We start from the raw sequence: 144,179 nt of genomic DNA on the forward strand, positions 1-144,179 counted from the left end.
CCCTCTAGTTCACCACTGCCACCCTCTGGTTCATCACTGCCACCCTCTGGTTCATCACTGCCACCCTCTGGTTCATCACAGCTCCCTCTGGTTCACCACTGCCACCCTCTGGTTCATCTCTGCCACCCTCTGGTTCATCACGGCACCCTCTGGTTCACCACTGCCATCCTCTGGTTCATCACTGCCATCCTCTGGTTCATCACTGCCACCCTCTAGTTCATCACTGCCACCCTCTGGTTCACCACTGCCACCCACTGGATCATCACTGTCACCCTCTGGCTCATCACTGCCATCCTCTGGTTCATCACTGCCACCCTCTGGTTCACCACTGTCACCCTCTGGTTCACCACTGTAACCCTCTGGTTCATCAAAGCACCCTCTGGTTCACCACTGCCACCCTCTGGTTCACCACTGACTCCCTCTGGTTCACCCCTGCCACCATCTGGTTCATCACAGCACCCTCTCGTTCACCACTGTCACCCTCTGGTTCACCACTTTCACCCTCTGGTTCATCACTGCCACCCTCTTCTGGTTCACCACTGCCACCCTCTGGTTCACCCCTGCCACCCTCTGGTTCATCACTGCCATCCTCTGGTTTATCACTGCCACCCTCTGGTTCATCACTGCCACCCTCTGGTTCAGCACTGCCACCCTCTGGTTCACCACTGCCACCCTCTGGTTCACCCCTGCCACCCTCTGGTTCATCACTGCCACCCTCTGGTTCATCACAGCACCTTCTGGTTCACCACTGCCACCCTCTGGTTCATCACTGCCACCCTCTGGTTCATCACTGCCACCCTCTGTATCACCACTGCCACCCTCTCATTCATCACTGTCACCCTCTGGTTCATCACTGCCACCCTCTGGTTCATCACAGCATCATCTGGTTCACCACTGCCACCCTCTGGTTCACCACTGCCACCCTCTGGTTCATCACAGCACCCTCTGGTTCACAACTGCACCTTCTGGTTCATCACAGCACCCTCTGGTTCACCACTGTAGATTATGGGGAGAAAGCACACCTGCCCAGCCTCAACCGGGAGCTGGTTAATGTGTTTCTGAATCTGAGTTTCAAGTCCGGCACCTGCTTCCTTATCTGTTAGTGCTTCCTGTTGTGGTTTAATTTTTGTGACAGCCTGGAGCATTGTGCCATACTGGTAACTATTCTCAGACCCTGCTTCGAGGGTCAGAGCAGGGTCAGAGAATAGTTGCAAGTAGGTAACAACTCTGGACGCGCCACTCAGGAAGCACTTACAGGGTTACACAGCAGGTGCCCAAGTTGAAGTTAATTTCTTTGTAACCATTTTGTAAATGGTTACTAAGAAATTAGCTTCAACTTGGGCACCTGCTGTAACCCTGTAAGTGCTTCATGTACTTCAGTTTTTGAAAATCCGTCCCGAACGCGATTTCTCTGATTTTTCTGCAATTACTCGAGATTCGCAGACCGCGAAATTGCAGAAAAACCGCAAATTCCGCGAACGGAACGGATTTTACACCCATGCTTAATGAAAAGTACCTAACACAGCACAATCTCACATGCAAATAATGTTTCTTTCTGAGTTTTGCAAACTCAGAATCCATGCTTTGTCAATATTCCTAAAACTCCTGCACGAAAAACTGACCTTGACTTAAAACATCTCAATGTTTACTCTTCTTTTTCTTTCGAATGACTCTCTCCTACCTTTCCATGTTCTGCATGCCTCCTCTGTCTGAACATAGTCTACTCTAAGTCACAGACATGTGTGGTTTAATCCCATTATTGTATTTCTCTATATTACTCACTCCTCATTTCAAAGATCACAACCTCTCCTTTAAAAGGCATACTCCTGCAGCCTTGCAACACCTAATTTCCTGTAGCTCATCTATTAATACTGCAAATTATTTGCATGAATTCACATAACCCTTCTCATTTAAGATAACTTCTAATAACATAACCTACCACATAGAAATGGGAGTAAATGCATGGAACTGTTTCCATAGAAGGGCAATACTAATCCCAATAACCAACAAAAAAAGACCATTAACTTTGGGTTCAGGAGAAGGGTGTTGCACGGCTTAAAGTGCTTCATCCAATACAACATATAACCCTCCTGACCCACACAAATACCTATACCGTAATACTAAGCTATAGGGCAGTTGATCAAAGTTCATACAGCCAGCATAATAATTCCCTTATTCTGCTTGACACTCCTCTTCTCACATAAGATCAAACTGCTACAGGTTATGTCCATCACCCAGTACTGTCTCCAGCAATTATCCCTCCATCCTAGGCCTGCCCAGAACCATAACATTTTCAATAAATGAATAAAATAAAGGACAACAGAGTGCAGTAACCAGATAAGTGGACTATGATCAGAAGAAATACCATGAAAGGGACCTTCAGAGCTGTTCAAAACTGTCTGCCTATCAAAAACCATAAACTGTGCACCTCTCTCACACTTCTTCACTCATCACACTCAGGCCCGGACTGGCCACAGCGGGCACCGGGCAATCCCCCGGTGCGCCGCTTGGGTGGGGGCTGGTTTTGGGCCCCAGGGGGCCGTTTTTGTTACAGGGCCTGTTTTGCAGCATAGAAAATCGGCCCTGTACCAAAATCGGCCGAAAACCGGCCCCGGTAAAGAGCTCGGCGGCACCTCCACCCCCCAGTGGGTAGGGGGGCCGGCCGAGCACTTTGCCGGGGCCGGTTGTGGTTCCCAGTCCGGCCCTGATCACACTGCTAAGTAGTGCACCCCATAACATTATGACCGCACCTCAGTGGTTCTCACGCACAACATGGAAACACATCACACATAAAATCAAAACAAAGACCACACACTTCTAGCCACACACCCTACAAGGTATAGCATGCCACCCATGTAGGGAAGCGCTTCAGAGCCCCACATAGGGGTTGTATGCACTATATAAATGTTGAAATACAGTACAAATAGTATGAAGCAAAGCTCTCAAGTTTTCCAGGTCTGAGCATGGGTAGGTTACTATAGGATAGTAGGGTCTGCTTCCTGTGGTTACCCCCACTTTTTGCTGTGATTCTCTGGTTTTTTGACTTTAGAGTGGTTGTGGGCCTGCCAATCAGACCCACAGCCCAGCTGTTCTCTCTCTAAATTGATACCATGTACTTTAGGTACATACCAGAATGGTTACTGGGTCACCCTTGTGAGCCCCTGTATAGTGTACCATAGGTACCCAGGGCATAGGTGCACCTTATGCCTACCAGGGGCTGCAGCATGTATTGTGACACCCCTGGTTTGCCTTCCAAACTGACACAACAGGTCTGTTCACAAAGCCTGGGTAAGGGTGTGCAATCACCCCTTACTTAGATATAGTATACCTATATCTACATATATATATATATATAGACACATATACACCTATAAGTCACTCCTATGGCAGGCCTTAACAATCATGGAGGCAGAGTGCTTAGTTTTATGTGAGAGGGTGCCCTAGCATGAGCTGAGCCCCTCTGCAGCTTTCGGAACCATCTCCTTATAGCTGTTCTATGATATAGCCATACCATATACTCTTAAGTGCATTATAATCCTTGCGTTTAATGCTAACTTTGGTTTGGCTTTATCAAAACATGTCATGTAAGGTGTCAAACACTTTGGAATACTAACCCCCCCCCCCCCCCGCCAGTCCTGGCGGCGGGGGTAGCATTCCACCCTTCTAGAGGGAGAAGACATGTAGTTACTGTTAAACCCGGTTAAAGTTAATCATAGCCTCAGCATCACAAAATGGATGCTGCTGCCACAGACACGAGTCTGACCTCCTGCTGCTGAACGAAACTCCGGCAGGGGAGGCTTGGACAATAGGTTTCCTGTCCAGGGAGGTGCCAGAACCTCCCCAGACAGGCTTGTAGTGTATTGGGGCAGGGAGGGCTGCATTCAGTGAATGCTTTCCAGACACTGCCTGTGGCACACAAGGTGCTCCATGAATAGCCCGGTTCAAACCAGTTGCTGGGGCACTCAGCCCCAGCTCTGGCGCGAAACTGGACAAAGGGAAGTGGGTGTAACCACCCCCTGCCGAGGTCCACCCATAGGAGGGACCTTTTCAGGTAATCAATCAATCAATCAATCAATACACTTGTAAAGCGCGCTACTCACCCGTGAGGGTCTCAAGGCGCTGAAGGAGGGGGGGGCTGCTATTGTTCGAATAACCAGGTCTTGAGGTGTTTACTGAAGGTGAGATGGTCCTTGGTCAGTCGTAGGTGTGCGGGGAGGGAGTTCCATGTCTTGGCTGCTAGGTAGAAGAACGATCTTCCTCCGGTGGTGGTTCTGCGAATCCGTGGGACGCTGGCGAGGGTGAGGCTAGTGGAGCGGAGCTCGCGGGTGGGAGTGTAGAACGAGAGGCGGCTGTTGAGGTATTCGGGGCCTATGTTGTGGAGCGCTTTGTGTGCGTGGGTGAGCAGCCTGAACGTGATCATCTTGCTGACGGGGAGCCAGTGCAGGTTCCTCAGGTGGGCGGATATGTGGCTGTGGCGAGGGATGTCGAGGACGAGTCATGCGGCGGCGTTCTGTATGCGTTGAATGCGTTTCTGAAGTTTGGCTGTGGTTCCTGCATACAGGGCGTTTCCATAGTCCATTCGGCTGGTGACGAGGGCCTGGGGGACTGTCTTTCTGGTTTCGGTGGGGATCCACCGGAAGATCTTTCGGAGCATGCGCAGGGTGTTGAAGCATGAGGATGAGACTGCGTTGACTTGCTTGGTCATCGTGAGGGAGGAGTCCAGGATGAATCCAAGGTTGCGTGCATGGTCCATGGGTGTCAGTGCGGTGCCCAGCGCAGTGGGCCACCAGGAGTCGTCCCAGGCGGATGGGGATTGTCCGAGAATGAGGACCTCCGTCTTGTCCGAGTTGAGCTTCAGACGGCTGTGCTTCATCCATTCTGCGACATCTTTCATTCCGTCCTGAAAGTTGGCTTTGGCGGTGAGAGGGTCTTTGGTGAGGGAGAGTATCAGTTGGGTGTCGTCGGCATAGGAGATGATGTTGATGTTGTGTTTGCGTGCAATGGTGGTGAGGGGCTCATGTAGATATTGAAGAGAGTTGGGCTGAGTGAGGAGCCCTGGGGTACGCGGCTGATGATTTTCGTAGCCTCTGAGCGGAAGGGAGGGAGGCGGACTCTCTGGGTTCTGTCGGAGAGGAACGATGTGATCCAGTCCAGGGCTTTTCCTTGGATCCCAGTGTTGTAGAGGCGGGATATTAGGGTACGGTGGCAGACGGTGTCAAAGGCTGCCGAGAGGTCCAGGAAGATGAGAGCGGCTGTCTCTCCGTTGTCCATCAGGGTCCTGATGTCATCGGTGACTGCGATGAGGGCGGTCTCGGTGCTGTGGTCGGCTCGAAATCCGGACTGAGATGGGTCAAGCGAGTTGTTTTCTTCGAGGAATGCAGTCAGCTGTTTGTTGACGGTCTTCTCGATGACTTTAGTCGGGAAGGGGAGAAGAGAGATGGGGCGGAAGTTCCTGAGGTCCTTGGGGTCCGCTGTTGGTTTCTTCAGAAGGGCGTTGATTTCTGCGTGTCTCCAGCTTCCCGGGAAGGTGGCTCACGTGAAGGAGCTGTTAATGACGTTCCGGAGGTGGGGTGCGATGATGGTGTCAGCTTTGTTGAAGATATGGTGAGGGCATGGGTCGGAGGGGGAGCCGGAGTGGATGGTCTTCATGACGCGGGTGGTGTCTTCAGTGCTGATGGGGGTCCAGGCGTTGAGGCTGGTGGTGGGGGTCATTGGTTTGGTACCTGGAGGCGGAGATAGGGTCCGAAGCTGTAGTGTATATCTGCGATCTTGCGGTGGAAGAATGTGGCGAGGGAGTTGAAGAGGTCTTGCGACGGTGTGATGTCGTTGTTGCTGGTGCTGGGGTTGGAGAGCTCTTTGACGATGCTGAAGAGTTCCTTGCTGTTGTGGGCGTTGTTGTCCAGATGCTCTTTGAACGATGTCCTTTTGGTGGTGCGGATCATCTGGTAGTATTCACGGGTGGCGCTCTTGAGGGCTGTCATGTTTTCTGATGTCCGTTTGTGGCGCCAGGCTTTTTCGAGGTTTCGGCATGATTTTTTTGCGATTTTGGGCGAGGTCATCGGCGCAGTTGGTGATCCATTGTGAGAGATTGTGTGCTGCGTCGTTGGTGTCGGGGGTGTCGACAGGTGGGTTCTTGCTCAGTGATGTGGTCAGTTGGTTTGCGGTGACTTTGTTCCAGCATCTGCGGGGGATCTGTAGCGTCTGGTGGTGGGAGTTGGTCTTCTTGAAGGAGAAGTGGATGCAGCTGTGGTCGGTCCAGTGTAGTCCGGTGGAGTGGCTGAAGGATACGTGGTTGCTGGCGGAGAAGATGGGGTCGAGCGTGTGGCCGGCAAGGTGGGTGGGTGTGTCCACCAGTTGCTTGAGTCCGAGGTTGGCGAGGTTGTCGAGCAGGGTGGTGGTGTTGTTGTTGTTGTTTTTCTCCAGGTGGAAATTCAGGTCCCCTAGGAGGATGTACTCTGGTGAGGCTAGTGCGTGTGGGCTGATGAAGTCGGCGATGGTTTCGCTGAATTGTGTCCGTGGGCCCGGGGGTCTGTAGATGAGTGTTCCTCTGAGGGTGGTCTGGGGGTCGGTGTGGATCTGGAAGTGTAGGTGTTCGGCGGCGGTGAGTGTGTCTTTCGGCGTTGGTCGTGACGCTGATGGAGTTCCTGTAGATGATGGCGACTCCTCCTCCAGTTTGGTCCTTCCGGGTGATCTTGTAGCCGTCTGGTATGGCTATGGCGATGTCGGGGGCCGAGGAGGCATTCATCCAGGTTTCCGTGAGGAAGGCGACGTCTGGTGCTGTTGTGTCGAGGAGTTCCCAAAGTTCGACGGCGTGTTTGTGGACGGAGCGGGTGTTGAGCAGGATGCACTTGAGGTGGTTGTTGTTGTTGTGTGTTCGGTGGGCGGGGTGCAGGTTTGGAGGCAGGTGAATTTGCAGGCTTGGCAGGTGAAGAGTCCGTGGGTGCGTCTCGGGGTGGCTTGGTGGCAGGCGGCTGGTCGTCCGGTGTTGAGTGTGGTGTGGGTGGCGCTGTCGTACCCCAGTCGGGTGCCCTGGCAGCGGCTGGGGCCAGGGGTTCTGGTGCTGGGCCCGGTCCAGGCGTGGATGGGCGCAGACGGGCTTGCCTTTGGCGCGCCAGCGGCGCGCGCGGCCGCCCGCAGCGGCCGCGCAGTGGCCTCCATTAAGAAGGGTGCGAGGGAGGGAGGAGCAGCTGGGAGGGGGAGCGGGTGGCGAATCAGGTGCAGGGGGTGGGGCCGCAGGGGAGGCAGCGGCGGGAGCGGGAATCCAAGAACGGCGGGAAAAGCTGGAAAAAAAGCTGGAGCACAGAGGCAGCAGGGGGATGCTGACGCGGTGGGGGAGCAACCTGGCCAGCCCACAAACTTAGTATAAGTATGGGAGCTGTGTCCCTAGGACTTTAGATTACCCTGGACAAAATTTTGATACAGAATCCTGGACCTTCGACATTCCATTTCGACTGGAAGATGGAAGACATCTCCCTTGTGGTCAAGGAGTGACCACCCTGTTCAAACAGGCACCAACAGTAACTTTGTCTGTCTGCAATTTCGAGGCTCCTGCCGGATCCCAAATAATCTGCGACACAGGACATGGACTTTCAGACATCTCTGACCTTGACCCACACCCACAGCAAAGCTAAGACACATGGTGGACACGAGAGACATGGGACCGGAACTCCTGGACATCCTGCATTTTGCAAGCTGCACTCTTTCAACGAGGTATCTTGAAGTTGTGCTTTGAGCTGCTTGAAGCCCCAGCCCGAGCATCATTTGCATAGAAGCCCAGGCCCCCACACTCCGCGAGTGTTCCGTGGGCCCCACTTTTGCATTTGAGCACAATGCGTCTTCCTGGTTCCTTGCCTGTTGCCCAGTGAGCCCCCTGAAGACATTTCTTTACAACAAACTTGCTTTCCTGGTTGCTCCAGACTTGATCCAGCTTTCCTGCAAAGGAGAAGTGCCACAATACTTGCTGGTCTGTAACAGAGCCAATCTTTACATCCTGCATGGGTTGCAGTTGCCAAGGCTTGTTGGATCTAATCCAAATACCGACACCGCAGTCAACTAGATCCATTATGGGAGAGCTCGAATCCAGTGCCTGTTCATCGTCAATGCCTCCTGGACCTCGTGGCTGAAAAGACAAACTTGACTTCTTCACCTGAAATCACCCGAGATCGCCTGGTTCCTTCCTGGTTCCTTCTGGTCACTGGCTAGTTACCCAGACTCTGTCCCTTCTGCTTTCAGGTTCTTCAGATCTTTGATCCACCCTTGGATCCACCCGGACACTTTCCCTCTGGTCACCTGCAGCACTTCTTTGCAGCTCTCCATAGAAAACGACGACGAAACCCAACACGAAAAGGCACCTATGCACCCGGCTTCCCTGGGTGAGGTAACACGAGTACTCCGGTGCTCCCATGGGTCTTGACTTTTGAAGTGTCCTAGTTTAAAAGAGTTCCGTCCTTGTCCATCCGGAAGTGTCCTTAAATTGTATATTTGTAACTTTTACGATCTCCATAGAAAGTCAATGGTAACCCGCGCCTGTGTTTAGACACTGCACACGTCTCCCGTGGGCCTCCTACTTCCTAACCTTTGGTTGTTTAGAGTATCCCTAGCGATTCCACATGCCCCAGGCATGCTTTCTAACTCTCTCGATGTTCTTATACCACTATTTTAGTATATGGTTTGTGAGGCCCCTAGGGCATAACGTATACTGTGCAACTTATCGTATGTTAACTCAGTGACTTGTATTGTATTTTTACCTCTGACCTCATAAAGAGTGCAGAGGGGTTGTGTTTAGAATAAATACATATATATTTGATATATACCTTGTGTGGTGTACTTTCATTTGGTACTCAAGGGATTATAATTGGTAAAACAACTTGCTTAATACGCTCTCTGAAGTCTAGCCTGATGACTGCTGGTCCATGCTACCACTAGGATAGCTTTCTATAAGGTTGACTTTATAACCACCATCAATAAGGGTCAATTAGACTGGTGCAAGGTGCCCACTAGAACTCGTGGACATCATATGCCAGGCTAACTTCTCACATTGATGTGCAGCGGATGGGATAAGAGCTTGCATTGTTTTACCAAATAATCTTGAGAATATCATTTGAAAGATCATGGTACCTGTAGGTACATATGAATCAAGTCTTATATACATAAGTTGTACTGAACCTAGCAGTTGTAGGTGGTAAGGGCTTAGCACACCATGGCTACAACTCCTAGAGAGGTTCTAGTGGGAAATAAGTACTGTAGGTAGGTGCACACACCACACCACACTAACCATGTCCTTGGAAGCAGGTCCTAGTGGACCTCTGCTAGAAGACAACCCAAGGTTGCCTTCTAAGTATGACACATTCTCTTTTCAGGAACTGAGAAGCTTGTGTGTAGTCAGAAACTTAAGACAAGGACAGAGTCCAACCTTTAACCACCTGGTAGATATCTTAGTGGAACATGATGCGGCAAATGCATCAGACCCAAGTAGCCAAGTTAGTGGGGAGCGGGGGCCATCCCTCATCAGAAGAGTATCCTAATGGGGAGGACCCAGTGGTCTCTGATGATGATGTGGATGCTGACCAGGAAGAGGTTGATGAACCTAACCTGGGTAACACAGGACTATCTGGAGATGGAGAGGGCCTAGGAAGGCCTCCCTCTAACCTCCCAGCTAGGCCTAATGGTGGGATCAGAAGGCCCAGATCACTTTCCAGTGATTCTGAGCATTCTGACTCATCAATAGGGTCCAATGCCTCTGCTCAGAGCAGGAGCTTGACTTCCCCTCAGAGAAGAGAGCATAAAGCTAGGATGAGAGAAATCAAGCTAAGGATCAAGAGGGAAGAAGTTGCCCTTGCAAAAGAGACCCTGGCTCTTGAAAGGGAGAATAAATTGTGTGGGCTAGAGCCCACTGGTGGCAGCAACAACCCTAGTGGTAGGGAAAGGTCTCATGACCATAGAAACCTAAACAATTTTTTCCCTCCTTATCAGATTGGGGATGACATCCACAAATGGATAACTGCTTTGGAGAGGGCTTGCAAAGTACAGCAGGTATCCCAAAGTCAGTGGGCAGCAATCTTGTGGCTCTCCTTTGCAGACAAAGGAAGAGACAAGCTCCTCACTGTTAGAGAAGAGGATGCTGACAACTACAATGTCCTGAAGAGTGCTCCGATAGATGGGTTTGGCCTAACCACTGAGCAGTACAGGTTGCTGTTCAGGGATACCCAAAAGACACAGACTCAGGAATGGACTGATTTTGTAGATTGTGCTACTAAGGCTCTGGAAGGCTGGTTACTGGGCAGTAAAGGAAGCAACTATACCAGATTGTATAACCTTATTATGAGAGAACAAATTCTTAACAACTGTCAAAACCAGTTATTGCATCAGCACTTGGTTGACTCTGATCTCACCTCTCCCCAAGAATTGGGTAAGAAGGCAGACAAATGGGTCAGAACCAGGGTGAATCAGAAGGTACAGAACCAAGGTGGTGATCAGAAGAAGCAAGACCAAAAGGGTGGGAAGAAAGCAAAAGACCAGAAGTCTTCTCAAGGTCCCCAAAAAGCTTCTAATGGTGGGGGTTCCCAACTATCTAAAAAGAAAGCAGGCCCAAATAAACCATGGTGCAAATTTTGTAAAGTAAATACTCACTGGACCAGTGATTGCACCAAGAAGGAGGCAGCTCCAGCCACCATTGCCCCTAAGGCAACTGTTCCCCATAGTTCAGCGCCAAGTGGTGGTTCTCAACAGAAGGGTGTAGTAGGGTTAACCCTGGGAATTGAGATGGATTCTGGCCTAGTCAGAATACCAACTCAAGCTGTTTTGATCTGTGATGGGGACATAATTATGTCCTCTACTGTGAGTCCCAATAATTTGGGCAAGTACAGGCAAACTCCTTTAATTAATGACAAAGTGGCTCAGGCCTACAGGGACACCTGTGTTAGTGTCACAATGGTGACGCCCAGCTTTGTGGACCCTGGACAGATAATACTAGGTGAAAATTACCTAGTGACCAATGCTAGCAATGTCACTACCACTCACAGTATGACAATTGTTAATTTCTCCTGGGGAGGGGTAACTGGCCTCAAGAAGGTTGTGGTTAGCTCAGACCTCCCTGTAGAATGTTTGCTTGGCAATGACCTGGAGACTTCAGCCTGGTCTGAAGTAGAGTATAGGACCCATGCAGAAATGTTAGGAATCTCAGCACATGTCCTTGCTGTGACTAGGTCACAGGTCAGAAATTACAACACTGAACAGGTGCTGGATTCTGGAACAATGGACCAGTTGCCTACCAGGAGGAGAAGCAGTGGGGTTAAGGCAGTGCCCTCCCCCTTGCCTCAGGAAGAGGATCAGCCTTTTGAGGAAGCTGATTGTGAGACCCAGGAAGGAACTGTTCTAGAAGAACTTGAGCCTGATCAGGTTGAGTTTCTTGGGACAGGGGGACCTTCCAGGGCAGATCTGAGGCAGGAGCAGTTGGACTGCCCTTCTCTTGAACCCCTCAGACAGCAAGCTGCTGCTGAGGCTGCAGGGAATGCTAGTGGGACCCATAAAACTTATTGGGATGAAGGGCTCCTGTATTCAGAGGCTAGAGACCCCAAGCCTGGAGCTACCAGGAGGTTGGTCATACCTTTGGCATTCAGGGGCTTCCTTTTAACACGAGCCCCTGATATTCCCCTTGCAGGACATCTTGGCCAGAACAAGACTTGGGACAGGCTTGTCCCTCACTTTCACTGGCCTCACATGTCAGAAGATACCATAGAGTTTTGTCGCTCCTGTGTCACCTGCCAAGCCAGTGGCAAATCAGGTGGCACCACAAAGGCCCCCCTTATACCACTACCTGTGGTGGGGGTTCCCTTTGAACGTGTAGGGATTGACATTGTTGGACCAATGGATCCCCAAACACCCTCTGGGCACAGATTTATTCTGGTGGTAGTGGATCATGCCACCAGATACCCAGAAGCCATTCCACTTAGGACCACAACAGCACCTGTTGTGGCAAGAGCCCTCCAGGGAGTTTTCTCAAGAGTGGGTTTTCCTAAGGAGGTTGTCTCAGACAGAGGTGCAAACTTTGTCTGGATACCTGACCGCAATGTGGAAGGAGTTTGGAGTGAACTACAAGTTCACCACACCCTATCACCTACAATGCAATGGTCTAGTTGAGAGATTCAACAATACCATAAAGGCATGATTAAGGGTCTCCCTGAAAAGCTCAGGCGGAGATGGGACATCGTGCTGCCATGCCTTTTGTTTGCTTACAGAGAGGTCCCACAGAAGGGGGTTGGCTACAGCCCTTTTGAACTTCTGTTTGGGCATCCTGTAAGAGGACCCCTTTGTCTGGTGAAGGAGGGATGGGAGTTACCTCTCAAACCTCCCAAACAAGACATTGTGGACTATGTACTTGGTCTCCGCTCCAGGATGGCTGAGTACATGAAAAAGGCATCCAGAAACCTTGAGGCTAGTCAGGAATTGCAAAAGGCCTGGCATGACCAAAAGGCTGTGCTGACTGTTTACCAGCCAGGACAGAAAGTGTGGGTGTTGGAGCCTGTGGCCCCAGCAACTCTCCAGGACAAGTGGAGTGGACCCCACACTATTGCTGAACAGAAGGGAGAAGTCACCTATTTGGTTGACCTTGGAACTCCCAGGAGCCCCCACAGGGAGCTTCATGTCAACAGACTGAAACCATATGTTGACAGGGAAGACATGGGCTTGCTCATGGCTACTGATGAGGGACACGAGGAAGAGAGTGGCCCTCTCCCAGACCTGCTCTCTCTGAACCCTGATGATGGTTCAGTTGATGGTGTAGCCTTGGCAGGCAGCCTCACTGACCAACAACAGAAGGGCTGCAGACAGGTTCTGCAGGCCCACAGACATATGTTTTCACTGACTCCAAGTCAGACTACCTGGTGCATTCATGAAGTGGACACTGGGGACAGTCAGCCTATTAAAAGTCAGATTTACAGGCAACCTGATCATGTCAGGGACTGTATCAGGGCAGAGGTCCAAAAGATGTTGGAATTGGGAGTCATTGAACCCTCAGAGAGCCCTCGGGCTAGTCCTGGTGCCTAAACCTCACACCCAAGATGGTAAGAAAGAGATGAGGTTTTGTGTGGATTACAGAGTTCTCAATGCCGTCACTAGGTCAGATGCCCATCCAATACCCAGGGCAGATGTGCTCATTGACAGATTGGCATCTGCCAAGTTTTTTAGCACATTTGACCTGACAGATGGCTACTGGCAGATCAGATTAGCTGATGATGCAAAGCCAACAACAGCATTTTCAACCCCTGGTGGACATTATCCGTTTGTGGTAATGCCCTTTGGTCTGAAAAATGCACCTGCCACATTCCAAAGGTTGGTGAACCAAGTCCTCTCAGGTCTGGAGGACTACTGTGCGGCGTATCTAGATGATATTGCTGTCTTTAGCTCAACCTGGGAAGATCACCTGATCCACCTGAAGAATGTTTTGGAGGCCCTGCAAAAGGCAGGCCTAACTATCAAGACTACCAATTGCCAGATAGGGCAGAGTCAGGTTGTATACCTGGGCCACCTTGTAGGTGGAGGTCAGGTTCAACCATTGCAGAGCAAGATCCAGACCATAATGGACTGGACTGCTCCAAACACCCAGACTTAGGTCAGAGCTTTCTTGGGCCTGACTGGGTATTACAGGTAATTTGTCAAGGGGTATGGTTCCATAGTGACACCCCTTAATGACTTAACTTCCAAGAAAATGCCAAAGAAAGTTCAGTGGACAGTCAGCTGTCAAAAGGCATTTGATTACCTGAAGCAGGTCATGTGCACTGCATCAATTCTGCAAAGTCAGACAACTCCAAAGAATTCATTGTTCAAACAGATGCTTCTGAGTTGGGGGTAGGTGCTGTGTTTTCACAACTGAATAAAGATGGTCAAGACCAGCCAGTAGCTTGTATAAGCACAAGGCTGACCCCTAGAGAGAAACGTTGGTCAGCCATTGAGAGGGAGGCCTTTGCTGTGGTTTGGGCACTGAAGAAGCTGAGGCCATACTTGTTTGGTACCCACTTCAAGGTTCAGACAGCCCATAAGCCCCTCTTGTGGCTAAAACAGATGAAGGGTGAAAATCCCAAATTGCTCAGGTGGTCCATTTCCCTACAGGGTATGGACTTTACAGTGGAACATAGACCTGGGAGTAACCATGCCAATGCAGATGGACTTTCCAGATATTTCCACTTAGAACATGAAGACTCAACTGGTCAAGGTTAGTTTAATGTCCCTGTGTTTGGGGGGTTGTGTATGAGAGTAGGGTCTGCTTCCTATGGTTACCCCCACTTTTTGCTGTGATTCTCTGGTTTTTCGACTTTAGTGTGGCTGTGGGCCTGCCAATCAGACCCACAGCCCAGCTGTTCTCTCTCTAAATCGATACCATGTACTTAAGGTACATACCAGATTGGTTACTGGGTCACCCTTGTGAGCCCCTGTATAGTGTACCATAGGTACCCAGGGCATAGGTGCACATTAGGCCTACCAGGGGCTGCAGCATGTATTGTGCCACCCCTGGTTTGCCTTCCAAACTGACACCACAGGTCTGTTCACACAGCCTGGGTAAGGTGGTGCAATCACCGACCGGAGTAATGTGAGTAATGTGAATAAATAAATAAAACTAATTCCATTGCACGCGCTGCATCAAAATTCATTTTATTTATTTACATTACTCCGATCGGCCGTGAGCCGGAGTTTACTACCCCACACCCTGCCTCTCCCTCACCCCGCCCCACAGCACTCCCTCCAGGAGCTGCTACTGGGTATATAATACTAAATGTGAAAGACCAGACACTTTTCTGCACATGTAGTATTCAATATCCCAGAAGCTTCTGCTTTTTCCATATCCTGCAGGCCAGTTCAGCCATTGGTAACCTACTGTGGCCCTAGGCAAGACCCAGCAGGGTTAGTAGCTAATGCTTGCAGGCAGGGTCAGGGCGGCCTATATGGCAATCTGACATTCCCAGAAGAGCTTGTCTGATAAGTCAGTGTGGGGTTATTTTTGTGGCTCTTTTTTGAGCCTGTTTATTGTTTTGTGTACCCGTTTTTACTGTTGAATTCACTGATGTTGTCCCGAACATTGCAAGCAGCAAGCAAAAAATGCATGCAGTCTGCCATTCCTTGCAAAATACAGTGTGTCTTTACAAGTTCAAAACTGTTCTGATTTGCAAAGTTGGCAATTCACTATCGGGTGGACCTCTCTAAATTTTGGTGCCCTCCCCAGTTTTCTCTCTCAGTCCGACCCTGCTTGCAGTTATGTGTGACTAAGGGCCTAGGCACTGCCTCCCTAGGATATACACAGAAGTGGGATCCATATGACTGCCAAGTATGATCTGAGATTTATACTGTCACTGAAAGTTTTAAATAGTGACAACGCTTAATACCTCTGATAAACCAGCTGTTCATACCCCTGAGGTTAGCACTTAATATTGGACAACAATACAATGTGTTTGCCATGCCACAGTGGAAACAACAATACAGATCCTGGAGTTCCCATTGCAACACAGCAAAGCATCGTAGGCAGGGGTTTAAGTGAGATGAACAAACTGGGGGGGGTCTCTCAAAGGGGCGTGGCCACTGTAATTAAGGGCGTGGCTTAGAAACAGGTAAGCTAGAAATTTGTGTTTAGCATAGTGTGCCGTCCGACTTGTATTTTGGTGTTTCTGTCATTGCATTGCGATATATGATACAACAAGTTACATCATACCTACAACAAGTCAGGACTATTGGCTTTGTCAATGGTTGCTAGTTGCATAAGATAAATAAGCAGCCCCTATGGCTTGCATATAATATTGAAAAAGCTTCCACTTAAAGCCCTGGTGACACCACGACAATGTTGCTGCTCGTGAGTTTCAAAAAGAGAAGAGACATCCAGGGAGAAAATGACTCTTTTTAAAGGATTTCCTTCCCCTGCAATGCTCACCTGGCATGACTTCATGCCGTAACTTCTCCACTAGTGAGAAGTGAGCAGTGTGAGCATGCGCACATCGTTGTGCCTGCTGTCACTGCAGTCTGGAAAAAAACGGACAGCCTGTGCCAAGGCACAAAACAGAGCCCGATAGAGACCTGTTTCGAGCCCCCAAAACTGCTAGTGCTCAGCACCGGTGAGACTCGGCCCACTTAAAGCCCTGATATAAACATTCAGAGGTGGTCGGGATGCGGAGATAGCAGGAAGCGACGTTCAACCAATCAGGTTTGCCGGAATGACCACGCAAGAATATTTTTTCTGATCTGCTAAACATTTTCAGTAATGCTCATCACTGTGGGAAATAGTTAAAATGTGCCTCTGATGCCAAGCCCTGCCTGCCGGCTACAGAAGAGGCATTTTGACAAACTGCATTCTTAGATTTTTTTATCAGTCGGTTTATCATTCAGGCATGCCTGTGACCAGCTGGAGTTCACAACAGGAATGAGAAACAAAGTGCCCTTTACATGTTTTATTTCTTTTCACATCTATTGTGTGGTTCAAAGACAGAGGCCAAATATCAGGTCTTCTGACAAATTGCTGTTTATTCTTTTAAGAGGTTATTATTTACTTTTCTTTCGCTGACTGCTAAACGAGAGAATTTTGTAAAGTGAACTATGCGACCCTTGACTCTCGGGTAGGTCGCTCCCCCACCGCTGCAGCTCCGCCTGACCCGACGCTGCTCCTGCCTGCTTCTCCCTCCAGATCGGCGCCCCGACGCCTGGAGACTTGCCTGTGCCTCTTGTTCCTGTGCCCACGTGTGCCTTCCCGCCCCCTTCTTTTTGTACCCCGAGTGAGTGAGTGCCCCCACGTGTGCCTGCCTGCCCCCCTTCTTTTTTGTACCCCGAGTGAGTGAGTGCCCCCACGTGTGCCTGCCCGCCCCCCTTCTTTTTTGTACCCCGAGTGAGTGAGTGCCTGCCATCTCCCTTTGGGCTCCTCAGCCCCGTTTTTCCCGCCGCTGCCTCCCGTGCGGCCCCGCCCCCCTGCACCCAGTAGCTCCCTACCCTGCCGCCTCCCAGCTGACCCCTCCTCCCCTCCTGCCCTCTTATGGCGACCACTGCGCAGCGGACGCGCGCAGCGGGTGCGCCGATTGTGCGCCGAAGGCGTGCCAAAGGCAAGCCCGTCTGCGCCCGGCCACGCCTGGACCGCGCCCAGCGCCAGGACCCCTGGCCCTCGACGATGCCAGCCCACCCGACGGACTTACGACGCCGCCACCCTCTACGCACTCAACGCCGGCCGGAACCCCGCCTGCTACCGAGCCACCCCGAAACGCGCCCACGGACCCTTCACCTGCCAAGCCTGCAAATTCACCTGCCTCCGAACCTGCACCGCACCCGCCAAGCCAGGCACCAGCAACAACCACCTCAAGTGCATTCTGCTCAACACCCGCTCCGTCCACAGACACGCCGTCGAACTCTGGAACCTCCTCGACAGATCATCAGCAGACGTCACCTTCCTCACAGAAACTCGGATGAACGCCTCCTCAGCCCCCAACATCGCCATAGCCATCCCGGATGGCTACAAGATCACCCGGAAGGACCGCGCCAACCAAACCGGAGGAGGCATCGCCATCGTCCACAGAAACACCATCCGCATCACGACCAACTCCGAGGACATCCTCACCACCGCCGAGCACCTTCACTTCCAGATACACACCGACCCCAAGACCACCCTCAGAGGCACCCTCGTCTACAGACCCCCGGGAACCCGCACACAATTCAGCGAAGCCATCGCAGACTTCGTCAGCCCGCACGCCCTAACCTCCTCAGACTACATCCTCCTAGGAGACCTCAACTTCAACCTGGAGAACAACAATGACACCAACACCGCCGCCCTGCTGGACAACCTCGCCAACCTCGGACTCAAGCAACTGGTGACCACCCCCACCCACCATGCCGGCCACACGCTTGGCCCCATCTTCTCCTCCAGCAAGCACATCTCCTTCAGCCACTCCACCGGACTACACTGGACAGATCACAGCTGCGTCCACTTCAACTTCAGGAGAACCGCGACTCACCACATCCCACAACAGGTCCCCCGCAGAAGCTGGAGCAAGATCACCGCCGACCAGCCCATCACCTCTCTCAGCCAGAACCCTCCCACCAACACGACGGACCCCAACGAAGCAGCCCTCAACCTAACACAGTGGCTCACCAACTGCGCCGATGACCTCGCACCACTGAAGAACCCTCCCAGCAAACCCGGCAGCAAGAAAGCCTCCTGGTTCACCAACGACCTCAAGAACTCCAAGAAAACCTGCTGCACCCTCGAGAAAGCATGGCGCCACGACCAGACAACAGAGAACATGACAGCCATCAAGAACACCACCCGCAAACACCACCAGCTGATCCGCACCACCAAAAGGACCACATTCAAAGAACAACTGGACTACAACTCCCACAACAGCAAGGAACTCTTCAACATCGTTAAAGAGCTCTCCAACCCCAGTGCCGCCACCAACGACATCATACCCTCGCAAGACCTCTGCGACTCACTCGCCTCGTTCTTTCACCGCAAGATCGCCGACATACACAACAGCTTCGGCGCACAGACCACGCACCCAACCACAGAACCAGCGACCCCCACCACGACCCTCTGCACCCGGACCTCGCTCAGCACCGAAGACACCACCAGCACGATGAACACCATCCACTCCGGCTCCCCAACCGACCCGTGCCCACACCACATCTTCAACAAAGCCAACTCCATCATCGCACCCCAACTCCGTGACATCATTAACAGCTCCTTCACATCCGCCACCTTCCCGGAGAGCTGGAAACAAGCCAAGCTCAGCGCCCTCCTGAAGAAACCCACCGCGGACCCCACGGACCTCAAGAACTTCCGCCCCATCTCGCTCCTTCTTTTTCCGGCCAAAGTCATCGAGAAGACCGTCAACAAACAACTCGCCGCCTTCCTCGAGACAAACGGATCCCTCGACCCCTCGCAGTCAGGCTTCCGAGCAAACCACAGCACCGAGACCACCCTCATCGCAGCTACCGATGACATCAGGTCCCTGCTCGACAACGGGGAAACAGCTGCCCTCATCCTCCCGGACCTCTTAGCAGCCTTCGACACCGTATGCCACCTCACCCTGATACAGCGCCTCAGCAACACCGGAATCCAAGGAAAGGCCTTGGAGTGGATCACCTCGTTCCTCGCCGGTAGAACCCAGATGCCACCGAAGTCATCTGCGGCGTCCCGCAAGGATCCTCTCTCAGCCCCACCCATTTCAACATCTACATGAGCCCTCCCGCAGCCATCGCACGCCAACACAACCTAAACATCATCTCCTACGCAGACGACACCCAGCTGATCCTTTCCCTCACCAACGACCCCACCACCGCGAGAGCCAGCCTCCTGGAAGGAATGAAAGACGTCGCGGAATGGATGAAGCTCAGCCGTCTGAAACTGAACTCAGACAAGACGGAAGTCCTCATCCTGGGAACATCCTCCTCTGCCTCATACGACTCTTGGTGGACCCTGCCCTGGGCACCGCCCCCAAACCAACGGATCATGCACGCTACCTGGGCTTCATCCTGGACTCCTCCCTCACGATGGCCAAGCAAGTCAACGCCGTCTCGTCATCCTGTTTCAACACCCTGCGCATGCTCCATAAGATCTTCCGGTGGATCCCCACCGACACCAGGAAGACGGTCACCCAGGCCCTCGTCACCAGCCGACTGGACTACGGGAACACCCTCTACGCTGGAACCACAGCCAAACTCCAGAAAAGACTCCAGCGCATACAGAACGCTTCTGCACGACTCATCCTGGACATCCCCCGCCACAGCCACATCTCTCCCCTGCTGAGAGACCTGCACTGGCTCCCCGTCAGCAAGAGGATCACGTTCAGACTCCTCACCCACGCACACAAGGCTCTCCATGACATGGGCCCCAAATACCTCAACAACCGCCTCACATTCTACACACCCACCCGCCAACTCCGGTCCGCCAACCTCGCCCTCGCCACCGTCCCACGCATTCGCAGATCCACCGCCGGAGGAAGATCCTTCTCCTACCTGGCGGCCAAGACATGGAACTCCCTCCCCGCCCACCTACGTCTGACCCAGGACCACCTCTCCTTCAGAAAACAGTTCAAGACCTGGCTCTTCGAGCAGTAGCGCCCCCCCCCCCCCTGTCCCAGCGCTTGAGACCCTAACGGGTAAGCAGCGCGCTATACAAATTTGTCTGATTGATTGATTGATTGGTAGTTGTTAGAAAGGCGACCCCGGGGGAGGCAGAAGATGTCTGACTGACCACCCCTAGGTCCACCTCTCCGTCAAGGAGTAGCCGAGCGTTACTGAGAGGCCTCCTGGGTGAGGGCCCTCTCCTAGGATCGCACAGCAGAGTAACCACACACCACAAATGGACACCACACCAGAGGTCGAGTTCGTAAGCTTTATCAGGCAATAAAGACCGCTGGTTCCCAGCGATATGTACAAGTAGACCGAGGGGTCTGTAAAGTCTCGGAAAAGGGGGATCAGGGAAGCGGGACAGTCTCGGTTGGGGTGTCTGAAGGGATACCCTGCGCACAGCTCTCAATCCTCGAGCCGGGGGTTCCGAGAGGTCGAGCCGCGGCAGCGCCAGCAGGCTCTCACGATGGTTCGGCAAAGGTGGGCCGCGGCAGCGCCAGCAGGCTCTTAAGATGGTTCGGCAACGGTGGGCCACGGCAGCGCCAGCAGGCTCTCAAGATGGTTCGGCAAAGGTGGGCCGCGGCAGCGCCAGCAGGCTCTCAAGATGGTTTGGCAAAGGTGGGACGCGGCAGCGCCAGCAAGCTCTCAAGATGGTTCGGCAAAGGTGGGCCGCGGCAGCGCCAGCAGGCTCTCAAGATGGTTCGGCAGAGGTGGGCCGCGGCAGCGCCAGCAGGCTCTCAAGATGGTTTGGCAACGGTGGGCCGCGGCAGCGCCAGCAGGCTCTCAAGATGGTTCGGCAAAGGTGGGCCGCGGCAGCGCCAGCAGGCTCTCAAGTTCTCTTCAGGTTCCAGGAAATGAGTTCTTCTGGTGTCGGCCGTGACAGCGTCAGTAGGGCGTTCCAGTCCAGGATACAACTGACGTTCTAATCCAGGGCTGGCCCAGATATAGGACTGGAGTCCTTTGATGTCCGGACCCTCGCGCCTGGGGGTCAGAGGGGCCGGGATGATGGTGTCCAGACACCCAGCAGGGGGGTGGAGCCAGCGCCCAGGGAGGCCGGAGGGCGATCAAAACCAGGCGTCCGGGGACGGCTGGAGGGCCATCGAAACACCCCTTTTCTCCGGGATCTGTCGAGTGGCCACTCGACCACCTGGGTGGATCTTGGTGCCTCGATGTCTGGGTTGCGCTGGGGCCTGGGCCGGGGCCGAGGCCACGTGGTCGTGACGTGGTGGGCCCAAGATGGAGTCGGGCGCGGCCTCGTGCTTAGGTCGTGAGGGGCCCACGCTGGAGCCAGGTCGGTAGTGGGGGTCCGGGATGGTGGCCGGACCAGCAATGTTGGGGCGTGCAGTGTCGGGCAAAAGGGCTGCCCGATGCTGGGTGGAGGGCCGATGTCGTCCTGGGCCCGCCATGCGGGAGGGGTAGGACCACGCCATGAGGCCGGGTCCAACACTAGTCTTTTTGGGGGCAGGGAGTTTGAAAGGAAAGCCTGCAGGGCAAAGATTTTAAAGGGGAACAAAACAAACCAATACACCTGGTAATTCGCAAATGAAGTTCGCTGACGCCGGATTGCCACACATTACCATTTGTGCGCTGCATAGTTTTATAAGTAATACTGTAAGTCCGTGAAACTATAGCAGTCATTTCAGTGGAAATGTATTGTCTGTAAATGACAGCACCCTACCACACCACGCATAGGCAATATACTTGAGAAAAATGTCCTCCAAAAAGCACCATCAGCGGCATACCACACCCTCCTGAATACATTTGCTACCCTTGTTCTTTGTGTGACACAAGGATTTTTCACAATCCTCATAACTTCAGTGATACACATTGATGGAAGTACCCCCCACTGAAAATGTTGCAGCACCTCTGTCGCAATATCATTCATGCATCAGCCCTTGTTGATGCACTTCTTTTCAATGATGTAGCTTCTACGCAGGTCTTGAAGTAAACAAACTATGGTAATACGAACAGCATTTGCTCAAATATCTGACAAACACTTCTTAGCTTTTACTTTAGTATTAAGTGTTAGCACACATGGCTGAAAACTAATCTTCATCAATGAAACATATATACAGACTGTATTACCATTTGTAATTCACATCTCATACAAACAATTACAACGGATGTTAATAGGACCTGCTGAAAACAGTGCAGGAACACATTCAGAGGCCTTTTCAGAAGAATATAAAAAATAGACAGTGAATTAATCAAAAGCAATAAAGGAAGAGTGTGTACGGATATTACAAAGAACTGTTAGAAGAACCACCCAAATGCTCCTTTTACCAACAACACTTATACTGCAAGTCTCAACAATGCGAGGGGCCTTTGTCAAAGAGTTTATATAGCACACACTACCTTAACTGAGACTATTTGTAAGCTTTCCTAGTGTGTACAGATAAGAGATAAAAGGAATAAGAAGATAGTGAGGCCTAAGATTCTATTTCATTCAACTTCAATAAAAAATTTACTTTCTATGCACACTTGACTTGCCAAAGGTAGCAATATCAAACAGAGAAGGTTTACACCAGGGTGTGGTAGATGGATAGTGACTAAGGTACAGCCTAACACAGTACTGGCTAATCTTTATATAGCATCACTAATCACCACTGGCAAAGCAAATAGGTCCCAAAGGGGAGACCTATTGGCTTTGCCAATGCTTGTTATAGCAGCTTTTGTTTCAAACACTGCCAATTCTTAGTCTGATGTGCACGTTGACAATTAATCGTGGTAAAGAGTCGCCTTTTAAGAGCAACGTGTAGGATTTTTACATAATTCACTTGAAGAAAAGTTCAAACTTGCAAAGTCAGTTACTGCAACTGATCAAGGTTTATAATCACTTTATCCTTTCACCACGCTTGGTGACATGGTTTGGTCCGTATTGCTGAGATAATCTGCAGGGATACACTTGGAACATCTTTTTAAGTTAAGCCTACCAGACAGTGCAGGTGTCTGGTTGTGAAAGACATACTGAAGGCTTACCAAGAACACTCGTTGCTTACCACTGGTCGGTTTTACTCTCAGTCTCACTTATCTGCTTCTTATTTGATGACTTGCCTTGTCCATTTTGTGCCTTTCCCTCCCTGGCATTACCAATTTACTTGTCTCCTTCCACTGCTCACTTTTAGGGAACAACTTTTTTCTTTTGTTCTTAGCACTGCACGAGGGGGAATGTGTTTTCTAGCTGTCTCCATATGCTTCTCTCCCTCACCTGTGTGCTACTTGCTCCTCGTGATGTGCTCGTCCACTTCTTGTGCTGCTCCCTTCACGTTGTTTTATCACCTGCGTGCCTCTTCCCCTCATTGCTCTTTCTTTTCTGTTTGCTTTTGCACCCTTGCCTCCCACGTTGCTCTCTCTCTCATTTGCTTTTCTCTGCCCCCCACATGCACCTTCCATGCTGTTTCCCACACCCACAGTTTTGCTTTCACTCTGCCACTGTGTTGCTTCTGCTCCTGTGTTCCTTCCACCAACTGCTTAAAAACTGATTTTGCAAGTTTTTCTCTTTATTTACCAGTCCAACTCAGATCATGTTTGCACACACACACACATGATGTGCACACCTACAAAATGATGCAGCAGCCACATCATAGACTTTTTCATTCTTCCTTGGCCATCGCTAAACGCTAGTGACAAAGCCAATAGTTAACAAAGGCAAGGTCTGTTGTCTTTGCCAATGCTTGTTTGATTTCTGCTGTTCTTTTAGTTTACCTCTTCTTTGTGGCTTACACTTACAGCAATATAAACTATGTAGAAGCTTTAAAACAAAACACACCAAATTGCAGCTTTATTTGGGTGAGATAAGCACTGTTTCTAACTTCAAAATGTTTTTTTTAAATCAGCCTGGGTTTAGTATATCATAGTTAGGATGCCTCCAGTTTTATGTCGTTCAGCCCCAGGTTTGAAATTTGAGACTACACATCCTGACAGGCTTTGATTTCCTATTCTTTTTTTTTTAACTGTTCTATTTTGCATTTTCAAAAATAACATTACACACAGTACATTTCAAAATGATGCAGTGAGAATTATGTAAAACGGAAAGCATGGCCCGAGCTCCCCACCCAAGCCAATTAGTACCCATGAAATACAGTTTCACTCAGAGCGCTCACAGAAAAACACCATTCCCTTCATACGACTCCAATAGAAAATTGTCAGCCAATTGGAAGATAAGTTCCCGATGAGCCCCCGTCAGTGTCAGATGGGGACATGATGTGCATATCAAATGCTCCTATAGTTCTAGATATTGCGGGGGTGCTCAGGATGCTACAAATAGTGCCAACAACTGTTTCATAGGCAACAGTTATCATTGAGAGAGGAGAAGACTCCTCTAAGCATATCAAGATCTCATTACAGGCCAAAGTGACAAAAGTGACAACGTTTTTGGTGCAATTTCAGGGTAAATATAAACGCACTCCATTAGTAACCAAAATTTCTTCTTGCAGCCTTATCTCAAAAGTGAACAGGTCTTCTTTTGGCTAATCATTAAAGGTTAGGACCACTAAACCAACTTGGATTGGTTGAATGTCATCATCCTCTTCAGCAGGCACTCAGTTTCACAACTATTGGCCTTAGTCACACAAAAACATCAACTTTAAATAAATCCTGGGAGGACAGTCTTTCAGTCAATGTTAGTCATTTCCTCACACCGCATTTAAATACCATGACTATCTAGTTTCAATTGCACAGTCTATGGAAGTTGCTAGTTTTAGTATTACAGTCCCCAACCAGGACAATAGATATATTTTTGTCACTAACATTCTTGGTAAATACATTTTTATATACATTTTTCCGACATAGTTCCTCGGGTGAGCAGGCTTGGCAGGAAATTAAAGTTACAGAGCCATCTAACTGCTATGGCTCTATCACCCATGTTTCTTGTAGAGTAATTATTTGAGGTTGTTTAATAAAATGAATCCAACTACTATGGGTAACTTTGGAGCGTAGATTTGCAACAATCCAACTACTATGGGTAACTTCGGAGCGTAGATTTGCTACAATCCAGGATAATGGTTTCATTTCGTGAAGCTCCCCGAAGGCACAACTACCCTAGACAGTTGATTAGAAGGTTTGAGCTTCCTTGGTGAATTGCATATATTGGCGTCTGTGATGCTGGTCTGTCAATCATTATTCTCAAGTCCTGATAGGGAGGAAGAACAGACTCATTGTTGGAAGCCTGTGCAAGCTAGCTGGCATTACTGACATTTTGCTTCAGGTTAACATTCTAACTTGTGCCCTCTGTGAGAAGCTAGTCATATATTTATCCAGACTTAAAAAATAAATCTAATTTAACTAAGTTGAAAGATTTGCAGTTATCTGTACTGTTAGCGCAACAGTTTAACAACCAGGCGGTTAAATGAGCACATCTGAAAGCGATGACCACACAGTCACCTCTTTCGTGCTACTCTGAATTCCCCTGCTCAGTCTGACTTTCTCACCATCCTGACATCCCAACGCACAATCCATTTGCCATGAGAATTGTTCTGCTGAGAGTCAAACTAGTGAATCCCTTTGTTAGTTAACCTTGTGAAACTTTCCTTTTCTGACTGGGGTAAAAGGGGGAAATTTGTTAGCACCCAGTGAGTCCAATGGAGCGGCCTGCAGAGGTAACTGTGCTATACTGGGGTTATCTACTGAAGGATGAGCTCTTTGCTTGTAGCAAACCAGTGGCCACAAGCACAATTATTTCTATGCCTGCTACCCTTTCCAAGATCGTATCTAGCATGGACTGAAGTAAATGTATTAGTTTTCAGCAGCAGATCTGTTGTGATCAGCCGTGTCAAAGGGTAGCAGAATATAAAGTTTCCCTTTTATAGTTAAGCGATTTTCAGTAGCCAGTGGTGAGGCATTTGTGACTTTGTTCCCTGATATAATACTTCAAGCTGGTGGCTGATGAACCTTCTCCACAGTTGATAATACTGGTTGTTAGACCTGACACCCTTGGCGTGGTTTTCCCCTATCTTTTTGCCTCTGCCTCCTGTATTTTTGATGCTGTGCTGGATTTCGTTTTTGCTGGTTTAGATGCTTTGGACACTCTGCCACTGCTGATCAGTGCCAGAGTGTAAGTGCTCCCTATGTAAATTATCATATTGATTGGGTATACCTGATTGGCATATTTGTATCACCATGAAGTCCCTAGTAAAGTGCACTGTAAGTGCCAGGGCTGGTGATGACAGATGCTACTAGTGGGCCTGCAGCGCTGATTGTGCCACCCACATAAGTAGCCCTAAAATGGTGTCTCAGGCCTGCCACCGCAGTTCCTGTGTGCAGTCAGTGAACTGCCATGTCCTCCTGGCCAGTGTCCCCACTGGCTGGGCCTAAACCCTTCCCTTTATGTACACATTGGTCACCCCTATGGAAGGCTCAAGGTACCCCCCTGGGCAGGGTGCAGTGTATAGGAAAGCTAGAGCATGTACTAGTGCAGGTAACATGCTCTGGCAGTGAGCAGCAGCCATTTTGTGTGCTCACTGCTGCAAGGTTATCTTGCTCCATAGACTAACATGGGGGAGGCTGGTCCCAATGGATACCAGCCTATCTTCTCATAGGAACAAGATGGGACATATGTGATTGATATCCCTGAACTCATAATTTAATAACACATCTTTTAGGAAAGGTTGTTTTTAAATTCTGTGTTTGAGAACAGTACTTTTAGAAAGTGGCTGTTCTCTTGTCTAACCTTTCTGTGTGCCTGGGCCTGCTTGTGGATTGACTGTCTGGTTTGAGGGTGACAGGGGCTGGGGAGCCCCCAGGAGGTTGTCTGAGTCAGCCTGTGGTTGAATGACTGCATCTGCAACTAGAGTGGTGGGAGGAGATAGCACCTGGGAGTGAATAGGGCTGTGCCTGCCTGCCACAATGCTGGCTCCACCTCCTGCTGGGTGACTGTCACCTCTGCCCCTCACACTGAAAGGAAGGAAGAAGCCAGGAAGCCCAAGGGCTCCAGCAACACCCAGAACTGGTTTAGACTGGGCTCAGGGCCCACTTGCACAAAGACTTCAAAGACTTTTTGGGGTAAAAGAGAAGGACCCCTGACAACAGATTTTCAGATTCTACAATCAAGAGGAACCTCTGCCAGAAGAAGGACCGCTGAAGGAACTGAAGGAAGACTGCCTTGCTGTGTGCACTAAGGGCTGACCTGTTCTGCTGTTCAACTGAAGGAGAGAAGAAGGTTGTGCTGTGCCCCTGCCTGCTTGTGACTACCAAGACTTTGCTGTGTGCTGTGTCTTAGACTGAATCTCCAAGGGCCTGAGAAGTGCTGGCCTCCTGTCCTGGAACCCAGGGTCAAAAGGTTCCATATAAACTGAACTACGCTGTGAAGATCGAGCTGTTTTGGCCTGGTGCATTATTTATTTCCAACTGCTGATCGTGGGCAGACATCGGTGTGCTCATCGGCACATATTCTGCGAGGGTCGGAGGTCCGTGGTGCCTCCCTTTGTGAACTCTGCCCCAACAAGATCTTGTGGCCGTGAGGGTGGTCTAGCTGTGACCAGCGCCCTCGAAAATCACTTGCCGCCTTTTCACCGCCGCTGCCCGGGGCCAGAAACACCCTGAGACGTTCACCGTACTTTGCCGGCGCTGCCGAAGCAAAGATAGAGCCCGCTGCTCTCTCATTGGACGAGAGAGTCGAGCCCCCTCACCAACGCCGCGGTGGGATTGGCCCCAGCGCTGCCGCATCATCGCCCGAGCCGCGCAGCCATTGGTCTGAGGCTAGCGCGTCATTAGGGGCTTGTCCCGCGAGCCGCACTGCCATTGGCTGACTCCCGGGTGTCTGTGGAGGCTCGCCGTGAGGGCCGCGACCGGATTGGCCCGTGTCATTGGAACATCGCCGGGAGCCGCCGAGAGCCGTGACCAGAGAGGAACCATCGCAGAAGCCGAAGCCGAGTCATCTGCGTGACCCGACCCCGCCGAGAGAGCATCGCGTGTATCCATCGCCCCCGGCCTGCCGTCCCAGCAAAGAAGTGCCAGGTTAGCTCCCCGCCGCTCGCGGAAGTGCCGAGAGTGGGCGGAGAGCTGACGGGACCGGCCGGGGCTGTGTTGAGGAATCCTCTACCTCTGAAGTTTCTCCATTAAGGAACAAGACTGTGAGGGGTCCTTGTGGGGCTGGCGTGGGGGTAGCGAGGGGCGGATTTTGACCATACGCCTTGTGGAACGCTCGAGTGAGATCTAAAAGACTTGAGACTGTTTATTTTTAAACGTGTGAGACTTTCCTAGAAACCAGATAAATACTAAGAGGAGTTAAAGATATCGTGCAATACTACAATAACTGCCTTTTTACTGCTGAACTATATAAAGTCATATTTTTGATATTCTTACCTGTGTGGTCTACATTTGTGGGGTACTGGGGGGTCATTGTGGGGATTGAGTGCAAATACTTTAACACATTGCCTTGGGGGTAAGCCTGTCTGCTCGTGCCAAGCTACCTAGGGGGTGAGCAGGGGTTATCTACTGTGTATGTCCTTTTACCCTGACTAGTAGTGAGGGTTCCTACTTGTTCAAAGGTACTTACCTCTGCCAATTAGAGACCCCCAGTTCTAACATTGTTGGACAGCGGTGAGGATTTTGAACTAAGTATTTGCACTTGACCTGCAGTGATTTTGTGTACACCACTAGTCTAGTTTAGCAGCCACAGTTTGCACCAAAATTTTTTTCTGGTGAAACCTATTTTTGGAAGACCTAGGAAGCATCATGTCTCATAAAGCAGCAAGCGAAGGAGTAGAATTGGAATTTGAAATTCAGGAGTTGCTCACATATAAGAAGGAGCAGCTGAAGCAATTCTGCAAACAGCTTGGATGCCCGGTGAAGGGCAGCGCAAACAAGGAAGAGCTACAGAAAGCTCTAAGGGCCTGGTGGGAGGCCGAACATGTTGATTCAGAGGATGTTACTGGAGAGAGGGATGCACAGGTGATGGGTTTTGAATCCCAGGATTTACCAGTGAATAGGTCAGCTTCTACGGCTGGCAGCAACCATTCCAGTAGGGGTCTTTCTCCAGAGGAGCTGGAGGAAAATCAGAGGGCTAGGGCCCATGAGATTGAGCTTTTTAAACTCAAGACCCCAGCAGAAGAGAGAAAGTTACGCCTTGACAGTGAGAAGAAGGCGGAGGAGAGCAGGAATGCTCTCGCTTTGGAGGAGAAGAAACTCCAGTTGGCTCATGAGTTGAGTCTGAGGGAGCTGGACCTTAAAGCTAAACAAGTGGAGTCCAGTTCTAATGGTGGCAGTGCACAGCCAGTGCAGGCGGGTAAAGTATACATACCCAAAGATTTGGTGCAGAATTATCAGAGGGGTGAGGATATCTATGCATGGTTCAGATCCTATGAGCTTGCCTTGAAGATGAATGAAGTGCCTGAGAAGAGTTGGGGGGCAGGTTTGTGGAAACATTTTGAGGCCTCTGGGAGGGATGTCTTGGCACCCTTAGAAGCAGCAGGTACCTTAACCTACCGCACTATGAAGGAGGCTTTATAACTCAGATATGGGCTTACTCCAGAACAGTACCGCCAGAAGTTTAGGAACTTCAAGAAACTTGATTCTAGTACTTGGGTGGAGTGTGTGAGTATGTACACGCGTGCACTGGAAGGTTGGATAAAGGGCGGCAAAGTAACTGATTATGTGGGGTTGTGTCACTTGATTAGTTGGGAGCACTTGAGTAGTCTATGTGTTCCAGAGCTGCGCTAGCATCTTTTAGACAGCAAGTTAACTGATCCCAGTGAGCTTGCTAAGGAGGCGGACCGCTGGACTAGCACCAGGGTCCACAAGGGGATGGTAAGTACCCCAGCCAAGGGTGGACAGTGTCCCCAGCAGAAGGGTGGGGAGGACAAGGGTAACAGTAAGGAGTTCTCTAAAGGGCCCCAAACTAGTTCCAAGGAGAAAGAGTCCCAACCCTCCAAGCCTAAGAGGCCTTGGACCCATAAGGGCAGGCAGGACAACAGAGCTCAGCCTACTTGCTATGCATGTAGAGAGGTGGGGCACATTGCCCCTAAATGTCCCAACAAACCTCCAGCACCCACTGGTGCTCCAACCCCAGGGTTAGCCAGTGTAGTTTTGGGAGGTGATTTGGTTTCCAGTGGGGAGGAGGGGTTAGCAGTGATGACCCTTGTCTCTTTAGGAGACCAAGAGATGGTCCAGGAAACCTTGCTGCCCGCTAACACTAAAAAATACGGGCAGAAGGTGACCAACAATGGAAAAGAGATAGAGGCTCTGAGAGACACAGGGGCCAGCGTGACATCTGTCAGGTGTCAGTGGGTGTCTGAAGAGCAGATCATTCCCAATGTACTCCGTCCTGTGGTGGCAGCTGACAGTTCAGTGCGCCTCTGCAAGTTGGCACGTGTTCCTTTTGAATGGGAGGGAGTCTCCGGTCTTTTGGAAGTTGTTGTCAGTGATGCCTTGCCTGTAGACTGTCTATTAGGTAACGACCTGGAGAGCTCTCCATGGAAGGATGTGGAGCACAGAACTCATTTGGAGATGTTGGGCTTGCCTGCGTGGATCTGTGTGACCACACATGCTATGGCAGCTAGTAGGGGTGAATCAGCAGATCTGGAGCCTGGAACAATGGCCCAGGGACCTGCCAAAAGAGGAAGGGGCAGAGGGCGTGGGAAACCCGTCCCCGCCGTTCCCACGGTCCAGGAGGAAGCAGAACCTGAGGGGGATGCCCTGGAACCTACAGGGGAGTAGGTGGCCGAACTGGGGGAATTGCCTGAGCTGACCCATTGGCAGCAAGAGGGTAGTCCCTCCAGGGAGTAGTTCTGCCAGGCTCAGAAGGAGTGCCCTTCTCTCATTGGTGTGCGGCAACAGGCTGCAGACCAGGCAGCAGGCCTAGGGTCCAAGGAACATTTGATTTACTGGGAGGATGATTTACTTTATAGTGAGCCTAAGTTCGCTAAGCCCGGTGCAGCCCGTGTGCTGGTGGTACCCGAGCGCTTCAGGAACTTCCTACTGGGTCTGGCTCATGACGTGCCTCTCGCAGGACATCTGGGGCAAGACAAGACCTATCACAGGCTTGTCACCCACTTTCACTGGCCCCAGATGAAGAAGCACGTTGGTGCCTTTTGTAAGTCTTGCCAAACATGTCAGGCCAGTGGCAAGAGCGGAGGGAAGTGCGTGGCACCCCTCCAACCCTTTCCTGTGGTGAGCACCCCTTTTGAGCGGGTGGGCATCGACATCGTGGGGCCCCTGGACCCCAAGACCGCCTTAGGCAACAGGTTTATCCTGGTCTTGGTGGACCATGCCACCCGGTACCCGGAAGCAATCCCTCTCAGGACAGTCACAGCCCCCGTGGTGGGCCGTGCATTGATAGGGATCTTTTCCCGAGTGGGGTTCCCCAGGGAGGTGGTCTCCGACCGGGGGACAAACTTCATCTCTAGGTACATGAAATCTCTGTGGGAGGAGTGTGGGGTGACATACAAGTTCACCACTTCCTACCACCCTCAAGCAAATGGGTTGGTTGAAAGGTTCAACCGCACCCTAAAAGGCATGATCATGGGCCTAGAAGAACCCATGAGACGGAAGTGGGACGTCTTGTTACCATGCCTGTTGTTTGCCTACAGGGAGGTGCCTCAGAAATCCTTAGGGTTCAGTCCCTTTGAATTACTGTATGGCCACCCTGTCAGAGGACCTCTCACTCTGGTGAAGGAGGGGTGGCAGAAATCCCGTGGGAAGACCCCCCAGGATGTGTTCAGCTATGTGCTGGCCATCCGCAACCAGACAAAGCGCTTCAGGAAGCTCGCTCAAGAGATCCTGGAGGCTAGCCAGGAGGAAATGAAAAGATGGTACGACCAGAATACCACTCTGGTTGAGTTCCACCCTGGTCAGAAAGTGTGGGTGATGGCGCCGGTGGAGCCTAGCGCGCTCCGTGACAAGTGGACCGGGCCATATTAGGTGGTAGAGCGCAAGAGTGAAGTTACCTACCTGATTAACATGAAGACTCCCAGGCAGCCCCTGAGAGTGTTGCACGTGAACCGCCTCAAACCCCACTTTGAAAGGTCTGAAGTGACTATGCTCATGGCTACAGATTCTGGAGGGGAAGAGGATAGTGATCCTCTCCCTGACCTCCTCGCAGCCAAGGAGCAAGATGGGTCAGTGGATGGTGTGGTCCTCTCGCCCACCCTGACCCCAGAGCAGCAGAGGGACTGTCGCCAGGTCCTGGGTCAGTTTGCCTCCCTGTTGTCCCTGACCCGAGGTGTCACCAACTGGTGCATCCATGATGTGGACACTGGAGATAGTCTGCCTGTGAAGAAAAGGTTTTACAGGGTGGCTAACAAGGTCAGAGCCAGCATCAAGGAAGAGGTTTCCAAGATGTTGGCACTAGGGGTAATTAAGCCCTCCAGCAGCCCCTGGGCTAGCCCAGTGGTCTTAGTGCCTAAGAAAGCTGCTACGCCCGGTGGCCCTCCAGAAACTCCGTTTCTGCGTGGATTACCGTGGGCTCAATGCGGTCACCAAAACTGACGCACACCCCATCCCCAGAGCTGATGAGCTTGTGGATCGGTTGGGAGCTGCCCGGTACCTCAGCACCTTTAATTTGACTTCAGGGTACTGGCAGATTGCCTTAACTGAGGGGGCCAAGGAGAGGTCAGCATTTTCAACGCCAGAGGGGCACTTTCAGTTCCGCGTCATGCCCTTTGGGTTGAAAAATCCCCTGCCACATTCCAGAGACTGGTCAACCAGGTACTAGCCGGGCTGGAGCAATTCAGCGCTGCATACCTGGATGACATTGCTGTGTTCAGCTCCACTTGGGAGGAACACCTGCAACACCTCTGTGAAGTGTTGTAGGCCCTGCAGAAGGCAGGCCTCACTATCAAGGCCAGTAAGTGCCAGATAGGGCAGGGATCAGTAGTGTACTTGGGACACCAGGTGGGGAGCGGCCAGGTGGCACCCCTACAGGCAAAGATTGATACCATTCTGGCTTGGGAATCCCCCAAGACCAAGACAGAGGTGAGAGCCTTCCTGGGCCTCACCGGGTATTACAGACGGTTCGTCAAAGGATATGGCACCATTGTTGCCCCTTTGACAGAGCTAACCTCTAGAAATCAGCCCAGGAAAGTGAATTAGACCGAGACCTGTCAAACTGCTTTTGATACCCTAAAACCTGCCATGTGCACAGCACCGGTGCTTAAGGCACCTGACTTTTCCAGTGAGTTCATTGTGCAGACAGACGCTTCAGAGCAAGGCGTGGGAGCAGTACTCTCACAGATCAATGACGAGGGCAAAGACCAACCTGTAGCTTTCATTAGTAGGAGGCTACTCCCCAGGGAACAGAGATGGAGTGCAATTGAAAGGGAAGCTTTTGCTGTGGTCTGGGCTCTGAAGAAGCTGAGGCCCTACCTGTTTGGAACTCACTTCCGTGTTCATACCGACCACAGACCCCTCAGATGGTTAATGCAGATCAGGGGTGAGAACCCAAAACTGTTGAGGTGGTCCATCTCCCTACAGGGAATGGACTTTATGGTGGAGCACCGCCCTGGCACAGAACACGCCAACGCTGATGGTCTGTCCAGATTCTTCCGCCTTAGTGAAGAGGACTCCCAAGAGGTTGGGTAGTTCTCCCCACTTTCAGCTGGAGGGGACACATGTTAGACCTGACACCCTTCGTGTGGTTTTCCCCTATCTTTTTGCCTCTGCCTCCTGTATTTTTGATGCTGTGCTGGATTTCATTTTTGCTGGTTTAGATGCTTTGGACACTCTGCACATGCTGATCAGTGCCAGAGTGTAAGTGCTCCCTATGTAAATTATCATATTGATTGGGTATACCTGATTGGCATATTTGTATCACCATGAAGTCCCTAGTAAAGTGCACTGTGTGTGCCAGGGCTGGGGATGACAGATGCTACTAGTGGGCCTGCAGCCCTGATTGCGCCACCCACATAAGTAGCCCTAAAATGGTGTCTCAGGCCTGCCACCGCAGTGCCTGTGTGCAGTCAGTGAACTGCCATGTCCTCCTGGCCAGTGTCCCCACTGACTGGGCCTAAACCCTTCCCTTTATGTACACATTGGTCACCCCTATGGAAGGCTCAAGGTACCCCCCTGGGCAGGGTGCAGTGTATAGGAAAGGTAGAGCATGTACTAGTGCAGGTAACATGCTCTGGTAGTGAGCAGCAGCCATTTTGTGTGCTCACTGCTGCAAGGTTATCTTGCTCCATAGACTAACATGGGGGAGGCTGGTCCCAATGGATACCAGCCTATCTTCTCATAGGAACAAGATGGGACATAAGTGATTGATATCCTTGAACTCAGAATTTAATAACACATCTTTTAGGAAAGGTTGTTTTTAAATTCTGTGTTTGAGAACAGTACTTTTAGAAAGTGGCTGTTCTCTTGTCTAACCTTTCTGTGTGCCTGGGCCTGCTTGTGGATTGACTGTCTGGTTTGAGGGTGACAGGGGCTGGGGAGCCCCCAGGAGGTTGTCTGAGTCAGCCTGTGGTTGAATGACTGCATCTGCAACTAGAGTGGTGGGAGGAGATAGCACCTGGGAGTGAATAGGGCTGTGCCTGCCTGCCACAATGCTGGCTCCACCTCCTGCTGGGCGACTGTCACCTCTGCCCCTCACACTGAAAGGAAGGAAGAAGCCAGGAAGCCCAAGGGCTCCAGCATAACCCAGAACTGGTTTAGACCGGGCTCAGGGCCCACTTGCACAAAGACTTCAAAGACTTTTTGGGGTATAAGAAAAGGACCCCTGACAACACATTTTCAGATTCTACAATCAAGAGGAACCTCTGCCAGAAGAAGGACCGCTGAAGGAAGACTGCCTTGCTGTGTGCTCTAAGGGCTGACCTGTTCTGCTGTTCAACTGAAGGAGAGAAGAAGGGTGTGCTGTGCCCCTGCCTGCTTGTGACTACCAAGACTTTGCTGTGTGCTGTGTCTTAGACTGAATCTCCAAGGGCCTGAGAAGAGCTGGCCTCCTGTCCTGGAACCCAGGGTCAAAGGGTTCCACATAAACTGAACTACGCTGTGAAGATCGAGCTGTTTTGGCCTGGTGCATTATTTATTTCCAACTGCTGATCGTGGGCAGAGATCGGTGTGCTCATCGGCACATATTCTGCGAGGGTCGGAGGTCCGTGGTGCCTCCCTTCGTGAACCCTGCCCCAACAAGATCTTGTGGCCGTGAGGGCGGTCTAGCTGTGACCAGCGCCTTCGAAAATCACTTGCCGCCTTTTCACCGCCGCTGCCCGGGGCCAGAAACACCCTGAGACGTTCACCGTACTTTGCCGGCGCTGCCGAAGCAAAGATCGAGTCCGCTGCTCTCTCATTGGACGAGAGAGTCGAGCCCCCTCACCAACGCCGCGCTGGGATTGGCCCCAGCGCCGCCGCGTCATCACCCGAGCAGCGCAGCCATTGGTCTGAGGCTACGCATCATTAGGGGCTTTTCCCGGGAGCCGCACTGCCATTGGCTGACTCTCGGGTGTCTGTGGAGGCTCGCCGTGAGGGCTGCGACGGGATTGGTTCGCGTCATTGGAACATCGCCGGGAGCCGCCGAGAGCCGTGACCAGAGAGGAACCATCGCGAAAGCCGAAGCCGAGTATTCTGCGTGACCCGACCCCGCCAAGGGTGCATCGCGTGTATCCATCGCCCCCGGCCTGCCGTCCCAGCAAAGAAGTGCCAGGTTAGCTTCTCGCCGCTCGCGGAAGTGCCGAGAGTGGGTGGAGAGCTGACGGGACCGGCCGGGGCTGTGTTGAGGAATCCTCTCCCTCTGAAGTTTCTCCGTTAAGGAACAAGACGGTGAGGCGTCCTTGTGGGGCTGGCGTAGGGGTAGCGAGGGGCGGATTTTGACCATACGCCTTGTGGAACGCTCGAGCGAGATCTAAAAGATTTGAGACTGTTTATTTTTAAACGTGTGAGACTTTCCTAGAAACCAGATAAATACTAAGAGAAGTTAAAGATATCGTGCAATACTACAATAACTGCCTTTTTACTGCTGAAACTATATAAAGTCATATTTTTGATATACTTACCTGTGTGGTCTACATTTGTGGTGTACTGGGGTGTCATTGTGGGGATTGAGTGCAAATACTTTAACACATTGCCTTGGGGGTAAGCCTGTCTGCTCGTGCCAAGCTACCTAGGGGGTGAGCAGGGATTATCTACTGTGTATATCCTTTTAACCTGACTAGAAGTGAGGGTCCCTACTTGGTCAAAGGTACTTACCTCTGCCAATTAGAGACCCCCAGTTCTAACACTGGTCTTTGTGGGAGCTATAAAAGCAGAGCTGCTTCTCCCTGTGTCCATCTATGCTTCATTTAAACTCATGCCAGTTTAAATTATTATAAGTTGCCACCCCCTGCCAAACACAATATATGTGGCGATCAATTAGCACGTCCACTCTTTGTGTTCAAAAGGGGCCCTAATCTTAAAGATAAGTTGGTTCACACAAGACCTATAACCAAGACTCCTAGAACGATTGGAACACTTTGGGATTTACCCGCAGTAGTGGGTCATCACCCATGTGGCACGTGTGCAGCCTGTCCCCAGACCTCTAAATCTGTCTCTATTGACATAGGTACAAGTAGAGCCTGGGAGCAACGCAGATTCACCAACTGCAACAGCGAGAATCTTATATATCTAATTACCTGCCCGTGCCAAAAGCGTTATGTCGGAATGACAACGAGACGCATAAAAGTGAGAATTTCAGAGCATAAAAGTACTATACGTTGCCGACGCCAAGCAACGAGACTGACGGCACACTTTTTAGAGAAGGGCCATGGTCCAAATGACTTTGGACTATACTGGAACAACCAACGATACCAACACATGTCGTTGATATTTCCAACTATCTTTTCAAAAGGGAGCAAAAGTGGGTCTATCGATTAAATAGTGACAAAGTGGGTTTAAACGAAGACATCCCATGGATGTCATTGTAGACCTCGCCCTCATTGTGTCTCTGAAAGTTCTCTATCTGAATGCAATTTTCTGTATGTATGCTACCCAGTGTTGCCTGATGCTGTTTATATAGATGAGTCTTTTGACTAAACTGTGAATCCTATAAATTATGAGACATCCAACGGCAGACTGTAAGTCGTAGCTATCATAAAAATCATCAATGTCCCCTCTGCAAGATACACGGGTTGTTTATATTAACACTCGACGTTTGATTAAGTAAAATTTTCAACTATTTCCTGCAGTTACAGCTTGTTAAACTGTTAAGAAGGGTAGGGATAGCGACATAAATAAACAAATAGTAGCACACACTAATAAAAAAACGACATTTCCCGAGATGCAATCAGAGTTTTGTAGTTTCTTGCATTGCGTGATGGTCAAACTGCAATTCCCGAGATACTATCGGAGTTTTGTAGTTCTTTTGAGTCACGCGATGGAAAGGTCACGTGATACCAGACAGTCAAAAATGGTGGTTCCGCGATACACCGGCGCCCCCCCAGATCGTTCGGAAGAACGCGCGGTGTACCGACGGAAAGGTAAGAACTGAGCGGCAGTTAAAGTCTGGTTGTTGCGCATTGCACACGGTCTCCGGCTGGAGATCGAAACAAGTGTTTTTCATGACGGGTACCACTCGAGTTAATACATCTAACTCGAGTGACAAACAAAAAATAGCTCTAACAGTGGCAAATAGCATGGAGCTTTGGCTGGTTATACGATCAGCTCTGTACAAAAAAAACTGGCACGAGCGCTGGATTGTAGATGCGCTTGAAGTATATTCAGAACGACACGCACAGAACATGATACTATTAGCGTGAGGCGGTGAACAACATTAAACGGCATTAACATGCACGAAAGATTAGTTAATGGATCTTCGTGTATTTTGTAAGATATCTGGCTCGCTTCGCAGATACATGTCGGGCCAGTTACTTACAAATTTGCTCCTTGAGATACTAGAGGAGATGGAATAAAATCGAGTTTAGAATAGATATAAATAGTGTTACTGGATAACAAAACTAACAGATTGAGATAAAACTGATATCGAGGAAGAGGTGTGGCTGCCTGTTGTGAGTTTAAGTGGTATATTTTGTTTTGTGTTACCAGAGCGGTGCTCCTCGTACCTGAGCAACAGCCAGGTGGGGTGATGCCATTCCTCCTACGGAATAGGTAAGATGGCTATATTAAAAGTTAAAGATTTTCTTTGGATTTGAGATAATGGTGAATTTAAGACCATCTCTACACAATCAACGAAGTTTTTACTTTGTATGGCAGAACAAATGTGTTTTTGTCTGTGCGTCAATTCTACTGTGTGTTCGTTTGTTATGGTGCTTTGTTCTCTGTTTTTCTTTTCTAGTAGTTACGGAGGAGAGGACTGAGTCACGTTGAAAAATATACAGGTGATATTTTTCCAATTATATACTTTTTGTACAGTAGCCATTAACATCAAGGTCCTGAAGAAAGCAGTGACATATTCAGAGTCACAATAGCTGAAACATGTTGACCCTACTGACTTGCGGATATAATGTTAAATCTGCTCGTGTATTTACATTTTAATCTTAGGAGTATTGAGGGAACCTAATAAACTTTGCAATCCACTCAAATACGACCTAATTTTAGTTTGCACTTTTTCACACATTTATCTCTTCTTTTGGCACTGTAATTCAGCTACCCATTCAAATTAACTATCCGGTTTAATTACCAACACAACTTTATATTATGTATAAGTTGCTTATTGTCTAAACTTACATCAATAGACAAACTGTACTTTCTCCTGGGTAAGGAGAGCCCAAATGATGTATTGGGCGACACCGGACGGGAGCTGATGGGCACTTCTTGGATACTTAAGTGCAGTATGACACATAATTATACTTATTTGCACATATTGGTCCATCTCACAGCACTCTGTCTGATGTTCCCACAATAGAATTGTAGCATTGTCTGACCCCCAGACTTCTCTTTGTTTTGTATAGTGCATTAGGGCATGTGTCTGTCGGGTCGTTAATCTAGCCCTTAGACCCTTTCTCAGAGTTGGTTTTTCACAGTTTACAAAATTCGCCAATTGTAATGGGTTGTTTGTTTTAAAGAATGCTATTGTTGCAATGATGTTCGATACCGCACCATATAGCATCCAGGATGCTTTAGGGTGGAAGTGGTATAAAAGCATAAAGAGAAAACCAGTTGATGAAATGTAAAGCGTAAGGATGCAAACATCTCTCCTAGTCAATAGTCTCCATCATCAGGCAGCTCGACATCCCATCATGAAATACCTCCCAAATTCTTTAGAATGAAAAAAGAAAGGAACAGCACGGATTTAAAAGACCTTTTAAAATGAAAAGATTTCAGGTACTTCATGCAAGTCGATAGAAGGAGGTTCAATGGACTCGAACCGCTGGAAGAAAAGTACTGGTTGTAGCTTTTTGGCATTTTACAGTTAGTGTTTTCAAGAAGAAGTGTCTTGGTCCTGCATAGCTGCCAGACACCACCAAAAACTTGCAATTACCTTTGGTCTTCTGTTGTCTACTTTAGGAATTTAAACCAAGCTTGTTCCTGTTCTGCTGGTTGAGTGGCAGGCAGGTGTTTATGTTGAGGAAATAATCCATCAGTTATCCAATCTAGAATGCTGATGTTACAAGCCTGGTAACAGCCATGTTTTAAAGGTGAGCAAATAGATGTGGTAGCTCAGTGGCCAGGAACAGGGGAGGACCAGGCCAGCAAGTAATCCACGATGATGGTCGGAAAGTATGAAAGAGGGAGACAGACGAACTTGCAGTCCCATCCAGGGGAGTAGCGTGTCCGCGGGTAGACAGCTATTACAGAGTGCTGTAAGGAGTCCACCACAAGGTGCAGGTTTGAGCTGCCTGCGTTCACCAAGTTAATAAAGTTTTTGCGGTCTGTAAAGAAAAGACTAAAGATGAGCCTACAGTACATCCTCTCACATGGCACTTATTCAATACAGCTCTGCACATGCCCCGCTATTCTGTTGTACAATATCAAGCAGCTCCTATTATGAGAGAACTCAACTGGCTTCCGCAAGACTTTGGAACCATCTACTCGAGGCTCTATCTATCCAAATCTACCTCCCTCTATAATAGCTTGAAAATACATCTATGCTAGTCTTTTTCGAAATTCTCACCATCTGCAATACAAAGTCAGGACCAGAGGCTGGGATTATGCTCTTCTTTCTTCATTTTATTTAACAGCATCCATATCAACAATCAAACATTTCATTTTCGACATGCCATAGGGAAAGGAAGAAGTCCATTATTAACCAATCAGGAGCCGATATCTCTTCAAATGCTCCTGTCAGCTCTCTTTGCCCCTCTTTCTTCACTGCTTTATCAGCCATTGGAGATAAGTTTTGGGACTGCTGTCCTTTGTTTTTGCCTCTGTATTCATTGTTGTTGGTGGTTTTACTGACATTTGCTGCAGAAAGTACAATTCTTATTTTCAGCAGCTGCGGAAATGCCCCAACGCTCCTTCCCGGCCACTTAAGTGCAGTCCTTAGCCTTCTACATGCCGCACGGCAGGCACGCAGCAGTCCTCCAGCGGCTAGAGGGAGCACACCCCTTGTGCCTCTCGTCTCCTTATGTGGACACCGATCCCTACCTCCGCAGATCGGAGCACACATTGCCACTTCCTGTGCCTGACCGCTGAGCACCTCCGACCGTGTTATATACTCAGAAACTAATCCCCAACCCACCTGGAATCCTTACGCCCCACGGGGTCTGTACTTGTATGTAACAGCGGTGCCTGCCTTCCACTCGCTCAAAAACCGACCAAGGCGGTATTTGACCAGCCCATTGAATATCAAAGGGCGTGTGATGTCCCGAGAGGCTTATAGCCTTTAATACTGTGCATGTGACTGGAGCGCTTCGCTACCCTAACTCCCTCTCTGGGTTCCCCCAGTTATTAATTGCCCTCTATATGTGTCTACACTCACATTTATCTAATGGAGGAATATGAGGAGGAGAACTTCTACTTCCCAGTCACGGATACGTTCTGTGAAGCAGTAGACGCCTCCATTCACAAGGCAGTCTCAGAGGCGTGCTTGGAGAAGTAGCTCCTAGCAATGGCGCAAAAGTGCCAACAACCCCTCCCCCGGAGGGAAGACCTAGTGGGCCTTCCTGCCCCCCTACCTCCAGGTCTGCCTGATGCCAAACACCCCAAGAACCTGTGCAAATGCCAGCAGACCCCTGGGGTTGACCTGGATGCTTTCACCAGGCTTAAAAAGGCCTTCCTGGGCCACTCTCCTATCTCCTCCATACCAGATGAGCTAGAGGGCCTGCAGGCACCAGGTGCGGATCAGCTCCCCTCCCCGCTCCCTGCCTTTGACAGATCCACCACGGGGTCCGATAGGGACTCAGACCAGGACAGGTCATGGCGGTTAATGCCTCCCCCATCTGGGATGGACCCCGCCACGGAGGAGGCCCACGGCGCAGAGTCTGACATGCTTGACCCTGAGGAACTGATGCACCCTTGTTCCTCCGAATGGACCACCATTGATAAAGTAGCGATGTATATGGTGAGAAGGCTGGGCACACCCCTTGACAGAGATATTCAACCAATTTAGGGCAAACTGACCTGCCCCTCATTGGACTGTACGGTGGCCCTTAACACCAGAAATTGAACTCAGAATGGCCACATGTCTGGCCAAGTACATCGGGGAGCCAAAGAAGGGCATTGACCACTCCTGACGGTCATGCCAGGATAAGCTCCTGAACATGACGAGGCCATTGACAAAAATACTCCACATGGTGGAGGATGCCAAAGCCTTCCGTGCACAAATTTCCCTGAAGGTACTTTCTGACTGGACCCAGAGTACCATTATTTTCCTGGCCAACGCCAAATGTGCCATCTCTCCCAAGAGGCACAGATCTCTCCTGATTAAAATAGTTCTGAAGCTAGGGGATCTGGCAACCTCAGAAGCAGTGCAGATTGTGCAGGGTGGGCTCTTTGGTGAACCTTTCATTAAGGAGCTCAGCAAGTTTGTATCATCCTTCAACTCTCTAGACAAAGCCCAGTCTTCAATAAAGTGCATATTCACCCCTTGGGTTTTGAGGGGGGCCGGCTGTGGCAGGAGGTCCTCCGCTGGGTACTCACAATCTCAAGCCTCAAATAGATGTCAGACCTCCAGGCGGAGTCACTGGCAGGATGCCTCCCACTTCAGGGGTTTCTACCCCACCAGGGGGGACATGCGCCACAGAGGATCTCGAGGTGGTTCATGAGGAGTAGGTTCTTCCATCAACACAAACGGTGAGTGTAACTCTTATTTTTCACAGGGGGTTCGTCTCGCAGATTCATCCATACCTGGAAAACTCTAACATCCAATGTCTGGGTTCTACGGACCATTCAGGGTTCCCATATGGAATTCCATGGGTCCCCCTTCCAACATTTCCTGCCTTGACCCCTCCGCTTCTTGGAGACGTAATCTACCCTTATCCAGTTAGAGATCCAGAAACTCCTTTCCAAGAGAGCCATCTCGCTGTCCATGCATCACCCCTCGGGCAACCTCAGCAATTTATTCCTTTTGGAAAAGCGGGATGGGGTCAGTGCCCGGTGATCAACCTCCGGGAACTCAGCGAATGGCTGGTCTTTTGCCATTTCAATATGGAGGGCATCTATCTCCTCTGGGACCTCCTCAAACCCAAAGATTAGCTGGTGTGTTTGGATCTCAAGTATGCTTATCTGACAAGCCCAATATTCCTGCCGCATCGTCGGTTCCTACAGTTTCAATGGCAGGGTCAGGTCTTTGAATTCAACTCCCTCCCCTTTGGCCTATCCTCCGCTCCTTGATGTTTCACCAAGGTCCTCAATCATGTGGTCAAACATCTAAGTGCCTATGAGAAAGCATGATTGTGTAGCTGGACAATATGCTTCTCATAGATCAATGTACACACACATTATCACTGCATCTAGGAAAACAACGTAGCTCTCCTCCAGTCCCTGGGATTCATTATCAATCATGAGAAATCTGCCCTGAGACCTTCCTAGACCCTTGTCTTACAGGGTTTTGTGATCAACTTGGTGGAAACAACGCTTAGTCTTCCATCCAGGAAGATGGCCTAGATATGACACAAGGTACGCAGAACCCTGTACAAACCATCCACCACCCTCCAGCAGATAGCCAGTGTAGTCCGCCTCCTGTCATCCTCCATTCAGGTAATTTTCCCAGGCCCCTACACTTCTGGGCACTGCAACGCTTGAAGGCATCTCACGTGCGCCATGGTCTCAGGTACTCCTAGCACATTCCCCTCTCGGATGAGGCCAAGGAGGAATAACAATGGTGGCTCAGACATATGGAACCCTGGATTGATGTGCAATCTTTGGATCCCAGCTGGATCTGGTGATAGATTCCGGCGCCAGAGGCACTGGTTGGGGCACGCGTTGTGTGGAGTTCACCACCAGAGGTGGATGGTCCGCCGCAGAGCAATCTCTGCACATCAATTGTCTCAAACTGATGGTGGCTTCTTTCACAATGTAGGGTTGCACCAGGGAACATGTGCAGTGTTGTGTTCTCCTACAAAGGGACAATATAGCGGCAGTCCATTGCATCAACCATCTCAATAGCTTCCTACTTTTTTACTAAAGTAAATGACATCTTCTCATCATTTGCCGCCTCTGATAAACAAAATAATGATGATATAAGTATACCACATACGGACAAAATCTTCTCGCAGTTTGTGGAAATTTCAGAAAATCAAATCCAGGATATCATCAAAACCATTAAGTCCGGCTCAGCACTGGACCCTTGCCCCCTGAAAACTTTACGCCCATTAATGGACACGTTGATCCCTGTTATAACTCAAATCTGCAACTTAATGTTCTGCACTGGAATCTTCCCCACTTCACTAAAAAAAACCTTACTGAAACCACTTCTGAAAAAATCTGGCCTAGATAAAATGGAGTTAAAAAACTATAGGCCCATAGCTAACCTCCCATTTCTAGCCAAAGTGGTAGAAAAGGCAATGAACATTCAACTTGCGGAATTCATCGAACAAAACCATCTGCTCGATGAAACACAATTTGGATTCCGCAAGTTTCATGGAACGGAAACGGCGCTCATTAAAGCGGCGGACGATATCCGACTAATTCGAGATCAAGGGGGTTCAGCACTACTGGTGCTTCTAGACCTATCGGCCGCTTTCGACACGGTCGACCACAAGATTTTGGTCGACCGTGTCGAGGGGATGGGCCTGCGGGGCCTAGCCAAGAACCTATTGGCATCGTTTCTGGCGGATAGGTCCCAGGCAGTTGCCTTGGGACAATTTGAGTCAACGGAGTTGTCCTTGCCATGTGGGGTACCTCAAGGTTCATCCCTTAGTCCGACACTATTTAATATCTATGTGTCGGACCTCGCTAAAACCATCAAAGCGCACGGGATGAACCTTACCTCATATGCGGACGACACCCAGTTGATTCTGACCATCAGAAATGATGGGGAAACAGTAGCGGAGAGTTTTAAGGCAGGAATGTTGGCTATCGGACGATGGATGTCAGCAAGCCGCTTAAAACTGAACTCCGAAAAAACCGAGGTGGTAACTTTTGGTCACCTTAGCCCCTGCTGGTCTTTGGCATGGTGGCCTCCATCCTTTGGAGCCCTGCCTAAACCAACCCCGAAGGTGAGAAACCTAGGTGTCATCTTCGATGATAAATTGAATTTTGTGGCTCATGCCAACCAGACGACATCTGCGGCTTTCTATAAGTTACGCCTGGTAAAAAAGATCCTGCCATTCCTTCCCAAATCAGTAGGCAGAACATTAGTAAGCGCTCTTGTCCTGTCTGCATTGGACTACTGTAATGGCTTGTTTGCCAATGCCCAAATCAGGGTCATCAAGAAAATGCAGCTTGTACAGAATGCTGCAGCCAGACTTCTCACGGGTGTCCCCAGATTTGAACCCATAACTGACACCTTGAGAGATCTTCACTGGTTTCCAGTAAGGAATAGAATTAAGTTCAAGACCTTGTGTATTGTGTATAAATCCTTGCACCAACAAGCCCCGCAATTTTTGAGAGATCATCTCACGCCATATCAGCCCCCTCGGCCACTCCGTTCTTCTAAGATGAACGATCTGGTAGTGCCACGGACCAGATTAGTTAACTGGGGAGACAGACGATTCTTGGTGGCTGCTCCGAAACTATGGAACACACTCCCCCAATCCATCAGAGCTAGCCCAAATCTCCTGTCATTCAGAAAACAGCTGAAAACATGGTTGTTTAATCTTTAAAGAGCTTGAAGCCAAAGTTAGGAGAGTCAACTAGTGTACAGCGCCGAGACGCCTGCGGGCAATTGTTCGCGCTATATTAAATGTTAAAATAAATTAAATAAATAAATAAATAACTAAATAAATCTGGGGCCACAAGGTTCAGAGCTCTCTAGGATCTGGCCAATGGTTTCTGGGAATATTGCCTCAACCACCATATTTCAGTGATTGCGGAGCACTCCTGGGCACGTCCAACCAGGTCACAGATTGGCAATCATGACAAGCCAGGGACACAAGCCTTTGCCACCTGTTTCAATCGCTCTTGGACCACTAGGGCCCATTCTCGATAGACCTCTTTGCGTCTGGCCTGGACCATCAACTTCCCTGATACATCAGTTGGAAACCGAATCCCAACACAGTATAGACCGATGCCTTTCTTCAGGATTGGTTGATGATAAAGAGACTCACTGCACAGACTCTCAGACATCGGGTATAGCTGGTGGTGGGGATCCCGATGTGCCTGTTGCAAGTTTGGTTTCCAGTTCTGGTGGAATTTCCTGGGAATTTTCCAATCCATTTACCCCAATGTCAGTATCTCCTCAGGGATCCGTCCCTGAATCCCACCATTTGACAATAAATGGAACCCTCCAGCTTATGTCGTGAATGATTACAGGTCTCAATGGCAAGTCCTGGGACTTTTGAAAAGTGCTGCGGATCTCCTAAGACGGTATGATCAAACTTTACCAATCGGTTTGGTCTTGATGGTTGAGTTGGTGTCAGCAACGGGACCTGGATCCAGTGGGGACCGATCTTGTAAATATCTTGAAATTCCTAGCCTCATTAGCGGCAAACATACTGGCCAAAAGATGGGTCAACACCTTTTGGTCAGGGATCTCCTCGGGTCATGCCCATGTGGGAGGTCTTCCTGTGGGGTAACATCTCCTTGCTGGGAAACTTTTCAGAGGCATCCAATTGTCCCTTTCTCCAGAGCCAAGATATTCTGTCCTGAACTTGTTTCTTACCTGGCAATAAATACTTTTCTCAAAAGCAGTTGTCGGTGAAACTGGGGACCTTGCTCTGCCTAGTGTCCAGCAGATGGGCCTTGGACATTACGGGTAGGATGTTTACATTACATTTATGGGGTCACCTTCCACGTTTCTGGACCTAGGAAGTGTAACTCATACCCGGCCTTGGCAGGCTTTTTGAAACTATGTGTGATTTGTGGTATCAAGGCATACGGGGCCTTGACTGAGGAGCTCAGCCTCCACGAGGAGCAGCAGTTGTTCATTGCCCTTCGAAAACAGTACAAAGCAGTCTCTTCCCCGACCATTGCATGGTGAGTTCGATGGACCATGCAAGAGGCTGGCATTGAAACTAAAATGTTCTAAGCTCTTGGAGCTCGCTTGGAAGATATTCTGAATGCAGCGGACTGATTTTCAAAAGGTTCTACTTCAAGCCAGTTCCCTCCATTTTGGCTGTAGTGGTAGACAAGCTTTAAACTAGCATAATCCCTGCTCCGGTCCTAGCATAGAAGGAACATTTTCATAATTAAGCGGTGGATTAGCCTACTCATTGCTGTCTGATCGTCGTCCACCCCGGAGACAAAGGATAGGTTTATTTTGGAGTAAGGACTCAACCTTACGTTAAGTTTGAAAATTCTCATGAGAACAAGTCCTAATTGGGGGGGGGGGAGAGAGCTGACAGGAGCATATGAATAGATATCCTGGTTCCTGATTGGTTGATGGACTTCTACCTTTCCCTGTGGCTTATGGAAAGTTAAATTTTTGTTGTTTGATAGTTGATGTGGCTGCTGTTAAAACAAATGAACAAAGAAGAGCATAATCACCACTTCTGTGACCTTTATAGAATTGAAACTATCCGTTATGAAAGCTAGGAAAGTGTTCAATACATATAACTACACTTCTTTTCACTGATTGTTTTATGCATCTTCTCATCTGAAGCACTTGCTTGCTCACTCACATGGCTAGCTCTACACAAAAAAATTGCAATTTATAAATAAAATATAATTGCGTTACAAGATAAACTCTGCAAATCCATTTAGCTTTTATATTCTAATCTGCAGCACTTATACAGGTATCTACCATATAGCAGAAACTCTGCTGCCAAGTCTTCCTGTACTAAAGCCGATACTTTATCCCTTCGCAGCAACCTTGGTATTCTTAACTAAAGCAAAAATAATAGTGTTTTGTTAAGATACTGTAATGTAATTATTGATTTTAAATGGTAGATCTAACACACTTTAGATTAACGGATACATTAATGCTAATATTTTTATGAGAAAGTCATCTTTGGATGTTCTATAGCCCTCTCCAAGGCAGACACGAAGTGAACTCACAGGCGTTGAAGTACTGCTCTCCGTAGGTCTCCTTGACGTCGTTTGGCATGCAGCCCCATGCGTCCTGTAAACCTTTCTCTACAACTGGCCTGGTTACAATACCAGTTTTGAAAGCGCCGGGTTCCACAATTGAGACTTTTACTCCATAAGCGCGAAGATCACGTCTAAGGCAAAAAAGTGAGAGCATGGAAATGGCTAATCAACGCTTGTGAAAAGCAAGGCATCTCAAGAACATGAATAGCTCCAAGCATAAAACTGCACCACGACAATCTGATATCAAGGTGCAACATCACATGACTATATTTGGTGCCAGAACTCGGACTTTAAAATCTCAATAAGGTCTGAACTCTAAATACATTGTTCTGTGTAAGAGACTTAAGTCACAAGTTGGTCCTTAAGTCTCGCCCACCAGATAGAGCAAGCTGCATGTTTGAGAAATGACCTGCTGTGCGCCTACAGTGCACTTAGATGCTTACCATTAGTTTGCTTTATTGTCTATCTCCTTTACTAGCCTTTTCTTCATTAGCTTGTGTGAGCTTTTCTTCCTCTTCTTGCGTTTGTCCTCACTTCCCTGGAGCATGACCTCATTACTTGTGTTCTTCCACTTCGTACTTTTCAAGCACTACTTTTTTTTGGATTTAGCGCTCCATGAGAGTGCATTTATTTTCAAGCTATCTCCCTTATGCACTTTGCTTTCCCCTCCGTCGAGCTCTGTACTGTGAACTTCTCCCCCATATCATGTTTCTTCCACCACCCTACCTATGATAAGGTGCATTTTAGGCGGAATCTGAAAAAGTGACTTTTCCAGCTCTAGGACTTTCCAACTCGGTGGCAAGGGCGGATCTCTGTCTGCTGTTATTGTGGTCTTTCTATCTCAGTGCAGGGACACTCCTGGGAGTAGACACGCGCTTTATAAAATCCAGATAACATAACATCATAGAATTCCTTTTTCCCTCTTCTTTAGCCATGCTGCACAGCATCCGGAATGATGTACAGCATTGCTAACAACCATTGTTAAAGTAAATAGGTTCAAAGGCAAGACCTATTGGCTTTGCCAATACTTGTTAAAGTATGTGTATGTATTTAGGGATGTAACCACGCCATGCTGATTAACTTCAGAACGTTAAAGGATTAACGTCTCTGTCTGCAGTCTGAAACGCAGCTATTTCTCCATCATGTTATGTTATGTTATGTTATCTCAGCTTGTAAAACGCGACAGCTGCCCCAGCAAAGGGGCGTCCCGGCGCTAATGCAGGAAAGACAACACGGTAGAGAGCATGTGGAAGACTAGGGAGCCGGAAAGAGGTAGGTCTTGATGGCTTTTCCAAATGCAAAGTAGTTGTCAAGGCCACAGATCTGCACAGGAAGTGAGTTACAAAGAGTGGCGGCTCTATAACGAAAAGAGCGGCCACCCGCCCGGGCTCTACGGGGCAGAGGAACCACCGCCATATGCTGACCCAGTGAGCGGAGACATCGCGTGGGGGCATAGGGCAACAGGAGATAAGCCAAAATGGGAGGAGTGGCCAGCTTCAAAACCTTAAAAGCAAAGCATAAGGTTTTGAATTCAATGCGTCTGGCCACCGGTAGCCAGTGCAGGCGGCGGATAGCATTAGACACAGAGCAAAATTTGCGTAGACCTAAAAGTGTTCTGGCAGCTGCAATCTGTGCCCTTTGCAACCTCAAGACCTCCGCCTTGTTGGACCATAAATACAGGGAACAGGCATAGTCGAGTCTTGACAGAACCGTTGCCTGAATGATGACCTGACGCGTTGAGGCATCGGAAAAGCCCAACAGGGGTCTAAGCCCCCGAAGGAGTCCAAAGCACGTCCCAGCCGTTTTTTTTGTTTAGACTCAATAGTTTAGGGAAGAGTCGAGCCATACCCCAAGGTTCTTTGCCACCTGTTTGGGGAGGGGGGTTTACCAAGACAGGTTGGCCACCAGAGATCGCTCCACCGATCATGGTCCCTTCCTACTAACAATACCTCTGATTTGTTAGAGTTCAGTTGGAGGCAATTGCTGTTCATCCACTCGGCCACTGCCGCTAGGTCGCCCTGAAACTTGAGGGCGTCCCGCTCGTTGTTATTAGAGAGTGCCACCACCAACTGCGTATCGTCAGCGTAGGAGACCATGGTCAGACCCCTACTGATGGCAACTGCCGCTAAAGGTTGGATATAAATGTTAAACAATAGGGGGCTGAGGGAGGAGCCCTGAGGCACCCCTTGTTTAACTGGATAAATGCCAGAGGTAAACGGCGGGGCAATGACCGTGAATTACCTCTCATGAAGGAATGAACCCAACCACTCCAAAGCCGAGCCCATAATTCTGGCCTCCACAAGGCGTTGCAGCAGTATGTCATGTGACACTGTGTCGAACGCTTTGCTCCGATCTAACATAATCAGCGCCGACGTTCGACCTTCATCAGCGGCTGACCAGAGATGTTCCGTAAACCGCCAGGAGTGCTAATTCCGTGCTATGACCCGGCCTAAAACCATTCTGAGAGGGATCCAGAAGGTTATTGGCGGTCAGATAGTCAGATAGAATGAAGTTCACATAGGCCTCTGTGATCTTAGCTGCCCGTGGAAGCAAGGAAATAGGGCGGTAATTCTCTGGTCTGGCTGGATCAAGAGTCGGTTTCTTGAGTAGAGGAATCACATTTGCTTGTTTCCAGGCCCCGGGCACCACAGCCGTTCTGAGGGAACCATTTATCAACTGATTCAGGGGTGGTAGAATTGTCGACAGCACTTTCTTAAATTGATCAGGCTTAAGTGGGGCAGCAGGAGATCCTGACTTAATCTTATAGCAAAGAGCAGAGAGTTGATCAGCCGTAGTAGGCGGAAAAGTGTGGAGGGTGTTAGCCTGTTGGCAGCCGCGTGACTCCTGCGGGATGATATAAGTGGTCGGGAAGGACCGATAGATGGCGTCCACTTTTTCCACAAAGAAGAGGGCAAGGTCCTCACACTGTTTATTGGACTTGATGGTTGACCCAGCTGCAGTTTGTTTTGATTGCAGACTGGCAAGAATGGAAAATGTACTCTTAGAGGAATTAGTACTCTCACGTATTTGATTAGAGATAAAAGCTGTACGTGCCTGATATATGGCCTTATGGTAGTTTTTGATTGCTGCCCGATAGATAACTTTGGCCTTGAAGCAGAAATCTCTTCTCCAAATCCGTTCTGGTTTCTTGCACCCCTTACGCATATCAGCAAGTTCCATCTTGAACAATGGTTGAGATTTGGTTTTGTGATTGGCTGAGCGCTTCATAGGGATTAAGCTGTCTAATGGGTGCTCTATCCACTTCGAGAATGCTCTGTAAGCTTCATTGGAATCTTCAGCTAGATTCGGGCAAGTAGCCAAAAGGCAAGCACCCTGATGATCCCAATTTAGTTTGTGCCACTGTTGTTTCCAAGTGGAAACCTGACCCTAAGTCCGAGCAGGAGTGACATCATGAAGGGACATTGAAACCAAAAAATGGTCCGTCCAACCGAACCTGATCGGTGTGTGCACTGTAATGTGGGATATATTAGTAAAAACTGGATCTAATAAGTGCCCTGCAATATGAGTAGGGCCCACTACTAGCTGTAACAATTGGCAGGCTGCTAAATCGGTCGCAAAATTCACCATATCAATGTTTTCTACTTCGTCTAAATGTAGGTTCAAATCCCCTAGGATAGTAAAGTTGGTGGTGTGAACAGCTAAGGTGCTAACCAGGTCTACCAGGGCCTCCCTAAAACCTAGTGAGGCAGTTGGTTCCTCAAGCTCCTGCACCTCAATTAAAAGTCTTCTCAGGAAGGATTAGCCAACTCCCAAGAGAGTCTGTGAATTTTGTTTTCTAAATTACATACAAACATGTATAGCAATGGCAGATATGAAACACCAGACACCATCTAGCCTCTGTGCTCAAATACAAGATGGTTGCTGTGAAGTTATATACATTGTACGATTTTAATCCAAGATTGCTGCTATGCAGACTTTATTGAGCTGACACAGATGCTGGATTGCAGGCTTCTCCTACTATTAACTTGTGATTTACTGGCAAGTAGCCCTCTGTGCGCAGTCCAGCCTAATTATATGGAAACTTTTACTTGGTTGAAATAAAATACGTATACCATGTACTGAAAAGCGTGTATTCGAAACGAAAATGTGTGTATTTTCAGAATGCTGATGTCTGGTTATAATGGTTGTATTTTAATATTAACAGATGATATTTGAGTGTTGAATCATGCTGCCATGTGGGGACTTATTGATCATATTATTACCTAGGGGCCAGGTGAATTGCAACTGTGGTTGTGATGTATTGCCCATGTGGTGGTATTACAAATTGATGAAGACTTTTTTGTACCCTATTGCTGGCAACCGTACCTGATGCACTGAGTTTATTGTTACTGGTAATCTTGCATCCAGTGATGTAATTTTGTCCAATGTTGTCATTATTTCAACAGCAATAATATTAGATCCCCGAGACGATTTTCATTGCACATAAGTAGCTCTTATTACTGAAAAGTTTAGACTCCACTGCTGCATTGTGAACAACCTCAAAGAGGGAGGGAGGAGGAGGAAGTATGCAGGACTTTAAAAGGGGAAAATGAGGATTCTGTGGATTTATATGTTGTCCTTTGAAAGAAGCTTGCGACTCACCTACAGCAATACTACCTGTTTTTCGCGTACAATGGAACGACGTCTGTATCTAAACACATCCCTTTTTAGCCTGCCACAATATTGATCTATTGCAGAAGAATCTATCAAAACCATTGTTTGACATGCAAAAAAAATGCTGATTTACATCAGTTGTTGCTACCTGCGTGAGAGAGTAGGGATTGAAGCCAATGTCAACAATTACTTGGGGGGGCTGTGAGCCAGCACTTCTCTTGCTTACCTCAGGCTGTCTGAGAAGGCCTCCACTCCATATTTGGAAGGGCTGTACCCTCCACCAAAGATTGCTATTCTGCCCAAACTGCTGCTCACATTGGTGATCCTGCCCTTGGCTTGCCTCACGAGTGGCAGAAGATTCAGGGTCACGTCGATCATGCCCAGCAAGTTTACGTCGATTACTTTTACGTAGTCCTCTTTAGTCAGCCATTCATTGGGAGCCATGGGGAAACTAACCCCCGCATTGTTCACCAATCCCCAGAGACCTGGGAGAGAGAAGAAAATGCTCAAGTTCAAGTTTTTTAAAAAGGTGTTTAGTTAATTAAAACAATTTTACATAAAAGTTACTCATTAAAACAACAAATATAGTACATTAAAAGGAATGTTTACATGTTATGGTCAATGGGGTGTTCTAGGGTTCCAAGTCTGCATATTTTAAATGACTCGCCAAATTTCAATGACTAGTTCATTTCAGAGATTTCATTCACCATACTAACAGTAGGTATAATGGTTGTGTGTTGATGGATGTCCGTGTTTCTGTGACTCGAGAGCCAATATGGGATGGGGAGCCGGCAGTTACATGATTATAAGGCTTAGTCTCACCATTAAAAGCCTTTAAGGGTTGCCTAAAACGCATGTACCGATTAGACGACCCGTGTGCTCAGTCGGGTGTGGACTGGGTTGGAGACCGCGTGAGATCTTGTCTGGAAGTTCTGATTACTGCTTTAATAAAGGCCCCCTCAGTAGTTTCCTTCTTTCAGCTTGTAGATGCAGAGAATGTGCATCATCATCTCATTTCACATTCCACATAGCCTGCACTCTTCTCCTTCTGTTGTTCTGAACCAGGGAGGAGTCTGGTCCAGAGTTTGCTGAACCCCAAGGTGCAGTCATATGAATGCTAGCTTCAAGTGGAGTGGATATCTTTGATCAAAATAAGGCTGGGGTTTTAACAGTTTGTAAGAGTTAATAACTTGCCAGGCAGGGACTTTCTTTGCCGGGTTTGCTTTATTGTCCGGTAGAGAGTGAACTGGTCATCGGTTGAGACGTTTTTAAAATTCTTTAGGGGATGCTTGAAGGTTCCATTGGCTTTCTGCATGAAAAGATTGAATTGCGTCTTTTCCTTTGAGTTCGGATTGTTTATTTCATGCCAAACTCGAGGCGATACAATGTTGTTTTCAGCGAAATGGAAACCATTGTACTTTTTAAGAAAAGCATTTTTTTTTATTCCAAGTATGTTTTGTTACGCCTAACTGTAGACGCAGCTGGGCGTCTGAGGTATAGTTTGTAAGTTTGAAGACTAGACGGTATGTCTTAGCCGTCAATAAATCCAAGATTCTTGCTATCTTGCCTGGTATAATTGAGTACTATGTGCAATTGTGGGTAGGAATTTTGCAGCATCAACTTTTTGTTGGGGCCCTAGGTTAGGACTGTGCAAAGTTTTTGAGAGCTGCTAGAATCCTGACATTAGGGGAGCAGCCTTCAACTTCATGGTATTCATGTGGGGAATAAAGGAGCCTCTGGAATCGAAGACCACTCCGAGATACATGTTCTGTGAGGTGCATACAATCTGGAGACCACCAACATTCCAAGTGTCAGGTGTTCTGAGTCTCTTTGTAAATGTAACCACTTTGGTTTTAGTGAGGTTTTCTTAAAGGTTATTCAGCTGTGTGTAGCTGAAGAGACCATTTAAAAGGCGCTGCAGTCCTACACGTGTCAAGCTCAATAGCAGCAGGTTGTCCACAGATAAGGTGTGCATCATCAGAAGACCACTGAGTTTTGTTGTAGTGTGTATTTAAAGAATTTAAATCATGTGAAAGGTCTGAGATGTAAATATTGAACAGCAGCAGAGTGAGAACCTATCCCTGCTTCAGTCCTGTTGAGGTGTGAATCTTTCGCGAGAATTATGTGCTGTCACCCAATTATAGGAGTAAATAAACAATATCCCAACTGGTATTATTGAAAAGACAAATACATACATATGCATAAAGCATTATGAAAAGAGAAATAAGGAGACTCAATAAGTTTTTCAAATGTGCTCATGGCATCATGTAATAAATAGAAGTAGTTAGGCAATTTACAGCTGTAACAGCACTGTAGGTAGATAAGTAACAACACAACCAAAATTGTACTTGGTGCTCAAAGTGTGCAAGTGACATACAGGGTGGCGACGCAAGTGACAATTGTGGTCAGCATAAACGGTGCATAGTGAGTGGTGATTGAATATATACAGTGAATAATGGAAAACAATGTGGATCCAAATTAATCGTTAAGCATGAGTTCTCAGTTGAGTTGACTGTAATTAGGATGAACCACATTGGGGGCTGCGCCTTTTATTGTGCTGAGCGGTCGAAGACGTTTCGATCATCTTTAGTTGGGATCATCTTCAGGACTGGGTTGTAAAGGGCAACGATGCTGTTGAATTCGGGACGAGGTCCGTAATGCTTGAGCGGAGAACACCGTAGGAGCGATCAGTGCTAGCCTGTCCAGGACGCGGAGTCGTCAGGGCAGCGGCCGAAGATCCGATGTGGTAAATGATCGGTGTCGAGAGAGTGAATCTTACGCTGAATGGAGCAGCGAGGGATGGGTACGACAGTCGTACCCGTCCCTCACTGCTTCATTCAGCGTAAGATTCACTCTCTCGACACCGATCATTTACCAGATCAGGTCTCCCGCCGTTGCCTTCGGATCTCCGGCTGCTGCCCTGACGACTCCACGTCCTGGACAGGCTAGCACTGATCGATCCTATGGTGTTCTCCGCTCAAGCATTACGGACCTCGTCCTGAATTCAACAGCACCGTTGCCCTTTACAACCCAGTCCTGAAGATGATCCCAACTAAAGAGGATCGAAATGTCGTCAACCGCTCAGCGCAATAAAAGGTGCAGCCCCCAATGTGGTTCATCCTAATTACAGTCAACTCAACTGAGAACTCATGCTTAACGATTCATTTGGATCCACATTGTTTTCCATTATTCACTGTATATATTCAAGCACCATTCACTATGCGCCGTTTATGCTGACCACAATTGTCACTTGCGTCATCACCCTGTATGTCACTTGCACACTTTGAGCACCAAGTACAATTTGGGTTGTGTTGTTATTTATCTACCTACAGTGCTGTTAAAACTGTAAATTGCCTAACTACTTCTATTTATTACATGATGCCATGAGCACATTTGAAAAACTTATTGAGTCTCCTTATTTCTGTTCTCATAATGCGTTATGCATATGCATTTATTTGTCTTTCAATAATACCAGTTGGGATATTGTTTATTTACTCTGATTATCTACCCCAATCCCAACGTGGTTGACGGGTCATTCTCCTGTAGTACTTTACAAGTCACCCAATTATACACTGAGTCATGTTCCAGTATACAGAAATTGGATAGCTCTCAATACGTTACTTGTGATCCCAGTGTGTGTTAATTTGTGTCATATCAAAGGCCGCCTTGAAGTCAACAAAGCAGGTGTATAGCATGGATTTGGAAGCAAAGGCAATTCTCATATGGATAGGGCAACTAGATTCGATAAAGTGCCCTGTCCTCAACGAAAGCCTGATTGATTCCATGGAGTGAAGCCCATAGAGTTTGTTCATGCTGCACGGTCTTGCAAGATAAAGCTAGCAAAATATTTGGAGTCTATATCTAATAATGCTATCAAACAGTAATTGCCTGTATTAGTCCTGTCGCAATGTTTGTAAATTGGATATATTATGGATCCATGCCATGAGTCAGGGACTGCCTGGTTCTGAAGCACTGTGTTATACAGAATGGTAAATTTTCTTTTATAATACTCAATGTTGGAGCTAAATAGGGTGCCAGGCAGGCTGTTGGGTCAGGGTCATTGCCTTCCTTTCTCTTTCTTATAATTTTTTCTAAGGTGCATACATTTTGATCAGGGTTCTGTGGTAAGCAGCTATTTAACAGTACCATATTTGACATCGCCTGGGAGCTTATCCTGTCCGTTGGTCAGGCTGTGAAGTTCCTGTTTGTAATTTTTGTGCCACAGGACTGTTAGTTGTAATGGGTTGCCTGGCCTGTTGAGCAGCTTAGTGCCAGGTACTTTTTCGTTGCCCTATGTTGTTTGCGTAATGGGATAGTGCTTCCTCCAATACTGTATCCAGGATTCCTCAGGAATGTTAACATTATACGAAAGGACTGGATCTTTATCGATATCCTGGTTAGCGTACGCACAGAGATCTTGTTCCTGCAGAACCTTCTTAACAACATTTGGCAGTATCGTTCCCACTTGGTAATTGTGTTGTGTATTGTAAGCTGCTGCTCAACTAGCATATCTATGCAAATTTGCCCAGCCTGTTCTTGGATCTTCCCTTGCCACCTTAGTCTCTTCAGTTTGTCTGTATTGGTATTAGCAATAAAAAAGGATGGCGGGTGGATGTACACATGGGTAGAGTTTTAGCATGATTATCTATGGATTATGATCTCTAGCCTCACGTTCCTCTAACTGAAAGCGGCCAGTATATTTGAAGAGAGGTAAGGAGGTGGCTGAGTAGTGTATTATAGTTGTCAACTTTTTCAAGATGTGTGTCCAAGACGAGGGCTTATCCTCTATAAAACTTCCATTCAAGATGCAGAAGCCAGGGGTTGCAAGTAAAGCTGCAAGCTGGGAGCTCCTGTAATCTGTTTGTCTCAAAACCGGGTCAGTCTGTTCCGGTATATTCCAAATTAGGTTTTGAGCTGATATATCCCCATCATGTGTCTCCAGATGAAAATGATTTGAGCTGAAATCTCAATCTATTACTGCAATATTCATCATTCTCTGTCACTAACTTTGGTATTGTTTTTCCCAGGAGCTTTTTTGTGATCACCTTTGCTATCGAGTTCAGATTGATATCTACATTTAGTAACAAAAGAGGTTGTTTTCCCCCAGCATCCAGTTCTGTATTTTAACAGCCTGTAGCCAGTTCTCAGGGTGGTTGATTTGCTCTGCCTTAATATTAATGTGAACTGGGATACATACATACATACATACATACATATATATATATATATATATATATATTACCTACTGGCGGTCGCCAGTAGGTATATATAGTTAGGATTTTTTCTCTATGGGTTTTTTGAAAATTCTATGTCTAATAACTTTGGCGTTTGTGGACGGAATCGGCTGAAATTTTCAGGAAAATGGCACATTTTGTTTCTGAGCAGCCCTTGAAAATTTGGGGGGGGTTCGTCCAGTGGGGGCCGAGAAAAAAGGGGGGTCCCAAAACGTGTTTTTAACATTGAGTTTTCCATAGGGCGGTTGGCCTCACTTTTAGCCCGAACGGCTGAATGGATTTGCACGAAACTTGGCAAAATTGTAGGGACTGGTAGCCCGATGTGCCTTTTGTAGGTCTCAATATATGTGCTCCAGTGGATTTTGAGAAATTAACGTTTAAAAAAAGATATATATCTGTAACAGCGGACCGGTTAGCGCTCTGGTTCGCGGACTTTTCGCGCAACGGAGCTTTGTGAAGCGAAGCTGATTGGTTCTCCGGCGTCTGTCAACATTCCAAACAGTCCGTAGCGGCCGCCATCTTGTCTCTCGGTAGGATCGAGAGACAAGAGGAGGTCAAAACAAAGGGGGAAATAACTATAAGGGGGCATAGTAGATCCTCGCTGACCCCCTAGGTTTGATGTGGAGGTTTTAAAAGGGCCCCGCGGGGCAAAAAAAAAACAAAATAATAATAATCGAACGGCTGAATGGATTTGCACGAAACTTGGCAAAATATTAGGGACTGGTAGCCCGATGTGCCTTTGCTAGGTCTCAATATATGTGCTCCAGTGGATTTTGAGAAATTAACGTTGAAAAAAAGATATATATCTGTAACAGCGCTCCGCTTCGCGTACTTTTCGCGTTACGGAGCTTTGCGAAGCTGATTGGTTCTCCGGCGTCTGTCAACATTCCAAACAGTCCGTAGCGGCCGCCATCTTGTCCCTCGGTAGGATTGAGAGACAAGAGGAGGCCAAAGCGAAGGGGGAAATGACCATAAGGGGGCATAGTAGATCATTCCTGACCTCTTAGGTTTGATGTACCATTTTGCCAAGTTTGGTGTAATTCCGTTCAGCCATTCAGGCTGTAGACGTATGTAAATGTCCTATGGAAAATTGCATGGGGAAAACACATTTGAAAGTGTTGAAATTTAGAACCAATTAAAATGTTACTTTGGTTTTGTATTTGTGTGTGATGAAAGTTAATTGGTTATGTATATATGTCAAATGAGAGGAAACCACAGCCATTTTGTGATACTACTGTCTGAGGTACATTTGTGAGGAATTTTTGGTGGTGAATTTCTGGTGTTTGATTTACACAGTACTAACACTTCTGCTACTTTTAAAAAGGTGAGTTGTTAATTTGTAAGGGGAACTATGTTGTACACTTGAAGATAATTTGAAAAATGTTTTCTGTTATTTATTTGCAGTCCTTCTGTTATACTAAATACTTGATGAAGTTAGTTTTATATTATGTATTACTAAAAACGATAAATGAAAGTGATTATTTTTTTCTGCAATTTACAGCAAGCAATTTCAAAATAAAATGGCTCACAATGAAGAGACCGTGGCAATTTCTTTTGAATTGTCCACTACATTGATTGAAATTGAGAGCACCAATAATGAAATATTGTCACAAGGAGGACATGACTTGTATGATTCCATTAGATTGATTGAAATGGACAGCACCAAGAATGAAATATTGTCACAAGGAGATGACTTGAATGATTCCACTACATTGATTGAAATTGAGAGCACCAATAATGAAATATTGTCACAAGGAGGAGATGGCTTGTATGATTCCATTAGATTGATTGAAATGGACAGCACCAATAATGAAATATTGTCACAAGGAGGAGATGACTTGAATGATTCCACTACATTGATTGAAATTGAGAGCACCAATAATGAAATATTGTCACGAGGAGATGACTTGAATGATTCCACTACATTGATTGAAATGGACAGCACCAATAATGAAATATTGTCAGAAGGAGGAGATGACTTGAATGATTTTTTTGATCAATCTCTTGATGGCGAATTTATCGAGTGTTTGGAGACCATAGAGTTACAAGAATCATCATTGCAGACTTTTAATGAGGAGATTCCAGATGAGATGATTGAAGAGGAAATTACTGATGAGGACATGTTACTAGTTGTTTCAAATTTAGAAAATTCTGAAGAATAAATTTATATTTAGAAATCAAAAATTGTTTGAGACATTATTTATTTTTATTTTTAATTTATGAGGTTGTAGCGAAGTGATTGTAGTATAAAATGAGACTTATAGTATAGAGTGCAACATTTTTATGTTACATGGTAAGTTTACTCATATTTACTTCCCTTCTGCCACTATATTATCTCCAATGTGTATTTGACATGTCTTCTTCATCTCCGGCCTCCTTTCTCTCACTGTGTGTCTCCGATGCATCTTATCGCTGGTATTTTGTGTAATTACAGAAGAGAGTAAAATAAAATAGTTCGGAACGTGAAAAGGGGGCAAAGTAGAGTACTCCTCACCCCCTAGGCCTTTTTAGGCGGTCCCAAAAGGATCAGTTTCTGCTTTCCTGAGAGATTATGGTATGAGTTCCATATACCACAATAACTTGCATTACAACATGCAAGATATCTATCTCCTATTACCAACTTTTGGAGATATTCGCGCTAAGCGCGAATATCTCCAAAAAGTAACACCTGCCCTGAGCAGTTCTTAGCCATGTTATCCAATGGGAGGTGGATAACATGGCTAAGAGTATTAGCTCGGTAATGCATGAATATCGCTGACTTTTTAGCGATATTCATGCATTGCGGGCGTTTATTATCGCATTTGCGATAAACCTTGATAATAGTAAGGTTTATCTTCGATAATTTCTGACGATGTTTAGTGGTAAAAAATTGGTTGGTAAGCATCGTTAGCGATAAATATCGCTTAACTTTGGTAATATGCCCCAACGTCTGTTAACGTTCGATTCGAAGGAAATGAGGAAGTGTTGAAAAACATTGTCTGCGCCATCTTGCCTTTTTTGAAATGCCACACTTTTGTCGTGCACGGCAGCCATTTTAGATGTCTTGACCAGACCCACTCTCTGCACGCTGTCGATTCGTAGCATGGCTCCTCACCCTCGTAAGCATCTCCCCCAGGCACTGGTCACCACCGCTCTCTGTCTTATGCATGGGCAATAAACCTTCCCCCATCTGCGCTGCTCTTCCCTGAGAATCACACCCTGTGCCCGCCCGACACCTCCCTTTCGCCCTATTCACTACCGCACCCTCTGACACTCCTCTTCCTCTGTGTCCGAATGTCCAGGCCGGTCCTAGGCTATCAGCTAGCCCTGCAGATGTAGTTTATGGCCCCAGCTGTAAAGAATCACCCCTCTTCAAAGGAGTTATAGTAGATCAAGGCCCACACCCGATGTGATCCGTCACAGCACACGCGTTCCTACTATCTGAAAACCATCCTGTATTGTGATTGGGGAGGGGACCGAGCCTGAAGCGGAAGATTCCAGGAATGACTCTTTGTACATCAAAGTTTTTACAATTATGTGTCACATTAAAAATATATAGCACTCCAACAAAGTAGTAGGAATATAAAACTTTAATAACATATAAATATATACAACAAAACAAAAACAGTAAAAACATTTAAACAACGAAGAGACCGTGGCAATTTCTTTTTAATTATCCAATAGATTTATTGAAATTGACAGCACCAATAATGAAATATTCTTGTCAGTAGCGGTCTGTTGTGCGAATAGTTCCAAGGCAGCAGAACGCGCTGAAATCTAGATGGCACGAAAGTGATGTCTAGTAAGTTGCCGCCCAGCAAAAAACGGCGTGGGGCGCCGCGGGGGTGAGTGAGTCCAGTAGGCACCACAGCTATTCTTACCGGCATTGCAGAATTACTGCTGGGGACAATGCCTGTGCTGTAGCAGGGTCACAGCAGAAACAAAAAGGATTCTGTTGAAGATGTTGTTGGTTTTCAATTTGAAAATAGTTCTGGTGTCAACTGCTATGCTAATGTAGTGGTTAATGTTTTGTTTTCTCTAGAAAATGTAAAAGAGGGGGAGGCAGTCCAAAGTTCCGTTAAAAGGGCAAAGGAAAGGATCGGTGGTTTGAACTATCAGTCAAAAAGGGGAGGGGGTGCAATAATTTTTCCTACCGGGTCACACTGTGCTTTCACCGGAAGTAAGGTCTGCAGGATTGTAGTAATTCAAAGTGAGGCTGGCGCCAGCATGGGAGCGCCGACGTCCCGCGGATACAGTTTCGTCACTCCACGGGCGATCATGGCAGTCATTCCCCATCGGGGGTCGGAGACTCCCGCGGCTCCTCTAGAATCTTCAAGGTCGTGGAGGACTACGGTGGTGGAGTCAACCAGTGACCGGGCCATTTCTTTATGTTGGGCCCGCTCTTGCCAGGTCGACCGCCATTTTGAGAGTTCGGCAGCTACCGGCGATCGCGGGGTCACATGAGCGGACGGGCTCCACCCTGCCGGGCGAGACGTTGCAGCATGGCCACAGTGGAAGAACCGTTATCTAGGTCGTTCCGAAACTGTGCAGCACTGTAGTTGTTAGGATGCCACCGCCTGGAGCGCTGAGGGTGCAGCTGGGAAGCCTCCACCTGGGGAGGCGGGAGAGGCCTGTTCGCACCGTCTCTCCCTCCCAGTGCACCCCACGGCGTCTCGCTTGAGATTTGTTATGGCCGGACCAGGCGATGAGGACGAGGGGGGGGTCGGAGGCATGTGCAAGACATCCCCCTCCAGTGTTGTCGCAGCCATTATAAAAGAAAGAAGTGTCCCGTCCGTCTTCGGGCCGGGCTTCCGGTGGATGTCGGCCGGACGCCCCTGGCTCTGGCCCCATGAACGGGTTTCTTGGTTTATCGGCTGCAGCCGGATCCCGTCGGCCTCGGCCCCCCGACCGTTGGTGGTCGGACCGGAAGAGCATGTGGCGGGACTACCTGCAACTCTCAAGGGCCACCGCGGCCGGACTGGGAGAGAGAGGGGAGGGTCGAGGAGACATTCCCCCCCCCTGCAACTGTTCAGCGTTGTAAAGGCAATCCCCTGGCCGGGTCCCGCTGGTCTCGGCCTCTCCTCCGGCTACACCCTACGTTAGGATCTCCTGGCCGAGGCGTGGCAGCAGGACCTGCCTTATATGGGCTGCTCCCGGCTGGGCGTAGCCGGAACCCTGCCCCACCTTGGAAGTTTCCAGAGTGGGGGTGGATGTTCTACTGACTTGCATTTTCCCTAGTCTATCGATTTTTTTGGCGTGGCAGGCGGTGGGACAGCGAGGGGTGATTTGGTTTCTCTTACTGTTTTTCTGGTCTCTCACCACTGGCATATTTTAACGTTTTCTTGTTTCTAGGACATTAATAGGTTTTATCATTACGTTATGTTATCGTTTCTTTGTTCGTTGTTTAATAAAAGTTCATGTTCATCAGTGGCCTACTGATTTTCGTTTTCCTATTTTTTTCTTTCCAGGTTGTTTCATGGTAAAGTTTCTGTTAACAGGATACAGTGATCACTTCGTTATTATTGCATATGTCCTTTTCACTAGGGGTGCTCTCTGGTCGGGCCAGATGACGTATCTCTAGTAAATGGTCCGGGTGAAAAAGGTGCATCAATCAGTGGGGAGTAGATAGGCATGACAGATTACAACGGGGGAGAACGGTCCGCATTACGTACCCTTTCACTACTTGCAAAGATTTTCCTACGTTTATTTGCAAACAGGGAATACCTCCAAAAAGAACTAATTCCCAAACAGTCAATGTTCGGACAATCAATCAATCAATGAGGAATGAAATAGGTACGACGTGTTAAAGGCTTGCGTTACCTACCCTTCACTATCTGCAAAGGGAGATAGAATATTCCTATTCTTCCTCGTTTGCAGGTAGAGAAGATCGTTAAGAGAATTAACTTCGAACAATTCAATGCTCGATTGAAACAATCAACAAGGGGTACTGTGAACACAAATGAACGCCGCTTATATACATACGCATTGCTATTTTCAACAGGTTGTTCCTAATGTTTCTATTTTAGCGAGGTCAAAAGAGATCCCATTAGTGGCCTACTGATTTTGCTCGATTCCTTTTGTTTTTTTACACGATTTTTCGCTATCTGCAAAGACTAAACAGAGTATTGCGACTCTGTGCTTGTTTGTAAATAGAGAATGAACCAAAGAGAACAATCAATCAAATGGAGAGAGAAGCAGGCACGACGGATTACAAAGGGGGAAAGGGCTGCGTTAACTACCCTTCACTATCTGCAAAGAGAGAGTACTCCTAATAGAAATGAGGGGTGGGGGGCAGCAATCAAAGCAGATCAGTGTGCATAAACACGAAAAAAAAAATTCTTACCACGTACTTGACATTCGACAGCTTATGATATTTGCTATTAAAAAACCATTGAAATTCACTGAAAAAACCATAGGTTATAGACCATATATAGTTAGGAATTAGCATTTACAAAACCTTGAAAATTCACTGAAAAAACCATAGGTTATAGACCATATATAGTTAGGAATTAGCATTTAAAAAACCTTATTTTACTCACACAAAACCATTGAAATTCCATATATAGTTAGTTGCACTAACTATATATTGCGCACCCGCAATCCACTGCTGATGATGTCACATATTACATCATTCATGACATGGTCAGTGACATCACTGATGACATCACTGATGACATCTCAAATGACATCACTGATGACATCACTGATGACAACATCCAGTGACTATGTTTCTGTAAAGTTAAAATATGTCTTACATATTGAAGAATGAGTGGATGTATAAGTGTCTGGACGAAGGATTTAGTAGGTGCATGACTGAATGTATGAGTGAGTGATTAAATGTGTCTCACTGAGTGCATGGGTTAGTGACTAAACTGTCTTAATTTGTGCATCATTATGTCTGTTGTTCTGTAAACTGCTGCATGTGTTGATCAGTAGCTATATGAGTAACTATATGGGTTATTGATTGATTGCCCAAGTATTTGCATGGGAGACTGAGTGTGTGTGTGGCTGGATGGGAGGTGTGTGACTCTGTACAGATCAATGTGTACTTGTATCAATGATTGTATAAGAGAGTAAGTATGTGTTAGTATATGGTTGAAAACGTAAGGTGCTCTATGTTTAACTGTATAGAGTAGAAAATGGAAGTGTGATTGATTCTTTACAGGACTGACTAGGTGTGTGAGTAACTCCATGGATGAGTGGCAGAGTGTGAGTGTCTGTATAGGTGTATGAGTGCATATGATTGTGTTGTAAACATGAGTGATTGTATGTATGAATGATTGTATGGGTGAATGAGTGAATGTGTGTGTAGACGTAGGAATCAGTGAGTACGTATGTAGTAACTAGTATTGGTGTGTCAATGGTTTCAAAAATTATACTCTGTTTTTAACACTGGGTGAAACAGAGGTTATATTAAAATGTGAGGAGATGCATTGTATTGTCACATGAATGATATCATCAGTGATGTGATCATTGATGTCAAGTGAGATGTCATCAGTGATGTCATTTGAGATGTCATCAGTGATGTCATCAGTGATGTCACTGACCATGTCATGAATGATGTAATATGTGACATCATCAGCAGTGGATTGCGGGTGCGCAATATATAGTTAGTGCAACTAACTATATATGGAATTTCAATGGTTTTGTGTGAGTAAAATAAGGTTTTTTAAATGCTAATTCCTAACTATATATGGTCTATAACCTATGGTTTTTTCAGTGAATATATATATATATATATTACCTACTGGCGATAGCCAGTAGGTATATATAGTTAGGATTTTTTTCCTATGGGATTTTTGAAAATTCTATGTCGAATAACTTTGGCGTTTGAGGACAGAATTGGCTGAAATTTTCAGGAAAATGGAACATTTTGTTGCTGAGCAGCCCCTAAAAATTTGGGGGGGTTTCGTCAAGGGGGGGCCGAGAAAAAAGGGGGGTCCCAAAACGTGTTTTTCCCATGCAATTTTCCATAGGGCGGTTGGCCTCACTTTTAGCCTGAACGGCTGAATGGATTTACACCAAACTTGGCAAAATTGTAGGGACTGGTAGTCCGATGTGCCTTTGCTATGTCTCAAGATATAGGCTCCAGTGGTTTTTACGAAAATTAACTTTGAAAAATATATATTGGGCTACATTGGGCTATATATATGTTGGAGCCCAAATGTAGCCCAATGTAGCCCAATGTAGCCCAAAGATGGCCACCAGAGACAAAAAAAACAAATGTAGCCCAAATATCAGCCAGATGTAGCCCAACTATAGCCCAATGACAGAATGTCCCAGAGTGTTCTAAAGAACAACTAGAGTGCTAACAGTCCTACTTATTACAAAGGTATGGCACACCTGAAGCCATCTTGATTGGAATAAAGTGGTAACTCTTAAAACATTTAATTTAAAAAGGAACAAAATGAGGGGGTTCATTTTGCCATAGAAAGTATGATTAGCGAATATATGACGAAATCCCGCATACCATCAGTCCGCAAAAAAAATCCCGCATGTACTATTAGGCCGCAAATTAAAATAACGAAAACTTTTAGAACGAATATGCCTTTAGCATACACTAAACAACTAAACTACCCTAAACCCTAAAACACTACCCCCAGCATGACCCTACACTACACAAACAGTACAACACTACCCTAAACCCTAAAACACTACCCCCAGCATGACCCTACACTACACAAACACTACAACACTACAACACTACCCTAAACCCTAAAACACTACCCCCAGCATGCCCCTACACTACGCAAACACTACAACACTACCCAAAACCCTAAAACACTACACCCCAGCATGACCCTACACTACGCAAACACTACAACACTACCCTAAACCCTAAAACACTACCCGCAGCATGACCCTACACTACACAAACACTACAACACAACCCTAAACCCTAAAACACTACCCCCAGCATGACCCTACACTACGCAAACACTACAACGCTACCCTAAACCCTAAAACACTACCCCCAGCATGACCCTACACTACGCAAACACTACAACACTACCCAAAACCCTAAAACACTACACCCCAGCATGACCCTACACTACGCAAACACTACAACACTACCCTAAACCCTAACACACTACCCCCAGCATGACCCTACACTACGCAAACACTACAACACTACCCAAAACCCTAAAACACTACACCCCAGCATGACCCTACACTACGCAAACACTACAACACTACCCTAAACCCTAAAACACTACCCCCAGCATGACCCTACACTACGCAAACACTACAACACTACCCTAAACCCTAAAACACTACCCCCAGCATGACCCTACACTACGCAAACACTACAACACTACCCTAAACCCTAAAACACTACCCCCAGCATGACCCTACACTACGCAAACACTACAACACTACCCAAAACCCTAAAACACTACCCCCAGCATGACCCTACACTACGCAAACACTACAACACTACCCAAAACCCTAAAAACACTACCCCCCAGCATGACCCTACACTACGCAAACACTACAACACTACCCAAAACCCTAAAACACTACCCCCAGCATGACCCTACACTACGCAAACACTACAACACTACCCAAAACCCTAAAACACTACCCCCAGCATGACCCTACACTACGCAAACACTACAACACTACCCAAAACCCTAAAACACTACACCCCAGCATGACCCTACACTACGCAAACACTACAACACTACCCAAAACGCTAAAACACTACCCCCAGCATGACCCTACACTACGCAAACACTACAACACTACCCAAATCCCTAAAACACTACCCCCAGCATGACCCTACACTACGCAAACACTACAACACTACCCTAAACCCTAAACTACTACACCCCAGCATGACCCTACACTACGCAAACACTACAACACTACCCAAAACCCTAAAACACTACCCCCAGCATGACCCTACACTACGCAAACACTACAACACTATCCTATACCCTAAAACACTACGCCCAGCATGACCCTACACTACGCAAACACTACAACACTACCCTAAACCCTAAAACACTAGCACCAGCATGACCCTACACTACGCAAACACTACAACACAACCCTAAACCCTAAAACACTACCCCCAGCATGACCCTACACTACGCAAACACTACAACACTACCCTAAACCCTAAAACACTACCCCCAGCATGACCCTACACTACGCAAACACTACAACACAACCCTAAACCCTAAAACACTACCCCCAGCATGACCCTACACTAAACAACCACCACAACTCTACACTACACTAACACAACACTACACTACACAACACTACACTACACTACACAATCACTAACCCACGAAAAAATTAACACAAACCCACTTACCTCTCTCGTCATCGTGGTTTTCACAACGCAAATGCATTTACATACATGCCTTTAAAACGTAATTCTTTGTAAAGGCATGCGCGATAAATGCACATGCGTTTTGAAAAAATGCGGGATAATGGTATGCGAGGTCAATGACCTTGCGGGATAATGGTATGCGGACTGAAAGTCTGCGGGATAAAAAATGCGGGAAAATGGCTGCAAACCATGATTAGCAGCAGACTTCCCTGGTGAGCACTAGCTTTACTACAGTGATCTAATGAGCAACTAGAGTGCTAACATTCAGAATTTATGGCAAATGTGTGACACATCTGAATGCCTTCTTGATAGAACCAAAGTAAACAAGCATTGAAAATGCAATAGATCTCGCCCTCGTTTAAGTTAAAGCCATTCTGTTTGTAATGAGGTGGCTTTTTAGCTTTGCTTTTATTAGTGTTTTTAAAACTTTCATGTAAATAACATGCATATGTATGCATATATGTATATGTATGCATGCATTTATATTTATATAGATATGCAGATTATATATGTTTATATATGTATATTACCTACTGGCGATAGCCAGTGGGTATATATAGTTAGGATTTTTTCTCTATGGGATTTCTGAAAATTCTATGTCTAATAACTTTGGCGTTTGTGGGCGGAATTCCTGAAATTTTCAGGAAAATGGCACATTTTGTTTCTGAGCAGCCCCTGAAAATTTGGGGGGGTTTCGTCAAGGGGGGCCGAGAAAAAAGGGGGGTCCCAAAACGCGTTTTTCCCATTCATTTTTCCATAGGGCGGTTGGACTCACTTTTAGCTCGAACGGCTGAATAGATTTACATGAAACTTGGCAAAATTGTAGATATGGTTTGCCCGACGTGCCTTTCTATGTCTCAATATATGTGCTCCAGTGGATTTTGAGAAATTAACGTTTAAAAAAATATATATATCTGTGACGGCGCTCCGGTTAGCGCCCCGGTTCGCGTACCTGACGCGTAACGGAACTTCGCGAAGCGAAGCTGATTGGCTCTCCGGTGTCTGTCAACATTCTAAACAGTCCGGAGCGGCCGCCATCTTGTCTCTCGGTACGATCGAGAGACAAGATGTGGTGAAAAACGAAGGGGGAAATGAAGGAAAGGGGGCAAGGTAGACCACTCCTGACCCCCTAGGATTGATGAGGGGGATATTAAAGTGCCCCGCGGGGCAAAAAATAAAAAAAACATTTTTTGCGATTTTACGCCGTAGAGGCGCGTCCCGGTACGCGAACCGGGCAGCTCACCGGGCAGCTAACCGGGCAGCTAACCGGCAGCGTAGCTGTCAACATTGTAAACAGTCCGGAGCGGCCGCCATCTTGTCTCTCGGTAGGTTCGAGAGACAAGATGTGGTGAAAAAAGAAGGGGGAAATGAAGGAAAGGGGGCAAGGTAAACCCCTCCTGACCCCCTAGGATTGATGAGGGGGATATTAAAGTCCCCCGCGATTTTTCGCGGTAGAGGCGCTTCCCGGTACGCGAACCGGGCAGCTAACCGGCAGCGTAACGGGAGTCCGCCATCTTGTGTTTTTGGAGCGTCCGGTTCGCGCACCGGGTAGCGTCCCGGTAAGCGTAACAAGGGGAAAACCAAGAGAAACAGTAAAAAAAAAATTAAGGGAATAGATTTCCAGCAAACTTGGCAAAATTGTAGGGACTGTTTGTTTGATGTGCCTTTGCAAGGCCTCAAGATATGTGCACGTGTGGATTTTGTCTAATTAAGGTTAAAAAATATATATATATCTGTAAGCGTGCTCCGGCACGCTTACGTTACGGGTTTTGTTTGCGCTGCAGAGCCGATACGTCACGATTATGCGACGCGTCATGAGGCGTCTCACGTGGCTACGTGATACGTCACGTAATAAAGAATATATTTTACAGCTATAGATATTAGCTTTTAAAAAACCAATGAAATTCACTGAAAAAACCATAGGTTATAGACCATATATAGTTAGGAATTTGCATTTACAAAACCTTGAAAATTCACTGAAAAAACCATAGGTTAGAGACCATATATAGTTAGCTGGACATTTTATTGACATAAAACCAATGAAATTCCATATATAGTTAGTTGCACTAACTATATATCGCGCACCCGCAATCCACTGCTGATGATGTCACATATTACATCATTCATGACATGGTCAGTGACATCACTGATGACATCACTGATGACATCTCAAATGACATCACTGATGACATCACTGATGACATCTCAAATGACATCACTGATGACATCATGACACACCAATACCAGTTACTACATACGCACTCACTGATTCCTACGTCTACACACACATTCACTCATTCACCCATACAATCACTCATACATACAGTCACTCATTATTACAACACTATCATATGCACTCATACACCTATGCAGACACTCACACACTGCCACTCATCCATGGAGTTACTCACACGCCTAGTCAGTCCTGTAAAGAATCAATCACACTTCCATTTCCTCATCTATACAGTTAAACACAGAACACCATACTTCAGTGACATCACTGATGACATCACTGATGACATCTCAAATGACATCACTGATGACATCTCAAATGACATCACTGATGACATCATGACACACCAATACCAGTTACTACATACGCACTCACTGATTCCTACGTCTACACACACATTCACTCATTCACCCATACAATCACTCATACATACAGTCACTCATTATTACAACACTATCATATGCACTCATACACCTAGTCAGTCCTGTGAAGAATCAATCACACTTCGATTTCCTCATCTATACAGTTAAACACAGAACACCATACTTTTCACACATATACTAACACATACTTACTCTCTTATACAATCACTGATACAAGTACACATTGATATGCACAGAGTCACACACCTCCCAGCCAGCCACACACACACTCAGTCTTCCATACATCCACTCATTCTTCAATATGTAAAACATATTTAAACTTTACAAAAACACACAGACACTAGATGATGTCATCAGTGATGTCATTTGAGATGTCATCAGTGATGTCATCAGTGATGTCATTTGAGATGTCATCAGTGATGTCATCAGTGATGTCACTGACCATGTCATGAATGATGTAATATGTGACATCATCAGCAGTGGATTGCGGGTGCGCGATATATAGTTAGTGCAACTAACTATATATGGAATTTCATTGGTTTTATGTCAATAAAATGTCCAGCTAACTATATATGGTCTCTAACCTATGGTTTTTTCAGTGAATTTTCAAGGTTTTGTAAATGCAAATTCCTAACTATATATGGTCTATAACCTATGGTTTTTTCAGTGAATATATAGATATATATATATATATATATATATATATATATATATATATATACCTACTGGCAGTCGCCAGTAGGTATATATAGTTAGGATTTTTTTGAATAGGGATTTCTGAAAATTCTATGTTGAATAACTTTGGCGTTGATGAATGGAATTGGCTGAAATTTTCAGGAAAATGGCACCTTTTGTTTCTGAGCGTCCCCTGAAAGTTTGGGAGGGTTTCGTCAAGCGGGGGCCGAGAAAAAAGGGGGGTCCTAAAACGTGTTTTTAACATTGAGTTTTCCATAGGGCGGTTGGACTCACTTTTAGCTCGAACGGCTGAATGGATTTCCACAAAACTTGGCAAAATTGTAGGGACTGGTAGCCCGATGTGCCTTTGCTATGTCTCAAGATATATGCTCCAGTGGTTTTTACGAAAATTAACTTTGAAAAATATATATTGGGCTACATTGGGCTATATATATGTTAGAGCCCAAATGTAGCCCAATGTAGCCCAATGTAGCCCAATGAAGCCCAAAGATGGCCACCAGAGACAAAAAAAAACAAATGTAGCCCAAATATCAGCCAGATGTAGCCCAACTATAGCCCAATGACAGAATGTCCCAGAGTGTTCTAAAGAACAACTAGAACGCTAACAGTCTTACTTATGACAAAAGTATGGCACACCTGAAGTCATCTTGATTGGAATAAAGTGGTAACACTTAATACATTTAATTTGAAAAGGAACAAAATGAGGGGTTTCGTTTTGCCATAGAAATGTTATATATATATATATATATATATATATATATATATATATATATATATATATACATATACATTACCTACTGGCCTCGCCAGTAGGTATATATAGTTAGGACTTTTTTGAATAGCGATTTCTGAAAATTCTATGTTGAATAACTTTGGCGTTGATGGACGGAATTGGCTGAGATTTTCAGGAAAATGGCACATTTTGTTTCTGAGCGTCCCCTGAAAGTTTGGGGGGGTTTAGTCAAGCGGGGGCCGAGAAAAAAGGGGGGTCCCAAAATGTGTTTTTAACATTGAGTTTTCCATAGGGCGGTTAGACTCACTTTTAGCTCGAACGGCTGAATGGATTTCTATGAAACTTGGCAAAATTGTAGAGACTGTTTGCCCGATGTGCCTTTGCTAGGTCTCAAGATATGTGCTCCAGTGGATTTTGAGAAATTAACGTTCCAAAAAATATATATATCTGTGACAGCGTCCCGGTTGTTGTGTTGTGTGGGTGATGTAAGTACCAACATGTAGGTACCAATGAAGAGTCTAAAATTCAATGTACACCGTCTCCTCTGTAGATATTTTGTATGTTCTAATATGGGTTATTTAAATGTAAATGTGTGGAAAAGCACTTCATGCTTTAAAGCAATTGTATTTTTGAACTGATTGTTCTTTCCTCTTAGTCCTCCTCTTTGTTTTTTTTTCCCCACACTCTTCTTCAGCATGATAGTTGATAAATTCGTTCCCTCAAAAAATGTATATACATAAAAAAAATATATTTAATACATATGAAATATATTTTTCCTTTAAAAGAAGAATACATTTTACAGCTTTTGATATTTGCTATTAAAAAACCATTGAAATTCACTGAAAAAACCATAGGTTATAGACCATATATAGTTAGGAATTAGCATTTACAAAACCTTGAAAATTCCCTGAAAAAACCATAGGTTATAGACCATATATAGTTAGGAATTAGCATTTACAAAACCTTATTTTACTCACACAAAACCATTGAAATTCGCATATATAGTTAGTTGCACTAACTATATATCGCGCACCCGCAATCCACTGCTGATCATGTCACATATTACATCATTCATGACATGGTCAGTGACATCACTGATGACATCACTGTTGACATCTCAAATGACATCACTGATGACATCACTGATGACAACATCCAGTGACTGTATGTTTCTGTAAAGTTAAAATATGTCTTACATATTGAAGAATGAGTGGATGTATAAGTGTCTGGATGAAGGATTTAGTAGGTGCATGACTGACTGTATGAGTGAGTGATTAAATGTGTCTCACTGAGTGCATGGGTTAGTGACTAAACTGTCTTAATTTGTGCATCATTATGTCTGTTGTTCTGTAAACTGCTGCATGTGTTGATCAGTAGCTATATGAGTAACTATATGGGTTATTGATTGGTTGCCCAAGTATTTGTATGGGAGACTGAGTGTGTGTGTGGGTGGCTGGGAGGTGTATGACTCTGTGCATAGATGTGTGAGCAGTTGATTCACTAGATGTATGGGTTCAAAAGTGCATGTGGAAACAGCTGTATGGGCGGTTGACTGTGTGCATGAGTGTATTGGTGAGTGAATGGATATCTCAGTGCTACATGTCAAAGTAAGTACATATGTAAAACACAGTACATGTGAGAGTTGACATATATAAATAACTGTGCATAAGAGCCAGTGAATGTGTGGGTGGCTGTATGGATCATTGTGAACTTGTATCAGGGATTGTATAAGAGAGTAAATATGTGTTAGTATATGTTTGAATAAGTAAGGTGTGTATAACTGTATAGTTGAGGAAATGGAGGTGTGATTGATTCTTTGCATGACTGACTAGGTGTGTGAGTAACTCCATGGATGAGTGACAGTCTGTGAGTGTCTGTTTACACTGAGTGTATCTAAGGTTATATTAGAGTCTGAAGAGGTTCATCGTATTATCACATGAATGATGTCATCAGTGATGTGATCAGTAATGTCAAATGAGATGTCATCAGTGATGTCATCAGTGATGTCATCAGTGATGTCATTTGAGATGTCAGTGATGTCATCAGTGATGTCATTTGAGATGTCATCAGTGATGTCATTTGAGATGTCATCAGTGATGTCATCAGTAATGTCATTTGAGATGTCATCAGTGATGTCATCAGTGATGTCACTGACCATGTCATGAATGATGTAATATGTGACATGATCAGCAGTGGTTTGCGGGTGCGCGATATATAGTTAGTGCAACTAACTATATATGCGAATTTCAATGGTTTTGTGTGAGTAAAATAAGGTTTTGTAAATGCTAATTCCTAACTATATATGGTCTATAACCTATGGTTTTTTCAGGGAATATATATATATATATATATATATATATATATATATATATATATATATATATATATATTGCAAGACCCCCTTTGGGACGACTTTTATGGCTAGATTGTTGTGCCTTTTTGTTATATTCCGTGTCAGCCCTGTTTTTGTCCTCCATTTGTGCCTGTTTGTTAGAGTTTTTGCCCGTGTCAGCCTTGTTTTTGTCCTCCATTTGTGCTTGTTCGTAGAGTTTTTGCCCGTGTCAGCCCTGTTCTTGTCCTCCATTTGTGCTTGTTTGTTAGAGTTTTTGCCCGTGTCAGCCTTGTTTTTGTCCTCCATTTGTGCTTGTTCGTAGAGTTTTTGCCCGTGTCAGCCCGTTTTTGTCCTCCATTTGTGCCTGTTTGTTAGAGTTTTTGCCCGTGTCAGCCCTGTTTTTGTCCTCCATTTGTGCTTGTTTGTTAGAGTTTTGCCCGTGTTAGCGCTCTCCTCGGCTTCCCGCCCTCCTCGCCGCCCCCCGTCTTCCCTCCCCACTCCCCGCTTCCCGCCACCACCGCAGACCCCGCCCCTTTTCTCCTTCTGTTCCCTCCCCGCTCCCGCCTCCCAGCTGCTCCGCCCACCCGCGCACTTGGCCTTATATGGCGACCGTGCGACACAGGTAAGTGTGACCCACTTGTGGGACACCCCCGCGCCGCACGGCCACCAGCTGCTGCGTGTGCCCCCTTTCCTTGCTCTCTGCCTGCCTCGCTGCCGGCTGCCGGCTGACCCCGCTGTCGTTTGTTTTGTCCTCCATTTGTGCTTGTCTGTGAGTAATTTTTGCCCGTGTCAGCCTTGTTTTTGTCCTCCATTTGGGCTTGTTCGTAGAGTTTTTGCCCGTGTCAGCCCTGTTTTTGTCCTCCATTTGTGCCTGTTTGTTAGAGTTTTTGCCCGTGTCAGCCTTGTTTTTGTCCTCCATTTGTGCTTGTTCGTAGAGTTTTTGCCCGTGTCAGCCCTGTTCTTGTCCTCCATTTGTGCTTGTTTGTTAGAGTTTTTGCCCGTGTCAGCCTTGTTTTTGTCCTCCATTTGTGCTTGTTCGTAGAGTTTTTGCCCGTGTCAGCCCGTTTTTGTCCTCCATTTGTGCCTGTTTGTTAGAGTTTTTGCCCGTGTCAGCCCTGTTTTTGTCCTCCATTTGTGCTTGTTTGTTAGAGTTTTGCCCGGGTTAGCGCTCTCCTCGGCTTCCCGCCCTCCTCGCCGCCCCCCGTCTTCCCTCCCCACTCCCCGCTTCCCGCCACCACCGCAGACCCCGCCCCTTTTCTCCTTCTGTTCCCTCCCCGCTCCCGCCTCCCAGCTGCTCCGCCCACCCGCACACTTGGCCTTATATGGCGACCGTGCGACACAGGTAAGTGTGACCCACTTGTGGGACACCCCCGCGCCGCACGGCCACCAGCTGCTGCGTGTGCCCCCTTTCCTTGCTCTCTGCCTGCCTCGCTGCCGGCTGCCGGCTGACCCCGCTGTCGTTTGTTTTGTCCTCCATTTGTGCTTGTCTGTGAGTAATTTTTGCCCGTGTCAGCCTTGTTTTTGTCCTCCATTTGTGCTTGTTCGTAGAGTTTTTGCCCGTGTCAGCCCTGTTTTTGTCCTCCATTTGTGCCTGTTTGTTAGAGTTTTTGCCCGTGTCAGCCTTGTTTTTGTCCTCCATTTGTGCTTGTTCGTAGAGTTTTTGCCCGTGTCAGCCCTGTTCTTGTCCTCCATTTGTGCTTGTTTGTTAGAGTTTTTGCCCGTGTCAGCCTTGTTTTTGTCCTCCATTTGTGCTTGTTCGTAGAGTTTTTGCCCGTGTCAGCCCGTTTTTGTCCTCCATTTGTGCCTGTTTGTTAGAGTTTTTGCCCGTGTCAGCCCTGTTTTTGTCCTCCATTTGTGCTTGTTTGTTAGAGTTTTGCCCGTGTTAGCGCTCTCCTCGGCTTCCCGCCCTCCTCGCCGCCCCCCGTCTTCCCTCCCCGCTTCCCGCCACCACCGCAGACCCCGCCCCTTTTCTCCTTCTGTTCCCTCCCCGCTCCCGCCTCCCAGCTGCTCCGCCCACCCGCGCACTTCGCCTTATATGGCGACCGTGCGAACGCGCAGCGTTGACGCGCAGCGGGCGCGCCGATTGTGCGCCGAAGGCGCGCCAAAGGTAAGCCCGTCTGCGCCCGTCCGCGCCTGGACCGCGCCCAGCGCCAGGACCCCTGGCCCACGAGGGCCCCGACCCCGACCGACCCGCCTGACATACACCGCCGCCACCCTCATCACACTCAACACCGGTCGACTCCCAGAATGCCACCAAGCCTCACCACGACGCACCCACGGACCTTTCAGCTGCCACGCCTGCAAGTTCACCTGCACCCGGACCTGCCGCACACCAGCACCCGCCAAGCCGAACACCAGCAGCAACCACCTCAAGTGCATCCTGCTCAACACCCGCTCCGTCCACAGACACGCCGTCGAACTCTGGAACCTCCTAGATGCCACAGCCCCTGACGTCGCCTTCCTCACGGAGACCTGGATGAACGCCTCCTCAGCTCCCGACATCGCCATCGCTATCCCAGAAGGCTACAAGATCGTCCGGAGGGACCGCAACGCCAACCAGATGGGAGGAGGCATCGCCATCATCCACAGGAACACCATCCGGCTCACGACCAGCACCGACAACACCCTGACCACCGCCGAACACCTGCACTTCCAGATCCACACCGACCCGAAGACCACCCTCAGAGGCACCCTGATCTACCGACCCCCGGGACCACGCACACAATTCAGCGAGGACATCGCCGACTTCGTCAGCCCGCACGCCCTCCCCTCCGCCGACTACATCCTCCTGGGGGACCTCAACTTCCACCTGGAGAACAACAACGACCGCAACACCAGCTCCCTGCTCGACAACCTCGCCAATCTTGGACTCAAGCAGCTGGTGTCCACCCCCACCCACCTCGCCGGACACACACTCGACGCAGTCTTCTCCTCCAGCCCAGACATCGACTTCAGCCACGCCACAGAACTTCAATGGACGGACCACAGCTGCGTCCACTTCACCTTCAAGAGAACGACGACCCACCACCACCAGCAACAGACCGCCCGCAGAAGCTGGAACAAGATCACAGCAGACCAGCTCGCCACCTCCTTGAGCCAGCACCCTCCTGCCAGCTCAGCGAACCCCAGCCAGGCTGCTGACAACCTCACGAAGTGGATCAGCATCTGCGCGGACGAGCTCGCCCCGCTAAGGACCCCGCCCAGCAGACCCGGCAGCAAGAAAGCCCCGTGGTTCACCGACGAACTCAAGAGCTCCAAGAAGAACTGCCGAGCCCTCGAGAAAGTCTGGAGAAGGGAACCTACACCGGACAACAGGACCACCCTCAAGCTGGCCACCCGGAAGCACCACCAACTGATCCGCGCCGCCAAGAAAACCGCATTCAAGGACCGGTTGGACAACAACACACACAACTGCAAGGAACTCTTCAACATCGTGAAAGAGCTCTCCAACCCCAGCGCTGGAAACAACGACATCACCCCATCGCAAGACCTCTGCAACTCCCTCGCTACATACTTCCACAACAAGATCGCAGACATACACAACAGCTTCAACAACCAACCAACGCACACCAGGACCGAACAACCACCACCCACCACCACCCTCCACACCTGGACCCCGATCAGCACCGAAGACACCATCCAAACGATGAACTCCATCCACTCCGGATCTCCGACAGACCCCTGCCCGCACTACGTCTTCAATAAGGCCGACGCTGTCATCGCACCCCACCTGCGAGACGTCATCAACACATCCTTCGACACCGCCACCTTCCCTGAGAGCTGGAAGCACGCCGAACTCAGCGCCCTACTCAAGAAACCCACAGCGGACCCCACCGAACTCAAGAATTACCGCCCCATCTCGCTCCTCCCATTTCCAGCCAAAGTCATCGAGAAGACCGTCAACAAGCAGATGGCCGCCTTCCTCGAGACGAATGGATCCCTCGACCCCTCACAGACCGGCTTCCGAGCCAATCACAGCACCGAGACCGCCCTCATCGCCGCCACCGATGACATCCGAGCCCTGATGGACAACGGAGAAACAGCGGCCCTCATCCTCCTAGACCTCTACGCGGCATTCGACACTGTCTGCCACCGCACCCTAGTACAGCGCCTCAGCAACGTCGGAATCCAGGACAAGGCGCTGGAATGGATCATCTCCTTCCTCAACGGAAGAACACAGAGAGTCCGCCTCCCACCGTACAAGTCAGAGGCATCCGAAGTCATCTGCGGCGTCCCCCAAGGATCCTCTCTGAGCCCCACCCTCTTCAACGTCTACATGAGCCCACTCGCGGCCATCGCACGCCAACACAACCTCAGCATAATCTCCTACGCCGACGACACCCAGCTGATCCTCTCCCTGACCAACGACCCAGCCACCGCCAGAGCCGACCTGCACGAAGGGATGAAAGAGGTAGCCGAGTGGATGACGACCAGCCGCCTGAAACTGAACTCCGACAAGACGGAGGTCCTCATCCTGGGCTCTTCACCCTCCGCCTGGGACGACTCCTGGTGGCCCCCCGCCCTGGGCACCGCACCCAAACCAACAGACCATGCACGCAACCTGGGCTTCATCCTGGACTCCTCCCTCTCCATGACCAGGCAAGTCAACAACGTCTCCTCGGCGTGCTTCAACATCCTACGCATGCTACGGAAGATCTTCTGGTGGATCCCCACCGAGACCAGGAAGACCGTCACCCAGGCCCTCGTCACTAGCCGACTGGACTACGGCAACGCCCTCTACGCCGGTACCACCGCCAAACTCCAGAAAAGACTCCAGCGGATCCAGAACGCCTCTGCCAGACTCATCCTCGACATCCCACGAACCAGCCACATCTCTGGACACCTGAGAGACCTTCACTGGCTCCCCGTCAACAAAAGAATCACCTTCCGCCTCCTCACCCATGCACACAAAGCCCTACACGACCAAGGCCCGAGCTACCTCAACAGCCGAATCAACTTCTACGCCCCCAAACGCCACCTCCGATCAGCCAACCACGCCCTCGCCGCCGTCCCCCGCATCCGAAGAGCGACTACAGGAGGAAGGTCCTTCTCCTACCTGGCCGCCAAGACCTGGAACTCCCTCCCAACCGACCTGCGCCTGACCCAAGACTACCTCTCCTTTAGGAAGAAGCTGAAGACCTGGCTGTTCGAGCAGTAGCAGCACCCCCCCTCCCCCAGCGCCTTGAGACCCTACGGGTATGTAGTGCGCTCTATAAATGTGATTGATTGATTGATTGATTGATATTCCAGGTACTCTATCAATGCCATCAATTGCTCGGCCATGTTTCCTGCAAGAGGATCATTTAAAATGGTCTCAAATACTGCACAGCCTTTGGATTGGAGACCTTTTTTAGTGAAGCCCGATACATTCTATGAGCAGATGTATACTATAGATTCTTGTGGGCTGGATATTATCGTGGCTCCAAATAACCAGTCCGTTCTTTGAGGAAATATGTTGTTGTCCCTTATTCATAAGTCCCTGTTGCCTGCCAGGGTGGGGGAAGCCATGACCAGTTGTTTTCTACGTGAGCAGCATGAGAATTCAATCTATCCGTAGTGGAGTTAGCTGGTGTTTCACCTAATCCAGGTTGTTCCTTGATGCTCATTCCTTCTGAGCCAGTGGCATTCCATAATATAGAAAAAGGACAGTGGGAAAGGGCCTTCTTCATTAGGTGAGAAGATGGAAAGATTGTTCTCCGTATTTTTCTGTTGTTTGCCAGGGTGCATCCCCTTATTATTTGGGTTGATGCAGCAGACACCCTTCTGATTTTTGAGACAGTAGACCAGGCGATGTTATTGCAAAAATGGCTGGATAGCTATTAGCTACATAGGGGGTAACCCTGATGCCCCCGTCCCAAAAAGTGTCTTTTCTTCTGCATACTTTTAGAGCAAGTTCAGAGTTTGCAAATTTTATCAGGGTGGGCTCCATCACTTGCGACCCTCTGGGTCTGAAGATTGCTACCATCGGGATGTCTGAAGAGTTGACATTTTCTATGGTTGTGCTGTGCTTAAATAATCATAACACATTGCTTCAGTCCTGTGGCCCCTTAGAAGAATATTGAGGAACAAATAATAATTAGTTGTCTGTTAACCACATGGTCTGTTGTGGTTGTGAAGTCCTTGAGGTTGTTGTTACATTGATATGTGCAGTTGGTTGGATTTGTCAACCGAGATGTTTCCATTTTCCACTGGAGCTATGTTGGAATGCCCTTTAGCAACCTACTTTAGCAACGTAAATTTGCGTTAATCTCATATCTTGCTTTATTGGTGAGTTGGCCATGTACTCACTTAAGGTGAGGTCAATGTATAATTTAGTTTTCCATTGTCGTTTACAGTTAGGCCGGATGGGTCCTCAATAACCTGGTTGGTGTTTGCTTCGGTCACATTGTTATTGTGTTAACTTTGTTTCTCGATGGACAGGAGAACCTGGCCTACCATCCATACTCTAGCTCTGCAGTGGTATGTATTTGAGTGGCAGTAATGAACTGCCACTCACCACTTAGGTATCCTTTTTGCCCTGGTTGACCCCCACCAGTATACATTGCTCCTGGTGATATACTGGAGAGAATGCTCCAGGCAAGCAGGGCAAGGCTCTCTTTGTATGACTGTTAGTGAAAACTGGAAATAATGTTTTTGGGGGAACCTTGCCGACTAATGTGGTTGTGCTAATTTCACGTTTCTTTAGCTTATGCAGTCTTTTTAGTTGTCTCTTTGTCATCTGACCTCCTGGTCTGGTTGCTAAGTCAGTTTTTGTGGATATGTCTATTTCTTGAGATTTGTCCTGGTCAGCAGGTGATGCCTCAGTTTCCCTTTGTACTGTGTCTTTTGTCAGTAACTAGGATAATTTGTCTTGGTGTTCTAGCATTTGGCTAGTCCGTTGCTGGGGGAATGGCCACATCGAGTGTGTGATGTGGGACGTCATGATTGAGTCCTTGTTTTCTCTCTATTTGGAGGAAGGGCATCTTCAAGCTGTGATCAGTTGGTTTTTTAGGGGTGGATTATTTTTTTTTTAGATCCCCAGTGTTAGATTTCACAGAATAGATTGTTCATCAAATGCCATTCTGAACTACATCCGCGTATGGATCTTTTTTCTCACAATTGTGGGGTTACATTTCGGGGTACAATGTCTCTTGATGTTCTGTAGGGAGGCAGAAGTGGAGGCTAGATAAGTGCTCTTTGCATTACCCTTTGTAGTATACAAGTTTTAGAGTTGTTCGTCAGCTCTTTAATCAAACTGTTTAAAAATAGTGTCAATGTGCTCAACCTTTCCAAAATAGCAGTGCAGCAGCACGTGATGATTTGGCGTCTGAGTCTGTCTCTCCTCTAGAAAATAAACTATCTAAGTTTAGCATCTATACCCAAGATAAAGTCGCCCATTTTGTTTAACAGGTCAATCTGGAGGTCACGTTTTGAGGAGTGGAAGTTCACCGCTTCAACCGTAGCTTGTAGTGTATCCAGCAGGGTTACCCAATACATTTGGGTGTTCATGGTCTCTGTCTTGATTAATCTTATGTTGTTGCACTCATTGTCCTCCATCTCTATTCCGATTGCTGTTTTTTTATGTGAAGGAGGAGAGGCTATGACTGAGAGTGGTTCTCCTTGGAGCAAGATGTTGTGTTTATCTGGAGGTGACATGACTGGCTTAATATTGTTTAACTCAGTTGACTCTAGCAAAATCTGACTACTGGAGGAGAACTGAAATGAGTGGGGTAGTTTGCACCTCTTGTCACCTTGTTTAGTTGGTCCACCACTTTTTCGCCAGAATTAACTTGAATCTCATGAGTCTTTTCTTGCTTCACATTTACATTCAATAATAAAGCCCCTGAGGTGCTGTCTACCGAACTTGGTAGAGGGTAGTGGAGCTCAATAGGATAAGGGGTCGAATTTATTGTTAGATGGGTTTGAGAATGTTCGTCATCTATAAGTGGCAGAGTTGCCACGAGTTCTTGAGTGTCGACGGTTGTGTCCTGGTGACTGTTGTCCAGGTGTCTCCATGAGTTGGTGCGTATCCGGACCATGATGGCCTGAATGGTGGAGTCTTGAGCAGATGCTTCACGAATGGCCTCCAGTGGCACTGCCGGAGGGCATGCATTATCAATGACAAAGTGGATGTATTCCTCCGCTACAGAGCATCGTTCTAGTGTATGAGCCTGGGGGTGCCGTGACATGTAATCCACTGGGTTTTCCGCTTTCCCAGGTTTGTGGACGGTGGTGTAAACATAGTCTTGCAAGCGTAGACCCCATCTTTCTATTCGTGGGGGCATCTTCGCCCGTGGGTTGCCGAAGATGGTGATGAGTGCTTGGTGGTCCGTGAGGAGTGTGAAATGCTTCCCATATATGCACAGGTGAAAGTGTTCGCAGGCCCACACAACCGCAAGCCTCTCTTTCTCAGGCTGCGAGTAAGCCTTCTCTGTGTCAGTGAGACTGCGACTGGCATAGGCGACAACATGACGTTGGTCTGCTTCATTGTTATATTGTGCCAGTATGGCGCCCAGGCCTACAGGACTGGCGTCCACAGTGATTTCAGTCTTTCTTTTGGTGTCAAAGTATGCTAAGTTGATAGCGGTGCTCACAGCCTTCTTGATTTTATTGAAAGCATGTTCACAAGCGGGTGACCACAGGAATTGCTGACCTTGGCCGAGTGAGTTCTCTGAGCGGGTAGCTGATGGTAGCATAGTCCTTAATGTAGCGGGCACAATAACTTGCCACCCCCAGGAAAGAGCGGAGGTCAGTGATGTCCTTTGGCTGCGGAGTATCCGCAAGGGCAGACACTTTCTCAGGATCTGGTTTCATGCCATCTTTGGAAAAGATATGTCCGTAGAATTTTAGTGTAGACTTGTGGAATTCACATTTATCAGGGTTGAGTGTGAGGTTAGCATTGAGTAGGGCGTGGCACACTCGGTCCAAGGCTTTGTCATGTTCCGCTTGATTTTCGCCAATGACTAGGATATCATCACTATAGTTGAAAGCATTTGGGATGCCCTGGATCACCCACCGGATGGTTTCTTGAAAGATCTCAGCGGCTGAGGATATTCCGAAGTTTAAGCGCTTATAGCGGAACAGGCCTTGATGAGTGGTAAAGGTGGTAAAGGTGGTAATGTAGCGAGATTTCTCATGCAGTTCTAGCTGGTGGTATCCCTTTTTGAGATCTAGCTTCAAAAAGACAGTTGCCCCATTGAGACGTGCAATCATATCACTGGTGTGAGGTCCGGGATGTCGTTCCCTCTCAATAGCTGTATTCGGGGCACGCATGTCTACACACAGGCGTACTTTGTTGTCTTGTCCTTTCTTAGGCACTACCACCACTGGTGACACCCAGGGAGTGGGCCCTGTGGATCGTTCAATGATATCTGTCCTCAGCAGGTCCTGTAGCTCGTCATCCACTGCCTGTTGCAGGTGAAATGGCACCTTCCTGTGGTGCTGCGCTATTGGTGATATTTGCTCATTGATGTGTAGTTTGACTTTGAACTGGTCAGGCTTCACAAGACCTTTGAAGAGATTTGGAAACTTGTTGACAATGTCCGAGGAGTCATCCACCATGTATAAAAGCTCGACAAGTTTGAGGCGTTCTGCTGTCGGTAAACTGAGAAGGCAATCCGCCGTGTCAGGACCCTCAATCACGTGGATGTGGGCTTGTATCTGTTGGTCCTAATAGGTCAGAGTCGTGCGGAACTGTCCCAGGCATGGTAGGGGTTTCCTGGAAATCCAGGTGTAGACTCGGACAGCTGCTGGTTCCAGTTTCGGCTGGGGTTTCATGCTTTAATATTCCATGGCACAAATGTAGTTCAGGGACTCTCCTGAATCTAGTACGAACTTGGCGGGGTGACTCCCTATTTGAATGTTCAATCTTGGGTATTTCTTTAGTCTTTCGGGATCCGACACCATGCACACGTATTCATCGCTTTCTTGCAAGACTGGCGTGGGAGACGAAGATTCCTGGGAAGTGGACCTCTGGGGTCTGTATGAGCTGACTGCAATCTCGACCTTGATGAACTGGATGAGCGGCTTGTCCTTCCCCGTACTGCTCTTGCATGGTGGCGGGTTTCTGAGCTTGACTTGGACGTCTTCATTTCCGACCGTCGCGTTTGACAGGCCACTTCGAAATTATTTTCTCTTCAACAGCGGTGACACTGTTGTCCTATGGCAGGACACTGTCCTGATTGAGGGTAGTCCTGGCCGCATCTGTAGCATTTTGAGGCTGGTCTGCTTGCCTGACTGCTTTGGGCTACGTTGCGTGAGGGGGTCGCACAGAGGGTCTGCGTCGGTCTTCCAGACTTGCGGCGGGCAGAGCGGCGCTTCGAGTCTGTGTGGGACTGCATTCGGAAGGCTTGTTCCTTTCTTTCAGATTTGCTGGCTTCCATCTTCTTGACGTGGTCTTCTGCTTGATCATTAATGCGAGTGAGTTCCTCTATTTCTTCGAGGGTATAGTGTTTCTTTAACAATCGGCGGCGTAGTGATTCTGACTGGCACCCTTCAATAATGCACAGTCGAAGTGCATCTTCAGTGTTGAAGGTGTCGAATTCACAATATCGGGCTAGGCGCCGAATGCGAGCAATGAAGTCGCACATTGACTCGTCCTTTTCTTGCGAGGCGAGATTGAACGTATACGGCTCGTAGTCTAAGTATCGTTTGTAGAGGAACTTCTGATCTAGCGCTCCTTTCACATCTTCATATGAGGTGGCATTGGCAGCAGGCAATTCTTTGATGATCTGTGCAATGTCTTTCCCTATCAAGTTTCGCAGAGCTATCAGCTTCTGCTTAGAGTCTTGCACTTGAGACCCCATCATGAAGTCCTCGAAATCTTCAGCCCAGCTCTTCCATTTGGGCCCCATGCTGTTCCTAGACGTCAACTCTAGAGGCTCTGGGGGGCGCAGGTATGACACTCCTAGCAGCATTGGACGTGGTTGCGGGACTTGCTGGGTGGACCCTGTGGCAGACGGACGTGAAGTGTCGGCTTCCACGGACATCTTGAGCGAGGATACAGGCTCAACTGGCCGTGCGAGGCTTTATTTGCATGTTTTTATGAGGTTTTCTATGACTGCCTGACTTCAAAATGGCCGCCGTGGTAGGAGCTAATGTTATCCTATGCACGGTGCCTGACTCAAAGATGGCTGCCGGGTAGAACGTGGGTCTTTATGCCAGGGGTTTGCTTTAGTCTCTACAGCTGCTTCTTATAAGGGTAGTCGCTGCCTTAGACTCACCCTTTGACGTGGCTCCCCTCCTTTGATGGGGCGCTCGAGCAGCGCACAGCCTTCTATGCGATCCTGATCGCGCTTTGCGCTTTTTTTCTGTTTGCGCGCTAGAAGAGCCGGTCTTCAGCTGCGCTCTCTTCAAGTGACGCTGCAGCGAGGGGGGCAGGAGCGGTGGGTTACCAGTATCCCACCCTCGTCTCCACTTTCACATTTGTGTGCCCCAAGGAAGACTCGCACTAGGGAACTCGGTAATATGCTGCGTTATTCTTCCCTCAATTACCAATACTACTGTTTCCTTTCCCTCGCCCCTGGCTCCTCCCCTTCCGCCTCCGCCTGCCCTGTACAAACACCAGGGTCAAGCGAGGCGACATGACACACACTAGCTACTATCCCTTCACACATTAAGGAGACTTACTGTTGCTTTTCACAATTGTGTCAAACAGTAAAAACATCAATACTAGGTGATCTATTTATCTTTATCCATAAAGCCACATCACTCAATGCACCTTTGTATCACTATGGGTGTTTTTCTGCACTACAGAAACATAAATTAAAGATGACAATATGATGAAAAAACAGGTCGTAATGGGGAACCACGGGCAGCCCTGGCCCACACCAGACCCCTTCCCTTTGTCTTCTTCCTCTATCCTCTTATTCTGGGCATCCATTCTCTTTCTATCCTCCCATCTCTTATCCCTTTCTCTCCACTTTCACCTTCACTCTCACTTCCTCCATTACTGTGTCCCTTGAAGTTATTCGCAGCCTGCACCCTCACTTCCACTTCCTCCATTTCTGTGACCCTTGAAGCTATTCGCAGCCTGCACCCTGTAAAGTTGTACACAACGCGGTGGTGAGTGTGAAAATACTTTATTATATGGAGCGCCGGGGCTGGCTACCTCTGGCGGTAAGCGCCAGAGAACAAGTAATGTCCGCCTACCACATCCGGTGACGTGGTTCCTGTTCCGCTCTCACAACACTAGAGCGCTACCACATCTCCCCCCTTTATGCGCAATAAACAAATTTTTAAAAGTCTTACTTCCAGTCCATTTCATAGTCCTTGAATCTCTCTGGTACCTTAATTCTCCGCCCTGCTCGAGTTTCCACTCCCTCCATCTTTCTCTCTCCTCCTGTAGTCTCTTGTTCCTTTCTCTCTCTCGCACCTTCTGCTTCCACATCCTTGGCCTTCTTCTCACTCTCTTCTTTGCCTCTGCTCTTTCCTTCCGTTGTCTCCCTCCTTACTCTTTCTCCCACTGCTGTTTGTCCTTCCATTCCGTTCACTTGCCCTTCTTGCCTTTCTCCACTTACACTTTCTCCATCCTCTACGACATCCTCCGTTCCTTCTTCCTCCTCGTCTTCCCATTTCAGTATCTTGCTGCATTTGGCCATTCTGTCCATGGACCAAATCTTACCATCGCTCAGTAGAGCTGATCTAGCATAGGGCTCCACTACCTTGAGGGGAGGTGAAAACTTGCTCTCTCCTTTCTTCTTCATGATGGCCAGCTTCACCCTCACCCAATCACCTTTGTCCAGTTCCGTGCTTTGAGTGTTCCGTCTTCTGTTGTAGTGTGCCGTGTAGACATCCTGGGCTCTCTCCAGATTTTTCCTGACCACCGCCGGTGACCACTTACTCTGGACAATCAACTTCCTCCATGCTGCATTGTCTTTGGTGAATGCCTCTCTGCCTCTTAAGATCTTGAAGGGGCTGTAGCCCGTGCTACCCGGTGTGATTCGGTATGCCCAAATCATCTTCTCCAGCTCTATTTCCCAATCCTTACCATCCTCAATGGCGGCCTGTATGGTGCCCATAATCACGCGATTAAAGCGTTCCACCTGGCCGTTTCCCGCCGGGTGGTAGATCGGGGTGTGCTTCACTTCAATTCCGTTTCTGTTGGTGAAGGCCGTCCACTTTTCTGAAGTGAACTGGGGTCCATTGTCGCAGGTGATGATCCTCGGGATGCCTTCGCTGACAAAGGTGGTACGCAGAAACTTTATAACTGCCTCAGTATCCACTCGTTCCAAGACTTGTAGCTCAGGCCACTTGGAATACCTATCCACGGCGACCCCCACGTACTTTTGAGTGCCCTCCTTGTTCAGGACTGGTCCCATTATGTCCACTGACAACATCTCCCACGGGCCATCTGGAATCGGAAATCTTCCCAGCGGGGGTCTCATCATGCTCTGGGCCTTGTCCGATTTTGCGCAAGACTCGCAAGAGCGCACATGTCTTTCTACTTGTGCGTCGATGGCTGGCCACCAGTATGCTTGTCTGGCCAAGGCCTTCGTTTTTGTGATGCCCTGGTGACCTTCATGCATTAAGGACATCAACCGTTCCAAAATGTTCCTGGGCGGAACTACCTTGTCCCCTCTGAATAAGAACATTGGGTTTTCAGCAAGTGACAGTTCCTCTCGGACCTCCCAGTATCTCTTCAGCTCCTCCTTTAAGTGTCTCTTCTCTGGCCAGCCATGTACTACATATCCTTTTACTGCTTCCAAGTCTGTGTCTTCCCTGTAAGCTTCTTCCCAGTCCTGGGCGCTTATTACCTCCTCCGTGTCCTGGATGGTGGCTACCACGTATCCTTCCCACTCTTGCCTTTCTTCATTCCTTGCCTCTTCCATGGCCGCTGCCCTGCTTAGGAAGTCGGCCACTTTGTTCTGTGGCCCTGGAATGTGCTCGACTTCATAGACAAAGTCCAATAGCCTTAGGGTCATCTTGGCAATCCGGGGTGTGGCATGGTCATGTCCGCTTGATGTCAGGACGCGAACTAAGGGCTTGTGATCGGTTTTCACGAGAAACTTGGCACCCCACAGGTATTGCCTGAATTTTTCCACCGCCCAGACCACTGCCAGCATCTCTTTCTCCACCACACTGAACTTCTCCTCATTGGGCGACAATGAGCGGGAGGCGAAGCTGACTGTCGACATCTCTCCTGACTCCTCTCTCTGCATCAGTACCGCTCCTAGGCCTCGGTCACTGGCGTCTGTGGTGAGAATAGACTCTGCTTTGGGGTCAAATCCCTTGAGGGGAATGGCTGTACCCATTTCTTGCTTGAGAGCGTCGAACTCATCTTGCTCCTCTTTTCCCCACTGAAATCTGTTCTTCTCCTTGAGCAGCTGTCGTATGTAGTGTGTCTTTGTAGCGAAATGAGGGATGAATTTGCTGTAATACTCGGCCATCCCTAGGAATGACCGAACATCTTCCTTCTTTTCCGGAGTGGGTGCTTCCATGATGGCTCTCATGTTTGTTTTCTTCGGAGTTATGCCTTGTCCGCTCACCTCATGGCCGAGGTATGTGACCGACTGCACTCCCAAATTGCATTTAGTCCACTCAGCAGTCAATCCACTGTCTTGCAGTTTCTGTAGCACCTTGTGAAGTTTCACGTTGTGATCCTGTCTCGACTTCCCCATTACCAGAATGTCATCCTGGAAGAAGAGGACATCCTTCAGGTCTTTTAGGAGTTTATGCATGATTTTCTGGAACACGGCCGCGGCGGAAGCTAAACCGAAGGGCATCCTCACGAACTCATAGCACCCGAAGGGTGTGATGAACGACGTGAGGTGGGTGCACGACGGATGAAGCTTAACCTGATGATAGGCTGACGAGAGGTCCACCGTGGAAAACCATGTGACGTCCTTCGTTTTTGCCAGCATTTCACTGATGCGCGGCAAGGGGAATTTGTCTATGACAATGTTTTTGTTTAACTCCCTTAAGTCCACGCAGAGACGTACCTTGCCGTTGGGCTTTTGGGCTACAACCAGGGGAGACAGCCACTCCGCGCTCTCTATCGCCCTGATGACTCCCTCCTTTTCCAACCTGTCCAGTTCCATTTGTACTGCCTCTCTGCTGCGGAACGGAATGTTCCTCACCTTGTGCACTACTGGTACTGCCCCTTCCTTCAGTTTGATGAGGTGCGTGTACTTGCCCAGCTCGCCAATCTGCCCGTTGAATACTTTGGGATATGTCTTCCTCCACAGCTGCACGTCTTCCTTGACCGCCATATCCATGAGTAGAATTTTCTCTATGCCTCTGGGGTTGAGCTGGATCCCCAAAGCTCCTTGGTCCTTCCAACTTAGAACAGACGGGCCTCTCTCTGCGACGTATAGCTTGCACTGCGCATGGCGACCTCTAAACTCAAACAAAAGCGGGCAGTAGCCCAACATGGGGATCTTTTGTCCAGTGTACGTTACTGGTCTCACATCCATGTCTCCTTGATCTTCGCCTCAAAGTTGTCTTCCCATACCTGCCTCTGAACAATTGAGATGGGTGCTCCGCTGTCCGCGATCATCTCCAACGGTATGCCCCCTATGTGCATGTCGAGTCGGGGCCTGTCTGTGTTGGAACCGTCCATCTCCAGAACCTGGACATCAATGTACAGGAGTTCATCCTCTTCACCTTTGTCTTCCTGATCACTGGAATACTCTCTCTGATCATGGTCAACCAAACGCACTACTGCATTCTTCGGTTTCCTGCGACACACCTTCTCGTAGTGTCCAAAGATGTTGCAGTAGGAACACCTGGCCTTGAAGGCGGGACATACCTTGTCGTTTCCCAGATGGTTACTGCTTCCACACCTGTAACACTGGTTTTTTCCCGTTCTGTGTGTCCTGCTATCCGCCTGTGATTTGGTGGAGACGTCAGCTCTAGTTCCTCCCTGGGACTTCCGCGTCTCATTCTGCTTCCAACGGTCGTTTCTGTTTGGCGCCATTACTCTACACACTGCTTGCGATTCTTGAGCGTCTCTCTTCGCTGCTTGGGCACATCTTCTCGATAGCTCGGCTTTCTTGACCATCGCCCAGATCTCCTTTAGTGGAGCATCGCCATTCACCCACAATTTCTCCTGTATGTGGGTACTAGAGGTATGCATAATGATTTGATCCCTGATGAGATCATCATGTAGTCCTCCAAATTTGCACGTGACAGCTAACTTCCTCAGTGCCACCACGTACTCGTCAACAGATTCGCCGCTCTTCTGTTTCCTCTGAAAGAAGTTAAATCTGTCGATGGCGACACACACCACAGGCCTGTAATGTGCGTCTAAGTCTTCGATGGCGTGATCAAACACCTCCGTATCCGTCGCGGCTCTTTCTCCTTTCACAATGGTGTCATAGATCCTGAGCCCTTCTGGACCTAAGTTATGGAGAAGGATTTTCTTTTTCCTCAGACTCGTGAATGCGGTTTCGCCTTCCTCTTCCAGCGCTTCTAGATAGTTGAGGAAGTACCTCTTCCAGTCTTCCCATTTTCTTTCTGGTTCTCCGCTTTTCGTGAGGAATGGGACTAGTTGGGTGAGGGACGTGCTCTGGCTCGCCATGGTTGGAGCTGTCTTCCTGGTCCTAGGTGTGACGACAGTCTTCCTGGATGGACTCCCTGGGGCGCTTTGATCTCCTCCCTCGTCCTCTTTGTGCTCTCCCTCACTGTCCTCTCCCAGTCCACCCTCTGTGGTGCTAGATGTCGTTCTTGAGCTGCCTCCTGCCTTCGCGCGTCGATGGACCTGCAGTCTCCGCCAGCGTGCACCCCTATTCTCTGTTTCCGGGGTGCTGGTGAGGGCTCACCGTGATTTAATGGCTGGGTACCTTGTTTTGTTCCCTCAGGTGTCTTCTGCTGTCTTGCTGTGCCCTCAAACCTCGTGGGGTGTCGTTTTCTGGTGCATTGGCCTTCACAGGGCTTTGGGATGGCTATGAGGCTCCTTTCCTGCTTGTGGCTGTGCAGGCGCCCGTTTTCGCGCCTTTTTCCGTCCTGCCGGCACCTCTGCCGCGCTCCGTTTTGCCTCCCACGCGTTATGCGTGCAACTGCTGGGGTCGCGTGATCGTTCGGGTGTTGGCCGTGATCCCGACTCGTCGCCACTGTAAAGTTGTACACAACGCGGTGGTGAGTGTGAAAATACTTTATTATATGGAGCGCCGGGGCTGGCTACCTCTGGCGGTAAGCGCCAGAGAACAAGTAATGTCCGCCTACCACATCCGGTGACGTGGTTCCTGTTCCGCTCTCACAACACTAGAGCGCTACCACGTCCTCCATTTCTATGACCCTTGACGCTATTTGCTGCCTGCACCCTCACTTCCACTTCCTCCATTTCTGTGACCCTTGAAGCTATACGCTGCCTGCACCATCACTTCCACTTCCTCCCTTCTGTGTCCCTTGAAGCTATTGGCTGCCTGCTGCAATTAACCTTGGGTAGATGGGGCAAGTGAGAGAGGCATCAGGAGCGGTCCTCTTTCAAAACCGGGGAAATGCCCGGTGGAATAAAAGTCCTGCCGCCTGTGTAAACAAAGTCTCACCTCTGTTTCCCACTTGTCGCTTGACCCACTGCGCCATGGCGGCCACGCTCTCAGTTTTGGTAACATCCAGGATGACCGTCTGCAGCCTCTGGGAGGTGGCCTCCTGCAGCTGCTCTGCCCCCCTCGGTGTCAGGCACGCCGCCAAGACTCGGAGGCCACGCTGGTCCAGACATCGTGCCAGCAGGTTCCCAAAGCCGGAGTCACATCCAGTGATGAGGACATACTTATCCTGGAGGTTCTGTACCGTCTGTCTCTCCCAGTACCAGCGGAGGGGAAAGTATAGGCCCAGTAGAGTTACCAGGTACACAGGCCACATTGCTCACTGTCACTTCTGAATGCATTGGAAATAAGCATTGGCAAGACAAATAATTCTTATAACATGTTTGTATTAATACGATTTAGTATTGTGAGCATGTTGATTAATCTTTCACGTGAGTTACCTTTGAAACTGAAGGTTTAGGATTGCTGTCCAAAGTTCATGGAATTGCCAAAGTTCACAATCTTGTTACCAAATTTCTTTCAGTTAAGTTTCAGAGCTTGAGAGAGGTTCTCTGAGTGGGTCGCTTCTCTTCAGTTCTTCCCATCTCTTGATCGAATTAGGCCAATCCTCCCTTCTACCTGAAACAATATTGATTAAAACAAACATGTTCATCTATTGAACAAATCGTCCCCATTTGACTGGCACAAGGTAGACCATAAGGAATAATTAGCATACACCATTTTCACATGTGCCATTTACACCTTTAAAAGTACTTTGTCTGCCACCCGGTGGCCTAATGATTCTGGCCCGAGCTCTTGAGGCTCGGGCCTGAATCATTACACACTATTGCTTAGCATAGTGTGCCACTTAGTTCTGCCTCTTCTGTCATTGTATCTATATATTTAATCAACATGTAACATTAGACCTACAGTCAGCCTGGACTATTGACTTTGTCAATGGTTGATAGTGCATAAGGTAAATAAACAACCTATGCTTCATTGTAAGAATATTGTAAATGCTTCAGTTCTGAAATGATGAGACCGTGCAAGATCTATAATGAGTCTCTGTGAAGTTACATCACAGTCACAAAACTACAACTTTATTTCAGAGTTACTCCAGTGCACGCACACTGCACGTGGGACCTTTCCTCTTGGTGCTTAACTCAATGCAAATTACAAAAACACCTAGAAGTCAAGTCAAGTCAAATTAAGCTTTATTCGATTCATAAATAAATTATAAAAGCACAGCTTAATAATATACACATTCCAATATGTTACATAGCAAAAATAAAAAACAACCAGATTCCAAATATAAATGGTTTTCAGGCATGCAACAAGCATTTACAATGCAATAGGTCTCACCTTTGCATAGGTTAGAGCTATTGGCATTGTGAATGACAAACTTCTAATTTATGTGTTGGTTTTGAAAACAGATAAATAAATGGATTTGTCATTTACAATGCTAATAGCTTAATGTCTCGCAAATGCGAGCACTATTGCATTTGCAATGCAATAGGTCTCGTATTTACGCGAGTTTGAGCTGCGAGTTTGAGCTATTAACATTGCAAATAACAATGCGTTTTATTTATGTTTCAAAAACCAAAACATAAATAAAAGGTCTCTCACACTGCTGTCTCTAACACACTGCTGCCTCTCACACACTGCTGTCTCTCTCACACTGCTGTCTCTATCACACACCATTCTCTCCCTAGAACAAACACACTGCTGTCTCTCTCACACACACTGCTGTCTTTCTTACACACAATGCTGTCTCTCTTTCTGCTGTCTCTCATACACACTTCTGTCTCTCAAACTGCTGGTGTGGATTGTGGGATGTGGGTTTCCAGCTCATATCCGGAGGGTGGGCGCTGCTGCGTTTCATGGGTATTTTTTTTACATACTCCCAGGGCATTAGTGGTAGTTTCAGAAGCTTTTGTTTTGGGGGGAGGGATGTTGGGGGGCAGATCTCAGCCCAAAGCCCCGACCCCTCTTCATGACCTTGTGCCCTCATGCCTCGTAAACGCAATTGGCTTATTATTTTGTCCCTTCATAGACACATCCCCTTTAAGATCCTCCCCCAAAACCCCTCCCCAGCTCACACAAACTATACTGTACATAAAGAGTCTGCATGCGCGCCCGCGTACTGTAAACATATGCAGATACTATTCGGAAAACAAATAGAAGTGTCTTAATATTTACCCTGCAAAACATCCTTGAAAAGCTAACCTGTGCAGTCTAAATATCTAGTTTGTAATATCGATCTACAGAAATATTGAGTCTGAAATATCGAAGGTAAAGAATATCGAGGTCAAGAATATCGTTGGACAGAATATCGACCCTAAGGTAAGTAATATCAAATTTATTTATATCAATGTAGGTAATATCGAAGTCAGTAATATCGATATAAAATATATCGATGTTACTAATTTCGATGTTACTAATATCGATATTTTTATTACTATTATGTATTTTATTATGTAATTAATATGTATGTGTTATATGTTTTTTGTTAAGTATTTTACTTGCTTTAAATTACATGTGTACTATTTTTATATATTAATAATGATATTTTAAAGTTAATTTAAAGTTTTAGTACTGGAGCGGGTTGTGGGTTTATAGGGGAATAGGGTGGGAAGTCATTTAAATATATTCAAATAATTATAATTTTTTAGGAATTACAAATTAATTTTAATTAATTTTTGCATTTAAGTTTTGTAGCGGGTTTATAGGGGAAATGGGTGGGAAGTATTTTTATTGTAATTAAATAATTATTTATTTAAATTTATTGGTATTGATAATAAATTCATTTTTAATTAATTATTATTTGGCAATTAATTATTTTAATTGTTAATTTATTTTTTAAATTGGTAATTAATGTTTGTAATTGGTAATTAATTTTTGTAATTGATCATTTATTTTTTTAATTGGTAATTAATATTTGTAATTGGTAATACATTTTTTAATTGGTGATTAATGTATGTAATTGGTAAATAATTTTTTAATTTGTAATTAATGTTTGTAATTGGTAAGTAGTTTTTTTAATTGGTAATTAATTTTTTTAATTGATCATTAATGTTTGTAATTGGTAATTAATGTTTGTAATTGGTAAATAATTTTTTTAATTGGCAAGTAATTTATTTTAATTGGACACTATTTTTTAATAATTGGTAAGTCATGATTTATAAAAAGTATTTTTTGGTATAAAAATAATTTTATTGTTTAAAGTTTTTTAATTGCTAATCAATTTTTAATAATAAATATGTGTTTTGTTTTCAAAAATATTTCATTGTTCAATATTTATTATTTGGGAACTAATATTGATTAATTAATATGTATTGGAATTTATTGTAAATTTATTGTTAATAAATTATTCAATTGTAATTATGTTTTTAATAATTATTAATGGGTATTTGTAAATTATGTTGGTTTCAAATTTAAATTATTTATTATTTTAAATACAAGCATTATTTATAAGTATGTTATATTTAATTTCTATGCTATCCAACACTTTCCCTACTGTTGCACTCTCTGGAGTGGGAATAGTAAATTTTTATCCCTACGCTATTCAACGTTTTCCCTACTGTTTTACTCTCTGGAGTTGGAATAGTAATTTTTACCCACCTGCTATCCAACGCTTTCCCTACTGTTGCACTCTCTGGAGTGGGAATAGTAATTTTTACCTTCCTGCTATCCAACGCTTTCCCTACTGTTGCACTCTTTGGAGTGGGAATAGTAATTGTTACCCCTACGCTATCCAACGTTTTCTCTACTGTTGCATTCACTGGAGTGGGAATAGTAATTTTTACCCACCCGCTATCAAACGCTTTCCCTACTGTTGCACTCTTTGTAGCTGGGAATAGTAATTTTGACCCCTACGCTATCCAATGCTTTCCTTACTGTTTCACACTCTGGAGTTGTAATAGTAATTTTTACCCACCCGCTATCCAACGCTTTCCCTACTGTTGCACTCTCTGGAGTGGGAATAGTAATTTTTACCCCTACGCTATCCAACGCTTTCCCTACTGTTGCACTCTCTGGAGTGGGAATAGTAATTTTTACCTTCCCGCTATCCAACGCTTTCCTTACTGTTACACTCTTTGGAGTGGGAATAGTAATTTTTACCCCTACGCTATCCAATGATTTCCCTACTGTTGCACTCACTGGATTAGGAATAGTAATTTTTACGCAACCGCTATCCAACGCTTTCTCTACTGTTGCACTCTCTGGAGCTGGAATAGTAATTTTTAATCCTACGCTATCAAACACTTTCCCTACCATTCCACTCACTGGAGTGGGAATAGTAATTTTTACCCATACGCTATCCAACGCTTTCCCTACTGTTGCACTCTCTGGAGTGGGAATAGTAATTTTTACTGCTACGCTATCCAACGCTTTCCCTACTGTTTCACACTCTGGAGTTGGAATAGTAATTTTTACCCACCCGCTATCCAACGCTTTCCCTACTGTTGCACTCACTGGAGTGGGAATAGTAATTTTTACTCCTACGCTATCCAACGCTTTCCCTAATGTTGCACTCTCTGGAGTGGGAATAGTAATTTTTACCTTCCCGCTATCCAACGCTTTCCCTACTGTTGCACTCTTTGGAGTGGGAATAGTAATTTTTACCCCTACGCTATCCAACGCTTTCCCTACTGTTTCACACTCTGGAGTTGGAATAGTAATTTTTACCCACCCGCTATCCAACGCTTTCCCTACTGTTGCATTTTTTGGAGTGGGAATAGTAATTTTACTTTCTACGCTATCCAATATTTTAATTACTGTAGTTTTTTTTGGACTTTAAATAGTAGTTTTATTTATTTTTTGTTTAATATTTTTTGTATTATTTTAGATAATGTAGTATTTAATTAATTTTGAATATTTTGAAGGTATATTTAATTTTTTTAATTTATTAAATAATTATATACTTTTTATTTATGTTATTATTTTATGTGTGTAGATGCATTTGTAATTTATAGTATTTATAAATAATTAAAATAATTATTAAAAGTTATTATTAAGTAACTATATATTATATATTTTATGTATATGTTTAATAATGTTTTATTATTGCATATGTATCATTTATTAATTTTAAACATTATTAAATATTTTTAACTATGTTTATTTTATTTATTAGTATTATTTACTTTATTTTACACATTTATTTTTAAGTGGAAAAAAACGATATTTTTAACTACGATATTTTTAACATCGATATTTTAGTTTCGATAATTTTGTACATACCTTGTTGGAGATAGGATGTCGATATACTTACCTTCGATATTCCAGCATCGATGTTTCTGTACGTCGATATTCTGTCAGTGATTCGTTTGACGAGCAGGGCACGCAAACACACAGCATGCCCACACAACATGCAGCAAACACACGATGCGCTTGTATGCAGCTGTATACATGTGACTGACTGTACAATCTCTATTAGCTTTCTGAAAACACTCTAGATTTATCACCAAGTCAGTTCTCCGGTGGGTAGTTTGCCTCTTAGTGGGCCGTTTTCCTAAACATTAGGTGAGGCGCGGAGGCTCAACTGCACCTATCCGATCAAACACAGATATTACCACAGTAGACACAGGTTTAAAGAGACAGACATGAACGTGCCTCTCGGAATGTGTATTAGAGACGAGCTTGCCTACTCCAGAGCCGCTACCGCCCCCTGCCTTCTCTCACCAAGAGAGCACTGTTTGTGCAATGCTCCCCAGGTGCCTCTGCCAAGCATTTGTATTCCATTGAGAGACAGGGCAATGGGGAGGGGAATAAAGGCCCCCTACTCCTCCTCCTCAACTCCCACCTCCAGATGTTTTCATCATCATTCAATCTCTCACATCAGGGGCCATTAAGACCACCAGGTGGCAGGGAATCTGTGCGCGGCGGGCCTACCTTCTTGTAATGCCAATGCATGGGGTCGGGTTCGTAAAGCGTGGGGGTGTGGTGGGGTGGGTACGAAGGAGTCAGGGGAGGGGAAGCAGGTGGATCAAGTATGCTTAAGCTTTAAAAACACAGACGCGAACTCTGCCAGCATTACTGTTTCATGTGCGTGTAATAAGGAAGCAGTTGATACTATCCCAGGAATGTTGACATTGCGGTGGGCACACAGATAACCGAGGGCCATTTTTAAGTGATTCAAATGTTCACAGACCACAAATCTAAGTAACCCCAGTTAGACAACACAACCAGTGCCTTCCATGATATTCTTACAGAGCAGTCCTGAATCACACAGTGCACTCTAGTGCCGTGATTTTAAATGGTTTAATTGTATCCGCTTGCCTAAATTGGCAAGTCATATATATGACGCAACTATATTTTCCAGCTCTTCAGCGCAGTCGGCCCTGTTGAGCTTCAAGGCACCTGCAGCACCCCCTCACTCCCCCCACACCTAAAAAAAATGACTTTGAATTAACTCACTGTAGAAGTGTTGGGTGGTCCCGGTGCGAGCACATCTTTGATTTTCTACATCTGTGCTGTTTATGTCCAGTTCCCCTGGCGATTAGTGGGCCCTGGTTTCTTGAAAAGTGCTACGTTTACGTATCGAACATTCCCAGTCAACTTAGTGGCCCTGGCTCCAACTGCGCTGGGTGCCAGCCAAATCACTTCTTGCTGCCTGGAAGAGGAAATCTCGCGCTCCCTTGCTTCTTCGGCAAAGTTGAGTCTCGGGATCTGGAGAGCTGTGTTTTGTTCCAAAGCGAGAAGAGGCGGAGGAGGGGGGGTGGAGAAAGGTTCACAAACTCGGGCCTTCCTTTCACGGGTGAATTCAGCTGCCATCTGCAGCCGGCTTCGCGTGCGGTGACCCAGCTAAAAAAGTAACTGGAGCAGAAACAAACCTGCTACTATTTTATGAGTTATATGGATATGTAGTGGCGAGAAGGCAGGCAGGCCAGGGTCTAATTAGGAAAATACTCTCTGCACGTTGAGGCCGCATACAGCTGCCTACCGAGCACATGGGGTTAATTCCATGCAGTGGCACCCATAACTTAAATGCACGCTCGGCATGACACATACTTTTCTGTTTTTCTGCCGTCCCACTTGACGGCCTCTGCCTGCTTTCCTTCTGAAGTAAAAGGTTTTTAAGGGGCAATGTGTTTCGCCCCATAAAGATAAGAGACCTTTTACGCCAGAAGGAAGTCAGGCCAGACCTTCCAAGTGGGACGGCCAAAAAAGAGAATAGTGTTTGTCATCAACACCTCTTTCCCAATGGCTGGCCACTGTTTAGCATAAACGGTGACGCCGGCCAATGGGAAAGAGGGGCGGGGCATAAACCCTGCTAGTGAAAGCTCCTCAATCTCATTAAATCTCGCCAGCGAGACTACGCATGCGCAGCCTACGGAGGCTCGACCTTATAAAGACATAACTTAATGAGGAATAATACATCAATCTTTGAGATATTTCATTACACAGAATTTGTACCAGACGCTATCTTGGCTAAATCAACATTGGTCAATATCACATAGAGTTCCTAAACCTGATCACATTTTTTAAACATAGAGCAATGGATTCCATGATCATTTAATTGTCCAGAATTTGTAATGTAATATATCCAGCACAACATTGTCTTACAATTAGAATATTAAAAATAGGAATTATAAACCTTTTTCTTGGGTCTGAGTAAAATTTACAGAATAGGACCGTAAGCAAAGTTTATTGGCGCGATGTATGATCACATGGGCATAGGGCCAGATCTGTTGACCAATCATTAGTAGTTGGATGGCTGACAAGCCTGTGCAAAAAACCCAAACCAAAGCGGATCAGGAGAATTCGATCAAAGCAACCCACTGGATATGAACCAGATATGGCTGAATGCCTGGTCATGTTAACATCAGCTAGTTATACATTACAATTGTTTTTCCGCTTTCTTTAGACCATCTCTTATCTTGTAAATAAACCAGACAATCTGCTTTCAGTACCTTTTCTAGGGATTAAGGCCATGCTCTCTGTTTTCTCGTAATATACAGGGTGGCCAATTTCATTTGAAAGAAGTTTAATATCACGGTTAAAACTGGTCTCATCGACAGGACAGGGTTAATTTTAATCACATCCGCAGCAAAAAGGCAGACCAAGCCCTGAATGACAGATAAAATTAGCCTAGTTGTCTAAACACGGCAAGCACTTTACTTCTGGCTCTTCTGGCTTTCAAGTTCACCACTGTGAGCAAAGTCAAGATTGCTCCTGTGCCCATAGCTCGTCCTAGAGGAAAGCGTCAGCCCTGAGGTTGTCACAGTAGAAAACACTGTGCTATGATCATACTGTGTATCCCGACAGGCCTGAGAGATGTACAATCCTCCCGACCACCACTATCTCAAATTGACATTTCATACGGGCCGAAAGACATGTAAGCAAACCGCCTGTGGTGTGCAATCAAACAAATTGTAAGCTAAAGGATCAGTGCCATGTAGCCTCTGCCCTTGTACTGCAGAAACCAAACGACACCAGCCTAGTAACTCGTGGGAGTGCTGGACTAATAAAAACAGAAAGCAAATCCAATTTTATTCAATTGTAGGCGGGGGTGCCACAAGAATGTACTGTCCTTCCCACGCCCCTGGCGGTACCAGTACCAACCGTACCTCTACTAGGCGACCGACCAGCCCGGCTCAAATGGCATGACCACATCCTTCCCCTCCACACCACTCATTTGCTCCTCCCGCTCCCGACAGCCGGAGCGATCAGTTCCAAAGGGGGGAGCATGATGTAAGACCCCGAACTCACCAAAACCATACCGAAGCCCGCGCACCTCTAGGCCGAGGGACGCAACAGGTACAGTGTGTCCAGCGGGGAACTGGCTGAGGCAATTTGGGGCATGATGCGCTATTTCATTACGGGGACCCGGCAATAGGCATGTCGGGCTCAAGGCACCATAAGGCAATCGGTCATGACGATGCCACTAAACTAAAACTTAACTAGGTGCTCGACCATCCTGTCTCAATTGCCAGTTGCCGACGGGGCTTCAGGCCACCCACCACGCTCCTCAATTGCTCGCCGCTCCGGGTCCGCCGCCCCCCCCTACACAAGCCACGCCAGACACAACAAAGGCCATGCCCGACCCGGCCGCAACACAACACATTACCAGACAGAAGGGGGGGAAGTCTTGGGGGGGGGTGATGATACCCCTGCACTCACCAACAAAACTGACGCCAGACCAGGGACACAACAGCGTTTTCAACGGGGATCAAAGAGGATGCGGAGTGGGAGGTGGCAAGTATAAATACTTGTCCCCCGCCCACTGCGAACTGCAAATGACATGCGCAGAGGTGCAGAGCAAGGAAGGACTCCCCTTGGAGGGGTTCCCAGCGACAGGGCGCTGGGATGTGCCTAATGCGGCACTAAGGGGGCCACCCTCTTACAGGGCCCACTGCATGTGCCGAGGAGCAGCCGCAGGTTGATTAATCTTTCACCAGAGTTACAATTGAAACAGAAGGTTTAGGGTTGCTGTCCAAAGTTCACAAATTAGCCAAAGTTCACAATCTTGTTCCCAAATTTCTTTCAGTTACATTTCAGAGCTTGAGAGGGGTTCTCCGAGTTGGTCGCCTCCCTTCAGTTCTTTCCTTCTCTTGATCGCCCCTCCCTTTTACGTTCTAGATTAAGAAATAGAAATGTATCAGTTACCATGCTACATAAGTGAAACCAACTCACCAATGGCGTGTGAACACTTTCAAACCAGCTTGCACTACTACTCTGTACTGTGTGTGTGTCCCTTTTTGGTCTTATCATGCTAGTTCCCCTGAATCTAAGTGCCTGCTATGAATACTCATTCACGACTCCAAGGATCATTGTTGGATTTGTACGTGTCGGTTGATTTACTGAGAACTCTTAGAGCAGCAGTGCAAAAATGCTCACTACTATAGCAGTGACTGTCCCAAAAATACCCATCAATGCTCAGTACAGTATGTCCACTCACCATAGAATATATGCCCAACTTCATCTGAAGATAAGCCCAACTGTATAAGGGAAAAGCATCAACTATGTAACAGAGTAAATCCAACTTCACAGGAAAATACATTCATTTGTGGACAGCGATAGCCATACACTGCTGGGGTTTGAAAATGTAAGAATTTTCCCATCTTTTGGGAAGAATATCAAATTGGGCCGGTATAAGACTCTTCCATCTTGCTGCCACAGTGGCTGCAGAAATAAGCATGGTCAAAGTCAATTGGTCTTGCCTTTTGATTTTGTCAATGCAGACCTATTGGCTTTGCCAATGCTTTTTGCTTATGCTCTCAGCAGCGGCAAAAAGAGATAAAAATATGGTGATGTATAGTTGCACATGCATCATCATACATGCATATATATGTAATCACGCACCAGTGCCCTAACGCATGCACCATGATGTGGCAGCCATTTTTAATTAATTACCATTCCAAGATGAGAAACACCCATTTTGGGATGGTAAATTTAAAGATTCAAGAAGTGCACCAAAAACCTTTTTTTGTTAAGATAAAAGCTGCTCAACAGCTAGTGGCAGCTGCCAGGTCTTAAAAAAAACACATAACGGTGGAACAGGCTGTGGAGACAATGGGGGTAAGTAAACACTGATGAGTGGCTTGCACAGAACGACTGGGGATGTTTAAATGAAAAAAGGAAAGAAAAGAAAAAAGCCTAACAGTTGAGAACAGGCAGTGAGTTGGGAAGCAGAAAATTAGAGAAAGAACAAGAAATGCATCCACTTCCATAGAGTGGTGAATGAAAAAGTATTCCCTTGATGTGGAGCCATACAAGGATACTAGTCATCTAGTCCTAAGGATGGTAAAGAAGCTATGCTGCAGGAGAGGAACAAACACATGAAGAGGAAAGAAAGCCTTCAAATAAACAAATTCCACTGACCAAAAAGCCAACCAAAGGTAAAGCAATGGACTGACCCAAAACCCACTGTATGTATTCGTATTGTCCGCAATAAGTCTTCGACAACAGATAGCTAAAAGCGGTCTACAGGCATGACCTAAAAATTATCTTTTGCTACAGACGTATATCACCAGTGAGTTGGGGCTGCCAGTTGCTATGTTTATGCCCAGCTACTTGTTTGCAACGCAATTTTAAGAGCCCATTTTAAAACCTCAAGCACCACTTACAATATAGCATCAGTGGAGCTAAAACATTCGGAAAAGAGCACCACAGACAGGCGCAGGTTGGTCAGTAAGATTCGGGGTGGGAATTTCAGATATCCCAACAATCAAGCTGGTGTATCTTGTGAAAATACATTATATGAGAAGCAGGGTATGATGGGCCTTAAGGGGCAGTGCGTATTGTTAGAAATGTTTAAAATGCAATATTTTTCAAACTAACAAACATCTTTCAAGAAATTCAAAATAGATGAAAGAGCCATTGTGTGTGTTTTTTTGCCTTTGTGTATGTTAAAACTCCAAGATGAGATCCCACAGACAACTCACCATACACAACTGAAAGCACTTGTACTCAACTATTCTCTGGAGAATACATTTTTTAGTGGGCTGGGGCACCTCCAAATACACCCTGAAGCTACGCCCCTGACCACAGAACACCAGGTTGAATCATCAGTGGTTGTAAGCACCTGATGAAATAAACACATATATATATATATATATATATATCTCCATACTAATATAATAAAGAGAGAGCCCAAACCTTTGAGGCAGGTAATCTCAGGAACCACAGCACCAATCACAACACCCAATACAGCGTTGGAAAGGGCAGTTGCAGCAGAAGGACATAGGCTATGCAGACGCCCACCATATACATTTAAAAGGTAAAAGAACCGTGCCAGCAAAGTAGTCCCTTGTGGGCGTGTCTGCGTTGTGCTGTGGGCGTGACAAACGCTGGAGGCGTGTGGTACGTTCCGCCCATCATGCCATGTCTCATATCGTGTGCTGTGGGCGTGTGCTGGGGGCGTGGGCGTGTGGGGGGCGGGATTAAGGAGAAAAAAAGCGAGCGTTGTGCCCAATATTTCGTTGTTTTTTCTTCCCAGGTTCTGTACATTCCAGCTCCGTGTATCCACCCTACTCCCTTTAAATACCCCTGCACCCTATAATCATAACCCACCCTTACTCCTTAAAATACCCCAACACCCTTAAACACTAACCCATCTTAACCCTATAAATATACCCTGTACCCCAAAACCCAAACCTATCCCTAAACCCTAAAAATACCCCTGTACCCCAAAACCCAAACCTAGCCCTGAACACTATAAATACCCCTGTACCTCAAAACCCAAACCTACCCCTGAACCCTAAAAATACCCCTGTACCCCAAAACCCAAACCTAGCCCATAACCATAAAAATACTCCTGTACCCCAAAACCCAAACCTACCGCTGAACCCTAAAATACCCCTGTACCCCAAAACCCAAACCTAGCTCTGAACCCTTAAAATACCCATGTACCCCAAAACTCAAACCTACCCCTGAACCCTAAAAATACCCCTGTAACCCAAAACCCAAACCTAGCCCTGAACAGGGGCGGTGGGTGACATTTGAAAGTGGTGGGGCGCAAAGTAATTATCATCCAGCACCGTAGCGAGCGAGCGCAGCGAGCGAGCCCGAACCCCAAAAGGGGGTTAGGGGGGATAACCCCCCCCTAGAAAATTTTGAAAAAAAAGAAGACAAATCGTGCATTTTCAAGAAACATTTGAGAAAGCAGGAAGGTTAATAAAGCAATTGTGAAAGTGCAGTTATTACATTAATAGATGGCATAACATAGGTAGCTGCTTATTCAGTATAACCACAGAGCTTCATACATTCCGTCCTATTACGCTCAGGTGCTGAATTCAGACTATAAGACTTTCATGAAAATCTCAGCTCTAAGAGAAGAAGAAGTTGCTCAGCAGTTGGGAAACAGCCTTCACAAGCATTGGGAAAATGAGAGGCAATTACTTGAAAGCAAACTGAAAGCAATGCATCAAGTAGTAACTTAAAGCAATGCATCCAGCAAAACTGTGCATGCAGTCAACCATACAAAAGTAAACTAAAGCAAGTGTGAACCTGTGAACCTTCACTTTGAAAGCAGGGTGCTAGTCAACAGGTCAGCACATACATTTAAACTGAAGAAGAGTACACCTCAGCATGCAGGCACCAACATAAAAGCACCAAGCAAGTCAAACAGTTTAATGAAAGAAAAATGAAAGCAATACATCCAGCAAACTAGACAGTGACTCAAAAAGTAAACTGAAGCAAGTGCACACTGAAAGGAATGCGCAGTCATTAGTCAGACATTCACATAAAAGCAACTTACCAAGACACCTAATCAATTACATGGGAAAAAACTTGAGCCAATGCATCCAGAAAACCAGACCAGCACACCAAAGCATCCCACCACTGATAGGATGGCAGCTGTGCTCTTAGGGTCACCCCTCAGTTTTTTGGCAGGGTTGAGCAACGCCCACTTTTATGCCCAGTGTGTCTGAAGGGGAGACAGGCAAAAGGGGTCATAATGGGACATCTGGCACAGCCACTTTGTAATCGAGGTCACCCACCCAGCTCAAGACTGAGTTACAGGCTGATCCTAAATCTTTAAACAACCACAAGGGTCTCCAGCTAGTTGGTTCTTGAGCCAAAAGAGTCCTCAGCTCACTGGGAGTCTTTACATCGCGCCTGAGATGACATGACAATGTCCCTTAATCCGGAGCAACTGTGGGGACTGGTCTGGGTCTGGATCTGGATCTGACTTGGTACGAGCAGGATACAAAAAGTAACGGGTAGGTGGTAACCCACTTCAAGTGAAGGAGCTGTAAGGAACCTAAGCGCACTGGTGTTGATACCACTAACAGGGCAGCTCTGGCTTTCTCAGGGTGGGTGTCAGCTGTGTGATGAAACCAGCATGTGAAGCAGTTACCTCAAACAAACTAAAACCAATGCACTCATCAAGACAAGGATTTACATGAAATCAAATAGAAAACCACCATCAAGCCAGGTAGTCACCTAAAGGCAAATTGAAGTGACTGCACACTATGGGAAGTGCACTTCACCAGCCAGCCTATTACACTAAAGGAAAATAAAAGCAATGCTCCCAGTAAACAAGACAACATAAATTGAAAATGTTTCCCCGCAGGACCAACAGTCACAAAAAGTAAAGAAACAGAACGAAGTCAGAGGCACTCCAGGAATCCAGGTAGTCACACAAAATCATAACTGATTGAGCAAACTGTGTACTGAAAACTATTGCAAATAAGACAATTATATCAGAACAAACTAGTCACAGGAAAACAAATGCATGCACCCATCAAGCCGTGCATCACAAGTCAGCAAACTGAATCCAATTAAACCAGCAATACTTGGTGTCACCCAAAAGCAAAGTATAAAGTGCACTTCAGCACCCGAGATGCAATATGTACACACAAGGTAGTGGCACTCTTACCTGCAATAGGCGTACTTTTTGCCCTTCTTGCCCTGGACGGTTTTCGGGGAGTCGTTGGAAGCGGGGGAATGCTGCAGGAAGTAGTTCATGCGGGCTTTCCAATCTTTCAAACTAAAAAGGAAGAATAAAAAGGCACGTTAAAAACATGTCCCTCTTGGCAAAAGCGAAACAAGTGTGACAACGAACTACAGTAAGCATGCACAAAGAATGACAGGGGTCACAGTGGGGGATGGGCATGCACAAGATCACATGGCGCGGCCGCAGCGCTGGAAGCAGCGTGCATCTAATTTTCACACACCCACTCACTCGCGCTCTCAGACACCCCGGACTTTTCTAGTCGATTCCAGAGCCAAGTATGCGGCACAAGCTCGAAAGAACCACCACAATCCCGGAAGTGACCTTTACACCAAGGTGCGGTGAAGGCGTCTCAAAGTAAAGCTGATAATCGCTTTCCTGCATTCTACATATCATCGCATATTTACAGACGTTTATGTTAACCCTTTGTTCGGCTCATTTATCGGGCACTGATGGGATTTTGGGAAGGAAGGCAATGTACCCAGATGTGGGTATCGGTCGCAAAAGATATACTCGCCCCCCCTTAGTAAAAAAAGGAAATCTTCCTAAGTACAGAAGAACAAACCTCTTAGTCAGCCCTTTGGGGCGCTTCAAATCGATCTGCACTTGCATATTTCTGCAGCAGATGTATTAACCCGCTGAGCTAAATAAAAGGGGATTTCACACCAATTTAAGTGCACTGGCGAGAAAAAAAACACCTTTCTGTTACAATGTTCTTTAGGACGACTTTGGAAATCATACAAATTCTGCTTTTCGCAGTCAACGACTAATCGATTCCATTATCATTTTAATTACATAAAAATAACTAGTTATACAGCCGCCATCGAATGCCGGGGTAGCCTAGCCAACAAGGATGCTACATTGAGGACGGTAGTCGGAACAACTGGATACTCGCAGTGAAGCGCGCCAACGAATGGCCAGGGGTAGTAGGCGCTATATAAATGCAATTCCCAGTTTCCCTCATAATACAATAGGCACTATCCTGGGATTCGGCAGAACTCCCTTCCCATCCAAAACTGCTTAATATACATTTGCAACAGAGGTCAACTGACAGCAAACATGACGTACATATAAACACTGCGCAGACAGGGCTTACAGACAACTCTCGCCAGCAGTTCTGCAAACAAGAACACACCAAGCCCAGACTACTGCATGTGATCACTTTCAGATGCTGGTAACATTCCTACTCCCATGGGTCCCGCTGCCCCTGTTCCTTTGACCCTACTGCAAGACCCACCTCCTGCCTCACAACACATGGATGTGATCAACCTCATCGCTGGTACACACATCTGCAAATTTATTTTTGCACTGCCATGTTGAAAGGCCCTGAAACGCTCTACCATAAAAATGTTGGGTATGGGATGCGGTAGCTACAACAGCATGATGTGTGCTGAGAAGGTTCAATGGAAGAGACGCAGTAACATGTACTTGGCATATAACTCGGCACGTAACTCAAAGCACATCAACATATACATTTACAGTTCTGTGCACAATGACATAGATATGCCCCAAATCACATAATGTCAAAATGGAATCTGGACCCATGTCTTGCTCAAACCAGCAGCTTTGTAGTCGCATCAAGTTGGGGCAATGGCATGACCTGGAAGTCGGTGCCCTCGCACCCGGTATTAGCGTTGCCAATATTCTGCAACTCTTTGATAACTCTAAGCCACCAGCTAGCAGCACATTTGTTAAGGTCAGCTGTTTTCATTTGGCCGCTTTAATAGGGTTTGAGTAAACGTTTTTTTTTTTGTAACCTGCACACATCACTTTTATTTCTCCTGTAATGCACCGATTGCTACCTCATGTATTTTGGTCGCTCACTAGTGACACTTTTGATCCATGTAACTTATTGTTTGCTTTCGTATTTTGTTCCTCGTGTATCATTATTGGTCCTTTTGTGAAGCGCTCTGACACCTTCGGGTAAAGTCCGCGCTATATAATATTGCATAAATAAATAAATTTAAAAAGCTGGGTCAGCGCCAAAGCGATGGTGCATGCAGGGAGCAGTTCTTCATCATCCGCCGGACACTTACATGGAACCTAGTCATTATTACCGTCTAGCCTTTGCGAGCATCAATACCTGTAACTTGCAAGACTGTGGTTAAAACCGCATTGAGATTGACTCCGTCTTTCGCTCCCGTATGTTGATAAAATGTGTATCATATAAAAACACCTTCAGATCTATTAGTGGGTTAACACTACATAACTTCTAAGACTCTCAGAGCCCTGCGAAAATACAGCGAATGTTAACATCTAGACTCGAAGCACAGGCACCTGGCAAAGGGTTTGAAATCATAAAAAGGCTCTCATAGAGAAAATATTCAGGGCTCATGCTTATGAACACACACATCTTAGAACAGGGGGAGGCAGGAACCGTAACACCGACCCCACAGAGGTGGGGGCTCAACACTGTTCTGACCCCCAACTTATTATAACTAATTTATTTATTTGTATTTATTCATGCGTTTTTCTCTCACGCGGACTTTCCCCGAAGGCGTCAGAGGCTTCACCAGAAGAGCAGGAGGCTGGGAGGGAGGTGAGTGAGTGCCAGAGTCCTTCTGTCCCTGCGCGCGCTGCTTGTGACCCTCGGCAGATGATGCGCCGTGTGACCAGGATCCACACTACACCCGGGGCGGGGGGCTCTCTGAATCTCCTGGTGACCATAAGATAATATGGCTCTGATACGAACCCCTTCAAAGAGCTGCTCTGGAAACCCTCAATAAAGGGGCCGTTTGAAGACACAAAGGCACAAAGACAAACCATGCCTGTCTGTACAGCAGAACGAAGAGGAACGGGCTGTGAACTATGAGCGCTCCCTGCATAGCTGCCAAGGTTTCCGATTGCAATGTGTGACATGCTCATAATTTCAGTGCAATTATGAGTGACATTTTAATGACCATGAGTGACACTTTCTCGTGAACTAACTCAAGCAATGAAAACCAGGGAAACATATCAATATCATACATTACATCCATTTGAGCATCTGGGCTTGAGTTCTACGTTTTTTCAAGTATCCTACATAGTTTAGGTTTGCTGAGCTATGTTCAAATGCTAGTCTTTACATTACCCCATTTGATACATGTATAATTATTTGGTGTGCCATTAAGCTTGCCTTGATGGCATTTAGGCCAAGTTCATTGGTATTTTATACATGTACCATGCCTAATTTGCAATCAAATAAAAAACAGAAGGAGCTCATACTTTTTGTAAAGAGGCTATCACTCATGCTGCCGAATGTAGGGGTTCATGAATACCAAGGCTTATACATTTTGATTCCACGTCGTGCTTCTTTTTTCAATCAACCTGCTCTTCCTGTGTTCTTATCTCACTCTTGTAGGTTATTTTTCATTCCTGCTATCTTCATGTCACTGTTCCATTATCTTCCTCTGCTTTCGTCTTGCTCCCTTTCTGTAATTCTCTCCAGTAGTAGCTCTGGACCAAAATATGGTGGAAGAAAAATAGCTCTCAGACCCCAAAAATTAATTCCCTCCACTACCAAGCACCTGCATAAATGATGCACTGTATACAGGACAAAGATGAGTCACAAGAGGAGGAAAGCCTCTCCCACCTTCCCGCTTCTCTCATACAGCCACACACACCACCCCTTTCCTTCTGCACTGAAGCCCCCTCCCTCATTTCCACTAACTCAAACACTTTCAGCCGTGATGCGCTCGTGTGCTCACCTTACAATTCTCCTACCCGATGTTCCCCCTCTTTCAGGCAAGGAACCCCTTTACAATACTCCTCGGGCCCCGACAAAGCACTCCCCCTCACCCACCGGGAATACACACTCCCTTCCAGTGTGCAGTCTCTCTCGTACACCACTCACACCTGAGCCCAGTAAAGAGACGTGCCCTGTGTATAAACTAGAAGTCTCTACTTTCTGTGGAGTGCTGCCAGTGCTTTATTTTCTTCCCTCGCTGTGATCTCTGTTATTGCAGTGAGATATAGAAGAGCTGCGCAGTGCTGGGCTGTGCAGAGATGAGCTGCACAGAGATGAGCTGCCTTAGCCAGCCCAAGTAAAGGAGGCTGTTGGCTGGCCGAGGCTGAAGTAAAACTAACGGCGGCAGACACCAGCACGCACCCCTGCCAGACACCAGCACGCACCCCCGCAGCCTTGAGCCTACAGCCATGCCCAGGGCAAGCACCCTCGTGGCCCCTAGCCTCGAGCCATGCCCAGGGCAGACCTTCATGAGCGGCACTGGCTGCAAGCAGCTGATCAAGCGCTGCCTCCAGGGCCCATGAGTCTCCTTGTGCAAGGCACTAAAGTGAAACCAAAGTGCTGCGCAACGACGGGATGTCACGACAATCATCTTTCCTCTGCAACCAAATCCTTAAAAAACCTCAGGGCTATATCCACCATACATAACCTAAAACATCCTGACTTCCTTGAACCCAAGTGCGCCGCTGCCGCCCGGGCTGAGCCTCCTGAGCAGAGCTGTGAGAATGAAAGCTGCAGCTGAGACCTGAAGACGGCGCGGCCGCAACTCCCATTTTGACCTGCTACAAACCATACATTAGTTTGCAATGTGTCCACACACGCAGGTACAATGGAGTCGGACGACGGGCTCGAGCAGCTTACACAACAGGCTATGTACACAACATTACAAATAAATGGTAAATGCATTTGGTTTTTTACACGTCGTCCTGAAAAAAAAAACAATGACGGGAGAAAGGTTCCCAAAGTTTTCTTACCGCGGCGCCGACATCCTAGCAGTGCGTGCGTCAGACAGTGTGTGTGCCACCCCCAAGCGCGGCATCCAATGGGATGCTGCACCGGTGGACAGCAGCGCAAGGATTGGCTAGCGTGGCATATTTGCTGCTCGCCCTTTCGCCCTCTGTAAACCCGGGCTGTGGCAGGCGAACAGCACCCCTGGGTCCCGCTGGGGACCTTACAGTGCGCATGCTTCCCAAGCATGCGCACTATAAGTTCCCCAGCGGGACTGCCCACTACAGTCTGCTGCAGCCTGAGTGTCTGTCACTCAAGCTGCAGCAGGTCACACCCCCCCTCCCCCGCGCATTCCCGGCGGCTGATTTGTCTTTTATTTAGATAGGCCGGCGGTCGCGATGCGTCCATGGTGGCTGGTGGGGCTACGCCCCTACGCCCCAATGGACGCACCGCTGCTGGCCCTGAACCATAAAAATCACCCTGTACCCCAAAACCCAAACCTACCCCTGAACCCTAAAATACCCCTGTACCCCAAAACCCAAACCTAGCCCTGAACCCTTAAAATACCCCTGTCCCCAAACCCAAACCTACCCCTGAACCCTAAAAATACCCCTATACCCCAAAGCCCAAACCTAGCCCTGAACCCTAAAAATAACCATGTACCCCAAAACCCATACCTATCCCTAAACCCTAAATCTACCCCTGTACCCCTTAACCCAAAACTATATCTGAACCCTTAAAATACCCAAACACCCCAAAACATATACCTCAGTACCCCAAAACATATATCCCTATACCCATACTTACCTTATCCAAACATTAAAAAAAACATGCTTTTACCATTCATGCATTTACAACTAATTTCGTTGTAAATGTATGCGTGGTAAAAGCATGTAAAATGTAATGCCATGCATTATAATGGCATTGCGGAGTCATGGTACTTTCGTAATAAAAGTATGCGGAGTGATGGTATGCGGAAAGAAAGTTGCGGAATAATGGGTGTTTACCTGAAGGAAGGGAACCCAGAGGAGGACAAACAGGCTGATGAACATCGGTGGCACAGCGGCCCACATCTCCAGCAACATACTCATATTTTTTCACCACCGATTTGAAAAATGCACAGGTCTCTCTCATTGATGGCCAGCACCGACATACACTTTTAGACACACCTCCCGCCACAAGTTCTAGAATTGCGAACTTTAGAGCTGGGGAGCTAAGTTCGAATCTCGGCATCAGCTCAACATCCTGTGATTCCTGGCAAATCGCTTTGTCTCCCCGTGCCTACCACAAATGAATGTGTTCTTCTGTAATGTAAATTGTGCTCATGCCATGTTGTCGAGTTCGCGCTATATAATATTGGAAGGAAAAATAAAGTAGGGAAGCTCGAGTTCACACACTACTGAACGCGCACTCTTAAGTGCATCAGCAGTGCACTGTGAATCGGAGCGTTTCACAGGCTTGTCACAGATAAGAAATGCTATCAAAATGAAATCCTACAAAACAATATACTACTGGCCGGCAGCAATTCATACCCGGACAACGTCGGGACGGGCTGCTAGTATATATATATATACACACTGCAGCCACATGTCTTAGAGGCTGATTCCAAGTTTGTTGGTGAGTGGACTGCAAAACCTGGAGTTGCACAGCAGTGGCGGTGTGCAACTGCTGTCCGATAGCCGTATTATGAGTTTGGCAGTCGGACCACCATTACAACAACGCAACTGCTGGGGATCTGTTATCCCTCGGCGGTGGTGCGGTGGTCTGAGGCCCACAATATGCTGGTGGTGCGGCTGGGGCCACAACAAGCATATTACAAGTTTCCTCACCGCAACATGTTTCATGGCGGTGAGCCCACCATGAAAAGTGGCATGAGGAAACTAAGGTGGCCCTACAGGGACCCCTTTTGTGTCAGAGCCAAGGGGATGCATACAGGGGGGCACATGATATGCCCCCCTTTAATGCATGCACCCTCAGTTCCTGCATGGCACGGACTTAACTTTCTATTATATTATTACTTCCAGCATACAGTCTAGCAATTCAGTGTGAATAGTTTTAGAAGTGCCTTTAAACACTGTGGTCGTTTTTAGGTCGAGCGACCTATCTCAATGCGCATGCGAATTGAGCGGGAGCGAGATATATAGGGCTTTAAACAGACTTTAACTAACTTGCGATTTGATGCTGTGCCCGTGCACTTTTAGGTCAAAGCGCAAGCGCATTGACCTAAAATGCGCGTGCACAGCATCAAATCGTCAGCCATCTGTTGCCCAGCTTGGTGCCGCTCCACCCCCTGCGGCATCAAAGGCTTTCACGGCCGGCCGGCCGGCCGTGCTTTCAGTTTCAGGAGCGCTGCATTGTTTTCACGGCCGGCCTCCGGCCGTGACACGCATTTCTCCTTCCTTCCAGCGCTGCCTTGTTTAATCAAAGTGAATGCCTCACACCAAGTCGCCGACAGCTGTGCTTGGTTCAGCTCACCGGTCATGCCCTCCAAAGTATCTTTCTTTCTTTCTTTGATGCTTTCTTTTATTCCCCCCAAGCATGCAGCGCCAAACCTTTTTTCTGCGTTGCACTCTAATAAAGTGGTCCCCTTGATTGCCAAGGAGGACTGTTGTGCTTATTTTTTAATTTTAATTAGTTTCTTTTAATTCTGTGAGGAACCAGTAGCTCCCCAGACTATGCTGCCGGTTTCTTGCTGCCGCTTGCAGTGCAATGCACTGCATGCATGAAACATTGTTGTATGGGCTTTAATCCCATGTAAATACGGTTGTGTACACGTGTGTATGCATGCGCATTCCCAGGCAGCAGTTTTTGAATTGGCTTGCAGCGCCAAACCTTTTTTCTGCGTTGCACTCTCCCGTCATCTTGCTTGCACTAAATGCTCCCGTTCTTCCGGTGCCGTTTCCTGGTGAGCAGCAGACTTCCCGGGTCATCGCCTAGGTAACCACTGTTCCGCTCCTGCTGCAGCCGGCTTTTCCTTCGCTCCTGCTCACGTTGCTGGCTCCTTCTCATGCCATGGAGGACTTGGAAACACCTCCGAGGCAGCCGCACTCGTCTCCGATGGGCCGCCGATGACCCGCCGATGACCGGTTCCCTCCAGCCACTTGATCTGCCCAGGCCTTCCGATGACGACTCTCTGCTTGGAGCCACTGACCTCGCTGTTCCTCCTGGCGATTCCTCAGCATGTTCCTTTGCTCCTCGCTGCCCTCTCCTGCTCTCACCCCTTGCTTCTGGTGCCATGCTCACTCTCCGTTACCTCCCTCAGATCTAACCCCACCGCTGCCTGTCTCTGTCTCTGCCCACTCCTGCTCTCACCCCATGCTTTCGGTGCCCTCTGCCTGTCCCGCTCTATGCGACAGCACCCTGATCCCTGTCTCTACTCTCTGCCCCCCACACCCCCTCACCCCATGTTTCCAATACTTTATGGCTGCTTAGCTCTGCCACAGCACCCTGCCTCTACTCTCTGCGCCCCCGCTCTCACTTTTTAGTTATGTCTTATATTATTGTATGTGAACGTTTTAACACTTTTATTAGGACTTTCACATACAATAATATAAAACATAATTAAAAACTTATAAAATCCCGAAAGCGAGACCTATTGGCTATGCCAATGCTTGTTAATTGTGTTTCCATTGCACTGTCAATGCTAGAGACCAAATCAACTAGCCCCCTGAACAAGCCTGGATTTAGAGACTCTTCAGTTTCAGCATGGCCTGGTAATGCCACTTCAAAGGCACCACAAAAACAAATACAATCAATCAATTTTGCTAAAATGTATCAGTTTCTCGCCACTTCTGCATTATGTTTTCTTACTCCCACATGATATGCTTCATTCAATTGCTGTACAATGTCCAATTTTCCTAACAGAGATCATTTCAACATATTTGTCAAATGGGATTTACAGGAATCATGTTTTTTTATTTTTTTGCCAAATGCTTTAGGTAAGTAACTTCTGTTTTTGTCTAGGTAACTTAACTCCCAAAGAGTAAGCTCGGGAAACAGAATAAAGCATTTTTCGAAGAACTATCAGTAAGCCATTCCATCCTATCATACCATGTTCTGGTAAACTGATGTGTGTAACCCTTCCCATTATCTTTTGCAGACTGTTAAAATTTAATTTCAGGTTTATCAGCTCCTAACATTTTCACTTGCAGTTTGTCTGCATGTCTCAAGCCCACAAATGGGTTTATGAGTAAACTGTCAACTCTGTTCACTGTGTCCAACTGTAGATCAAACTGGAAATAGAAAACCTAGCCTGTTTATAAATTTTACCTCAAATTATGTCACAATTTCTTTACGCAAAATACAAAATAAACATTAATATGTACTGTCATGCACACGAAAGTAGCAGCAATTAAACATTCATCGTCATTCTGACAGGAACGCAACGGCAGCAGCATGTACAGCTTTCCCCCAACAGGTATAGCTCTGTAGCTATTTACAGAATTCCTTCTGGGTGCCTGTTAAAAATTTAAATATGGTGTAAGCTTTGAGGCTAGGTGCCATTGCATGTACAACACCAGTGACGATTGAGAGGCTTAAGCATGTCGATTCAGTGATCTGCCTAGAATTTAAAGGGTGAATTCCAATTATGGGGTCCTTGAATTACTCTTACAAGGATGAAATAACTATATGTTTAAAGTAAAACTAAAACAATGTACTTTACATTTGGACTTGACTTCTGATGGCAAATAATACAGAAAATTATTGAAAATTGTCTTAAAAAGCATAAGTCTCTCATTGAGCAATACACTTTTAAAGAGTTCCAGGCAGATCTCTGATATATCCAGTACCCATCTGTACCAAGCACAGCAAAATTAATTTACATTTTTCCAATCAAGAGGTTAACATTACAGTTAGACTATTTCTAAATTCTCCAAATGTTTGAACAGAGCTATTTTACAGAAATATAGGCTATAATTACGCCCTATTGACAGTGCTAGCCTATCAGCAGCAGCAGTCACACTGTCACACCACATTCAAGAGATTTTAAATATCCTGCTCACTGTTCATACTCTTCCTAAATTGACCACACAGTTGCCAGCAATATACAGCTGAATGTGGATCTTTGCACTAAATAGAGCAGCATGTCATACCTTGGGGCCTGGGGTCAAGGACCAGGAGGCTGAGTTTTGGTTCAGGTCCCGTGGCAGTGGAGCTCTAGCCACCCTGTGTTCTTTTTTGATGTCTCTCAGAACTGATCTTGAATTCGATTATCTTATGACCAGTCTTAACTCCTATTTCTCAAGTGCTAAAGGATGTAAAACAAGAATTGTTACCAACAATTACATTGCATTCATGTAATGTTTCCGGCAAATATGCGTCCTGTACAATACTGTTTTACAGAAAATAATCAAACACAAACATTTAAAATAATAAATGCAGGTGTTTTTTCAAGGAATGTGCATGAGTGCACACAAGTTCCTTGGTCTCTGCGAACATGAGGATGTGTGCAATTTTGTGTGGCGGTGCGTGTTTGTGTAAACAAGTGCATGTACATGTGTAAACATGTAATTATGTGAACAAATGTGTACTTGTGCATGTGAATGTTTGTGTATGTATGGATTTCAGTGAGTGCCTGTGTATGTGTTTGCAAATAACATTGTGTGTTTATGTATGTGTATACATGTGCTGTCTTCAGGGAAACATCTTTAGGTTGTGCAAACGTATGTGCACAAAACGTGTATGTGTGAACATAAGGAAAGGTGCATGGAAATGTGTTTATATAAGTGTGAGCATAGCACTGATGCACTCATTTAAGCTCCGGTGGCTGCATCAATGAATGTGTACATTTAAGCAAGAAGGTTGTAGCAAGCATTTATGAAAGAGCGTGTTTGCTACTTAGCGGTCGATTCCGATTCGGGGAAAAAAACGTCCGTACGATTTGTATCCGGAGCCCTCTCCGTACGAATCATACCCGTCCGTCCGAGTCGCGAAGTACGATCCGTATTCCGTGAATCCGTCCGAATCGTCGCGATCCGTATGTATTGCAAGGCTGAAACCGTGAACCGTACGACTCGTACACATGCCGTACGACCCGACGAGTACGATCCGGACCGGGGTATGAGGACGCAATTCGTATGGTCCACGTCAGGTAAGGGCGAGTTGTACGGAAAAGCACACAAACACATACACACCGTACGGTCCGTACCCCCATGATCGCAGGGGTACGCACCATACCCCTGCAATCATGGGGTGTACGAGCCGTACCCCCATTGTACGATCGGTGTACGAGCCGTACCCCCATTGTACGATCAGTGTACGAGCCGTACCCCATGTACGATTGGTGTACGAGCCATACCCCATGTACGATCGGTGTACAAGCCGTACCCCCATTGTACGATCGGTGTACGAGCCATACCCCCATTGTACGATCGGTGTACGAGCCGTACCCCATGTACGATGGGTGTACGAGCCGTACCCCCATCGTACAATGGGGGTACGGCACGTATACCCATCGTACAATGGGGGTACGGCTCGTACACCGATCGTACATGGGGTACAGCTCGTACGCCGATCGTACAATGGGGGTACAGCTCGTACACCCCATGATCGCAGGGGTACGTTGCGTACCCCTGCGATCATGAGGGGTACGCACCGTACCCGGGGGGGCCGTTCCGTACCTGTTTAGGCGCGAACTCTGCTTTTACGGCTGTTTTCAGCTCCCGTAGAAAAAGGGTCGTATCGTGCGTACCCGACACGTATCGTACTTGCTGGGTCGTAAAAACCAGCCGCGAACTGTACAGCGGGTTCTGAGGGAGAATCGTACGGAGATTAGAGTCGTACGGTGTCTTGTACGACTCGTACGGAGTACGGCTCCTGGTATGAATCGTACTTCGTCGTACGTACGGGGGACGTTGCAGGGTACGATTCGTACGGGAAAAACGCTCCGAACGGCTATTCAGAGCGGTTTTTACCGAATCGGAACCGACCCCATAATGTGTATGTGTCCAGTGAATATTTGTGAATATGTGCATCATTCAGTGATATTTAGTATTTCAAGATGTCCAACCAGTGTCAAGCAATCTTCTGATTTAACAGTGACTGTTATAGAAGCTTCTAATTGAAAAGCAGCTTCCTGAATATGACCCGGCTGATCTGCAATGAATTTCTTGTGTGCAACTAGACAGGAGAAAGAAGTCAGAATAAGCATGCAGAGGTCAAATCAAATGACAATTATAATGATAGGATTTGACTAGCTAGTAGCTGAGGGCACTATTTTACAAAAGCATAGCTACCAAGTAACCACACTGCTTATGAGTTACATTTCCCCATGGGTTCAGTTTACTTATGAGTAACATTCTATTACCAAAAGTGTGACACTTCTAGTGCCACTTTCTTGCAAGTAAACCCAAGCAATGACGTCCATGTAAAGTGATAAACATGAGAAGTTCTACCCATTTGAGCTATGACGATCTCTAAAAAGGTTTTGGAACTGCAGCAAAACCACTGAAATGGAAGGTCACCATCATGACCTTCTTCCCTTCGGTTGCAAAATCTTTTAAATTTCCTCAGTGTTGGACTCACTCGTCTATGGCAAAAGGTGCCCTCTGACCTGGCAATCAGTCCTTCTGAGCACCAGCCTTACTGCACTCAACTGTCTGCTCTCTTCACGTTTCGTCTTGGTTTAGAAATACATAACAGTCAACTGGAAAGGGACTGTTTAGGGTGGAGCTGGTACTCATTGCCAAACTTCTATCATCCGAGTCCAGCCTGACCCTATCATCGGCTTTGCACTCCATCAGCTCCTTCCGATTAAAATGCTGGCAGTAGATGAGTTTCGGTAGAAAGGCAGGCTGAGGATAATTATTTTTGTAGGTTAGAAGCCTTCCAAGACTGGCCTCAGTAGCTGCTCTTTGTTACATAGAGAAGCTGCATGCCTCTGTGCTTGCTGCTGGGCACTGGTTAGGTCCAAGTGCAGAGACTGGCATATAGCCCTTTTAAACTGCGCAGCTTCCTGCCTGGACCGGATGGGTAACTGTGGTACACTGCAGTAGTACTCTACCTAAGTTGCCCATACTCCTGAATTCATTCCAGAGGCATGGATTGTAAAAATAAACAAATATTCTAACTGAATCAAATGTGCACCCATAAACTGATATAAAGAAATAAAGTAGAACACATTTTAAAAAGCTTGCACAAGGAGCAAAAGAAACAATGAAATGGTGGTTTAAATTTTTACCCCAAAAAAGGAACTTAAAAATTGCTAATTAAAAGCAAACATGGGCCATTCCAAAAGCAGCGCTGGGCCCGAAATCTAGAAACCTGGAGGTGTAGTGAGCAGAGGAAGGGGAACACCTTATGTGACTAGAGGAGGGATGGTGGGTTTAGGTTTTGCCACAGCAACATTCAGGCAGCTTGGGAGCCAAGGGACAGATAAGCCAGTGATAATTACTGGGCAACTGGACCCCAAAGTTAAAAACATTCTGCACCAAGCACACTGCCCCATCAAAGCATCCCATAGTCTGGCGCCTTTCTGGAAAACAACAGTAGGCAAAGTGCCACCCCTTGGATCCACTTGGGGTATTGTCTGCCAACCGGGTCTGGAATGACTTGTGTTTATGACATTATCACGTTACATTACAGCACCGCACTGAGAAGCCTTTATTAAAAGTGATAGTGTTTAAACATGAACTTAGAATCATTCTGTCCCTGCCCTTACCCTGATGACAGTACCATTAATGCACTAAGAGGGAAGACAGCTGTCATGTAGACTGTATGTGATCAAGATTCTTATACCTAGGACACAAGTCGAGGGTACACGCGAGTAGACAGCGTCTACCCACTATTTTCACAGGGTGGACGCTGTCTACCCTGCCAAGAGGTTGGGCCCCACAGAAATATACTTAACTCGTACCGGTGTCATTTTAAGACACCGGAACACATTCAGCAGCGCCTGTATGGTGTCTGCTTTCATTCCGAGCAGCAACGTGTAAAAAATGTATGTATATGTTGAGGTCCAGATTTTGCGTCGGGTTGCATTTTTTTGGGGGGGGGACTTGATATCAACGCAAAATCTAATTTGTTAAATCTCGTAAAGTGCTCAAATGTACTCATGATAAACTTGCTAAACATATGTGGCAATGCAATATGCCTAAATACTAATATAAAAAGGTAAAATATTTTATATTTTCATAGCTGCAAAGGTTTCAGATTGCTATGTGTGACATTTTCATAATTTCAGTGTAATTATGAGTGACATTTCAACGACCATGAGTGAACCTTTCTCCCGAGCAAAATCAAGCAATAAAGACAAGGGGAGCATATAAATATCAGAAATTACACCTATCCGAGCAACAAGAAACTCTAAGAAGAGTCACATCATAATTCACAGGCTGTATTTAACAAAGAAATAGGGCCATGACTGAGTGGTCCCCCATTGTCTGCTGCGCCACCCGCTAGCTGCCCAGCCCCGCTCTCAGCACGATCACACCAGCTACAGCCTGTCACACAGAGCTGCACTGCAGGCTCTGTGTTAGTCTAATGCCTGATGCGCAATACTTGGCAGGGCTTTTAAATGAGAATAGGGCATGAGCTCAACAATTTTTTTTCATGCTGAAAAAACTCTTATTGCTATAGTAGTGCCTGCCACTGAAAGGGGGTGATTTCTGTGTTGATGCATTCTCTGTGAAAGGGCAGATATCTGCCTCTCACAGTGAAGTTAGCAGAAGCTGAAATGGGCTTACCCACTGCCCCATGCTCATAGGTGTATATGTGACATTTCTATGCTTTCAGTATGGTTATGTGTGACATTTGAATACTTCTAATGTGACACTGTATTCAGGGCTGACTAAAGCGGTCACGTTAGCGTAATGTACAACATACAAAAAAAAGCTAATACTCTTAGAGAAATGTAAATGGCGGACATGGTTTTCCTGAAGGGTATTTACCGTCATTATCGAGCAATCAATCATTTTTTTGTCTGCTTAGGACATGACTATAGGGTCAAGAAGGGCGATATTTCAGCACCGGATTTGAATTTTGGCAGGCACCGCTTGAAGCCCTGTATAAACTGCTGCTGTGGGGCACTACTGTTTCTGTACAGAGGGGAAAAGCCCAGGCTTTTGCCACACATTGTTGTGTACACAACATGAGCATGAAGGGATGTATGATGGTACGATGCGTACCGTTACAACGCGTCCCTTTACGACGCAGTTTTAACAACGCAAGTTGTTACAACGACTTGCGTTGGGGGGCGCTGATAGTGAATAGTTTAATTTACTATTCCAACACCAGTCCCCGTGGATAGTAGGGAAGGTGTTGGATAGTAAATTAAACTATCCCCTATCCTAGAGCGCCCTCCAGCGAAATTCGTTGTAACGACTTTCGTTAATAAAGCTGCACCGTAACGCAACCGCGTTGTAGCGGTTGCGTTGTAAAGGATGTTCCCCGCATGAAGAGTTAGGGGCTGCTACTGTCCTTGCAGGCCGCCTAAGCAAAGGTGTTTCTATTATGCAAAGGTTAGAGGACAGGTGTTTTGTTTGAGTCCCAAGTACATACAGTCTAACTGGGAGAACAAAAATTGCCCGAAAGAAAATCAAAGACTCAGAAATGAATGTGTCCTTGTGTCAATCAATCAATGAATCAATCATATAATTTGTAAAGCGCGCGCTACTTACCCATGAGGGTCTCAAGGCACTAGGGGAGGGGGGTGCTGCTACTGCTCGAAGAGTCAGGTCTTGAGAAGTCTTCTGAAGGTCTGCAGGTCTTGGGTCTGCCGTAGGTGGGTGAGGAGGTTGTTCCAGGTCTTGGCGGCGAGGTGGGAGAAGGATCTGCCACCGAAGGTCGCTCTGTGGATGCAGCGGACTGTGGCGAGGGCGAGGGCGGCGGAGCGAAGCTGGTGGGTAGGAGTGTAGAAGCTGAGTTGTCTGTTGAGGTACGCTGGTCCAGTGTTGTGGAGTGCTTTGTGTGCATAGGTGAGGAGCTTGAAGGTTATCCTTTTGCTGACGGGTAGCCAGTGCAGGTCACTCAGGTGGGGTGTGATGTGGCTGCAGCGGGGAATGTTGAGGATCAGACATGCAGAGGCATTCAGTATGCATTGCAGCCGTCTCAGGAGTTTGGCCGAGGTTCCTGCGTATAGTGCGTTTCCGTAGTCCAACCTGCTGCTGACGAGGGCCTGGGTGACCGTTCTTCTCATTTCGGTGGGGATCCGCTTGTAGATCCTACGGAGCTTGCAGAGGGTGTTGAAGCAGGAGGAGGAGTCGGCGTTGACCTGCTTCGTCATGGAGAGGGTGGAGTCGAGGATGACCCCTAGGTTGCATGTTCGGAGTGGAAGGGGGGAGGCGGACGCTCTATGTTCTGCCCGTGAGGAAGGATGTGGTCCAGTCCAGTGCCTTCTCCCAGATCCCGGCGTCGTGGAGGTGTGTTCGTAGTGTGTCGTGGCAGGCTGTGTTGAAGGCGGCTGACAGGTCCAGGAGGATGAGGGCCGCTGTTTCTCCGTTGTCTAGCAGGGTCCTGATGTCATCGGTGGTGGCAATGAAGGCAGTTTCGTTGCTGTGGTTGCTGGGGAATCCGGACTGGAACGGGTCCAGGATGCTGTTCTCCTCGAGGTAGCGGGTCAGTTGCTTGTTGACGGTTTTCTTAATGACCTTCGCCGGGAATGGGATCAGGGATATGAGCCGGAAGTTCTTGAGGTCCTTGGGATCTGCCTTGGGTTTCTTGAGTAAGGCGTTGATCGCGGCTTGTTTCCAACTTTCTAAAAAGGTTGCTGTCTCGAAGGAGATGTTGATAACCTTTCCGGAGGTGGGGAGCGATGGCTATGCAGGCTTTGTTGAAGATGTGGTGTGGGCATGGGTCCGACGGTGATCCGGAGCGGATGGTGTTCATGATCTTGCTGGTGTCTTCGTTGTTGATGTTGGTCCTGGAGAGCAGGTGATTGGTGTGGGTGGTGGTCGTGGGGGCCGTGGTTCCGGTGGATGCCGGTGTGGTCGAGACGTTGAAGCTGTTGTGGATGTCGGCGATCTTGCGGTGGAAGAAGGTGGCCAGCGAGTCACACAGGTCTTGTGAGGGTGGGATGTCGTTGGTGGTGGAGTTGGGGTTGGAGAGTTCCTTCACGATGTTGAAGAGCTCTTTGCTGTTGTGTGCATTGTTGTCTAGGCGGTCTTTGAATGAGGCCCTCTTGGCGGATCTGATGAGGTGGTGGTGTCTACGGTTGGCATTCTTGTGGGCTGTGTAGCTGTCCGGTGTTCGTTCATGGAGCCAGTTCTTCTCCAGTTTTCGGCATGTTCATTTGGAGGTCTGGAGGTCTTCGGTGAACCAGCTGGCGTTCCTGCTGGTGTGACTGTTGGAGTGTTTCTTGAGCGGGGTGCGGGTGTTAGCGCAGTCGTGGATCCACTGTCTGAGGTGGCATGCTGCGGTTTCGGGGTCAATGGGGTCAGCGGGTGGGCTCTGGGCGAGGGTGGTGGTTAGCTGGTCTTCGGTGACTTTGCTCCAGCAGCAGCAAGGCATCTGTTGGGTGCGGTGGTGCGTGGTGGGCTTCCTGAAGGTGAAGTGGATGCAGCGGTGGTCGGTCCAGTGGAGTTTGGTGGTGTGGTTGAAGGAGATGTGGGGGCTTGCAGAGAAGATGGGGTCAAGCGTGTGGCTGGCAGCGTGGGTGGGTGTTGTGACGAATTGTCTGAGTCCGAGGTTGGCGAGATTGTCGATCAGGGCGGTGGAGTTGGTGTCATTGTTGTTCTCGAGGTAGAAGTTCAGGCCCCCGAGGAGGATGTAGTCCGTGGAGCCGAGGGCGTGTGTGCTGATTAAGTCGGCGATGGAGTCGCTGAACTGCTTGCCAGGTTCCGGGTGGTCTGTAGATGAGGGTTCCTCTGAGGGATGTAATGTAATTGGTGCTCAAGTAAAGTGCTCCAATACCTTAGGGTCGAGTTCGTGCTATATAAATCTGCAAAAAGAAAAGACAAAACTAAGAACTAAAGGTGGCAAGCCACTGAAAGCCCATGGCGGTCCCTGTGTTGGCCCTCCCAAGACAGCAGGTAATAGCAACAGAGGCCGCTGTACCCAAAACTCATGCTGCATGGGGCGGACCCTCCCTTTGCAACGCCACTGAGGCCATTCTCGAGCATCAAGAATGGCTCTATCTCAGCTCAAGATCCTGTTGGAACTTCAAAACCCAAAACGAGCCAAGCTTGTGTGTGGCTTCTGCCTGCCTCCCTCCTTCTACCTAGGATGTGGCCTCACAGAAATAGCCACCCACTTTGTACATGGGGTGCCATGTTCCAGTCTATTTGTCTCAACATCATGTGATTCTGGGCAAATCACTTTAATCTCTTCCTGCCTATAAGCAAAAAAAAGTTGGTTGTGTAAAGTAATTTGTACTCGTGAAAGCGTTCCAAGTTCGCACCATATAAAAACTATAGAAAAATGCACAGAGGTAAGAACAAAGCCTTAATATAAGTCAAAACAAATAAATACCCAGTTACTGGCTGATTTGCACAAAGTGAATCCAGAAAACATGGATAAAACATGGATAAATCGTGGCTTCCCCACCTAAATTATGTGTTCTTAGGCAAGTATTTTATTTCACCAAAACTTTTTTCTCCATAATCACTTAGGAAGCACCTTCCAATATGTGAGTCCAGAATTCCAATTGTACAAAAATCCACTGTGTTTGATTTAATGGACTATAATGTTCTTCTATAATATTCTGGGCCATGTACAGGGTTTACATGACTAATCGTTCATATTTAAAAAAAGATCCGTTTTTTTACCCAAATTCCTGCGTGAGCTGCCTGGATTCACTTGTACTATGTATATTTAAAAAGGATAACTTTTAACTGGTTCTTCTCAGCACAGTGTTATAACATGAGGTATTAATGTCAAAGCTTCCACATACTAGAGGAATACACGTTTTAATGTTAAAGAGATTATCATATTTTAGATGCTGTTTATTTGATTTACATGACATAAATATTTAGGCCTCTCCTCGTGCACGCGCTCAAAGATCGAGCCAGACTGTACTCACCCTGTTAATTTGTTTGCGCGCCCACCTGCAGTAAGAACACCACAAAACATCCAAACCGAACAGCAATTTGACACGTCACGCCGGCCCTAATCCCATCTCCCTCAGGTGCCCCTGGCCTTACGAGTGTCTCGTGCACAGGCTACCAGTGCATGCTGGAAATGTCCGGACGTGGGTTTTCTGCCCCGCTGACCTCCTCTACCTCGCGGCCACTGGTGATCTCGGCAGAGCTACGCGAAGACGCAGTTGCACTCCGCGACCTTCGCGTAGCTCCGCGGACATGCGTAGTAGCTTGCTAGACCCGTTCGCGCGCCGTTTTTCGTCTTCGGGAGCGCGGTGCGCGTGTTCGGGGCGCTGCCTGCATGCTCGAGATAGCTAGCGCGCTAAGTTACTCAAGAGGTTTGTCCCGCCCGCTTGCGTTCCCTTATTTCCAAAGTGCGTGATCGCGTCAAATATCGCGCGAACTTACCCCCGGCGCACGCGATAATGTTATTCAGCGCGCGAGAACTACGCTACGCACCGGATCGCGGAGTAATCGACAGCTTCGCGTTCTCCGTAGAACGCGGAGTTGCCAAAACTCCGCAAGCTCCGCGAACGTAGTTCTTCGCCCAGGGTTACTTCAAATACGTTTCAAAGTCCCTCCCCACCTTCTGATAAAGGATCATACTGTAGATATTTTTCACTTTTTGTGAATCCAGGCTTCCACTAGCTTGTAGGCAATCGTGTATTTAATTGCATTTTTGAAAGAGATAACTAACAGCATTGTATAAATTATGATACATGTTCAGAACCCCCAGTTTTATAGAATAACTATAATAAAAAAAGGCTTTTTTTTTAATGAGGGAGCACCGTGTTAAAAAGTTAGGAGATTGCCTTACGTGGATTGATATTAAAAATGGTCCCACCAGCCAGTCCATGAAAGGCACAGACTAAAACTCCACCATTCATGTGAATAAACAGCCTCTATCTCCCTTATCCTTATGCACGGACAGACTTCAGATCCTCTTCTCATTAAAGGGACAGGCTCAAACTCCACATCCTCAAAAAAGGACCAGCTGTGTCATGTTTATTGCTCCACATGGGCAGGGTCAAAATCCCCTAACCTAAGGTTACCAGAGGACTCCATGACGCCAAGGTCCAATGCACACATTCTGGGCTTTTCTTTTGTAAATGATTGTTTTAAGGTGTGTGCAACTGGATCAAATTAAGTGCACATGACATCACCTCTGTAAGGCAATGGGCTCTGCCCATCAAAACTACCCATTTTATCTCTTTTTGATCACCAGGTCTTTGAACTTTTTACAGTGGGTGAGCCTTAACTGATCATCCACCCACAGTAAACTCATAGTAAAACAACTGTGTGTTACTGCCAGTACCTGCTTATTATGATGCGGCCGTTGTGATGCAACAAAGCTAAGGGGCATTTGGCTGGTTACACGTGAACACCTGTGTGCACGCTTGTGCACACGTGAGGGCTGCACGTAGGAGACTCCTGTGTGCAGCCCAGTAACTATGCACAGGTAGCCTGTCACAGAGGGGACTCTGCAGGATTGGATGTTGGCCTGGGGTAGGCTTCATAATATTAGCACACACTCAAAGGGAAAGTAAGTGTGGCTTACTGTCTTGTCTGCAGCAACACTCCATTATGCACCTATGAGGAAGACTGCCTTAGCGTGTAGCTTTGCTTCCCTTTGCCCTACAGAGACCAGTGACGTATCAAACTGAGGAGGAATCTGCATGCCAAACCAAATATGAGCGTTCCACAAAGATATCTGTACAGCTTATGGGTCATCCAGGATTGTCATATTTCTCTGGCTCAGCTCAGGTTCAGAGTACAGACCTTTTGTCACCCTGCTGTGCCACATTAATTACATTTCTCTAAAGCAGCAGGACAAAGGCCTTCTCACATAAAGGAAGGATCTGCATCAATCAACCAGCTCTAACTGTACCAGGGATATGCAAGCCCAAGCCCATTGAACAAAGGTGGGAGCCCAGAGTTCCAAAGCCAACAAAGGAGTGGGCTCCCTTTAAAGATTTGGTGGAAAAGACCCTCACAATGATGTCAGCAAGGGGCAAAGTTGAAGCCCCCAGAGGTGAAGCGACAGGTGACTCCTGGGTGATGCTATTTTGAAATGTCCCAGCAGGCTGTAGAGGAGGTTTGGGACGGGCCAGAGAGGTCATGTGGCACCCCAGGATAGGCTAGAAGTGCCTTGCTCTGGAACTTTCTTCCCCCACTTAACACCATCAACGCGGTCAGATTTGCGCTGAAGATTGCGGAATCCCGCGGTTCATGACGAGCTCGGCTCGTCATGAGTGTACGAGAGGTGTACCTCATGACGAGCTGAGCTCGTCATGAGCGTCAAAGGGGTTAAAGGTATTGCGCAAAGGTGAGAGCTCTCTCTTAGTTGTGTTTTTCTGTTGGACACTGGAGGCTGCAGCCATGGATAACTGGAAGAAATCCAGACTAAAGACTCTGACTCCAGTTGCCCCCAGGACCAGTGGGGCACTTCCAGGGACCAGGAAAGCTGGTTCCCTTACAGCCCCTGAGGACTAGTTGGGGCAAAGACTGAACTTCTGTACCAAGGAGGAGAGAAGCCCCAGAGGATAAAAAGGAGAAAGGCTAGTGCAGGGAGCCAATAACACCAGCTCTCTGCAAAGTTTGACACTTTAGAGGCCAAGAGGTCTGAGGAAAGTGCTCCTGGTGACTCAGGATTGCCACCAGGAGCAGAATGAGCACAAGCATGCCAAATAGCCCAATAGGGTCCAAGGTATGAGCAGGAGAAAAATTTGACCTTTGACTGCCCCAGCTATCATGGAGAGAGTGGGGCTCTGCCGCCACTTTCAAGAATGACCCCCAGCATGGGCCAATACTTGGGGGGTTGGGGGAGGGGGAGGTGGTTGGCACACAAGGGTTTATTTGATAAATTCTTCATGGAGGGGGCATAATTGGGGCCCCTTCTGCAGACTCTCCCTATCACATGGAGACTGCATCGCTGGGCGTAATTATCAAGCAGGGGCCAGGATCTTATCCCAGACCCTGCATGTCAAAAGAGGAGGGGGGCACCATCACACGCTCCCCAGTAGTGGTTGCCTGCTCCACTTTTTGCTGCTTGTGGTGGCCCCAGGATGGCGCGGCTACCACCAATTACCCAAAGGGTGTGTGGGGGAGTTGCAGGATCTTCACAAATTCCCTTAAAGAGTCCCAAAGGATATTAATAAAAATACCGACTCTAAGTAGGAAGAGTCAGAGATAGTTAGAATGACTTGTGAGATTTTGCATCACGTTAAAAAAAAAAAAAAGAAAGTGCCCAAATTATTAAAACATGCTGCATGTTAGCCGTGTTGTCTATAAATGTTATTTCGACTGTGGCCTTTCTTATAAAGTTCAAATCTGTTCTTGTAGTGAGTAGTTGTTTGGCCGCTCGGACAGGTGCTTCATTCTTTTTGCAGTTTTGTCAAGAAATTTAATTAGCCGACAATTTAACTGGACCAACTCAGGGTTAAAGCACAGCATTACCGCTTGTCTGCACGATCTGACTCCGTACTGTTTGAACGCTGGCTTTAGCAAAGTGATCCTTATGTCTTTTAACATATTGCAGGTGCATATGACGTGAATTGCGTCTTCAGCGCCGCTGACACATACACGACAAAGCTGGACTCCTCCTTTTCTCTCCCAAGGCGGCATAAATTGATTGAAGGGGCCAACCCCCAGTCGAAGTCTTAGGAATTTTTCCTTGATATTGATTTTTAGTTCAATTTTTAGGTAGAGCTGGGGTTTTAGCGCTTTGTATGTGTGTAGGGCCATCCAGCCATGCGATCGTTTGGCTAATGTTTTTTTGTCCTCTATTGCGGATAGTAAACGAGTTACCTTTGTTATGTTTTTTTTAATGTAAGATGATCCGCCGGGACGTCCCACAATTCTGTTAAACCTAGGTGTGTAATAGATTCCTGGAGATAGAGACTTGCTAGTAATTTTCCTGGGTGGGAAAGTTCCGTCCAGAGTTGGTCATTCAGGGTTCCTTTTTCATCGCCTTTAATCTTATGCCAACATTTCGCATATGCTCCCATGCGTTCAAGTGACTGTTTTTGTAGCCCAAATTCTAATCGTATTTGGGCCGGGGAGACCATTCTGGGGAGTTGAAAGATTGCTCGGTATGAGTTGGATATTATATTGTCAAGGGTTATTGCATCTTTTCCCTTCAATGCTTCACTCCCGTAGGTAATTGTTGGCTGAAGTTTAACCTGCAAAACCCTTAACAAGGGCTCAAACGTCAAGTCCGGTAAGAGCTTCTTTAGGGGCTTTATGGCTAAGTAGGTCGTTACACCCTTTCTCCGCAAGGATTCTATTTGCGGTTTTGATGAGTTATTTCGGTCCAGTATTACCCCTAGGTATTTGTAGCTTGCTCCTTGTTCCAATCGGTGACCGTCGAGAAACAAGTTAAGGTGTTTCTTCTTACGGTAATTAACTGGCGTTATTTTTGTTTTATTGTAGTTTATTTGTAGTGCATTTTCTTGTGAAAATTTATGAGTAACATTCAGTAAATGCTGGAGGCCAATTGGGGTCCTACTTATCAAAACTAGGTCATCCGCATATAGCAGGTTTGACAGAGTGGAGTTCCCTAGTTTAGGTGCATGGGCTGCGCAGCCATTCAGCTTCTCCGGTCGGTCTGCTAGGAAGAGATTGAATAGCATGGGGGCTAGAACACACCCTTGCTTAAGCCCTTTTGTTGTGAGTTTTTTTGGATATTTGTAGACCTTCGCCGAGCTTTATCCTAACCCATGTTTTGGTGTGTAAATTCCTTATTTGATGTAAAAGATTTGAAGGGATCCCCAGCCATCCAGTTTTTGCCAAAGTTTTGTTTGGTCAACGTGATCGAATGCTGCAACAAAGTCTATGAAACAGAGAAAAAGCGGGTATTTTCCCTGCTTGGCTGCGTCCATGAGCAAGGTCAGGGCCATTATGTTTGTTATTGTTCCTTCACTTTTCTGAAATCTAGTTTGTGTTAGCGGTATTATGTGGTTCTCTTCAGCCCAGATAGTTAGATCGTTTAGGAGGAGCCCTGCAAAATAGTTAGCCTCGATGTTGATCAGAGTTATTAGGCGATAGTTTTCGGCACAGACCTCGCTTATATATTGGGCTTATAATTGAGCCTCACCATGACTCAGGAATTATAGAGTTTCTGGCTGCATACTTAAAAGCAGGTTCAAGTGCATTGCTCCAATAGTCCGGGTCGGAATTCCCCATGTACCATTCAGATCTTGTGTGAGATTGTCTTCATGGCTGTTCCTTAAAAGGTGCATGTTGAAATCTCCTGCCAGGATAATATTGTCTGTGTCCTCCTCTTCTATAATTCTTGTGACTTCTTTGATCATTTCCTTAGATGTTTGTAGTTTATGTTTAGGGTGTAGGTAGATGTTTATCAATATTACCTTCCGTGCTGTCTGGTTAAAAAACAACTTCACAGCTTGGAGGGGTGATATACGTTTTTATAGGGTACATTTCTCCAATTTTTGTTATAGAAGAAAGGAGGAGTAAACCCCTGAACGGCGTCCAAATATGGATCCCATAGTAGCTGGGATAAAGCTCGAGGTGTAGCCCTGTAGATCGAAGGGTGTGTCTTCCCAGGTCTCCTGGAGTAAAATGATGTCAAAAGATTTAAGATAGTTCAGAAAATCATGATCGCTTAGTTTGGAGTTTAAGCCGTTAATATTGCAGGTGCAGATTTTAACTTCGTTGGGGCCCAATCGAAGGAAGGATGGAAACGGTGTCCTGTGTCAATTTGGATGCGTTAAGAAAATTGTGATGCCCTCTAGGGTCTATCTTTAAGACTGCATGTTCATGATTTGAGAATATATAAAAAGCACACAGATACATGTGAAGTTCATTTTAAAATGTTTTATTGATATAATAATGTTGCCAGTGATTACTGATCAAAGTGCGTTTGCTTTATTACCATTAATATGTGTATTTGCACATGGTTATTATTGATTATTGCATTTACTCCTAAAATGATGATACAGATGGCATGTAGTTTTTTGAGCTTGAAGACTTACCGAACGTGTTTATATGAACCTTTAGGGGGTCAGAGGTGATTATGCAATGTCATCAAGGGATTTTCACCAGCCTTATGCATATTTATAAATTACTTAATAACATTGAGTAGTGAGAGTGTAATACGTGTACTTTTACTTTTCTGTAAGAAAAAACACAGACTGAACAATAATTTATTGAGAATTACCATTGCATGCCTGCGAATAACAGCAATTAATCATCCATCTTCATTTTGACAAAAATGCAACAGCAGCAGCGTGTACAGCTTTCCCCCAACAGGTATAGCTATGTAGCTATTTACAGAATTCCTACCGGGTGCCTGTTAAAAATTAAAATATGGTGTAAGCTTTGAGGCTAGGTGCCATTGCATGCACAACACCAGTGACGATTGAAAGGCTTAAGCATGTCAATTCAGTGATCTGCCTAGAATTTAGAGGGTGTATTCCAATTATGGCATCCTTGAATTACTATTATAAGGATAAAATAACTATATGTTTAAAGTAAAACTAAAACAATGTACTTTACATTTGGACTTGACTGCTGATGGCAAACAATACAGAAATTATTGAAAATTGTCTTAAAAAGCATAAGTCTCTCATTGAGCAATACACTTTTAAAGAATTCCAGGAAGATCTCTGATCTATCCAGTACCCATCTGTACCAAGCACAGCAAAATTAATGTACATTTTTCCAATCAAGAGGTTAACATTATAGTTCAACCATTTCTAATTTCTCTAAATGTTTGAACTGAGCTATTGTACTTAAATATAGGCTATAATTGCGCCCTATAGACAGTGCTAGCCTATCAGCAGCAGCAGTCTCACTGTCACACCACATTCAAGAGATTTTATATATCCTGCTCACTGTTCATACTCTTTCTCATTTAACCACACAGTTGCCAGCAATATACAGCTGAATGTGTACCTTTGCATTAAATAGAGAAGTATGTCATACCTTGTGGCTTGGGGTCAAGGACCAGGAGGCTGAGTTTAGGTTCAGATCCTGTTGCAGCGGAGCCCAAGCCACTATGGGTTCTCTTTTGATGTCTCTCAGAACTGATCGTGAATGCAATTATCTTATGACCAGTTTTAACTCCTATTTCTCAAGTGCTAAAGGATATAAAAGAAGAATTGTTACCAACAATTACATTGCATTCATGTAATGTTTCCGGCAAATATTTGTCCTGTACAATACTGTTTTACAGAAAACAATTACACACAAACATTTAAAATAATACATTTGGGTGGTTTTTCAAGCAATGTGCATGAGTTTTGTGTGTAGATGCTTGTTTGTTTAAACAAGTGCATGTACACGTGTAAACATGTATTTATGTGGGCAAATGTGTACTTGTACATGTGAATGTTTGTGTATGTATGGATTGCAGTGAGTGCCTGTGTAAGTGTTTGCAATTAAAATTGTGTATTTATGTATGTGTATACATGTGCTGTCTTTAGGAAAACATCTTTAGGTTGTGCAAACGTGTGTGCACAAAATATGTATGTGTGAACATAAGGGAAGGTGCATGGAAATATGTTTATGTAAGTGTGTGCACAGCACTGATGCACACATTTTTATGCGCCAGTGACTGCATCAATGAATGTATACATTTAAGCAAGAGGGTTGTAGTAAGCATTTATGAAAGAGTGTGTTTGCTACATAATGTGTGTGTGTCCAGTAAATATTAGCGAATATGTGCTTAATCCAGTGCCATTTAGTATTTCAAGATGTCCAAGCAGTGTCAAGTAATCTTCTGATTTAACAGTGACTGCTATAGAACTTTCTAATTGAAAAACAGCTTCCTGATTATGATCCTGCTGGTCTGTAATGAATTGAATTTCTTGAGTGCAACTAGGCAGGAGAAAGAAGTCAGTATAAGCATGCAGAGGTCAAATCAAATGAGCTGAGGGCACTATTTTACAAAAGCATAGCTACCAATTATACACACTGCTTATGAGTGACATTTACCTATGGGTTCAGTGTATGTATGAGTAACATTCTATTACCAAATGTGTGACACTTCTATTGACACTTTCTTGCAAGTAAACCCAAGCAATGACGTCCATGTAAAGTGATAAACATGAGAAATTCTACCCATTTGAGCAATGACGATCTCTAAAAAGATCTTGAAACTGCAGCAAAACCACTGAAATTGAAGGTCACTAACCTATTGAGATTAATCTATTACCAGTCACCACATAGTGCTAAGTCCTTCCCACTGCTCCCCAGCACTGTTGGACTCACTTGACCTGACTGCGCAATGTCTCTTCTGACTGCTGATCAATTCTCCAATCAGCCTGACTGGAGTTCTCTTTAGGCACGGTAAAGGACATGTAAGCCTGAGAGATGTATGATTGTGCATTCCAGGGGCTCTCCTGCACTACCATGACAGTCAGCCCATGCCCCTGAGAGCATCATGACCTTCTTCCCTTCAGTTGCAAAACTTTTTAAATTTCCCCAGTGTTGGACTCACTATTCTATGGCAAAAAGTGCCCTCTGACATGGCAATCAGTCCTTCCCAGCACCAGCCTTACTGCACCCAACTGTCTACTCTCTTCACGTTTCGTCTTGGTACATAACAGTCAACTGGAAAGGGACTGTTTTGGGTGGAGCTCGTACTGATTGCCGAACTTCTATCATCCGAGTCCAGCCTGACCCTATCATCGGCTTTGCACTCCATCAGCTGCTTCCTATTAAAATGTTGGCAGTAGATGAGTTTCTGTATCAAGGCAGGCTGCGGATAATTATTTTTGCAGGTTAGAAGCCTTCCAAGACTGGCCACGGATGCTGCAACTTAGTAGTGTAGCTGCTCATTGTTACATGGAGAGGCTGCATGCCTCTGTGCTTGCTGCTGGGCACTGGCTTCGTCCAAGTGCTGAGACTGGCACAGCCCTTTTAAACTGGACAGCTTCCAGTCTGGACCGGATAAGTAACTGTGGTACACTGCAGCAGCACTCTACCTAAATTGCCACTAACTCCAGACTTCATTCCAGAGACATGGATTGTAAAAATAAACAAATAATCTAACTGAATCAAATATGCACCCATAAACTGATATAAAGAAATAAAGTAGAACACATTATTTTTTTTTTTTTTTTAAGATTTAATGATATATATTTTATTGTGAAATAGTTTTTTTTTATTTTTATTTTTTTATTTTTTTAAAACCTTTATTGTGCATAAAAAGAACAAATACGGGCCCACAACCGTCAGGTCGGGCACGATACATTAACACACAAATGCAAGCAAATCAGACCCCCAGCGGCATCAGATAAATTAGCAACAATCAATAGACATTGCAGCGAAAAGACGCACGGCGCCGGGGAGAAGGAGCAATGAAGGTTACCTTTTTAAAGTTTTCTGAACGAGATAAATGCAATAAAGAATAAGAACAAAGAAATAATGAGCCCGTACAATCGCTGCACCACATGAGCAGGCGGCATCGATACTAAAAACAACAATTGAGGAGAATACATCGGACAAAATGGCGGTACAAAGAAAACCACAAGAGCAGCAACCAGGATTCACGTACCCCCAACCGTGCCGCCCCCCCACTAACCCCTATCGCGGACCCAGAAAAGAAACAGGTAGAGAAAGCGCAGAGAAATAGAAAATAAGGCCCATAGAAACTAAATGACAAAAACTAAAACCCTCCCCCCACCCTACAGCAATGCGGAGGCTACGGCCTACACCCCCCCGGCAGAGTGTCTGTCGCCCACTAAGGAACCCGAAATATAGACGAGAAAGGAAGAGAGAAAAAAGGAAAAATGAAAAGAATAAGGAAGAAAAAGCCCTAACAGCAGAGACAAAGGGAGCGAGAAAAGAATAAACTAATCCACTACTCCCCGAAAAAGGAAAGGTGAGGAGGAGCCCACCCAATATCAGGATCTCCCGGACATCCCGGCCAAATACACCATCTACGCCACATGCAACAGTAAATTCGGAAGACATGAAACAAAAAGAGAATCAGAATCTGTTACACCCAGAACCTTGGGCCAAAACACAACCCCCCGCCAATACATCAGGAAGAAGAAGGACCGGACATTTCAAATAAATCGTAGGCAGGGAAAGTAAAGCAATCAACGTGCGCAACCACAATCGCCCATCCCCGAACCCCAAGACCAATACAGAACCAACACCCCACTACCCGGCATGTGGATTATAGTCCCAGCACTAAGAACTTCAGCAGGCGAAGAAGAAAAAAACACAGCCTCAACCCAGCCCCTTACGGTCCAATGTGTCAACAGAGTCCAATTGCGCGATATTCATCACTGGTGGGGCAAGCAGACGAGACGACCTCAGCAGAGTAGGAAGCTGGCCGCCATGAACTGTCGAACACAAAGCCCAGCATGGCACGAGCACAGCAGGAGGAAGACCAGGCAGCAGTAGATCACAAAGAAAAGTCAACCCAAGCAGTAGAATCAGTTCCGGGGGAAGATGACAAGTTCCAACAGTAGTCCCCAATGAGGCTGCCAGACATGGCTCTTGGAGAGAGTTCCCACTCCGCCGCATAAGGCCATGAGCAGCAGATGTCTTCCAGGCTAGTACATGTAGCGACACGGTGGGAGCAGGATCTTGCGCCGGCAGCGCAACCGTGGACAGCGGAGTAGACAATCCGCAGTAGTAGGGCATAGGATGTGGCGCAGCGCCCTGCACTCGCAGGCAAACTCGGTCGGTCGGTGTCACACTGGATGAAATAGCGTCCAGGCGGTCCCCCAGTTCTCGAGCAACAGTACGGTGGGCAACACGTAGCTCACCCAGGGCTTCCAAAACGTCGACAATCCGCAGGGGCGTCTCAGGGAATAAAGGTGCAACAATTCCCTGTGCGTCGGGCGTACCAGCAGAAATCGGTGCTCGAGAATGAGCGCCGTCGTCCCAAAGGACCAGGCGATCTCCGAGTTGCCACTGCACACACCGTTCACAGGCGTATACCGAGTCCTGATGTCGGACGCCATCTCCATGTACAGTTAGCCAGGTTCCCCGCCGGCGACCACCACAACACAGCCAAACTGGGGGTACAGGGGCAATCCAATCCATTCCTGCACCTCGCACGATGTCAGGGCAAAGCAACATCAAACGGGCTCCAGCAGCACCCTGGGGCAGTCTCTCCCCAATAACGAGTGTGAGCTATCTAAAATGGCGGTCACCGCGCTGGGGGAAACAAATGTAGCGAGAGTAGCCGTCCGAGGCCGGGGCGAAGATAGAATGTAGCGGTCTCAGCCTGGAAGCAGCGTGAGGGGCAACAGAGCAGGATGAGCTGCCGAGAGGAATCAAAGGCAGCAGCCGTTCTCAACAGTCAGCGCCGTCCAGCTCGAGATGGCCGCTGTCGTTGTTCACAGGGTCGGCCACACAAGCAGAACAAAGACCCGGGCTCAGCCGCGAGGCATCAGGGAAGGGCGAGGGCGCTCCGTCACTGTTACAGCCCAGAACGCGAAGTTAAGCACATCCCTAGAACCGGGTTCTTCTCCCGACTCCGGTAGCGCCGGTCAGATTCAGGATCACAAGCAGGATAGGGCAGGAGACGGGAGGAAAGCGAGAAGGTTGGCGGAGCCGAGGAATCAGGCGGCCATCGCGGCTGCTGCTAGGCTCCTCCTCTGTGTAGAACACATTTTTAAAAACTTGCACAAGGAGCAAAAGAAACAATAAAATTGTGGATTCATTTTTTTACCCAAAAAACAGGAACTTAAAAGTTGCTAATTAAAAGCAAAGCATGGGCTAATCCTAAATCCGCACTGGGCCCGAAATCTAGAATCCTGGAGGTGTAGTCAGCAGAGGAAGGGGAACACCTTATGTGACTAGAGGAGGGATGGTGGATTTAGGTTTTGCCACAGCAACATTCAGGCGGTTTGGGAGCCAAGGGACAGATAAGCCAGTGATAATTATCCAGCAACTGGACCCCAAAGTTGAAAACACCGAGCACACTACACCCTCAAAGCATCCCATAGTCTGGCGCCTTTCTGGAAAACAACAGTAGGCAAAGTGCCACCCCTTGGATCCACTTTGGGTATTGTCTGCCAACCGGGTCTGGAATTACTGTGTTTATGACATTATCACGTCACATTATAGCACCTCACTGAGAAGCCTTTATTAAAAGGGAGAGTGTTTAAACATGAACTTAGAATCATTCTGTCCCTGCCCTTACCCTGATGACAGTACCATTAGTGCACTAAGAGGGAAGACAGCTATCATGTAGACTGTATGTGATCAAGATTCTTATAACTAGGACACGAGACGAGGGTACACGCGGGTAGACAGTGTTTACCCACTATTTTCACAGGGTGGACGCTGTCTACCCTGCCAAGAGTTTGGACCCCACAGAAATATATACTTAACTCGTACCTATGTCATTTTAAGATCCAGAACACATTCAGCAGCGCCTGTATGGTGTCTACTTTCATTCCGAGCAGCAACGTACAGACTGGGAGGTGGCTTATCAGATTTCAGCAGCATCCATAACAAATGCCGAAGTTAAGGGGCCATCAGGCCTCCTTCTGTTCCAGTAGTCTGTCTGGGAGCTATCTGGAGCCTCACACCTAGATGCAAATGCAATGGAAGGGAAGAAACGCTCACAATTTGTTATCACTTCATAGAGAGGTATGCTTCTAGATTTGTTCAGTCGCTGTATATAGACATATGCATGCACTGTAATAACATCAATTGTGCTGGTTTGTCACAGTGTTGACACAGATAACAATTTAAATACCACTATTTTGTTTTTATATCATTTATAGTGCTACTCATCCATATGTAGGGTCTGAGGTTCTGTGAATTCTGAACCCGTGGGTTCCATTTTGTGTATGGCAGCCATTTTGTGGTTGCCCTCACATAGGCCATGATTGTGGCTGAAACCAGTCTTTTAAGGACATGTAGACCTTAGCTCGAGTTCATGCTGACTCCTGTTTGACCTGAGTGAACTGACCCTGTTGCCTGAAGCTGACCTTGTTAAACCAGTTCCTGCCCTTTAGCTGATCAAGATTGAGGATCAAAGCACAGGACATTGTAGAGTTTGGTATGCACACACACACACACCCCTTAACCTGCTTCTTATCTGTTTCTGTTCCTTCTTTTATGGTCTGTTTATGATATGGGTTGTGGTCCTTTTATTATGGGTTTGTCCGGCTTGTGTAAGAAGGAATGTTAGGTATTTTGCATGCTTGCAAAAGCTAGGACTGCCCCTTACTTGTATGCTGAAGTTTGTAACCCTGAGAGCATATAAAAGGCCTCTATTCTCTATACTCTTCAGACTACCTCATGCAGTTGCTACGGCTTCTGTGTGACGTGGCCTCACTTATTAAATTTAATAAAGATGTCTTTTCATATTTTCAGCTTCTGTGCCAAGTTATTTTTCTATTAGTAAGTATTCCCTGAGAATGAAGATTTCAGTTCTTCAAATGGCGCGGCCAACGTGGGCTTCATCAGAGAAGTGACTTTCTGTGGGAGTGATCTGGTCAGAGGACTGAAATCTACTGAGGAGGACAGAACAGGATTCTACTAAGGAGGTGCTCTGTGCACAGGGATTCTGGAGATTCTTTGATTCTGCAGCCCAGTATATTTCTGATCTTCCTGATATTGATCCTCCACATGATGTCACTCCTGACTGAGAACCTTTTTGGCGTGAGTATTCTAAAAAAGACCGTTAGGTCATGTAGAACTTGACAGTTAGAATTTGGATAACCTTTTGATTAGTAAAAATAAGAAGTACAAGTGGGTCGCTCCCACGACTTTGTTTGGTTTCTTGGTTTTGATTTGGTTATTGCAATTACCAAAGCCGAGGGGTTTGGTTTCTTGGTTTTTGATTTGGTTATTGCAAATTACCAAAGCCGAGGGGCTCGTATATTTGCGAGTGTATTGGTAGAGATAACCCCTTGAAGTTTGAAGCTAGATTAGTGAGCTATAAGATGCCTAATCTTAGCAAAGTTGGGACTGTAGCTTTGGAACTTTGGAATTTGTGTTGGCCAACTTTGGATTTGTATAAATTTGTATATGCGAATTGCAATTTGTGTAGGCAGGCAATGAGGAGATATTTCTCCATTTGGTTTAGTTGAACGGTGCACGTACGAAAAGTACCTTAAGCACCACTTTGATTATATTACTTGCGTATTCCGCAGTATTTTTTGGCATGCCTGTTCTCAAGCTCACATGGAAACATGTGTTGCTTTTTTGGAAGGTACCATAGTGTGATGTGAAGTAAATTAGCCAGCCCGCCTAGCGGGAAATATCTAAATAGGTTTAGATTTACAAACCTATTTCTTCCTTGGTGATTTTGTATCCCCAGGGAATTGAAATATGGACACAATACATACAAGGATCCTTTGTTCTGTGCAATTTTATGAATGAAGATATGCAGAGCGATTTCTGGTGTTCTGCTAGCCAAAGCTAGTGAATTGAGTGTATTTTCGCTTCTTGGATGTACATCAGTCTGTTGGGCTGTTTTTGTAGTCTTTTGGAACACTATTGAGAAGCGTTTCTTGTAAATATGACTTACAACTAGTATTTGAAAATGGTTTGGTTTAAGTACAGTCTGTGGGCTGTCCTTGGTTTCTGTCCTGAGTATTGAGTTAAGGGTTAAATGTGTGTTTAAATGTCTATGTGGTTTTCCCATTAGTGCAACTTCTGTAAGTAAATTGCGATGGCGCTATTTATGAAATGCAAGGCTAAAAGCTCGCCGTATTGTGTGTCCTGAGTGTTTCACCCCTTTCTGTTTATGTCTGAAATGAGCTCAAATGTGTGTTTGTGGTTTTTTATGTTTTCAGTCTATTAAGAAAAATTTCTAAATGAGTAAAAAAAAAAATTTTTTAATTCACATTCACTAGGAATAAAAAGGCCCCCAAAAATGAATGGTGTGTTTTTGTAGAAAAACCAACTTATATCATTTCTTCATTATTTTGTATTACAGGAAGACATTTCAATTAAGGGTTTCCTCTCTTTAAGGATACGCATATTCTTGGCTCTGTTGCTAAATAAATATTGTCCTTTTTAGAAAGAAAAATGTAGCGCCAAATTTTGTTATGTTTCAAGTTAGGCTTCTGTGCTTAGGCTTATAAATGAATGCATCTAAAATGATAGGCAAGGGTTGCAGTTTGCTTTTATATATGAAATTAGCAAAAATGATTGGGTATATTAAAAATAATTATTAATTATGAAAAATAATTATTAAAAATAAGTGCTACAAAATTTGTTTTTACTATTCATGAAGCTTAATCCTCATACTATGACCCCCTAACATTAAAATTTAATTTGAGTTGTGTTGCACTGCATAATGAGGACATTAGCATATGACATCTCACTTAGCGCAGGCGTAAAAAACTCATTTTTCTAAGGATTTACATGAGATATGTCTAATGTCTAATATCTGTAATGTATAAAGAACATTCTGAGGATGATTAATATGTAACATACTTATAGGATATTTATTTTTAAGTGCCCCAAATATCAAAGTCGAATTTGGGTATTTTTGCCATTTATAATAGCTTTAAAGTGCTTTTAGACTTCAGTGAATGCATACATTTAGGTATAATACAAATTTGCAGGCTGTCCTCATTTGGGGTTTGCTTTTAAATGGCCCAGTGAGATTCATTTAAGGTTGATGAAATAAGTACCATTGCAACAAGCATGTGTTCTGCTCTAAAAAAAGAATGTCTGCTAGTTGCTTTTATTTGACCGAAAATGAAGCATTGCATTAAGTCTTAGACAGAAAATAAGACAAAGCTTTTTATTGAAATTTTGAAGGCTACATGCCTAAGTGAGAACGATTTTCCAATTAAGAATTATTTTTTACAGTGGAAATTGTGGCCCAAAGATAACATGGAGTGTCAGTGAAAGAATGTTACTTTTGGAAAGTTAAAATGGTTTAATGTTGCAAGCTGACTGAAAAGATGGTAACAGTTAAGTAATGGAATTTTATTTTTGTGTCTGTTCATGTGTATTATGTTTTGTCTTCTGATTAAAAGTTATAATTGATGTCTGTTTGTTATGAGAATTGTCTCTCTTTTGTGTGTTGTGTATTTTTTATTTTTTTTTGCTTCTGCCAACAGATCATTCATGGATTGTTCTGGGTGACTTTAAGGCTGACAAGACACGTGAGTTTGGTTGGTTAAAAAGGGTGTGTTTTTGCGTAGCCTTTGGAAAGAAATGTTCACGTGGTTTTATAATGTTTGTGTATTTGGTCCTATCATGAATTGTTCCTGCGGGTGCTGTGTGTCAGAAGAGACATAGTGGGTTGTATTTGACAGCCAAATGTCCACTAAATGGTGATTTGCTGTCAAAAGGAGGGTGAGGATTTTAAACCTGACAAATTAAGAAGGCCTCAATAGTGGGTTTTGGGCTGCAGGTTCACACTCACAGTGCATAAAGTACAGGACTTGAAGTGGGTGCGTCACCGCTCATTTACATATGTTATTGTCTTGTCTATGTTTTTTGTGCTTGATATACAGCGAGTATATCTGATGGCTTGACATGTCCGTTTTGTGCGTTTTTTTTGCATGTTTTTTGTTTTATGTTGCTGCTTATGATACTATTACAAGTTTACCTGTGTTGTGAAGGGATATACATGACGATGTGTATCCTGCAAACAGTTGGGTAGATTTGCTTTGACACTAAATTTCACAGAAAAACAGACAACACTTCATCAGTGTATGTCAAATTTGGCTTTAATGGTATTTGAAGGAAAATAAAAAAGAGATATACAGAATCAGAGTGTGTCGCATGCTGTTAGTCACGTACTGCCCTCCCCTTAAGGAACAGGCAGCCCTAAAATTATGTATCCTGAATTGGACGTAAGGATAAATTATAGATCTGTAACTTTTGTGCATGGTGACCTAATTTTTATATTACATTAGCCAGTTTTGTTCTGCTTCCTAAATAGTGAATGGCCTTGTACCATAAAGGAAACAAGGTTTAATTTTTTTTTCCCTGAAAAAGGAACTGGAACATTAGCTGAGATTACCGTATATGGTGTAGCGGCCAGCGGTAAAGTTTAAATTTGTGTACTATTTTGACTTTTTGTGTATCACCCATACTCTTGGTATTGTGTCACAAACTTGACATCACCTGAGTAATTTCTTGTTCTTCCTATAGATTTTCCTTTTGACATTTCTCCCCTGATTGATGTCACATTGTGCCTAGTAATTGGGGATTTTAGCTGTGTCCTAGTCCCATTTTCCCTTTTCCATATTCCTTTCACCAGTTAGCCTTCTTTTATTATTATTATTGTGTTAGGTTCACACTTCCAGATTGCAGTAATGTACCAGAGACCCCCTATATTATGTATAATTCCCTTTTGTATGACTAGACTGTTTTTTAAGAATTTTCTTTAGGCCTAACTCGATGTTTTTCAGTCTAACCGTCATGGTAGTGATGGACTGGTTAACTGACTCAATGCTATTATAAGACAAGTTTTCACATTTTGATCATTATCCTGTGTATTGCATAGTGCACTTGATGCACAGTTATTAAAAGGGAGGTATCTACATGTCCCTGATAATCTGTATCATGTGATTTCTCTTTTGAGATGTTTTAGATAAGGAATTTAGGAACACCTAGACTTAATCATTGAGAGAAAAAAATGTGTTTACCCCATTAGACGATGTCACTATGTGTGAGGACATCCATTTAGATAAAATTCTCATATAGTTATCTACCCTTAGATGGTAGAGGATATGCTCTCACATGGAAACCCAATTGAAGAAATTAGAGGCACTGTTTTGCTTATTGCCTTTGTCTTTGTATTCTATGAGAATGACAGTGTGTTCTAGACCAGAATTGTCTCATGGCGTATGGCCACTCCCTCGCAGATTGCACGCCACCTGCTTGCAATCCTCTTGTTAAAAACAAACTGTTTTTGTACTAAATTGAAAGAAAATACCAAATGTGTCCCATTTCCTACGTCACTAGGTTCTGCGGGATTAAGTCATAATAACCTGCGGACCTTTGATGAAAAGCTAATTCCCATCAGTGTCAGCTACAGTCCCAGCACCCAGAAAGCAGTAAGGCTGGACAAGCAATCGCCAGCGCGCAATCAATGGTACCTCCAAAGCATCGAACTTGCTCCATCAGACGGCATTGGACATCACAGAACCAGAATTTCAGTGCAAAAGAGCAAAAGAGAAGGATATCTGTTGCTTTGAAGTTTCAGTTTTCTCACCTGTCATGTGCTGGTAACCTCTGACAGTAGGCAGTCCATTGAGCCCCTTGGCCTGAGTTTTGGCCACCCCCCCCCCTTTTCTTTGCTCCAACGGAAAGGCAGTGCACCAGAGGATCCAGGATTGGAAAAAGGCACTACATTGTGGTACCAATGATTAAATGAAAGAGCAGCCCGAGCATCCTCTGACACTGAAAAGCGAGTGTTGGAGTCTGAAAGTGTTGCTGAGTATGAAAGCCTGTTGCTCTTTCCTGATTAATAGTACTTGGGTCTGCATGAGATGATCTGTGCCCATGATCAATGGAGAGCACACTATCTGTAGTGCCTGCCGCAGAGGAGAGATATTGGTGCACTGCCTTGAGACATTGAGACTTTCGAATGAGCTATGAGTGTTTGCCAGGAGGGCACTCCAACGGATACTGAGAAGCACCATTTACATGAAAGGCCTGAATGAAGAGGCCCATGCGGAAGAAAACAACAAAAGAAGATTTGATGGACAATAGAAGCCTGCCAGAGAGGCTTTTGAACGGACTCTGGGCATAGTTGGTTTCACAAGTGGTTTCCGTGCGATTGCATATAATGGGTGTTAAGAGACTGTTTTTTGCTGTTTTGCTGGCATTGTTTTAAAGTAGTATTCTGTTTAGTAAAAGCAGAATAAAGTCCATTCCCTGTGGAACAGTATCCCTTTTCACCTCAGAGCATTGATGAGGATCACCACTGTTTCCCCTGAACATATAATAAGTTACTGAAATGCATGGAGCCATAAAAAATTGTTACTAGATAATTTTAGGATTTGCTTTCTGCTTAGAGTTATGAAAAATTATAATTTTGTTTGTAATAGTGGTCATTACTTTCTCCTGTTTTCCATATGTTCTTAATAACATGTTTTCTAGTGTTTTTAGGTTTCGCCTCGTCGAAAGCTGCGCCGCGCAGCTTTTCGGCGCAGGCGAAATCTAATGTTAGAACAGTGTGGCCTTCGTTCCGCCTCTCTCTTCCATTGGCTAGCTCCATAAATGGAGGCTAGCCATTGGAAGAGAGAACTGTCATTCATTTCCCGAGGCGATTGGTGGGCGTTCCGCCGATTCTTTCCCTCTCCGCAACGTCATGAAGACGTGGCCACTGTGGGCGTGTACTTTTTTTTTTTACAACGATGTTTGTGTTCATTGTTCGTCTTGTCCCTGTCCCGCTGGCTGTTTCCTGACCACCCTCCCGCTGTCCGTGTGCCTGCCCGCCCCCTCCCGCTGTCCGTGTGCCCGTTAACCCGCCCCCCCTCCCGCTGTCTGTGTTAGTAGTTGTTACGATTGTACATGTGCGGTCTGTTTCTATTAATTATACTTTCATTACGAATTATGAAATTGTCAATAAATTCATTTCGACACGCGGCTCCAGGGTGCTAAATTGAGGAGCGCTGCCACAGATGTACCCTTCTCAGAAGGGCCTTCTATCCAGATCAG

General features: G+C 46.6%; 1 protein-coding gene across 1 annotated transcript; it reads right to left on the minus strand.

Annotated features, from left to right (window-relative positions):
* Positions 1-38,968: 38,968 nt before the first annotated feature.
* LOC144830115 (retinol dehydrogenase 7-like) lies at positions 38,969-110,750 on the minus strand. Its single transcript, XM_078688884.1, has 7 exons — positions 110,613-110,750; positions 105,840-105,950; positions 91,975-92,152; positions 91,535-91,865; positions 52,361-52,619; positions 47,488-47,651; positions 38,969-39,821 (listed from the first exon to the last, which is right to left on the minus strand). The coding sequence occupies exons 4-7, from the start codon at positions 91,848-91,850 to the stop codon at positions 39,610-39,612; spliced, it is 951 nt and encodes a 316-aa protein (XP_078545010.1). The 5' UTR covers positions 91,851-91,865; positions 91,975-92,152; positions 105,840-105,950; positions 110,613-110,750; the 3' UTR covers positions 38,969-39,609.
* Between the last annotated feature and the right edge of the window lie 33,429 nt (positions 110,751-144,179).

This window comes from Lissotriton helveticus, chromosome 1_1 (genome assembly GCF_964261635.1).
Source record: "Lissotriton helveticus chromosome 1_1, aLisHel1.1, whole genome shotgun sequence".
Taxonomy (NCBI): Eukaryota; Metazoa; Chordata; class Amphibia; order Caudata; family Salamandridae; genus Lissotriton; species Lissotriton helveticus.

Excerpts from the sequence above, each read along its gene's own strand:
- LOC144830115 (XM_078688884.1), bottom strand. The coding sequence starts at position 91,850 with ATGTGGCCTGTGTACCTGGTAACTCTACTGGGCCTATACTTTCCCCTC. Across the intron at positions 52,620-91,534 it reads GCGACAAGTGGGAAACAGAG|GTCTCTGGGGATTGGTGAAC; the intron begins GTGAGACTTTGT and ends TCTCTCTCCCAG. Across the intron at positions 39,822-47,487 it reads AGAGCAGTACTTCAACGCCT|ACCGCAAAAACTTTATTAAC; the intron begins GTGAGTTCACTT and ends TTTTCTTTACAG.